This window comes from Amphiura filiformis, chromosome 16 (assembly GCF_039555335.1).
Source record: "Amphiura filiformis chromosome 16, Afil_fr2py, whole genome shotgun sequence".
Taxonomy (NCBI): domain Eukaryota; kingdom Metazoa; phylum Echinodermata; class Ophiuroidea; order Amphilepidida; family Amphiuridae; genus Amphiura; species Amphiura filiformis.
In genome coordinates this window covers 43,284,320-43,417,188 of record NC_092643.1, presented here as the reverse complement: position 1 = coordinate 43,417,188, position 132,869 = coordinate 43,284,320, and the positions used below count along the sequence as shown (strand labels likewise).

The window sequence follows — 132,869 nt, the reverse complement described above, 5'->3', positions numbered from 1 at the left end:
GTCTTCATGGCGTATTTATATGCNAATTTTCCCTGGTCTAAGTACCGCTCACGATCATAAAAATTATTGATCAGAAGAGGAGCAATAGAATTTTCCTATTCACCAGTCCGCCGCGTACATTTACCGAAGTAAAATCTGATGCTCAGAATCTCTAAAAAATGATAAAGGAAAATTCCAATTAGATGTCTTCTCTTCTGACTTTCTGGTTCTTCTCGCGTTTTCAGCGGGTGTTGTAGTGGATTTGAGATCAAAAAAGATCTGCAAGAAAAGGGTCCACTGTTGAAAAATCGTATGTCTGTAGGTGTCGGTATTTCCCAGTAGGGAATTTGTATGATATTCCATAAGTAGTGATCTTGCTATATCATGATCTCTAAATACATGATAGATAAAACAGGAAGTCTATGAAAACCAAGTGAATATGGTTTTGTTAGAGAATAAATATTTTAAACAAAAATATTTAAATAAAAGCCGTAAGCCTAGTAGGGCTGGGGCTGATGACTCCATAGAAATTTGAACTTACAATTGTCCAAATTATAAGGGCCCCGTAGGGCTATAAAGCAAGAAATAATAAACCCGTAGGTCTATATTAATTTATGGATATCTTCGAATGAACAAAACCCCACTCTTGTGGCAAACTATATCGCAAAGTTTGATGGTGGAACATACGTACTCGGAAGAAGTCAGAATAACAGGAATTTTGTCTCCCGTAATAAGTGAAAACCACATGGTTCACAAAAAGACGGATTCGCTAACAATAATTACTAACTTATGAGTAACTAATGCGCTGAATACGACCCACCGCCGGCCCTCGTACCCGCACTACGCCGGTCAAGACCGTGCATAGGGGGCAAAGTATAAACAGATTAAAATAGGGGGGAGAGAGGGGGATGGCAGGACGTCAAAATGTAAACCGATGGTCCACTCTAGGAGAACGGAAAGGGTGTGTCACCCCTGAAATACTCATTCATGAGTATTTGTTTGGAGAAAGTTTCACGTATGAAACTTTAACGATTCGTGAGCTAAGGCATGTAAGATGTAGAGAAAACCGTCATCATTCGTGCTGGAAACGGAAAATCGGAAAACTGGTACTGAAGACAGCAAGTCCGCAGTGGCGGCGACTCCCCATACGACGACTAAACTCTCCAAGTGGGACCCCTATATAAGGGGCCACGCAGGGCAAGAAAGCAAGGTGGATTGCTGCGGAAACATAATCTTTTCTCGTGTTATTGTTTCTCGTAAGAATATCCAATATGAAAGAACTAACAGTGCATGTGTGGTAGGTCAGTTCGGGTGTGAGAGAGAAACTTTTTTTCTCAGAAGTCCATCATCAAAATGAAAAGACTTTACATGCACGCTATGAGATGGTGTTAACATGGTTAGGGAAAAAAGACTATCTTGGTAGTTTTTCCCTTTCCCTCCATAGTATAAAAATGGAAAGATTTGGGATCTAGATGCCCTTAGGCTTCTGATCATATAGTTAGAGAGCCAGCACGCATGTCCCCTTAGGGCGTATGCCATATAAAATTCTTTGCAAAGAGAAAGCTGGTATCTAACTATACGGCTGCTAGACACGTGTTTCTGGACTTATTACTTATAGTCCTTCATCAGTAGCTTGCCGGGGCCCTTTCTTGTAGTGGCCTCATATATATATGTCAACTTGATAAATAATATACCCTGTAGGATATAGTTGGTAGATCTATACATGCTGAGTCTTGTAGTTTAGAAAGTATAGATCGTACGGTAGTATATAGCCATGTGCCCATAGGCCCATAGTGCATGTTGAAGCATGTGACCCATAGTTGCGTGTATGGAACATGTTCCATATAATATTTCGTTGTCTGTTAGTTCATAATCTGTCCAGTTGGTGATAAAAGCCGAGGCTTTTTAGTCCTGCTTCCTTTTCTTTATTTTTTGTTGACTCTGTAGTTCAAAATTGAGCTACGTGCTGGCTGTCTTATCTATGATGTCGGAAGTTCTTTTTTCGCCTAGGCGAATATAGTAGTGACCAAAAGCCGAAGCTTTTTTCTACTACTTCTAGTTTCAATTTTCCTATAATTTGTTGATGGTGTGTGCAGCTCATTTTGAGCTACGTGCTGCCTGTTGACTGTCGTTTTTCTCTCTGATGAAAGCTAAGCGTCTTCATGGCTTATTTATATGCTAATTTTCCCTGGTCTAAGTACCGCTCACGATCATAAAAATTATTGATCGGAAGAGGAGCAATAGAATTTTCCTATTCACCAGTCCGCCGCGTAAATTTACCGAAGTAAAATCTGATGCTCAGAATCTCTAAAAATGATAAAGGAAAATTCCAATTAGATGTCTTCTCTTCTGACTTTCTGGTTCTTCTCGCGTTTTCAGCGGGTGTTGTAGTGGATATGAAAACAAAAAAGATCTGCAAGAAAAGGGTCCACTGTTGAAAAATCGTATGTCTGTAGGTGTCGGTATTTCCCAGTAGGGAATTTGTATGATATTCCATAAGTAGTGATCTTGCTATATCATGATCTCTAAATACATGATAGATAAAACAGGAAGTCTATGAAAACCAAGTGAATATGGTTTTGTTAGAGAATAAATATTTTAAACAAAAATATTTAAATAAAAGCCGTAAGCCTAGTAGGGCTGGGGCTGATGACTCCATAGAAATTTGAACTTACAATTGTCCAAATTATAAGGGCCCCGTAGGGCTATAAAGCAAGAAATAATAAACCCGTAGGTCTATATTAATTTATGGATATCTTCGAATGAACAAAACCCCACTCTTGTGGCAAACTATATCGCAAAGTTTGATGGTGGAACATACGTACTCGGAAGAAGTCAGAATAACAGGAATTTTGTCTCCCGTAATAAGTGAAAACCACATGGTTCACAAAAAGACGGATTCGCTAACAATAATTACTAACTTATGAGTAACTAATGCGCTGAATACGACCCACCGCCGGCCCTCGTACTGCGCACTACGCCGGTCAAGACCGTGCATAGGGGGCAAAGTATAAACAGATTAAAATAGGGGAGAGAGGGGATGGCAGGACGTCAAAATGTAAACCGATGGTCCACTCTAGGAGAACGGAAAGGGTGTGTCACCCATGAAATACTCATTCATGAGTATTTGTTTGGAGAAAGTTTCACGTATGAAACTTTAACGATTCGTGAGCTAAGGCATGTAAGATGTAGAGAAAAACGTCATCATTCGTGCTGGAAACGGAAAATCTGAAAACTGGTACTGAAGACAGCAAGTCCGCAGTGGCGGCGACTCCCATACGACGACTAAACTCTCCAAGTGGGACCCCTATATAAGGGGCCACGCAGGGCAAGAAAGCAAGGTGGATTGCTGCGGAAACATAATCTTTTCTCGTGTTATTGTTTCTCGTAAGAATATCCAATATGAAAGAACTAACAGTGCATGTGTGGTAGGTCAGTTCGGGTGTGAGAGAGAAACTTTTTTTCTCAGAAGTCCATCATCAAAATGAAAAGACTTTACATGCACGCTATGAGATGGTGTTAACATGGTTAGGGAAAAAAGACTATCTTGGTAGTTTTTCCCTTTCCCTCCATAGTATAAAAATGGAAAGATTTGGGATCTAGATGCCCTTAGGCTTCTGATCATATAGTTAGAGAGCCAGCACGCATGTCCCCTTAGGGCGTATGCCATATAAAATTCTTTGCAAAGAGAAAGCTGGTATCTAACTATACGGCTGCTAGACACGTGTTTCTGGACTTATTACTTATAGTCCTTCATCAGTAGCTTGCCGGGGCCCTTTCTTGTAGTGGCCTCATATATATATGTCAACTTGATAAATAATATACCCTGTAGGATATAGTTGGTAGATCTATACATGCTGAGTCTTGTAGTTTAGAAAGTATAGATCGTACGGTAGTATATAGCCATGTGCCCATAGGCCCATAGTGCATGTTGAAGCATGTGACCCATAGTTGCGTGTATGGAACATGTTCCATATAATATTTCGTTGTCTGTTAGTTCATAATCTGTCCAGTTGGTGATAAAAGCCGAGGCTTTTTAGTCCTGCTTCCTTTTCTTTATTTTTTGTTGACTCTGTAGTTCAAAATTGAGCTACGTGCTGGCTGTCTTATCTATGATGTCGGGAAGTTCTTTTTTTCGCCTAGGCGAATATAGTAGTGACCAAAAGCCGAAGCTTTTTCTACTACTTCTAGTTTCAATTTTCCTATAATTTGTTGATGGTGTGTGCAGCTCATTTTGAGCTACGTGCTGCCTGTTGACTGTCGTTTTTCTCTCTGATGAAAGCTAAGCGTCTTCATGGCTTATTTATATGCTAATTTTCCCTGGTCTAAGTACCGCTCACGATCATAAAAAATATTGATCGGAAGAGGAGCAATAGAATTTTCCTATTCACCAGTCCGCCGCGTAAATTTACCGAAGTAAAATCTGATCACAGGGGTTGATGTACATAGACCGCTCGATCACTTGTTCAAAAAAGTTCAAAAAAAGATAACTAAGTCGAAGCCAACCAATTTGCATGTACTATGTGAACGATAATTGTACAAGGATTACTTAGCGACTTCAAAATTTGAAGAAAAAATTCGCCTTCGGCTTAAAAATCCGGAAAAACTTGAAAATTTATGACAATTCAGCTCAAAATCCAAGATGGCGGCCATAAAGTGAAAATTGTCAGAAGAAGAAAACTAAATCGAAGCCAATTAGCCATTAACATGTCTCACATGATAGGTAATTGCATACAGATTAATTGGGGACTTAAAAAAAATGAAGAAAAAATTGGTCTTTGGTTTCAAAATGCACAAAATGGCAAAAATCCAAAATGGCGGATATACGAACAAATGATCAGGGCCAACACCTGTGTGATGCTCAGAATCTCTAAAAAATGATAAAGGAAAATTCCAATTAGATGTCTTCTCTTCTGACTTTCTGGTTCTTCTCGCGTTTTCAGCGGGTGTTGTAGTGGATTTGAGATCAAAAAAGATCTGCAAGAAAAGGGTCCACTGTTGAAAAATCGTATGTCTGTAGGTGTCGGTATTTCCCAGTAGGGAATTTGTATGATATTCCATAAGTAGTGATCTTGCTATATCATGATCTCTAAATACATGATAGATAAAACAGGAAGTCTATGAAAACCAAGTGAATATGGTTTTGTTAGAGAATAAATATTTTAAACAAAAATATTTAAATAAAAGCCGTAAGCCTAGTAGGGCTGGGGCTGATGACTCCCATAGAAATTTGAACTTACAATTGTCCAAATTATAAGGGCCCCGTAGGGCTATAAAGCAAGAAATAATAAACCCGTAGGTCTATATTAATTTATGGATATCTTCGAATGAACAAAACCCCACTCTTGTGGCAAACTATATCGCAAAGTTTGATGGTGGAACATACGTACTCGGAAGAAGTCAGAATAACAGGAATTTTGTCTCCCGTAATAAGTGAAAACCACATGGTTCACAAAAAGACGGATTCGCTAACAATAATTACTAACTTATGAGTAACTAATGCGCTGAATACGACCCACCGCCGGCCCTCGTACCCTCACTACGCCGGTCAAGACCGTGCATAGGGGGCAAAGTATAAACAGATTAAAAGAGGGGGGAGAGAGGGGGATGGCAGGACGTCAAAATGTAAACCGATGGTCCACTCTAGGAGAACGGAAAGGGTGGGTCACCCCTGAAATACTCATTCATGAGTATTTGTTTGGAGAAAGTTTCACGTATGAAACTTTAACGATTCGTGAGCTAAGGCATGTAAGATGTAGAGAAAAACGTCATCATTCGTGCTGGAAACGGAAAATCTGAAAACTGGTACTGAAGACAGCAAGTCCGCAGTGGCGGCGACTCCCATACGACGACTAAACTCTCCAAGTGGGACCCCTATATAAGGGGCCACGCAGGGCAAGAAAGCAAGGTGGATTGCTGCGGAAACATAATCTTTTCTCGTGTTATTGTTTCTCGTAAGAATATCCAATATGAAAGAACTAACAGTGCATGTGTGGTAGGTCAGTTCGGGTGTGAGAGAGAAACTTTTTTTCTCAGAAGTCCATCATCAAAATGAAAAGACTTTACATGCACGCTATGATCCCAAAAAGACCTAATTTTTTTTGGTGTTTTGGGAAAAAAATCCATATCTTCAATACAAAAGGTCAAAATTTTCAATTGATCGTCGGCTTTTCATCCCACCTACATACACTTTAAGTATAAATCATCAGATTTATAAAGTTTACTTCAAGTACTGTTAAATATCAAAAATATCAATTTTAATGATTTGCCATAAAATGTGTATTAAATTGCGAATTTAAAAAATCAAAATTATTTGATATCAGAATGACATTCTTCGTATTCAGAATGCAATTCGATATGTCTGGTGTGCTCTAATGTCCCAAAATAAATACTGTCCAAACGTTCATACCCCTTCCCTTAAGGTTAGGCAAAGACAAAATATCCATGGAAATGACTGACGAGGGCTCCAACATGATCTGCTTATCGCAAAAAATAAAATGTTCATGTACAATGGTCTGAAATTCTATAGAGAAGAGCGTCTAAATGAAAATATATCATATTATCATAATAACATCTTAAGCAGCATGGTGTACCCGAGAGTTATTCAAATTCGATATGTATGACGTGCTCTCATGTCCCAGAAGAAATACTGCGCAAACGCTGCTTTCCGAGCCCTTAATTAAGTATAGAAAATTGAGGCGGGGTTGCAACAACTACTTCAGTAGACGTATTTCAAAATATGCCTCTTAAACAATATTAGTCTTTTAATAGTGGTGTAGCAGAAATTTGAAATAATCTGCAATGCATGTTCGAAGTTCCTTTCGTCATGCAACTGAGTGTTTGCCCCAATAATCAATAAATCAATTAAATTAATTCGTATGTATAAACGTATTATTTGACATCACTTTGAAATGTCTGTATCGATATCTATTATCTAAAAAGAGAGTAAAGATAGTATCACTTTTCTTCCTGTCAAGATTATCGGTAGTAATCTCTTTGGTCAGGTTCAACTGCGTCGAAATATCTTCAGTTCTTTGCCATCATTGTCGACGACGGCTAACAGCCCACCATCTTCACTTATCGCTATTCCGCGTGGATCATTTAGATCTGATATCACACAACCTGTGAACTGCCAAGAGTTTGTGAAGCGACACACACAACAATGACCTTGCGCGCCATTGACGACAAAGATCTCACCCATCTTGCTGCAACATACTCCTCGAGGTTTCCAGTCCATACTTGTGATGGGGGATGTGACAGTGTTGAGGATTCTGCCGGAGTAATCTATTTCAAGTACGCTTTCCCCTCCATAGGTAGAAACTAGAATCGCATTGATATCAGAGGGCTTAACAGTCACATAATTTGGGCTGATATCAACTTTGAATGCTCTAACAAACGATTCGTCTGGTTGTAAATGCTTATAGTCTTGTTGTATTCTCCGACAATGATTTGTCCCTTGTTATCAATCGTTATCCCTCTTGCAGAGCCAGTGGTGCACCTCTTTCCATTGACATCAACTAATTGAAACAAACGAATAAATCTGCCTTCTTTATCGTGAACCTTCACCCATGGATTGTTGTCGGTGATGTAGTAAAGACCGTCAGCACTTTTGGTGACATCAATTGGTGTGCTTTTATTTCCGGGATTTGGGCCTTGGTTAGTATCCATGAGCAGCTGCTGTTTGCCATCAAGACTGAAGATGTAAACTTTACTCGGGACTTTACTATAAATGTTGCTATTGTGTGCGGGTACCGCTACCTGGAAGGTTGAACTTGATGCAGATGTTAACGCACAGCAGTACGCGTTATAGTTACTGCCTACACTCTTCAAATTTATCGTCTTCTCAAGTTTAAATGTACCACTCCCTGGTACTTTACGAATTTCAGCCTCACCGATTCCTAATCTTGCAAGCCGTTTGCCAGTTTTCCCTACTCGAAGAGTGTCAAGCACGATAACAGAGTGGGTCTTTAAAGGGCGCATGGATTTATGAGAACGCGTGCATTCGTCGCACACGAATCCACACTCACAACATCTGGCGACTACCTCGCAATCAAGATTTTCACAACAATTACACACCGGTGGGCTGTCGACATTGTTTCGTCTCGTGATAAAGAAGTTCGTCGGTAGACCATCCACACCAGTGGCTGGAAACACACACACTTGGCGACAATTCAGACACGAAACGACTTTACTTCCGCTTTTTTCTACGCTGCTCACTATGGAAGCCCATTCGCGAAGACATCCCAGGCAAAATGAGTGCAAACATGGAAGCGCTTTGGGAACCTCGTACGTTGACAGGCATATGCCACACACAGAAATGTAATCCTGGTTGCTAGATTCTTCTGCAGGACACGTTGATTTTAATAAAGACATTGTCAATGGGAGACAAGTATGCTCTTAATTACAGTTAATTATGCAGACATGTTTGATACGGTAACAATTTTGGTTTTCTGCAGATAGTACTATCTAAACCAAAACCCAAAATATAACTTATTTAAAACGTTTTAAAAACGTTTTTGTGTTTGCTGGGCACACAACATTAGTTTACAGCATTTTGAAATGTCTGTGTCACTGTCAATACCTAAATCTAAAAGGAAGTGTAGATTTTGTTATCAGATCATGGTTACTGATAGTGTAATCGCGTTCTTGTATTCAACTGCGTCGAAAGATCTTCAGTTCTTTGCCACTATTGTCGACGACGGCTATCAGCTCACCATCTTTGCTTACAGTAATTCCGCGTGGAGCGTTTAGATCTGATATCACGCAACCCGTGTACTGCCAAGTGCTTGTGAAGCGACATACACAATATTGACCTTTCGCGGAATTGACAACAAAGATCTCACCCATCTTGCTGCAACATAGTCCTTCAGGTTCCCATTTCATATCTGCGATGGGTGATGCTATTGTGTTAAGAACTTTGCCAGAGTAATCTATTTGAAGTAAATTGGTTCCAGGCGTGCCAGAGGAAACTAAAAGAACATCGGTATCAGAGTGGGTGGTTACATAATATGGGATGATATCAACCTTGAATGCTCTGACAAACGATTCGTCTGGCTTGTAAATGCTAATGATCTGGTTGCCTCTATCACCGACAATAATTTGTCCCTTGTTGTCAATCGTTATCCCTCTTGCATTACCTTTGACACACCTCTTTCCATTGTCATCAAATAATTGAAACAGCTGCACGAACCTGCCTTCTTTATCGTGAACCTTTACCCATGGATTGCTGTCAGTAATGTAGTAAAGACCGTCAGCATTCTTGGTGACATCCCATGGGGAGCTTGAACTTCCGGGATTGAGTCCTTGTTTAGTATCAATGATCAAGTTTTGTTTGCCATCAAGACTGAAGACGTGATGACTGAATGTGGGTACTGCTACCTGAAAGGTTGCACTTGAGGCAGATGTTAACGCACAGGAGAACGCGTTGTAGTTATTGTCGACACTCTTCAAATCTATTCTCTTCTCAAATTTAAATGTACCACTTCTTGGTGCTCTACCACCAGCCACTCCGATTCCCAGCTTTGCAAGCCGCTTGCCAGTTTTCCCAATTCGAAGAGAGTCGAGCATAATTACAGAATGGGTCTTCAAAGGGCGCATGGATTTATGAGAACGTGTGCATTCGTCGCACACGAATCCGCATTCACAACATCTGGCGACTACCTCGCTATCATGATTTTCACAACAATTACACACCGGTGGATTGTCAACTTCATTTCGTTCGGTGATGAAGAAGTTCGTCGGTAGACCGTCCACACCAGTGGATGGAAGCACACACACTTTGCGGCAATTCGGACACGAAACGACTTTACTTCCGCTTTTTTCTACACTACTTACGTGGGAAGCCCACTCGCGAATACATCCGTGACAAAAGGAGTGCAAACATGGAAGCGCTTTGGGAACATCGTACCCAGTGGGCACACCCGACGTTGAAATCACGTTGAAATCAGGTTGACGTTTCGACGTTGAAATCACGTTGTATTTGCAAATCGACTCTAACCTGATTTCAACCCGATTTCAACGTTGATTCAACGTCGAAATTTCAACCTAATTTCAACCTGAATTTCACGTTGTATTAACGTCGAAATTTCAACCGAATTTCAACCTGAATTCAATCCGATTTTAACCTGATATTTATTCAAATATAATTATTATATAGTAATAAATTTATACGTACCCACGTGTAGAACCTCACCGCTGTGGTCCGTCTGGGAGAATATTATCATGAATTCATGATTATAGGCTAGGCCTGGTATCGCCCCTGGGTAACTGGTATCGCCGTCGTTGTCGGTGCAGAGGGCCGGTGCAGTCGGCACCCATACGCGGGATGCAACCGGGTGTGGAGTCGTGGTGAGCCGCGCGCAGTGGTCGGTGCAGAGGGACGGTGCAGTCGGCATCCATACGCGGGAGTCTACCGGGTGTGTTGTCGGTTGGCCATGTATAGTATAGTATAGTATATTTTATTCACACACAAATCGTGGCCCTCAGGCCAAATTACAAGTGGTTTACAATATTAAAAACAATTAAACATTAAAAAATATAGTATCAATATTAACATGGAAAAATACAGCAACTGCTGTTGATAGAAAATAATAATGTGCAGTGGAGCATGCGTCGGAGGGCCGGTGAAGTCGGCACCGCAACACGGGAGGCAAGCGGGCGTGGAGTCGGTGGGCCCGTGCGCGGCGGTCATCTTTTTGACCAAAAATCACATTTTTAACAAAAATCACATTTTTGACCAAAAATCACATTTTTGACCAAAAATCACATTTTTGACCAAAAATCACATTTTTTAACAAAAATCACATTTTTGACCAAAAATCACATTTTTGAACAAATATCTCATTTTGACCAAAATCCTATTTTGACCAAAAATCACATTTTGACCGAAAATCACATTTTGACCAAATATCACATTTTTGACCAAAAAATCACATTTTTTGAACAAATATCACATTTTTGACCGAAAATCCTATTTTTGACTAAAAACCACATTTTTGACTGAAAATCGCATTTTTGACCAAAATCACATTTTTCACCAAAAATCACATTTTTGACTAAAATCACATTTCAGACCAAAAATCACATTTTTGACCAAGAGTACATTTTTGTCCATAAATCACATTTTAAACCAAATATCACATATTTGACCGAAAATCATATTTTTGAACCAAAATCACATTTTTGACCAAGAGTACATTTTTGACCAAAAATCACATTTTGACCATGAATCACATTTATGACCATAAAACACATTTTTGACCCCTGACCAAAAATCCCATGTTTTGAAAAAACCCATATTTTTGACCAAAAATCACATATAAATATACATTTTATGACCAAAAATAACATTTTTACCAAAAAACACATTTTGTCAAAGATCAAATTTTTGCCCAAAAATCACATTTTTTTTCAAGATGGCCACCACTGAGTAAACATGCAACTTTGGGCAATCTTCTTAGTATTCGATTTTGCTAATTTCTCACCTTTTTATATCAGTTTATCGTAAAAGCCTCAATAAGTCGAGTTACCTTGAACTTTGAAATTTATTTTGATATCATCATCATATCAATTTTTCAACGTCGTCGCAGAGCCTGCAAGTTGAGTTGCCCAGCAAACACAAAACATTTTACATATAACGTTTTATTGTTGGTTTATATAAAGGGTATAAAAACGTTTTAATAACGTTCTAAAAACACTTTTGAAAAATAGATACACGATATTTTAACATGTTATTATAGAGTTGACAACATGTACATACAGGACACTTCTTTCACCTATTATTGGTATAAAATCAACCAGGAATATTATAGTGCTCTAGCTGCAGAACAATTTTGGATATGAGGTAATTTTTCAAGATGGTATAGCCACTTTCATAGTGGCTGCCGCCTTAGCTGGAAAACACCAAAAACACTTGAAACATTGAACATTTTGACCTTTCATATTGAAGATATAGATTTTTTCCCAAAAAGACCAATTTTTTTGGTGTTTGGGAAAAAAATCTATATCTTCAATACGAAAGGTCAAAATTTTCAATTGATCGTCGGTTTTTTCATCCCACCTACATACACCTCAAGTATAAATCATCAGATTTATGAAGTTTACTTCGAGTACTGTTAAATATCAAAAATATCAATTTTTAATGATTTGCTATAAAATGTGTATTACATTGCGAATTTCAACAAATCAAAATTGCAACAAATCAAAAGTCCCACAATAAATACTGTCCAAACGTTCATACTCCATCCCTTAATAGAGTTTGAATTCAGGGTAAGTTATGGTTTCATATTTTGAAACATATTCTCCTACACATCGCAAATCCAAAATAAAATCAGCTCCGTCCTTACCAGAGTTACGTTACCATGGTTACATGTATCATACTTTGATACAATTTGTATCTAAACGCATCCTGAACACTTATACCCCGTCTTCAACACTGCTAACGTTTAGCTATACATGTTTAGATATGTAACAAGTAACAACATCACAGGACTTCCTACCATGAAGATGTGTGTCACACATCGAAAATTCAAGGCTGCTTGGAATTTTGTGCTGAAAGTCATTTTAAACTTTTAGAAATTAGATCTCGTAAGCTTTTTATTTGTGATTTGTGATGTTTAGGAGTTGGAGTTGCCAAAAATACCTATCGTTTCGTGAAAATGTGGAAAACAATATTTTCTTTTATTCCTAAGCACTTTAAGGAGTCTCCGGCAATCATAACATCGTGCCTTATAAATTTATGTTAGAAAAATAATAATCAAGCACGAATCACATGGTCGCCATGAGTTTGTTTTAGATAAAACCACGTGATTCGTGCATGATAATTATTTTTCTTACATATAATAGGGAATAATGTTGTGATAGGCGGAGCCTTCCTTTAAAACGTGTGTATTTGTTTAAAAAGTGTTAGAGCTGGCAGGGCCGTAGCAAGGTTGAAAAATGTGGGGCGGCCATCATAAATGTGGAGCGGCCAAAATACAAATATACCCAAATTGAAATAAAGATATAAAGAAAAACATAACAAATTTCTCAAAAAGTGGGGCGGCCATGGCATCCCCGGCCGCCCCGCTTGCTACGGCCCTAGAGCCTAAGCACATTAGATTTGTGATGGTTCTCAAAAGAACTCATGAATTTTCAGAAAGCTGTTTGTGTTAAAGTGCGAGGGTTATCCATAGGCCTATATATGTACTAGGAGGACACTTTAGAACTTGACCCTTTTGGAACCTTTTAAGAATGTACTGGATGCAATGTGCCCATTATACTTAATGTTAATATAGGGTTTCCCCTGGCTTGCGTAAAAATCTTGAGTAAAAATCTCAAGTTTTTCTTCTTTTCACGTTACAACTTACTTAAAACTTCTGATACCATATCTTTAACATAATTATGGTTTCTAAGTCCTGACTTTGAAAATTGTTAACAGATTATACAACTGCTGTTCTGCGTTTGCAATCCACCCTTCAACGTATTCAAAGGATCCTTGTCGTGCTCAGTTTTAGCTGAAGGAGATAAGCATCGAAAACGTCAACCCTATCAGTAGGCTTATATCGCATTGATGATGTCATCAATACCAATATTAAGAACATCTAGACCAGAATCTGTATTTGCTTGCTTAGTTCTTTCTATGTCAAGACACATATCAAGGCAAGAACAGCTGTTATCATTAAGCTGATGGGTTTGCACATTTTTGACCAAAATCACATTTTGACCAAAACACTTTTTGAAGCTGGTCCATTTCACATTTCCTGGAATGTGAGGCGTGAGTTCATTCCATCTGCGGGCGATATGGAATGAATGATGACTAACAACTTAAGTTAGATCTTGAACGGATGAGTAGTATGTGGCAGCAACTGCTCAACGATGGACTTTATTCAGTGTAGGAGTTGGTCCATGCCATGCCGTGCCAGTTTACTCCATCTTTGATTTGACCATGCTCTTGTATTACAATTATGGCTCTCTCAAGTTGTTAGTTCATCCGAAATCTTTGGCTGAATCTAAACTGTCTAAGTTAAGTCAATTTTGTTGATGCTTTATACATTGTACATTGTCATGGACTAGTCTGTCTATTGCATGGCCAATCTTGTTTTGATTCCATTGTCACGTGGCACAACAACACGTCAGCTGTAACGACAAAAATAACAATTTAGGGATTTAAAAAATACACATACAAAAACATTATATTTGACATAGACTTGCAGCACGATTAATATGCTTAATGTAAAATAGTCATAGGCCTACAGAAGGTAGACCTGTTACTCCTGACTGTTTAGGGTCATTCTGCTGAACAATTCTTAGGGCCATTCTTGGGACCAAAAAGAGGGAAATTATAACTTATTTTTGCTCCTTTATACACATGCTTTAGACTAGAGACATTATTTGGGGATGTGAAATCTTCTGCCTAAAAAATCTGCCTAAAAAGAGTTCAACACTAATTGGCTCATGCTTGCACATGTTTAAAGTAGGCATACTCAGAGAACATGATATTTTTGACATAGAGCAGTGATAAGTTTAATGAAAAATTAAAAATAGCCTCACTTTCTTTATAATACTGAATAAAGTTCATAATTCATTTAGCCTATTAAAAACGAAGATAAGTAGATTATTAATATATGGGTCCTATGATGTATATCTTTGTAATTTAACCTTAAGTCTCTCAGAAAAGATTAGATATAGGCCTACCCGTTATGTTTACTAAGCGGTTGCAACTAGGCCTACCAAGGAAGCACAAGCGAACATTAACATGATTAAAGCAGAAGATACGTAAATGTAGGCCAGTACTCATGTAGTAGTTATTATTCATTGCATAGATATTTTATGTCAAGCTAGCCTAAAGTTATGTTAAGGAGTCGGTCACCCATCTTTGCACATTTATTGTGGGACCTTAAGCAGTATACAGACTTTTTATTGTACGTACAATATTGTATGTACAATATGTACGTTATTTAATCTATTGCCATTCTATTTCCAGTAATGTTTAAGTTCTAACGAATGTTTGATGACGTAAAATCGATAATATATTTCTGCTAGATATTGTATGTAACATATTATCGATTTTTCGTCATCAAACATTCGTTAGAACAAACATTACTGGAAATAGAATGGCAATAGATTAAATAACGCATATATGTACATACAATATTGTACGTATAATACTGAGTCTGAAGCGCTTTAGAGCAGAGCTCATCAGACATATCGATAATTTTGAATAGGGGGAGGGATGTCCTTCTGATATATTCAATAATTTAAATTTATTGAAATTCGCGATGCAATAAAGATTTTGGGGCAAATTATTAAAAATGGCAATTTTTGACATTTAACAGAATTTTCTCAAAGTAAACTTAATAAATCGAATGATATCTACTTGAAGTGTATGTAGCTAGGATGAAAAGCCAACTATCAATTGACAATTTTGACCTTTCATATATAGATTTTTCCCCAAAAGACCTAAATTTTGTCGGGGAACAATCTATATCTTCGTCCCAGCTACATACACTTTAAGTATATATCATTAGATTTATAAATTTACTTCGAGGACTGTTTCAAAAATATCAATTTTAATCTCGAATTTCAAAAAATCAAAATTATTTGATACCGTTACTAGAAGGACATTCCTCGTATTCAAATCAAAATGCAATTAGATATGTCTGATGTGCTCTCAGGTCCCACAAAATACGTGAAAACGTTGCTATCCGAGCTCTTAAGCTCTATTTATTTGAAAAAAGCTTTATTCCACAAATTCCACTAGCCTAGTCCTAAGATTACTAACTAAATATTACTTGTACTACTATTTACGCCTAGCCATATTTATAGGCTCCTGGGCCCTGTATTCTTCATAATTCTGCGCTTATTAAAATATCATTTTGTCAGTGGGATGTGGACTTCCACAAACTTGGTATCACTATCACTCAGTATATTATTTTTAAAACTCATTGTCATTTTGACATTGAAATTCATGTCAAATCATCAAAGACACATCTAGTCTGCCCTACCAGTAACTTAATGTCGTGAAAAAAAAATACACTAGAGATAATGATTTGCGCTCACAGAGCGCAGACAATCGCAAGGCATGTAACTCTTTAAATGACCATTTGACCTGACCTTTGACCTTAATGTTTCCCGGGTCACGAGGTTTGTTGTCACCGAAATTGAGCCCCATATCCATTACAAAAATGAAATTACGGTATAAGATTTGACCCCAGTTAACCTTTGACCTGACCCCTGCAAAGTGTTCCAACATATCCCCCTGGTCATTAATTTTGTTGTCACCGAGTTTGAGCCTCGTACCCCTTACAGATGTCCAAAAAATGCATTTCTAAAATTCGACCTCTGCATGACCTTTGAACTCACTGACCCCTGCAAAAATGTTCCCCTGGTCATGAGATTTGCTGTCACTGAGTTTGAGTCCAGAAGAAGAAATTATAAGATTTGACCCAAGATAACCTTTGACCTGACCCCTGCAAAGTGTTCAATATATTCCCCTGGTCATTAAGTTTGTTGTCAGAGTTTGAGTCCCGTACCCCTTACAGATGTACAGAAAATGCATTTCTAAAATTTGACCTTTGACCTGACCCTGTAAAATGTTCCCCTGGTCATGAGATTTGTTGTCACCGAGTTTGAGCCCCATACCCATTACGGATGTCAAGATAATGCAATTGTGAGATTTTACCCCCTTAATGACCTTTGACCCCAATTCTTTGTACAACTTTTAGACACTGGCTAAAGCCTCCAGCATACTTTCCTGCCGCTTGCCGCTACGGCAAGCGGCAGGGCGTTTCAACCAATGACAAGCCTTGATTGTGTCCGTTTGTCTGCAATACGCGTGCGCCACGCCGCTCAGCGGCAAGCGGCAGGGTAGTATGAAACCAGCATAAGGCGATGCAGGTATGCAAGTGACGTCATTGTATTATGTAATTTGTTGAAGATGAAGCATTTTTAGTGAAAATCACATTTAGGCCATAAATGACCTATGACCTTTGACCCCGAGTTGGACACTGGCCTAGAGCATATGGCTACGATGGCTCGTTATAGGTTTGACAGAAGAAAGAATGAAAGAAGAAAAACTGACCAAAAACAGTACAATCGCAAATTAAAAATTGCCGATTGTAATGACCTAGAACATGAGCATTGCTGCACGATATGACTAGGCTAGGGCTAGGCCTAGGGGCATAGTTTCTTAATTATACAATAAACATTTGCATTTCCCCCAGGCCCGTAGCCAGCACCACCTTTTTTATGCCTTCTTGGTCCGTTCAAAATTGTCCAAATCCGCCCAGTCCAAAAAGTTCCAAATTTTTAAAAACAGTCCACTTTTTCAAAATCAATACCCCCCCTCCCTCCCCCCCCCCCAAATAATCCAGACTACGGGCCTGATTGCCCGCAGCAAATATTCCAAACTGGCATGACTGGGTCTTGTACAAAGTACAAGTCCTTAAATACTAAGCATGTCAACTTCAAGGCACTGTTTCGTGTCTGTCGAATGGTGCATTCATGATTGTACAGCATGCATGTCATGTGCAGCAGGCATGTATTAACTGCTCAGTAAGCTTAACTATTTTAACATATCCTGATGATACATAATGGAAAACCAAGTTGAAATATCATCCAGCAATGTGTCCAAAAGTCAAGTAGACCTTTAAAGAAAATTTAAATGTTTACTAACCTGTTTTATTTGCAAATTTAGGCCTCAAGTTCATGTTCGTCACACACGTCGCGTACAACTCCTTTTGCTTACTGATGTACATTGGCATGTTGGGCAATATCCGTTCTGGAAAAGTGTTGGGCGAAAGCGATACTACTACAATTTTAATCCAAATTTTTTAAACTTTTGAATGTCCAAACATGGTGATCTAGGATTAGAAACATGTTTTAGGTCAAAATGCGACCAGAACTAACGAATATCCAAAAATTTGAAATTGTTTTTCAACATGTTTCAGATATAGGCCTAGGCCGACTAATAGCCTACAACTCTAGCGTGATGCAGAATTAATTCACTGCTTGCCTATAAATGATCTCCACAGATCCAGACCCAAATCCAGATCCTACATCAAGTTCAAACAAACGGACACATTCATGGCATTATGTCATTGATTGATGCGCCATCCCGCTCGTGGCAGTGGCATCAGTTTTGCACTCGCGTGTGCGTAGGCCTACCCATAAACACTTGTGAAGGCACGTGCGTACTCACAAACACTTGTGCACGCGCGTACGTACCTTCAATAATTTGCAAATGTGCGTGCGTACATATAAACACTTGTGAACGCGAGTGTGCACTTGCAAACACTTGCGAACTCGCATGCGTACCCGTAATAACTTTCGCGCACCCATAAACACTTGCGAACGGGCATGCGTACTCGAAAACACTTGCAAATTCGATTGCGTAACGTACGTGCAATAGCTTTCGAACACAAGGGCGTACCCATAAACACTTGCGCATGCGTGTGCGTACCCATAAACACTTGCGCATACGCTTGTGTACTTGCAAACACTTGCGAACGTGCATGCGTACGCATAAACACTTGAGAACTAGTGTATTCACGCAAACACTTGCGAACGTGCGTGCGTATACTCCCAAACACTTGGGAACGGGCATGCGTACCCGCAAAGTGCGTTTGTACTTGCAAACACTTGTGTATGCATAATATGTGTACTTGCAAGCACTTGCGAACGCGCGTGCGTACCCGCAATAACTTGCAAACGCATGTGCGTACCTACAAAGACTTGAACATGTGCATGCGTACCCATAAACAATTGCGCACGCGCGTGCGTATTCGCAAACACTTGCGAACGTGTGTGCGTACCGGCAATGTACGCAAGCGTACCCATGAACACTTGTAAACATGAGTGCGTACTCGCAAACATTTGCGAACGCTTGTTAACACAATTGTGCACGCGTGTACGTACCCACCCACAATATCTTGCAAACGTGCGGTATAGGCCTACCTATAAACACTTGCCGTCAAAAAAAAAAAAAATTAGAGAGGGCGTGCCCCCCCTAACTCTCCCCTGCTTTCTCCGACTATGATCGACAACATAGGCCTATGATGCGGCCGGCCCACCCACTCCCGCACCCGGTTGCCTCCCGCGTATGGGTGCCGACCTCGATCTGCCGATCTCGTAGCTACTGACGCCGGCTATGCCGCCGCGGTGATACCCGGGCAATACCCCGGGCGATATGATCGGGTTAGTAAAATAGTTAGAAGATATGCGAATAGGCATATTAGGGACCGATCACAAACACTTGTTAGGGGGCTGATGCAAAAAAAGTTTTTCGCCCCTTTCAGATCTCTAAAATTCAGCCTCCCCCACTTTGACATGAAAATTATGGGTCAATCCCAGAGAAAATCATATAAACTCAATTTTCCTGGGAGAATTTTTGGTCATTTTTCAAGGCCCTCCTCTACCCCTAGGAGGGTCAAAACTAAAGCCCTCCCACCCTTTTGTATCAGCCCCCCCTAACAAGTGTTTGTGAACGTCTTTTGCTCCAACTTCACCATGTTGTAGGAATTCCCATATCGACATCAGCCCGCCAATTGAGCGGCGACGGGGCATACCCCGTACCCCCCGGTGGTTTCGCGTAAGTATTTGAGGTAGTGCACGCCGCGCGCGCCACTTGAAGAAGGAACGGAAGTTCGGTTTAAATCGTTAGATCATGCGGCCTGGATATATAGAAAAACTTGGGTAAAATTTCAATGCTATCGACCTTTAAACATGTATTATACTAGGCATATGCGTATTTCGTCCTAATAATATTTTATGTAAGGTCATTTAGTTGTGCATTGAAACATTGGTTGAAATCAGGTTAAAATTTCAACGTTGTATCAACGTTGAAGTTTCAACCTGATTTCAACCTCCTAATTTTGCATTGAAAGTTGGTTGAAACATGGTTGAAATCAGGTTGAAATCTCAACGTTGTATCGACGTTGAAATTTCAACCTGATTTCAACCAATCTCTAGGTTGAAATCGGGTTGAAATCAGGTTAGGTTAGATTTCGACGTTGTATCAACGTTGATACAACGTCAAAATCCTAACCTGTGCCCACTGGGTACGTTGACAGGCAAATTCCGCACACAGAAATGTAATTCTGGCTGCTTGAGTCTTCAGCAGGACACCTTGATTTTGATAACGACATTGTGAATGGGAGACAATATTATGCTATTAACATTAAGCTATATGTTACAGTACTGTTGATTATGCAGACATTTTGTGCAGCTAGTATGACTGATACGCGGTGATTGCACGCATAGTGTACATGCTAGAAGCAACTTAGGAGCGGTGTATTTTTTTAGATTGGTCTTATGACAATTTGCACTAGACAGCAGTTTTAAATAACAACAAAACGTCCCTATATAGTGTGGTGCACATTATATTGGATAACAGAAAATATTGTATTCCACATTCACAGGGTGTGTAATGGAAAACTGTCAACTGACTCAATTTTTGTAAACATTTAATGCCAGAAACTAGTTGACCATACCTAATGTAGAATTGTAGAAAAAAATGTAAATATTTCCTGTCAAATCTGAAGTCCATAATTTTTCAATTTGGATGAAAAGAAGCCAAAAGCGCTTTTCGAAAAGAAAAAGAAATTTTACTGTTATCGTCACCTTATTACAAGTCTGACCCATAACCTTTGTAAGCATAGTGGCATTGCCTCATTCAGTTCCATATAGGGATTTCCCCACATTGCGCAATATTAAAGGTACACCAACAGGGTGAATAGCAGTAGGGAGGTTTTTAGTACATGGCGCTGTCTTGGAGTGGATAATGTGTGATTTGTGAGTGCGATTTTGAAGGGGCTGTGCAATAATTATGAGTCCTAGGGAGAGGGTAAAATTGGGGGGAGGGCAAGAAATTTTTGTCAAGCCAAAAGAGGGGGGGGCAAGCAACTTTTGGCAAGCCGAGAGCGGGGCAAGCGATTTTTGGCACACATTCATGGGGCGCCTTTTAAATAAAACATAGTGCTGTATATTTCTGAAATCAGGAGTAGTAGTTCGTTTGCCAATGCACATAATGTTAGTAAGTGCTGCATGGTAGCTGTAAAATTACGTCCCGAATTACGTTAATTCATAGTTACTCTATTCAGGATAGTTGTTTTCTGTCCTTTCTGCATCTGTCCCTTTTTCATTTCTTCCGCCCCTGTCCCATTCCATTTCTTCTACTCCTCCTCTCTTTCAATATGATACATGTTGCTTGAATCGGTTTATCCGCCCACCACTATAAATGGTTTATGTGAACTAAATGATAGAAGGGAAGCGTGTGCATTTTGCTTAAATTTATCGTGTATTGCAAACCACTGTCAAATTATATGGTAAATATTGTATCAGGTTGCCAACCTTGCTTCATTTCTTTCCTGAGTTGCTACGGTTGGTGGCGCTAGAAGTTGATCGAAAATATTCGGTAAGAAATAGTTCCCCGCATCTCTAATCATGGTGTTTTCCCCTTGTTGTCTGATCCAAATTGCCTACCTGATCTGTTTTTTTGTTCCTGTTAGTCTCCTTTGATCTGATATTAGCGTCCTCCCAACCTAGATATGAGATGAGGGAAAATATTTTGACCAGCTACTAGCCTCGCCAACGATAGCAACTTAAGGAAAGAAGAAGAAGCAAGGTTGCGTGAGCCTGATCATCTGACGCAGTGCTCCAAAGCAGCATGAAACTGTAACAAGTTCGGTCTATGTCACCAAAATGGGTTTGATTCCCATCGAACAGTTTTAATTGAGAATCTAGATTTCAAAATAATATTATTATTTTAAATAAATGCCATGCGTCGTGGCAACCAGTTGATTCTGTCATACAGTGTTGCACTCATACGGACGTCCACTTGAATACTTTGATTTGAGTGTCTTCAGCTACTACCAGCTTCTTTTCATCTGTACTCAAATATATTCCATGCGGGTTACTCACGTTCCGAGTGACGCAGCCCATATATTTACCATTCACCGAATACCGATAGATTCCTTCGTGTCCAATAGTGGCATCTGCGACGAAGACTTCATTGAGGGTATTGCAACAGACTCCTTTGGGAGTCCACGACCTTTGAAGCCGTCCTGAATGAGAGGTTATGCTGTGAAGATGATTGCCTTTAACATCGACAACTAAGATCACATTGTCACGTCCAGAACTGACAACGATTTCATTATCAGTAGTTGTGGCGATATAGTGAGGTTTAATAGTCACCTTTAAGCTGGACAAATGTCGGCCATCTTGTTGATGAATACTGATGTACATTTGTCTTGTCTCACCAACAAGTATCTCTCCTACTGTATTGATGGCTAATCCCAGAATCCATGTAGGTTCTTCAGTAGACGGCTTCCCAGCTGGAGACACTGCAGGGAAGTTATACAGAGGCACACCGTCCGAGTTAAAAACTTTGACACAAGGGCTTTCATCAGTGACATAAAATCGCCCTTCTGAGTCGATAACAATGCCGTAAGGAACTGATATGGGATCTTGATGTACCTTGGTGTCAAAACGAAACTTGAATTCACCGTACCTGTTGAAAACTTTAACCAACGATGCATTGTTACAATCAGTAGCCGCGTAGTATCCAGATGCTGTGTGAACAACATTACGAGCATTAGTAAGACCACCCTCGTCATCTCCAAAAACATCTTCTAGTATCCATCTCTTCTTTGGGCTCAAAGACGATTTGCCACCCTTACGTATATCAGCAGGTATATGCACCATGTGTTGGTGTATTCCTTGGTACAGAGTCTTATGTCTTGACATACACTGATTGCATAACCCATTGCATAACTGACATCGTGCAATGATTTCATTTTCAGATCGATTACAGGTGGCACACAGTTCCACTTGTTGCCCCCGAGATCTATACCTTCCCCTGCTGGTGCTGGATCGCCTGGACGGTGTTGGTGATTGTGAAGGAGTAACCAATCCCGATGCCTCGCGAGATGCAGCAGACTTCAAGCAGACTTCATCACGACATTTAGGACATGTGACACGTCCACTAACATGTCTAGCCCAATCCTGAAGACAGTTTAAACAGAAGGCGTGAAGACAAGGAAGCGTGCTGAGATATTGCAGGTCTGAGAGACATATACCACAAACAGATTTGACATCGTCTGTAACAAGTTCAGTTTCAATCTTTGGTATAACAATGGAGGCCATTACTCGGCGTTTATCTTCACAATCGTTAATTTGACATTGAATCATTAACAAAATTCATTGTCTTCCTTGAAGCTTACTGTGAACACCACAACTTCCCTGCTTTTCAAGATGGAGTCTGTTTTCGTTTCCAAGACTCAAATGCGGTAGTCTCCTTTTCACCAAAGAGACATTGTACTCTACGTAGCAATATTTTTCTCATCAAAGAAAATTAAATTTACCAAAACGGTTTATTGTATTTCTGTTCTGTTCACATTGATATCAGTACTATAGGTTTGATGGATGAACTTATAATAAAAGCAAATAAGACAGGTCTGCGTCCATGGAATCACATTTCATATTCTTCATCGCGGAAGCACTGTTGCTTCTCCAGTTGATGAACCTGATGGCACTAAAATACACTGATAGAATTATTATACTCATAGAATATAAATTATACTAGTGCTTCTTCTATTGCATTCACAATGGTTCTGCTGATACGTATATGAAACAATGATAGGCAGGGTACCGTGATAATGAGTGATATACTCATTTTATTAACAAAGTATTATTATTAATCAATAAATCTGATCAGAACACATAATAAACGTTACAAGTAAAACTGTTACAAATCAATAACTATCTGAAACAGGTGTCGTAATGATTTGGAGGATTTGTATCTGATATAATTAAACAATATAATAGTGTTTATACAGGGTGTCCAAATAGTCGCATTACAATTTTGATGATTCATATTACGGTGTATTCTTTGTGTAAGAGAATACCAAACAAATCCCAGCTCTAATCCTAATCTTAATCCTAACCTTTATCATAACCCTAACCCTAACCCTTACCCTAACCCTAACCCTAAATCATAACCCTAATCCTAACCCTAATTATTAATTTTGTGCGCTCTTACATTAAGGATAAACCCATATTACTCCTAAATACAATACTAGCATAATACTTATTGAAAGTAACACATCTAATTTGATACTATTAAATTTTATCTACCGGAATTATTTAGAGGATACGTTTGAACTTATATCAATCAAAAGGACACACTTCTGACAGACGTTTTCAACTAAATAATTATCTGATCTATAATGCTCTTCAGATGTCTCCATATCTGTCTATCAAAATTAATCGCGTTTTGACTTATTTTGACATTGCCATAAGAAATTAAATAGCATTTCTTTTCCACAATATATTGGTGTTCACAGTCAGATATGCCTTCTTTTTTAATTTTAACCAGAGCAAATGAGGCAAAACAATGAAAACCGCTATTTAATACAGCACATAATGTCGCCAATGCTTGTAACTCAGTCGAACGTGATTGAGTCGGTCCTTTGATGTGTTATAACCTTCCTGCACGTCATGTACGTACAGTGTCATGAACATCGCGTACGCGTTCGACTAATATTTCGGTCGCAATATTTAAATGATGTACTACCGCGTTTTATTTTTATCACAACCGCAGCACATAAAGCCTTGATTTTTGCAGGTGATGTTATACTTAACCCTTAACAAGGAACATGCTTTTTTGCTATCGGAAGGCAGAGAAGGAACGAAAAGGGAGAGAAGATGAAAATAAGATTTCACTTGGCACCCCCGGGAATGGACCCTTGGACCCCTCGGGTGCCACGCACACGATCACCGACCTCATGCCACAGAGGAGTCGCTTGCCCGGCCAGCGATTTGGTGGGTATATATGACTTGCGCAATGGCATCACGTGGAATGCATGTATGCGCAGTGGTTTTCCTTGAAAGGTTTTGTGAGATTTATATTGGTTAGGGTTAATACATTACAATCCTCAAAAATAAATCAGAATTGAAAAAAACAAACATTGACGCCGTCCTCTTCAGCAAATGGCTTTAAAGGTTGTTTTCGATAGAGTTTAATAATTCTCTATACTTCAATACTCTGTTGTGTAATAGTTAAGGGTTGGGATTTGAAATTAGAATTACGGCACCAGATTATCCCGCATCCTGTTCTAAAAACGGCAGAGGGCTCCATTAAGATCCAGTAGCTTATTAGGCAAAATTACGTACATAAGACTGATATTCTAAGCCTATTCTATCGAGAGCTACCTGTTATGTCAACATTTTCATTGCGTGCACACGGCACATTGCGGCAATATAACAGTTATTTAGTAAATACTCAGCATGCATTAACGTTAACACAACTTTGGAGTTTCTCAGCTGAATACATCTCAAAAAGTAATTACCTCTTTTATTATGAGACAATAACAAACAAATCTATGCATTAAATTTTACTGAAGTAGTAAAATATTAGTACCTCATTTGTCTTAAGAGCCTTAAATGAAATCAAATAAATAAATTAATTTATTAATTTATTAATTTAAATGTTTTGCCATGGTGATCTGTTGAATGAAAAAGTTGCCTTTGTTGCTAGATTGACTAGTGATCACTGTGATTCTTAACCAGTCATGTAGCGAATTAAATCATTACACTGGCTTGGGTACTGCTTTTAAGAACAACTTTTCAATCTGCATCTATATTCTTTCAAAGGTCACCATGGCTATATGCTACAATGAGGTATCAAAACTTGCAGAGCAGTTTTGTTGATGTTGGTTTTTTTTATGATGTGTTTATTTCATACCCTTCTTTAAAGATGTGGTGAATATTGTGTGGCAATTACTTTTTAGTATATCATTAAGGGTGCCGTATATATTCAAAGATAATGAAGATTGGGATTGAGGAAGCGAGCACTTAGCCGAAACTTTTTACGTCATATAAACATATCTAAAATAATATGTTAAATGTATAATACTGCTTGTTTTTATTATTTTGCTGCTGTACATATGCATTCATGTATGATAAGCTGCTACAAACTGCATGACTAATTTAATACGAAGTCTTTTTTTTCTTTTCATTTTAACACACAATTTCATAATACTAGTATACATTTTAACATGTTTAAAGATCATCTCAAGCATTTCTTAAGGGGGTACTACACCCCTGTGGTAAATTTGTGACTATTTTTGCATTTTTCTCAAAAAATAATAACACACTGGTAACAAAAGTTATGTATATTATTGGGGTAAGGGATCCAATTACTACACTGAAATTTCAGTAACTCAAGACAAGCGGTTCAGCATATATGATAGGAAATGAGGTACATCCTAGCGGTACCTTATTTCTTATCATAAATAACGAACCGCTTGTCTTGGGTCACTGAAATTCCAGTGTAGTAATTGGATTCCTTGCCCCTATACTACATACATTTTGTTACCAGTGTGTTATTAGTTTTTGAGAAAAATGCAAAAATAGACACAAATTTATCGAGGGGTGTAGTACCCCCTTAATAGATAACCAACCTCTTCTATGCTCAATGTTACATCTATGAGTACGTGGACTCATGACGTCAATATCATGTGATTCAAGATTGGCTAAACCAGTTGAGTTGACATCAAATTGACGTCACACGTTCAGGTAACCCGACCTCGTGCGACAATCTAATCCTGTTTTATCTATCATGCCGTATTGCGCAGGATATATTTCGAAAACTGAAACAAACTGACAAGCAAGTGGAAGTCGCATACCAATGTACCAAGTAAACAATTTAAAGTAAATTTAAAGACCTCAAGATCAGGATTTACATTTAAGGGTAGACGAGGTATTGTTGGTCGAAGCAACCTAAAAATCGATTTTCATTATCTAGATCAATATATTATTGAAAAATAACACCTTGATGTTTTTTCAAAAGTTCATTCTACAAATCGTATACTTTGCAAACTTGCTTAATTTATTGTTGTTAATGAGTTATGTACGTTTTACAAACGTGTTCTTGTTTCAGCCCTCTTTACAACGTAACTCGAGAACCGCAGCACCTATAAAAGTATATCTGTGATATTTTATGCTTCTACACACTTGCTATGAATTGAGCAATACAGTTTTTGCCACAGCTCACTACCATTCGTAAGATGACGTGAACTACCAAATCACAACAATTTAAAATAATTAATAATTAATAACCTTAAGTGAGTTTTGAGGCCACAGGCATCAAAGGAGCTCAAAGGACTGGACCTCATATATTTATAAAATTTTCTACTCTAGAAAAATAAATCACATAGTTAACATTGAGACATTTCTAAAAAATAAAGTCTTATTTTGATGGTGAACATAGTGAAGGAGATATCAAAGCGAGTCTTTATTAAAGGTTCGAAGTTGTAAGTGATACAATCAATCACTTGTAACAGCATATTTATCATGACCATGTTTACACAACATTACAACATTAGTTTACAGCATTTTGAAATGTCTGTGTCAATGTCTAAATCTAAAAGGAAATTGAAGATAGTGTCGCTTTTGTTATCGGATCATGGTTACCGATAGTGCAATCGCTCTTGTATTCAAATGCGTCGAAAGATTTTCAGTTCTTTGCCACCATTGTCGACGACGGCTAACAGGTCACCATCTTCACTTATCGCTATTCCGCGTGGATTTTTCAGATCTGATATCACACAACCCGTGTACTGCCAAGTGCTTGTGAAGCGACATACACAACAATATCCATCCGCGCCATTGACGACAAAGATCTCACCCATCTTGCTGCAACATACTCCTAGAGGTCTCCAGCTCATACTTGCGATGGGTGATGTGATAGCGTTAAGGACTTTCCCGGAATAATCTATTTCAAGTACGCTATCTCCGCCTAGAGTGGAAACTAAAAGAACATTGGTATCAGAGTGCTTAGTGGTTAAGTAATATGGGATGATATTAACTTTGAATCCTCTGACATACGATTCATCGGGATTGTAAATGCTAATGGTCCTCGCGTCGTATTCTCCAACAATGATTTGTCCCTTCTTATCAATCGTCATCCCTCTTGCGTCACCTCTGACACACCTCTTTCCATTGACATCAACTAATTGAAACTGATGCATGAATCTGCCTTCTTTGTCGTGAACCTTCACCCATGGATTGTGGTCAGTAATGTAGTAAAGGCCGTAAGCACTCTTGGTGACATCCCATGGGTAGCTTGAACTTCCAGGATTGAGGCCTTGTTTAGTATCAATGATCAGGTTTTGTTCGCCATCTAGACTGAAGACGTAAACTTTACTAATGATGCTATTGTGTGCGGGTACCGCTACCTGAAAGGTTGAACTTGATGCAGATGTTGAAGCACAGCAGTACGCGTTGTAGCTACTGTCTACACTCTTCAAATCTATCGTCTTCTCAAGTTTAAATGTACCACTCCCTGGTACATTTCGAGCTTCAGCCTCACCGATTCCTAACCTCGCAAGATGTTTGCCAGTTTTCCCAACTCGAAGGGAGTCGAGCATGATTACAGAATGGTCCTTCAGAGTACGCATGGATTTGTGTGGAAGCAGGCACTCATTGCACACAAATCCACACTCACGACATCTAGCGACTATTTCGCGATCACGATTTTCACAAGAATTACACACCGGTGGATTGTCAACTTGATTTCGCTCCGTGATGAAAAAGTTCGTTGGTAGTCCGTCCACACCAGTATCTGGAAGCACGCAATCCTTGCGACAATTTGGACACGAAACTACTTGACTTTCACTTGCCTCTATGCTGCGGACGTGTGAAGCCCACTCTCGAAGACATCCCAGACAAAAAGAATGCAAACATGGAAGTGCTTTGGGAACCTCGTATGTTGACAGGCAAATTCCACACACAGAAATGTAATTCTGGGTGCTAGATTCTACGGGCGACGTTGATTTTGACAGAGACATTGCGACGATCAGCGTTGATAAGTGTAGATATAAATTTGGAATGATAGAGAGTTCTTAGCGAGCAATACCAAAACCTCTTCTATATACTGGGTGACTGACAATTTTGTCCAGTTTTTATTAAGCACACCTTAATTTGATTAGAGTGAACATGACGTTGAAGTTCAAAGTCTCTATCACATGATTATGGTATTTTGATCTGTAATCACTGATAACGCCGATATGTCAAAAATTCTATAACAGAAGAGATAACAAAACCATGCATAGGCGACGAAAGCAGAGGCGTAGAGGACCATAGGCGCAGATCCTGGGGGATGGGGGGGGTAAATTCCCAATATTTTGCCAGGGGATGGTCCATATAATCATCCTCCAATGTTCATGTCTGTATGTGGGTTTCTGACCAAATTAACCTCATATTGGGCCATTTTAACCCCAACAGTACAAATATTTCAACATTTTAGCTTCAAAATGGCAAAATTTTTCGCGAGTTTTGCGCGCATTTGTACCATAAACTTATTATGTCGCCATAAGGTGCTGGATTCAATACTTCAAGAAATTTTTTCCAACCCATCTCCCAAAAAAAAAAAAAAAAGAAATCTACGCCACTGTCGGGGACACGTCCCTTCCCTTACTGAATTTCATTGAGAAAGGAGAAAATAAATCAAGCATCTTCCTTTTCAGCCCGGAAAACACCATTTGGGCCAGAATGAGCTAAAATTGCAAGATTTGGTGCGCTTCCCGCGCACTAGTCCCAAGAATGTCACAATCCACTCTCATTTTGGGCTAAAATAGTCCAAAACTGAAACTTTATCGCACGCCTTGTCCCAAACAGACCTATACTCAAAACGCCCCGTACATTTGCTCCCTTTGCTGGTAAAAGACTTTTTTGGGAAATGACGAGGTAGCATTTAAGGGATCTAGAATGAGCGTTATGGCGTTTCGACAGTATTTTTTTTGTGGGACATGAGAGCACCTCAGACCTATCGAATTGCATTCTGAATACGAAGCATGTCTTTCTGATATCAAATAATTTACATTTTTTGAAATTCACGATATAATACAAATTTTATGACAAATTATTAAAATTTGATATTTTTCCAATTTTTGATATATAACAGTCCTCGAAATAAATTTTATAAATCTAATGATATATTCTTAAAGTGTATGTAGCTGGGAGGAAAAGCTGACGATCAATTGAAAATTTTGACCTTTCATATTGAAGATATGGATTTTTTCCCCAAAAGACCTAATTGTTTTTGGGGTTTTGGAAAAAAGAATGGATATATTCAATGCGAAAGGCCAAAAGTTTCAATTCATCGTCGGCTTTTCATCCCACCTCCATGATACATACACTTTAAGTATAAATCATCAGATTTATAAAGTTTACTTCAAGTACTGTTAAATATCAAAATATCAATTTTTAATGATTTGCCATAAAATGTGTATTACATTGCGAATTTCAAAAAATCAAAATTATTTGATATCAGAAGGACATTCTTCGTATTCATAATGCAATTCGATATGTCTGATGTGCTCTAATGTCCCACAATAAATACTGTCCAAACGTTCATACCCCTTCCCTTAAGAATCCTGAATTTACTGATTTCGAAGTAATCAGATAAATCAGACTAATTTATGTGCACAAAATTCTTGCGAATATTTTTTCTTTCAATATAATTCAAGATCTGTTTTTTGAAACAATTTTATCCGTTAGTATGTCATTAGTATTCAAGCAATTAAAATGGCACCTAAAGCCATCTATAAATAGAATAAGTATAGGCCTATTATTTATTATAGATGGGACATTTCTTGGATTTATTATTTGAGCGCGCAAAAATCGTACAAACATGAGATTTTCACCATAAATTTGGCAATATCTAAATATCAAGTCGATATCGCTGGGCCTTAACCTCCCCTCTTCCTTCAAAGTTTGGTCGACAACCCTTCCCTGGATCCGGGCCCTGGATAAACAGTATAGGTCCATTTTCCTCCATAATGAGATCAAGGAATGGAGTTCCGGGGATGACTTTTAAGTAGCCGAAGTCATTTGAGAGTTTATTTAAGAATTTAGGTAATGGGGTTGGTAGCCTATTGTATAACCCCTTTAATAAAAGTGTTAACATCACTAATGGACGACCTGGATAAAAATGAAACCGCCTCTATAAAGTATAGCGCGCTATATGGAAGTACGTTCAAGCTAAGTTTAGATCGCATAGTGAACATAACTTGTTGGTTGTTTCCTGATTTGAAACGTTCGACTCTGATCTAATTGAAATTTGCAAGTTGTAAAATGCACGTTTTGGTCGTTTTGCCATTTTTGCCTCAAAATAGGTCTGTATACAATTTTTTTTACATCGATATTATTTACTTTTACCCCAAACAGGCTTCAGTTGCGGGGTATAACACAAAAAGCTACAAAAGCCGGTCACGAATGTTTAATAAGGTCAATAATATGAAGTAAATTTAAAAGCCCCTCATATCTCAAGATCAGGGTTCACACTAAATCGAGTTTTGGGGCCACATACCAAAAACACGGGACCTCATATATTGGCATATTATGGGATTCATCCTAGTACACTGTCCCCACACTTTTGAAATTATTACAACCATGTACGAATGTCTCCATTCCAAAAAAGTTTTGAGTGAGTCCATTTTGTTTTCCTTTTACAGATTATAACCTGAACCCACAATATGAAACCAAGCGTAAACCCTGCTCTATAGAAAAATCAATTCTACATTATCGCAAACTGAGTCAAGTTCATTACTTTCTAGAATTAACATTAAGATATTTCTTTACAAATATTTATTTTAGAGTTGTTAGCTTCTTTTTGATAAATGAAGGAGAAATTAAAAGAGTCTGCAACAAAGGTCCAATCCTTTCAAAATGTCACTGAATGGCTGTTGAGCTGAATCGGATTAATTCGTGATATCATCTTTTTTCTGTATCGATGTCTAAGTCAAAAAAGTGTCACTCCTCTTCCTGTCAGAGTTACAGGAATATTATAATATCAGATTCAACTGCGTCGAAAGATTTTCAACTCTGTGCCACAACCGTAATGTACACAATCATATTTACATCATTTAGAAATGTCTGTAGCGATGTCTAAAAGGAGGTTAAAGATAGTATCGCTTTCTTCCTGTCACGATTATCGGGGTGTAGTGAGATTTAACTGCGTCGAAAGATCTTCAGTTCTTTGCCACCATTGTCGACAACGGCTATCAGTTCACCATCTTCACTTATCGCTATTCCGCGTGGATCGTTCAGGTCTGATATCACGCAACCTGTGAACAGCCAAGTGCTTGTGAAGCGGCACACACGACAATGACCTTCCGCGCCATTGACGACAAAGATATCACCCATCTTGCTGCAACATACTCCTTTAGGTTTCCAGTCCATATTTGCGACGGGTGACGTGGTTGTGTTAAGGACGTTGCCAGAGTAATCTATTTCAAGTACGCTTTTCCCGTTCAGATAGGAAGCTAAAAGAACATTGGTATCAGAGTGCTCAGTGGTAACGTAATCTTTATTACATGATATTGTGATGTACCCTGTATAATCGTGCATCGTGAATTAGGGGAATTTACCTTTATAATCATGCAAGAGTTTGTTTATTATGACATCGTGGGGAAAACCCAGATGAATGCAATAACAACATCATTAATCAGGACTATTTATGTCAAGGGGAAATTCCCTGAGATCAGTATGTTGCAATAATGAAAACTATTGGTAATGTCAATTATTAGAACATTGGGAAAATCCCAGATGGTTTGCTGTAAAACATCATGTTGGAAATAATCTAGGCAGACCTGTATCGATATGATTGTAATGTGAACGGATGTTCTCAAAAAGAGAGCAATGTTAACCAGTTAAAATCAGGATACTCAAGGAGTTGTTTGTAAAGGAGTACACGAATGTGCTCCTACTCATCAAAGGATTAACATTCTTCTGTCGACTTGCTGGAGTCTGGTTTTTAAAACAACACATCTGTCGATAAAGTGGAGCAGTGCAGAAAAAAGCCTGCTTCCTGGAGACAGAGAGTGGTTGGTGAAAGAAACACCATTTTTGGAGAACTGTGCGAGGATTTTATACGCAGGGATATATAAATGCAAGTGTACAATGGACTTCGCTGATATTCGCAGGACAAGTGAATAAGGATATATACATCAGCCATTCAGAACATTGCAAGAACTCTATGATCACCAAGAAGACTGCTGTTTAAGTACTGATTAGTTAAAACTGTTGATTGTGTGATTACATTGTATGCGTAATTGTTGTTATGTACCAATCATATTTTACTTTCAATTAAGGACTTAGATTTTGTTAACTTAATCAAACAGTGTATTCTTGTTGTGCATTCGTGTGAATTTTGGTAAAAGGTGATTTTGGCCTTCGAGTCATTAAGGCTTGTAACAAAATCGAAATAATGAACTCTTTGATCAGTAACATGATCACTGATAGTCCTAGCGTTGATAATATGACAAGCAAATAATATCCTAATATGACGAGCCAATATATCCTGCCCAAACGTACATTGTTATTCCAATGCTACTACGACGACGACGCTTTGGCACCAACAACTGAGTATTATCAGTTGTTTCAAGTAGATAATTAATGTACACAAACTTCTTGCGCAATTTTGATCTCTTTCAATTCAAAAGCTGTTTTTGCTTTGGTAATATGTCAGAAACAACCAAGAAAATGACTCCTAAGTTTAGTTCAATTATAAAAGCCTATTAATTATATAAGGAACGTTTCTTGGATTTTTATTTGAAAGTCCTGTAAACCCATGTTTAGTTCATAACTTATATAGCACCATATCTATAAACGAGACATCCTGCATTATATGCCCATACAGGTCCAAGAACCAGGGTCCTGATTAACCAGTGTTTAACTATTGTGAGCAAGAACAGAGTCAGGGTCTCAAATGGCCGTCACATCAATCTAGACGTCGTCAAGCCAGACTCTCCATGCTGTACAGAATAAGGTACAACCTGGTCGACATTAACTGGGAGCATTACCTACCTGACCTTAGCAACATGAAGCACCAGCGGACATGCTTCCAGATTCTGGACACCATTCTGCAGCTCCCAGACTTACTTGGCTTCCTTCTTCCCACACACCAGCAAGGAATGGAACGCCCTTAGGAAGGACCCAGGAGACTCCACTTGATTCCTTTAAGGAGACAGCATTGAAGGCAGCATTGAGCAAAGTCTCCATGTAACCAGCTGGCATCCTTTTTTTTTTATCACACTTCACCTTTGTATATATTTTTGCACCGGATTCTACATGCAGACATATTCCTCATCGCAGGTACACACAGCTGAAGCACACACTTATCAAGAAGAAGAGGGTTAGGACCCCACTCTTTTTTAAACTACCATAGACCTAATGTGTTTCTCTGCAGACATGATTGATAGGGTACTTTCATGTTTCATTTAGAGTGCACACCAGTAAATACAAGTCTCCTACACCCTGGGAGAAAAAAATCAGTGTTTCAAACGAGGAAACGTGCAATACGACTGAATTAAATCCATTAGAAAAGGCTTAAAACCCAACTATTAGGCCCTGATTCATATTTAATCCTCATTTAGGCCTGGGAAATAGATTGTCTGTGAAAAATGAGCAGGATCTGACTTTTTATTACAATTTGGCTAAACTTTCAAAATGTGTTACATTCCAGAAACACCAAGCTATTTGTAAGGAGGAGTACGCTGGACGGGCTATAGGGTGATCTAGTCGGCATTTTCTGGAAAAAATGCTGGACTCCGTATATAATTTCTACAATAGATGACTTCATCTGACCTTTGACTTGCAGAAAGGGTAAGTTTTGAAGAACTGAGTCGCTCTGGAGTCAAGAAAATGACGTTTTCCTGAACCCTGTTTGTACAGAAAGTCAATGGGAGCTATTTACTGGTGTGCACCCTTTACTGAATTAAATGTACTATGGGGAGAGCAGAAGTCTGATATTACCATTTCACTGACTCCCAAACAAGTCAGGAATATACCCAAACAAGTCAGCACCATATACTCTACTCTGGGTATGTCACATAACCCTTTATACCTGACATACAAACATTTTCTGTATAACGTTTTGTGTTTGCTGTAATCATACATATATGTGATCTGCTAAAACGTAAAGTTACAAGTTGGTAGTTTTGAGCCATCCTGGCTGCTAAGTTGATGTTCTTTGTTTGCTGTGCACCTGTACATGCCAGTACTGGCCCAATGCGCCCCCAGTCATAAAGGACATACAGACATACTATTGGCTTGAACAAGTGCATGTGAAACAAAGAACATCAACTCAGCAGCCAGGACGTCTCAAAACTACCAGCTTGCAACTTTATTCTCATTTCATGGGAGTAGCTCACATATTACCCCAATATAATAATGCAAAATACAAAAGAAATCATAAGTGATAAGTGATTTTTTCTACAAGCCATAGTTTATTGCAGTCAGTCCTTAACCAAACCATGTGACATGAATATAATACATAAATACTTTCCACACAACCTATCATATATCAAATACAGAGAACAATAGAAGCAGTTGTATCAAAACTTGGCCATCTCATCAACTATATTTATATCTCAAACACAGGGCTGTCAACTTTTCAGAATTGCTTGGTGTTAGAAATTGTCTAAAATTATCAAGTTGATTAAAAATTTTCATTTGACGTAGTAGCCCTGCCCGTCACGCAACGCAAGGGGTGTCTGAGGGGGTGTACCCCCCCAGCTGTTGAAAATTTCCGATCCGGTTTCTATTGTTTTACCGCGAATCGAGTTTTGATTCATCCCTTAGTACCTTGACGTGAGAAAGTGCCCAGATGCCCAAGTATCACACTCAATGCGTGAAAGTTGACAGCCCTGAAAACCTCCCCCACTACAGAGGTGACATTACTTTGCAACATACTACTAAAAGCTATAATAAAATGTCAGCCTCGTGTGAGAGATTCTATGAGCTTATATATGGCGATTGCCCAAAGCCTAGTGAATAGAGATGTACGATAGTGGTAGAGGTAATGAAATAGAAGCCTATGTTTACAAAAACCAACATAAAGAGGTGGGGTGCTTATCAGACGTCTGATAATGATTATCAATGTTGCACTTTGTATGTCTGGACTTTATCACACATCTGCCTTTTAATCATACTTTGATATTTAGGTTTACTTTTTGATATTTTCTGTGTTAAATAAAGACACATAATGTCACTTTTCTGGCACAACCCCATGTCAATCCAATAGCTGCTATATGTTAAATATGTAGTACAATATATTGTGTTGTACATTATTTAACATATAGCAGCTATTGGAGTTACAAGTTTTTTTCCCGAACAGCGATGATAAGGCCCGTTGTGCTTTCATATTGGAAAGATAGTACAACTTATTAATTGCAAACAAAAGTAAACACGTTTGGGAGATATGCTCTCCACGAAGGGGCTTTTCTCAGCACCTCCATCCGGTCTTTTGGCAAATGCTCTTTAGTTTGTTTGTTTGTAAAGAAAGTGATATGTCTCGTGCCTGAATTGTGAGAAGTCTAAAATACTCTAAATTGTAATATTTTTTATCAACATAGCTGTCAAGAGAATTGAAATGCAAAAATGAATCTTCCATCTTTAATAGGAAAGAAAGATCCACATCTTCAGCCAGTTAGTTCTCAGCTATATGATAAATACATAATATATATCACTTCATTCATTTATGTGGAAAAGCCAAATTCTTTGTGGCAAGAAATATGCTGCAGAACCCTCCATATTGAACAACATAAAATATGAAGTATTTTATTTTCACAGAAACAACCTGCAAACTTAGAACACTTGCACATTTTATGTTGATGTATCATACATCTGTATACATGTGTACAAATTGAAACAGCAATTATATGTTAACCCCATGAGAACAACCTGCTGGTTGGTCAGAATGTATGTTGTTTCATTTATTGAACCAATCAGTGATCTTGTAAGAATAATGCCATCATTTAAAATGAATGGGGTGAAATATTTTCAAAACTGTATTCTTATTGGCTATTCAACTGAATATCTCTTGTCATCAACCAATCAAAGTTGTTGTTAGAAAGGCAGTAGTGCTCAGGGGGTTAACAACCAGGACTTGTTCTCTAATGAACGTTGATATTACTGCTTGTTCTGAATAAAATAAGTGACATTTCTGTGCATGGTGGTAATAGTAGTAGTAGTAGTAGTAAACATAACAATATAATAAATACATTACAACTGTTTTACATTATACATATACGCTAACAATTAGAACACATTGATAAGAAGTTCTTGACTTTGTAAAAAAAAGAAAGAAAAATAAAGTGAAAGTCACCCACTTTATGGCAAAGACGAATAATTTTTTCTGTCCCAAAATTATACGCCATTCAGCATAGGCAGATACTTATCTTGCCAGATTTCACAATGAAATAGTAACACCATGATATGCAATAAGAACTAGAAATACTTGTACGGAGAAAAAACAAAAATACTGCCCTCAATAGGCGACTGCAATCAAAACATTTCACAATATGCAAAGCGAGCAGTTATCTTCGCCTTTGCTTCTTTCTAGTTAATTTAAGCCTAAAAAGTATTATGCTGATTTAATAAATGACCGATATATATGCGCGAAAAGGAACACACATCCCAGGCCTTTACCACATATATACTCTAATGCATACATTGTACAACCAATTTCAGTGTTTCTGTAAGATGGGGCATAGTACAAGGACAGGTTATCACAGATACATGAAAGAACTAGTTAACCATGACACTATACTTTTAATCGTCCATGTCACCCATTGTACCCCACGATATTACCATTCCATGTCACCCATTGTACCCCAAGATATGACCATAATAATTAGAATTAGAATTAGAACTAGATAATTAATCGTTTTAAAAATAGAAACAATTTTGATATTCACATAAACTATGTACAGTCACATTTGCTACGTGCAAAAACAACTAAAACTACTTCTTTACACATACATTCATATCGCGGAGATGATACACATCTAATTTCCCATTCTGATATTATTACAATACATTCTATATTTGTTTAGGAAATGTCAGCAAAATAAAAAGTTAACCTCTTGTAGACAATAAACAAAAGGGGGTAATTTTACAAGCACATGAACTCCATCTATGTGCGCAGACCTCACAGCCCCTAAACCAATTGGTAAGTTTACCCATGGGTTTGGGGCTTGTGAGGCTGTCCACATCTTCAAGTTCATCGTAGTATCAGACTTTTCTTAATCTTATTTTCTCAACTTTTTATCGACTGAAGTATTGTGCTAATTCATCCCAGTTACAATTCCCAATTTCTGTGTAACAAAGTAACATCTTTTTTTTTTTATAAAAGTGTAAGTTTGTAATTGTCTGGTTTCAGAAAGTGGGTCATTCCCAATTTCTGTGTAACATAATAACAATCTTTTTTATATAAATGTGTAAGTTTCTAATTGTGTTTCAGAAAGTGGGTCATGTAACAAGTTGTGCAATCAAGTCCAAAATGATCACACTTTTGGTGTTTTGTCAAAAATTATAAGGTGTTGAATCAGGTATTTTGACCTTATCACTTGAAAAAAAGTCCACATCATGTCATTCATTATGACTTTGCTCAAATGATCCCACTTATTTTATAACCCACATCACCAAAATTTTAGATCTATTTGTGCGAACTTTCACCAACATCAATGACTGTGCACAAATATTTCATAAAAGATATTTTTAATTAAGGTAGTATGAACGGCTACGGTGTCATGCTCAGATTTGCTTGAAAATGATACAGAATGTGTAGATGGGTGAGAAAAACTCACCTGCCAATTTTAATTTTTTTCCAAAAGAGCGTTTTTGACTTATGTAATTTTTTGTGATTGGAAAACCCCATAGACTTTACACATGGCATGTTTTTGGCATGTTGCCAAGTTCTTCAAATCGGCTTAATTTTTGAAAACAAGTAATTTGTTTAAATGTGATTTTCTCTTCTTTATACCCACTGTATAAATCTGGTTTTTAATTTATTTTATTGCAAAAATGCTACTTAATAAAGGACAGCAATTTTTTCCAAGATATTGACCTTAACAAAGGAGATATGAAATGGTAATGTTAGTACTTTTTTCAATTTTCTTGACTTTTTCTAGAAACACTAATTTACCTAAATTCTAGAATTTTTTTGGAGCTAACTATAGGTCCAATTTGGTCCAAAAAGGTGTCATATGAAAGGTAATCAAATTTAGAAAATTCTCTCGCCAGCTTTTTTTAATTAAGTGTTTCTATTTTAAGTTATAGGTGTTTCTAAATTTCCCTAAAATCAAAAATTTAAAAATTAATTTTCTAAAATATTAAACACTTTATCCAAAAAAGCTGGCGAGAGAATTTAGATATTAAGCTTATACACCATCCCTGAAAGTTTGGAAACCATAGCACACTCCATGTTGGCCAAAAAAATTATAGTGTGGTAAAATTTAGGTAATTTTCAAAAAATAAAGAAATACATAAGAAATGGTAAAATTTGTATGAAACTCTAAAAATAGATGGAGTGAAGACTTATCTTTAGTTTGTTCTAAGTTTTAAATTAATACACAATTCCAATTTGCTATTGTGGCTATTTTGCTGCAAGCTTGATTAGCCGTTCATACTACCTTAACAAACCCACAATATTACAAGTTATTATCAAATAATACCAGTTGAAGACTTAAATATGAATGGTTATAAACTTAAAATTCAAAATTAATTAAATATATTTTTAAATGACTAGCACCTATAATACACTCACAACATATTGGATATATAATACGTAAGAACACAAAATTGGTTTGGTTTTTAACACCCGTTCAGTGTATGATGAAACCTGGCCTCTTTCTAAAGGTCATTGCCAACTCAATGAATAATATTATAATTAGCATGGAATACTATTCATCATGAATTCAGATACCTTTAGAAAGGTCAGACTCCATCACGCAGTGAACATACTATAACAATATTCCTCTTGATCTAAAAGCAAAACGCAATTGACCTGTGCATATATAAAAACACATTTTATGTGCATGGCATATTCAGACTGAAAATCTATACCATAATTAGTAGAAAAAAACACATTTACAATCAGCATGCCATTTATACATTTTCATGCCTGGGCAATATACAATACAGCCATGCCTGGGCAATATACAATACAGCAGCTTGTAGCCTAGCTGCATGTACAATTTCAGTCCTGTAATGTACATGTACCATACACATATTTAAATTAGCCAAAAAGTTAACTAAGGGACAATATCTATCAAGAAATACAATTAATATAATCAAAGATAGAAAAAGATTAGTTTGAGTCTGACGTCATCTCTAAATAATACTCTGGCACAGTATTTTAACGAGTGTCCCTATGACTTAGTTTCTGAACGCAGCCGTTTCATTGACAGTGACGTCAGACGCAAACTTATCTTTTTAATTCCATCTTGGATTATAGTATACAATTGGCACAAGGTCGGCTGCAGCTTGGCACACAAGATAAATTACAGACGATTTTACCCAACAGGTGAAAATTAGGCAAAAAATCCAGCACAATGTACAAGCGAGATTACACCTCTTTCCCTTCACTTGGCATTAATTATAAAGGATATACTGAGAATGTACAGTGCCAAGATATACAAATATTAAACAAGACCAAGGTTGCTCTACAACTCTTCTTTTTTTTTTCTCTTGAATATTAATAGTTTCAAACGGGAATACACTCCCTATACCTGATAACAAGACCAACACAATATACACAGGGTAAGCTTATCAACATTCTTCAAAAAAATACAAAAAATTGTCAATGCAGCAAATTTACAACATTTGCATGTATCATTAAGAAATATTTTCCCCTTATTCCTTTTCAAAAGCAGACCAATTCTAGAACCCACGGGATAAATTGTAGATTGGTCACTCACTGACGAACACTCAATTACCTACTAAACTAGTAGGTAAGCTTAAGGATATCAAGCTTTAAAAGAAACAAATATGGCCACTACATAGTAGCATAATACATAATTTCTTTGGATACAGAAATTAGAATACAAACACAACCAGACTTCTTCATCTGGTACCACAAATCACACAAGTAACCACACTGTACCTGTATCCGTAGCATCAGTTTGGAATGAAGCCTTAAGATACACGGTTTATGCTCCAGAAGCACAAGTTGCTGGCAATATCTCCAACATGCTCCGCATCACCATAATACTATAAGGATATGTACACCAAATTAGATGTTCTTGGATTTGTATGCAACAAGCAGGGAGTTTTAAGCCATAATAAATTACGCTACACACAGGATATACATCAATAGGTAGGTGGGGGGGGCAATGAACATACAGTGAACACAAAATATGAGGATTCATTTCCTAGTAGTCCCTCATACACAGAGTAATACTTAAGTTTGGGTGGAATTACTTCCAACTTACTTCCTGACTCTTAATAACCCTATTGTAGGCTTTCTTCACACTTCGGGTCAACAATCGATAATCAAATAAAAAAGGGTTATTATAGTCAACTTTCTGCACCTCAGAACTAAGAAATGAATACCTTAAAGTGTGGCAACAATACCAAAGTGTGTTACCAAATGCCCATAAGATCTTTATTATTTTGTAACTACTGCATAAAAGCACCCTCATGTGGATGATTATACTAGTGCTGTTGTCGATATGATTTTTTTCATGTTGACACAAATACATCCTGATGTCGACATAAATTCATGGCTGGGAGTACCTTCAAATTGGTTCACACTAATCACAAGAAATCTGTCGTAAGGAATCTTGCGCATATACTTAGCATGCATTATCTAGTCCACGCAATGCATGCAGTACTAATGTACTTAATTGAGCAATAATTAGCAGTAAAATTTGTACAAATGCTGTGCAGCACTGGAGCCTGAGGATTTTTTGGCACTTCCTAGTCAACTCGACTTTTTCGTTCTTATTTGACATGTCGGAATATTAGTTATATCAACATAATGCATGTCTGCAACAGCACTAGATTATACATGGTTCTACATACAGATCACCCGTTACAAGGTTTTTTGACTTGCACCTGTTTTTTTCAAGGACAATACTTTCTTATAGCTTAAATAGCACAAAATGGAAGTATAAAAGAAAACACGATATTAAAATACAGATTCACACCGATATCATATCTTAAAATAGTCAAAAAACTAACTACCTGACAAGCACCAAACATCCTAACAAATCTTTTTTTAACAATTTGATTTCTTACCACAGCCATGTTGAATATCAATCAGACAGTCATTGCTGAATGAAGCACATTTGGTAAACCATAACTATTTAAGATATGTACATATATTTTGGGCTATTCCGTTTGAAATCCACACCCCTGTGGAACATTTCACTGCGATCTCAATTCCAGTTGCACCATATGTTCAATCCAGATGGAAATTATTTGCCAGTTTTATGGTAAATTCCAGTTGAAAATTGCTGAAATTCACAAAATCCAGTTGAATTTGACACAATTTGGTCTGAAATAAGATCATTCTGTTTAGAATTCCAAAATCTTCCTCACCTTTTATGCATGAAAATGATTGGATCTGGAATCGTACAACTGTTGTATTTGGTTGGAATTCCAAAATCTTCCGGAGGGGGGGGGGGGGAATTCAAATGGAACAGCCCACTGTCACAGAATACAATACACAAGGTGGGAGTTGGCGCCAACACATCTACATGTAGTCCTGTATTTACAGCATCATTTCTTTATCGGTCTTGGGGGTGGCGGGTCCTTAGGCACAATCAATTTTGGTGAGACTTCTATGGATATTTACTAGTCCACCACTGGTTTTGGGCATCCAATCTAGTCAACTTTAACATATTTTACAGACTATTTCATGGTGTGTCCTTCAAATTGTACATTAATTTAATGCAGAATTGAAAACATTTTTTATGGATGACACACCCCATAATTTACATCCAAAACTAGTGAAGTTGATCAAATTTCACAAACATAACCAATGGGTGACATCACACACAACCCCCCAATCTATGTCCAGATGAAATGCTCTTTACAGTGGTTGCCCAAGTTTCTTACCATCAACAACGTACATTTTCAACCAATCAAATTTCATTATGCACATACATCTATGTAGTAACCAATCAACAGCCACTACATTGGTTCAAATACAAAGGTTAGAATTCCAGTGACAACTATTCCAGTTGAAATCCATACAGCCCTATGGAAGATATAACCTTGATCTTCCACACAAGGGGTGTGAATTTCAAATGGGGTATACCTGAATGAATGACTCTCATTTGAATCTACACTCCCTGTGTGGGAGGTTAAAGTCATGTCTTGCATAGGAGTTGTATATGGATTTCAACTGCAATAGTCCAATACAAGAATTGATGCTTGCTAAGAGTATCACAGTTGATTCTCTCAAAATTTCATTTCAAGAAAAAAAAAAGATCAATTCTCGTACCCTGGGATGAAATTCTAATCCTGAACACACAGATCAGACAGTAATTAATAATATTAATAAGAATACAATTATCAAAAACATAAAGACTTGGCTACCTCAGCAGATCACTACCCATTCCAAAGTAAATCAAAATACCTTTGTATATGTCCACTTCCAAAGTACTAAATCACAGTATTTGGAAAATATATTAAAATTATTAATTTACCTTTCTCACCTGAACTGCTACCACATGTATACATTACCAATTATACAATCTTTGTATACTTCATATATTAAACTTTTTAATACATTATTGTGCTAAATTGTCAAAACTACATATCAGTCTTTGACTGAACTAAAATAATAATAAAATAAGAAAGTCAAAAATAAGGTTATCACACTTCTAAATTGGTAAAATAATTTCCTCTCATATTAGAAGAGATTTCTATGGTATAAAAAGGCAGGTAAACAAAATAAAAATTCAATTGTCTTTTTGAGCAGACAAGTCAATACCTTCCTCATTGATAAATCACTCAAGCACAGTATCGTTTGGATCATACGACCATGATCGGACTTTGGTTGGGAGATAATGTATTAATCTGAATTCATAGACCATTTCAGTCATTCCTGAAAAACTTTTGTGGATTCAACATGTCGTTGATGCGCGCATTGTTACAGCCCAGTTCAACATGCGCAGTGACGATGTGCGCATACTTTGAAAAGGATTCTGGGTATTAAAAAGAATTGTCCACAGGGTTTGACATTTCAGACAGATGAATACTGAATCATGGGCAATAACATTGACATTTTATCAGCACGGGAACTGATTGGGATCTGCCATCTCAACAATTACTTCTTTACTTAACAATTTTTCAGAACTTATCATTGCATTGGGCTATTCCAGATGTATTCCGCACCCCCCTATGGAAGACACTTCCGAATTTGGGGCTAAATTGACAGCGAATTCACATGTCAGGAAAACCCCATGGAAGACACTGCCGGAATTGTGGTAATATGTCTAATATGGCCAGCTGGAATTCACGTAAATGTAAATTCTTCCATAGGGTTCCAGCTGGAATTAGAACATTTTTTGTTTCCAGCCAGAATTCAAGTAAATGTCTTTCATAGGTTAATCGAGATGGTGATCTCATAAGTGAAGATTCTGCTGGAATTGGAGCATTTTTGACCATTTTCCAGCCGGAATATTAAGAAATGTGAATGTCTTCCATAGGCACATCATGGCCTTTCACAATCCGCACTCTTGTTTTTTCGTTTATTTTAGCAGCCGGAGTTTCACCTAATCTCAATGTCTTCCATACCCTCCAGCCGGAATCTTTGCTAAAAATGACTGCTGGAATTCTAGACACATCTCAATTCCAGCTGGAATTGTATTTTTTTTAAATGTCTTTCATAAGGGGGGTGCGGAATACATCTGGAATAGCCCATTGACAGCTTGTGACATTTGCCATATCATCATTCAGCGAAGTGTGTGCTCATTCAGTCACTAAACTAGCATCTTCCTTGACCACTGGGTCAATGCTTACCACAAACGGTCAACACTAAAAGATCTTTCCTTGTCCACCCTAAGGATAGGACTCTTAACAAATGTGGCACGGTATACAAAGTCAGTTGCTCAGAGTGTGTGGATATTTGTGAGTTAGTCGACTATACCATTTTTCACCCTGATGTGGCAGTGACGTCAGTGTGCATTTCATTGGGCGCAGCCTTAAATCACTCGCTCAAAGCGCCGGTGTACACACGCTTAAAAACGCTGCATAGATGTACAAGCAAAACAGGTGCTTCAATGGGTTGACATCACTGCCACATCAAGACGAAAAATGGTATAAATCTCTTGATACTAGGTTGAAACAAAAGAAGACAAGACATGATAATCAAAGTTGGACCATCAAGTCAGAAATGATACATCAAATTAGGTACCACTTCTGCAACAATCCATTGGAAGAATGAAAGAAAGAACAATATAAATTTGACTCAAATACTTAACACCATACCATGAATGTGAACACATCTACAGGTCCTTTACTTGAAAATATACCCCCTGTACATTGCATGACATTTGAAAATTTAGGCACAAAACAGGATACACCATGTGCTGCCTTATGTCATATTTGTTATTTTACCAATATTGTTATTGATAGCTTTGATACAAAAACACATCAGGCAGCCTTTGGATAGATCATGTTTTGCATCTGTAATCTACATTTGGTGTCCAGATTCCATGGGTATTACCTTCATGCAAGCATACTCAAGAGTTAACCTTGTATCAAGACTGAGATTATACAGCTTATAGAATAAAGCTGTCTAATCCCTCATGAAGTCTTGACAATAGACTAATTTCATGTCTGCTTACATGAACGATAGTTTATTATTACCTTCATATAAGAATACTTAGAGTTAGCCTTGTATCAAGACTGGGATGATACAGCTTACGGAATACATCTGTCTAATCCCTCAATCAAGTCTTCGCAATAGCCTAATTTTGTTTATGCTCACATGAAGGATAGACCCATCCAAGCTTTCTATAGTTCGTTCAACATAATAGCATTTCATGCCACATATTTTCTAACACTTTTATATATTTTTTCTTTTTTCAATATACATACATTGTATTATTCATTTTGACCTTGCCTCAACCAAGGGCAATCATTCTCACAATGACGAAAAAACAAGTGTTGAATACGAAATATGGTAGCCCATTATTTACATCAAAATGTGACACATACTGAATATTTGTACATGTATAGGACAGGTATGGCTGATAATCTTACACTCACAAGCAATCCGTAAAGGTGGGAGGTTTGGTTGCAACACATAGTGTTTTCTACCTGTTGCTCCATCGGTTTACATTCTAGAAGCAAAAATGTGTATCAAAGTGGCCCACAGAAGAGTACACAACTCCTGGGGTGGTAACAACCAAATGAGCTTTCATAGGAAACAAAAATCTCAATTTTGATGGGGTAAAGTATGGGGCCGAGACTGCAAATCGAGCCACACACCTTTTTTGCACAGCTATGATAGTCTCACTCATGGCAAATTGGACAATTTACCATTTTTATTGTGTCAATAAAAATCAGTTAGTCTTCATATGACTCAACTATGCATTAGTCAGCATTCATTTTCCAAATAAATAAATAGAGGGCAGCATATACCAACTAACACTTTATACCTTAACATAACCATACAGGTGTCCTTCTTGGCACCATCAGGTTGGAATTCATAGGATACTAAAGTGGCTACATTTGAAGACGCCAATATCTTAGCATATATCGCTCATGAAGGGAGTATATTATGTACCTTCAGATTATTTTCTTAAGCCCCAGCAAAGTTTGATTTCAAAATTGTGTTTTATTTGCTACCTGCGTGTAATGATGCACTGTGGCAGTAATGCATGCAATGCATTAGACCCACAAACCTTTGTAATGCTTATCTATTAAGACACCGATTATCCTTCAATGGTAGGCCTTTGCTGATTTTAGCCCCAAGCATGACAATCCAATATGGACTCTCCTAGTCTAGCTCTTAGTATAACACTTACAGGAAACACTACCAGTACATAGCACCATTAGGCGACAAAAACAAACAAAAACCTGTTCTATTGGGGAAATTTTCTGAAGTTTGCACACAATTTTTAAGATTTTCAAGCTTTCTGTGATTTTTTAGGGTCATTTAGCCTCTTCAAAAAAAATCTCTACTAACAGACCCTACTTGGCATGTACAGCCGCCCGTAGAACAGTTTTTCGTTTTTTAGGCGCCTTATCACTGGTTCGAAAAACATTAGATATAATATTTGTCATCATGATAGCATCATTTTTAGCATAGTCAAACATTTATCAGCATATTATTCAAGGTCCAATGCACACGCTTGACGTCACACACATATACGCGATGGTTAACGCTGTCAAAGGAACCTTGGAAAAAATTATAGACAGCAGATGTGTTGCTTTTGCATTACAGGCATGATTGACATGGAACCATTTATCCACAAATGATCAAAACACATTGAAAAAGGCTATAGATCATGGACAGTAAGCTTTTCATGGTTTTTCACAACAATGATATCACAGACTTTTATAGTACACATCCGTATTATTTTTAATTCAGTGGAACTGTTGAAAGGCAAGTACGTATGGGAGTACTGCTGGACAAGTTTTTGCAAGTGGATTGGGCCAAGTTTTGAGTCACTTTTCACAATGTTCCAAATAATCCATCAAGGCCTTTTGTGTGGTTCTCTGGCTGCAGTTAGTATGACATTTTTAAGCTTTAAGCTTTCATGAGCAGTCAAACCATGGCAATTTACAAAGTGATGAGTAAACATTAAACAAAATTTAAGCTTTTTTTTAGCCTAACACCACCGGGCCATGTCACATGGCAATTAAGCTTATTTACAAAGCAACGAGTGAACAATAAACCAGCCGAAGACCACAAGGTCATGTCATATGGCTTTCTCATCATATTGCTATCTTCTGTAGATAGTAATGATATCATGTGTTTTGTACTTTTTAAAACACATTAAAATAGGAAGCTTATTTTGCTGTGTGTGCACCCATCAGGCATCTTGCTGGCGATGATATTAATGACAATGTGAAGCAGCATGAATCACAAACCTTTATTTTTTGTATTTTTATCTAATAAATTTCTACCACCTTGAAGCCGGTATCTCAGTATACATGGTATATTGATACCTGATGTGCCTGAAAAACACAAGAAAAAGTATACCAGTGGATTTCTGCAAATCGGTAAGTAAATTTTCCTATGTTTTAAGTGGATATTTTATGTTTACTTCGTATAAGCACAAATCATGTCTAATCCTGTAATCCAATGCTTGACTATGCTAAAAAATAATGTGGGACTCACACTAGTTTCCCCTACATGTGCCACACACACTGAAAAAGAAATAAAGACAAGTCTGATGATTTATAGTGTGCTACGCACAGGCAGAACCCGTAGACGTTGAGCCACAAGCCACGACATACTTTACGGGTACTGCTGACCACTACGTCCCCATATCATTCCATAAACCATTAAGCAACAATTGAAAAAACAGCATACCGTAAAGATTCGCCTAATGGCGCACATGAGCTTCTTTGCCTTTCTTTGAGTAAATTCCACGCACATATAGAAAACTCCCTCCTCTGAAAATCCCCAAAAGAATTACCCTTATTTGCTGGTGGGATTTTACTGGAGGGCACCGTTACTTTGTGCCTTAAATTCCAATTATATAACCATTATATAACCGTATGCGCCATCAGGCGAATCTTTACGGTATATGCTTCCCCTCCTATGCCCATATCAAATACCAAAACCTTTACTAAACTTAAACAGAAATGGCTTCAAAAGCCCAAAATTTCCCAAAATGCATTGCTGTGCAAACAACGGAATTTGGAAGTAGACCACACCATTCCATAAATACAAGTACACAACATACATTCATAGCAAATATTCAAACATTCAATTTGACGGAGGTTTTGTTACACACAATTCTCATAGAAATAGCGTACAACAATATATATAACGGCAAAAAGAGAGTGTAAGTATTCCCCTTAGGCCAACCCAACCCCCTTCCCTCCCCCCACAATTATTTACGTTACTTGTTTTTCACTTGTGCTGCTACTCTCTTTGTTGCTCTGCCGCAGAACATGCCACCAAAGAACAGTGTACCAAAGACGGCTAAAAATACTAGTAGAAAGTAATTTCTGGAGGGAGACTGCTGAAGTTGCGCTAAAACATCATTAAAAGTCTCTGGTGGGGCCACCTGAAAAAAAATAAGACGAAAATAGCGATAATTATACCCGTTTAAGGTATTGGATATGTTTGCACAGTATTTTGTGTGGGACCATATGTGATGCAATCAAGCAAAATGAGTCGGATGTCAGGAATATTAATTTTGAGATATAGGCAATAATAGTACATGTATTCAATGTCCTTTGTATTTTATTGTTCAGAGCTGCACTAAAATGGTCATATCTCTGGAAACGTAAGTCTAATTATGATGGGGTTATCAGCAAAATGAAGCTCTGTGAATGACCCATGTAATAAAAGTAAAAACATAACTTTTATTTTGACATCAGATTCATTTTGCTTGATCGCATAACATATATATATCCTTCTGATATCAAATAATTCTGATGTTTTGAAAAATATTAAAAATTGCTTATTAAAAAATTGATATATATATAAAATATCTATTTTTAATAATTTGCCATAAAATTTGTATTATATCGCAAATTCAAAAAATAAAGTTATTTGATATTATAACGACATTCCTTGTATTCAGAATGCAACTAGTCTTGTCTGATGTACTCTTGTAACAAACTTTAATTAGTCATGTTTAAAAACAGAATGAAATGATGGGAGGATAGTCAGAATTAAAAAAGATAAACTATTAAATCATGATGGCCTGTTTCATTTTGCTTTCAGTTGATTTATAGCTACCATTGGTGACTTAAAACTTAGGCTGTTTTAATCCTGGTGATCCAGGATGACTATGGGTGGGATGTTCGATGTTTTCATTTTGATAGACATTTTTTTTCATGAAAGAGAAATAAGATTTCCGCAATTCAGCAGAAATACCACACATTTTTAGAATGCGCATGGCAGTCTTGAGACAAACTATTAATTTAGAGTGGCCTATTCAAAAATACACAATTCAAATTCTGCAAATTTTATTACACAACAGTTCCCAAAACCATATCTGCCATTTTGTTCTGTTAGTTTTATTATGTTTTCCATTATTTTCCGCAGCGACAAATTTCAAAAAGAACAACAAAGTACTAAAGCAAAGCTAATCAAATCATTTGAGCGGTAGCTCAGCCGAGAACCAAACCTCGCAGCGTGGAACTGAAATTGCTGCAAATAACTGAAAACGCACAGCCTGTCGCAACAGAAAAAGATACAGAAAAAAAACCTGCTGGAATGTATACTAGCTATCATGTAGAACTTAAAATTATCATGTATAACTAAAGTTGTATGATTTGAAATTTCTTGGTACTCTAGGTCGGTAAATATGAGTAAGATTTAATCTTTCCCTAGAAAAGTCCTTTTCAGAGGGCTGAGCTTTCGGAACTCTAGCGAGTGCCATCTTCAGATCCAAACTTAAGTTGTACTTACCTTGGCAGCAAATTCCCACATTTCTTTACGAGATACTAGCATTCTTGTACAATCCGAACGCAATTTTATAGTTCTATCTTCTAAAGCTTCTAATAAACAGGACATATCTGTAACACGAAAAGAAAAGTAATGATACATTAAAAAAAAAGTGCAGTAATTTATAGTGCAATGCCTTGATCCACAAGCCTCAGCACACTTTACACATTGTCACTGACCACTATGGCCCCACATCATTCCATAAACCATTTCACAATGACACAGGGACTTTGTAGTTTCAAGAGTGCACACCCTGGACATTCCTCAAATGACCTTCGCAACCAGGATCAGCTTTCTGAATTTTGTACGGGTTACAACGAGACAATTAGCAGTTAGTTCCTTGTCCAGGGGAATTTCAAGCTAACTCAATTTTCCACGAGAGCATACTAAACCACCGCCAGGGTTCGAACCCACCACCTCTCGCACATAGTCGACAACCTTTCGATTGAGCTGACTTGACTGCTTGAGAGGGGAAATGGCACTCGTCACAAGTATACAGAATAGAGCAGAACATGCTTGAACATTTTACAATGATATAAATTTTACACCCGATGAAGCTCAACTGCCTGGATCCATCAGAATTTCTTCATTTTACAGATACCCAATTATTGCCAGGTACATGCCATTCTCTTTTAATCCCAAGCAACAGTGTAAACCCTTTCAATCTCAAGATATCCCTAACGCAAAGCGTAGCATCTGTTCTCTCCTTGTGTTTAAAATTGGTACCAAAGTACTTTCTCTGTTTTGCAAAACAATTAATCTCATGAAATATATCCACTGTTGCAAAATCCCCTTAGGCAACAAAAAAAAAAACATTCTACGAGCCTGACCAACCCAGAATTTGCATTTTGGATATTTTTTTTTTAATTTAAATTTTTCAAAAATCAAGTTAAATCAGCCATTTTGAGCCAAAATGTATTAATTGTGACTGAACATTCTTAGAAAATATGTTTGCAAAACTTCTTTAGATTTTTATGGGCAATTTTACATGTAGCCTCCAGCAAAAAACAAAACAAAACAAAAAAATGCAACCGATCGACCCTATTTGTAAGGTCCGTCCACCCGTAGAACAGGGGGCTTTTTCGTCACCTTATTCCTACAGATAACAAAATATTTGAACTTTGGTTGAACTTACGTCTACCCTCTCCTTGTGGTATGCTTGCACAATAATGTTTGATATCCAAGGCACATGCTTTGTGTAAGAGAGGATCCACCTGTACATCAGCTCTGCTCTCCTGAAGTATTCGGATCACCTCCTGTTTACACACACAATAGAATTTGACAAGGTCAGAAGAGAGAAGTATGCAACAGAATGCAATGTGTACCAAGATTGAAGATCACACCCACTCTTATGGTAGGTGCTGTGCTGCTTGGTTTTCTTAGGTACTCCCTATTCCAGAAAAATACAGAACTTATTTTATTGGATTAAAAAAATATCATATTGTTTTGCCAAATAAATCATAGCTAAATCTAAATCTTTTATTTAGATCTAACAGGCAATAAAAGTCAAATTGCAAATAGTTTTGCATTTTTAGGGGAAAATGGGCCAAAAACATGCAATTTTGCATGTACATTCAAATTCAAAATTTGGAGTGAGTGTGTTTACCTCATTATTTCAGCTTAAAATGCCCAGAAAACCTTTCTGACATTTGCAACTAATATTATTTCATAATTTTTGAAAAAGCATATGTGACATGATTTTGTCCATGGAGGCCAAAAGCGGCAAATTTGAAAATGAGATAGAGCGTCGAGGCTAACATATGGAGTAAAAAATAGTAAAATATGTAAGCAAATACACCAAAGAAAACTTAATAATTTTAAATTATGTTAGAGATTTGGTATTTTCAGTATATGATAGCCTGATGTTTGTATAAGCTAAATATAGTAACTCAATTTTCAAAAATGCCTCCTTTGGCCTCCATGGATCAGATTGTGTCACATATAACAAAATTAAAATTAGAGTGAAACCACACATTATGGCTTTAAAGAGGAAGCCCTGCCAGAGCAGTTCTTCTGGAGTGAACCAAGCCTGCCTGGTTATCAAATTAATCAGTGACAAGGTTATCTTTGAATTTGACAGGTTCTAATTGATGCAGTAACATTAAAACATCAATTAGCACATGTCAAATTCAAAGATAACTTTGTCACTGATTAATTTGATAACCAGGCAGGTTTGGATCACTCCAGAACTGGCTTCCTCTTTAATGACCAATCACAAATGTTTAAAATCTACTCACAGTTTGGCATTTAGGGTACATTTTCAGGTTGTCTTTCTCTAGCTGTGCTTTGAGACACTCCTCCACAGAGCCTGTGTCGTCATTTGCTTCTGTCAATGCTTCTTTGCAGAACTTCATGACCACTGGTCTACATGCCTTCTTCAAAGCAGGGTCCATACGATAATCCATAGCGCCCTCCTCCATAGCCTGTGTGATGGAACAATTGCGGGATAGTATAACATTATAGTATAACTTATACTCATAAGAAAACATGTTTTTAATGCTTTGGCACCTTAATTGGGCTAGTCCATTTATAATCCACACTCCCCCTGTGGAAGAATTTGGAAATATATTCTACAGAGGGAGTATGAATTTCAAATAGAATTAACACAATAACAGCTCCATTTGAAACTCACTCTCCCTCTGTGGAAGACTCAGGTTGAATCTTTCTCAGAGGGTGTATGAAATGCAAATGGAGCTACCTAATGTGTTCATTTCATTTGAAATTCATACTCCCTCTGTAGAAGATATTTCCAAAATCTTCCACATGGGGAGTGTGGATTTTAAATGGAATAGCCCATTTCATGATCTGAAGCATTAAGAAGGACAGTGTTGCATAGAACACTCAAATACCATCTTTCAACATCATTACCACATATTGAGTAATATTTTGTTGTCCCTAATTTAAGCACTTCAACCATCTAATACAGAATTACACATAATTCAGTTAGACCTTTTTCACTTATCCAGTCAATACTTGGCCCCACCATGGCTGGATAAAAGAGGTTGGAATGTAATTTTGAAATAAATTGAACCTACTTCACAGATTTTTTTTGGGCTTAATAATTATAAACGACCAATCCAGAAGTCACTGGTTCAAGTCCTGCTTCCGTCAAATGTTTCCTTAAGCTGAATTTCCACTACATCGCAGAGCGATAGCGATTGGTTTTTAACCAATGAGGTGGAGCTCTTTTTGTTGCGTTGGGAAAAGCATGCTACCTCATTGGTCAAATTCAAATTGCTCGTCGCTCAGTGATGGGGTATAAATTCAGCTTTACTCTTGACACAATCAATTAACGGACAAACACACAAACAAACAAATCAATATACCACCTACCTCTCTTACGTAGCTCTCACAGTCTGGAGATAGTTTCTGAAACAAAGAAGAATTAATGTGATTAAAGTTTTCTATACTCTAACTAAAAGATCTAAGAAACAGGATAAACAAGAGTAAAAAGACCCAACTTATTGAAAATGAGCGAAAAATTAGGTTTGTATGCAATACCAAGCCATTTCCTCCCATTCTTAATGTTTTCTTATTATTTTTTCACAAAATGATTAATGATGAATAATATTCCTCTAAATTTCCAGTGTAGTGTTTTTTATCACACTTTTCACATCTACATCTGGTCTCCTCAGCAGGAAAAGCTATTTATGAATGACCCAATTAAAAAGTCCCTGACATTCCAAGCACCACATCCTGACCAGTTGAATGCAAGTCAACTTGAGAAAAACACTGTCTCCAGCAAAGACACATCACTGTCACTTCAAATATGTGACCCTTCAGCACAACTGAGCCCTGAAGTCGCCAATCATCATTTTTGAGATATTCAACCAAAATATTCTGCTTGAAATTAGCTTTAAAATGATGTATATCATGTCTATAGTGCTTGACATTTAAGTAGTGAAAAATCAATAACACAGTCAATAAATCCTTTGTTTCCTATTGTTTATTGTTAAGTCCAATGGAGCATATCTCAATAGTGGCACTGGCGACATCCGGGCTCAGTTGTGGAGGATGGTCACATATGATACGGACATTGTGTATCTTTGTGATAAGTCCACATTTGAATCCGACAACCGCTCCACATTCGGAAAAGAAACCACATCGCTTATACACTAATCCGACAAGCCAAGTGATGGTCAGAATTCATTCCACCATTACTGGGGGACATCGGGACCAAACTGGTGTTGTAACTGCCCAATTGGGTGGAAAAGCACTGCTTCAAAATCAATCTTATTATTGAATTGCATTGTAAACTTACAGCATCCTTTTGTCCCATGGGTGATGGAACACAGTTTAAAATTACTGCAAAGTCTGCATCATTTCACATTTCAGGTTGGATGGCCCCCATCAATGGCTGCCATTGAGGTGCAGGAATGTGCGGAATCGGATTTGTCTATAGCGCAGAAGTCAACAAATTCCGCTTCTTATTATTTTGGAACTTTCACTACTTTTAAAAGCATATTTCCTTCTCAACATACCTTGTCTCTAGATAGGAACTGTTTCTTAAGACATGCCATCATCATTCCTTCAAGTTCTGTTGAATCTTTAACATCTGTTGAATCCAAGACATTCTTACAGAATTTGGGCATGTCACGACGGCAGGACTTCTGCATCTCCATGTTCAGACGAAAGTCTGAGTTCTTTTCAATCTGTCGTTTAGTGATCATGGATTTACATCTGTAAAGTAATGAGGTCATTGGTTTTAAACAGCTCTGTATATATTTTACTCAATGTTCATACAATTCGGTACTATATTCTTAGTATATCTGTCCTCTGTTTGCACCGCAGAGGTCCTGGGTTCGAGCCACTGCTGGACCCAGACAGCTTTATGTGCATTTGGTTTCCAGGACATACTCAATCTGGCCGTTTTCAACTGGGTACTAAAGATTCCCCCTGGATTTAAAACTGTAGTCCAAGGCGTCAATGCTCAAACAATACAGTAGGCCAAGCCTATCCATGTATTTGTTAAGGAAAGTTGACTACTATGGACTTGGGCGCAACTTTTAAAACAGCCTCTTTTTCACACAATGAACCACTGCGACCGAACGCAATAATGAGTGATGCTATAAATTGATCCAGATGTGAACAAATAAGGCTACACATACCTTTTAACATTTTTACATTTCATAAAAAATTATTTTAAAGATTTATTTCAAAAAGCGTTGTGGATCCTATAGTTTGAGTAGTGTATTTCACTGTAGGAAAAATTGAACCAATTGAACTTAAAAAGAAACATTACAGTACACAATAATCACTTACTTTGGATCCATGGCTGGTTCATTTTGTGAGCTCGTAAACATTTTAATAATTGATCTGGACTGAAGTTGGTGCAAAATTGCTGCAAGGAAGAACAACAAAAATATTTATTATTGTCACACATCCCAACGTAGTAAATTTATTTGCTTACTTCCGCTATTTCAAAATAATGGTACAGTTTGATACTCATTGTATAGAAAAACCTCCACAATTTTTCCTAGGAATCTGCGGAATTTCATACACCCACATTCTAACCATTCAATAGTTTAACCATGGAGTTTTACACAAATCAGTATATATATATATATATATACCAGTAATCGACTTACTGAGGTCTTTGTATCACAAAATGAGGGGTCTTTTAACCCCTCCCCCCCATGGCTCAAAGACACCATTTTTGAAGCTATCTCCACCCTAGGAGCTCCATTGTTGAAGATAGCTTTACAGTTGTTACATGCATAACATGCAGAACTCTACAGTTCTAATGCAGATACAAATGCACACATCTGCAAATAAGCATTATATCCATCACCAGGAGATTCCTCATATCCAGAATGCAATTTGGTGTGTCTGATGTCCTCTCAGTTCCCACAAAAAATACTGTGCGAACTTTACTACCCAATTCCGTAAAGTTATAAAGTTATAACCAAGAGTGAATACTTTTCTTATTTTTTTGATAAGTTTATATGTCCTCATTTAACTAACAGACAGACTAACTGGAATGCAAGTCTCTGTGCTCATTCATACCTTAATCATTGGTTTACATGCATGCATGAAGGCAAAATCTGTGTCTGGGTTCTTGGCCTGTTGTTTCTCCCTGTTGAATAGTTTACGATGACACGGATCACTCAGCTCTTCCTTGTGTTCTCGCAGACATTCCAAAACGCGAGCATTTCCTGCGTTCACTTTTGAGCAGACGTTGGTGATGTCATTCTCACATCCGTGGAAAAGCTCTGGGTCAAGCTTGATATTTTCAGACTACAGAAATGGATCAAGAATAAGAGTAGTGGTTAACAGATTGAAGTGGCTCTCAGTACTGTAAAATGAGGATATTTGTGTGTTGCATTTTATTGGAACTTTCAAAACTTGCAAAATATAATATGACTTCTATACCATTATCCACCTTGATGTGGCAGTGATGTCAGTGCGCATTTCATTAGGCGATGCTACAAATCGCTTGTGTTCACTCAAAGCGCTAGTGTATTCACATGCGCTCGCTTAAAGACGCCATGATAGATCCAAGACACAAAACAGTTGCATCAATGCATTGACGTCACTACCACATCAGTGTGAAAAATGGTATAGTTTAAATATACAACATGGCGGCGCCCATGTGGGGACAACATATTATCAGAAAATGCTACGGAATTAGATCTGTAATTGCATTTTCATGCATAAATGCGATTTATTTATTTAAATATATGCCACAATGAATTTGATAGAAATTTAAGTTAAAATAGGGTTTGTCATGACAAGCCAGTTTTAAACTCACTTACCATGCTTACATGCTATGGCATGGAAATTTCTGCATTTTAGTCAATTTCTTTGAAAAAACATGGTGAGGGTATTAATTAGAGTATATACAATATGCACTTAAATGGACTTGGCTTTCAATAATTTTAGAATAAATTTGTTATACAAACTTGTCCCCAATCTGCATAGCATGATTGTGAGGCAAATAAAAAATATTTGTCCCCCCTACTGACCCTAATCTTGGAGGGGGTAGCAATTGGCAAAATGTGTTTATTGCACAAAAGAATATGATTCATATATTGAAAATTACAGAAAAAAGTCTTTCCCTCCCCCTTTGTTTTTCGCCACGAGTAATATACACTTTTTGTGTCTCGAGTTGTGGGCACAAAAGCTAGCAAAAGTGCAAAAGCTAGCAGACAATAATGCCTGCTTGATGAAAAGACTTATGCACCAGTATTCCACTTGGCAATGGCAACGTACACAGCGGAACCTGCCCTACTTGAATTTGCCCTCTTTGATTTAGCACCATGATTTAACAGCGATGAAATGTTGAATTCTTAGCTGATTACTCTTACTCTGAAAAAGCTAGTGAAAGTGCCAAAGTTAGCAGACGACAATACCTGCTTGATAAAGAATGCACCAGTCACTTGGCAATGGCAACGTACACAGCAGACCTGCCCTACTTGAATTTGCCCTCTTTGATTTAGCACCATGATTTAACAGCGATGAAATGTTGAATTCTTAGCTGATTACTCTTACTCTGAAAAAGCTAGTGAAAGTGCCGAAGTTAGCAGACGACAATACCTGCTTGATAAAGAGACTTATGCACCAGTCACTTGGCAATGGCAACGTACACAGCAGACCTGCCCTACTTGAATTTGCCCTCTTTGATTTAGCACCATGATTTAACAGCGATGAAATGTTGAATTCTTAGCTGATTACTCTTACTCTGAAAAAGCTAGTGAAAGTGCCAAAGTTAGCAGACAATAATGCCTGCTTGATGAAAAGACTTATGCACCAGTATTCCACTTGGCAATGGCAACATACACAGCGGAACCTGCCCTACTTGAATTTGCCCTCTTTGATTTAGCACCATGATTTAACAGCGATGAAATGTTGAATTCTTAGCTGATTACTCTTACTCTGAAAAAGCTAGTGAAAGTGCCAAAGTTAGCAGACGACAATACCTGCTTGATAAAGAGACTTGTGCACCAGTCACTTGGCAATGGCAACGTACACAGCAGACCTGCCCTACTTGAATTTGCCCTCTTTGATTTAGCACCATGATTTAACAGCGATGAAATGTTGAATTCTTAGCTGATTACTCTTACTCTGAAAAAGCTAGTGAAAGTGCCAAAGTTAGCAGACGACAATACCTGCTTGATAAAGAGACTTATGCATCAGTCACTTGTGTGTCACATACCTGACACATTGCAATGCACATGCATCACCAAGTTTTATGGCATGTCTGGAGACTTAAATCCTAAAATTTTTCCTCATTTTAACTTGATCAGATCATATATATTATACACTTTGCTTCTGGAAACCTTACAGTACACACGAAAATCAAAATAAATTTGAAATATATACTTGGCTCAAGGTTTTTTTTTTTTTCAAAATTACTGGCTAAAGTTCCATGGAACTATGGCTGAAAATAAAATACATGGGTTATCTGCATTGCATGTAAACAGAAAATAAATTGGAAATACTAAAGAGGAAAACCGGTACAGGCAGTTATTTGCTTAACCAGTCGGTCCGAGCGGACACACGCTTGGGTCCTGATGGGACCAGGCTGAAGCAAAATGTTCAAGCCAAGCTGAAAAGCTTATATTAGCACACTGGCCTGTATAAAGAGAAAAGATGGAACTGAATTGAAGAGAAAGAGAAAGAGCACAGAAGAGAGAGAGCACGGAAAAGAAAGGCCACTCCAAAAAGTGTACAGTTTTGCTCTTGACCCTTGGGCTATGAAATAAAAATTTGGGAATTCCTATATTTCCAATGCCCCGACAAATGTAAGCTCTCGGTAGACCCTGGTTTAATCAGCAGTAGAGCAGAAGATAGCAGACTAATTTGCACTTAAACCCGAGCTAGCACAAAGGATGGCATAGGATGCATAAAAAGACTTTACGCAGAGCATATGTGACGTGTCATGTCAAAAGGAGACACTTTTGGGCAGGTTATCAATTTTGATTTTTTTACATATCTTAAATATAGAGATATTTTGCACCAGTCACTTGGCAATGGCAACGTACACAGCAGACCTGCCCTACTTGAATTTGCCCTCTTTGATTTAGCACCATGATTTAACAGCGATGAAATGTTGAATTCTTAGCTGATTACTCTTACTCTGAAAAAGCTAGTGAAAGTGCCAAAGTTAGCAGACGACAATACCTGCTTGATAAAGAGACTTATGCATCAGTCACTTGGCAATGGCAACGTAAAAAGCGGAACCTGCCCTACTTGAATTTGCCCTCTTTGATTTAGCACCATGATTTAACAGTGATGAAATGTTGAATTCTTAGCTTGATTACTCTGCTGGGAGTTTATTTGCAAGGACTACATGTACTCACTCTTTCTAAAAATTCAACTTTGAGCTGTTTCCTGCATTCCTCTGATATTGTGTGTTCTTGGTCTGCTGTGTTTTTGAGTATATCATCCCTCACTAGGCTGCTTAGACATTCCACAATGGCTGATCTGCAAGAAACCAAGTCAAATCAAAATTTATCATTAAACTTGTACACCAAACATGTTAACTTGAAACTGTGTCAAACTGTGTCAAATCATCAGAAGAATAAGAGGGCAATTACTCCAAAATCTTTTTACAGAAATGTGCAGGTTTCTCAATGAAAATTTGCAAAAAAATAAAATATGATGAAGGCGAGCTATCAGAAACTAACAATCTAATTCCAATAAATATCCTTATTTCACTCATTCCAATATATAACTTGGACGGCCACAAAAGTGAAGTCACACAATATATTTTCCTTACTTGTCTTTCTTTCCTTTGCAGTTGGCCAGGACATCCTTACGGCAGGCTTCCTTGAACTTGAAGTTGAATCGGTAATCTTTCAGTTGAAGCTATTCAAAACAGATTACAAACATGTGATTATACTTTTAATCGTAACTTGGCAAGTGGAACACAGAATCTTTACAAACAGGGTTGCAGATACTGGCAAATGTAATTTCCAGCTCTTAGGCACTGCTCAGTACATATAGCACCTCATTTGCAATTATAAAGACATTAAAACTTATACTACTCGTCACCTCGAGTTCGGTCAAAACTGTGTCTCTGTATATGAGAGAGCATTCTGATTGTGCTATGATTATACTGTGATTTCAAGGCTACGCAAACCTAAAACATGCAACAATGTCACAACCAATGTTAATGTGACAAGCCATATCAAAGGAGTTGACAGTAATTTTTTAATTTCTCTTTAGAATTACATTTTGGGTCATGAGCAATTATACTTTGTGGACCATATTTTATTGTTTTTAAAATTTCAATTTAAGAACTTAGAGCAACAAAACTAAGTTATGGACACTGATATAATATATCTGAAGCATCAGTCCTAAGCTAATTCGATTTAGTTAATATTGACTTGATAACCAAAGCACACCCATCCACGCAAAGTCACATATACACCCCTACTCTCCCACAACCATGGATTTTACACACGCAACCATGAACTGAAACACACTCCTACCTACGCATCCCCACATCTATTCTAGTTGACTTACCAGTTGGAAATGTTCCACTCCAGCGGCGCATTTCTTGTCCATATCATCGTCATCCTTGTGGTCAATCAGACACTGCAAGGCCTGTCCTTCGTCCATCGTCAGCTTGAGCTCCGTCTGTGGGGAATCAAGACCTGCTCCAAAATTCTGGGTTCCAACAATGTGGTAGTGTGCGGACATTGTATGGGGGTGAGTGTGTGCAGGCAAGTAAGGGTGGGAGGGAGTCAGGGTTGTTGTTGTTATGGTGAGGAGACGACCAATCTCATGATTGAGACAATTACGACCCACACATAAGAATGTGACGTGCTGTGTACCAGAGGTTCAAGTCGCTCAATTTATCAAGAATTATCTTAAGAACCACTGAACCAATACCAGGCTTGTTTGTACTCATTCTTATGCATTTTTCAAGCTGATTCCAAATATGGCCATGAAAAGGTAAGATTCTGAATTTTTTAAATAATTGAAACTTGCCGTCTGCAGTGGACACCCGTGTGGAGGGAGTTATCCTTATCAAGTTGCTTTCAGGCTTATAATTGGCAGAGTTTGTTAGCATACCCATACTTCTTATATGCAGAGTTTGTTAGCATACCTTTACCTCTTATTTTTGACAAATTGTTAAGATTTTCTGATTAAGGAAATCACTAATAGTACCTTTAAGGCAATGCTACTATCATGCTAATTAGCCTCACTTTCACTTCAGCTTGATATACTATCCACAGCACGTCACCCTTATTATGCAAGTCCTAATTGTTCCAACAACAAGAATTTACTATTATTATAACCTGATCAAGTAAATTGAGGATATAATTTTGACACCGATTTTGAACTTGCTCCATTTATTGATACCGTTTTAGGTTTATCCTTAGTGTAAGAGTGCACGAAATACTAATTGGATTAAAGTTAGGGTTAGGGTTAGGGTTAGGAATTAGGGTTAGGGTAAGGGTTAGGGTAGGATTAGGGTTATGGTCAGGATTAGAGTTGGGATTTGTTTGGTATTCTCTTACACGAAGGATACACCCTGTTTTAGCCACCATCCGATGGGAAGAAGAATCTCATCAGCATCCAAAATTGCATAAACACCATGAGTACTACCGCCCGATTGGTTACGAGGAGATTATTGTGATTTTTTGAGCCAATCAGCAGTAAGAATGGTGATGGGACTGAAGAGGATTGAACTTATTTAAAAGCTGTACTTCAATTGGTCAATCAGATAAATAATCACATACAATCAGGAATGCCCCAAGAGAGTTCAATATTTTGTCGTTGGTGACAAAAACCTCCTATGTACTTGTGAACTTTGAACATGTTTAAAACTAAGCTGCCAAGCAGTTACAGAAGAGGTTTTGCTTTAAATATGTTCAGGGGCCAAAGACACATAGGAGGTTTTTCCTGCCCAAAGACGCTTTGTAATTCAAAGTGCCGAGAGAGATGTGTGTCACATACCTGACACATTGCAATGCACATGCATCACCAAGTTTTATGGCATGTCTGGAGACTTAAATCCTAAAATTTTTCCTCATTTTAACTTGATCAGATCATATATATTATACACTTTGCTTCTGGAAACCTTACAGTACACACGAAAATCAAAATAAATTTGAAATATATACTTGGCTCAAGGTTTTTTCGTTTTCTTTTTTCAAAATTACTGGCTAAAGTTCCATGGAACTATGGCTGAAAATAAAATACATGGGTTATCTGCATTGCATGTAAACAGAAAATAAATTGGAAATACTAAAGAGGAAAACCGGTACAGGCAGTTATTTGCTTAACCAGTCGGTCCGAGCGGACACACGCTTGGGTCCTGATGGGACCAGGCTGAAGCAAAATGCTCAAGCCAAGCTGAAAAGCTTATATTAGCACACTGGCCTGTATGAAGAGAAAAGATGGAACTGAATTGAAGAGAAAGAGAAAGAGCACAGAAGAGAGAGAGCACGGAAAAGAAAGGCCACTCCAAAAAGTGTACGGTTTTGCTCTTGACCCTTGGGCTATGAAATAAAAATTTGGGAATTCCTATATTTCCAATGCCCCGACAAATGTAAGCTCCCGGTAGACCCTGGTTTAATCAGCAGTAGAGCAGAAGATAGCAGACTAATTTGCACTTAAACCCGAGCTAGCACAAAGGATGGTATAGGATGCATAAAAAGACTTTACGCAGAGCATATAATGACTATGATTTTCTTGGGTGAAAAACGAGATTCTTTTGTGATTCTTTTTGTGATGGGTTGTTGCATGTCTTATTTTAGGGAACAACCCAAAAGATCAACAAAGCCTATGAAATGTAATTAGTTTTGTTTACTACCCTAACCTCCTCCCTGCCCCTCAGAAACATGACAAGAAGTGGGTAAAAAAGAGAGGAATGTAACAGAGTTTAAGCCCCTTCCCTCTGATTTCATAGTATTAGTCAGTTTTGCAATTTTGCAAAGATCCCACTTAAAAGAGCACAGCATATAATTTATTAAAATATAGGATACCACAACAAAGCAAGGTATTTCAGAAGCATAGCGTTTTCCCACAAAAGTGACAAGACAAGCAGCATATTCATACCTACAGAAATGTTTCGCAAATGTATAAATGGATTGCCAGAGTTGCTTCTAGTGGGAGGGTGATTAGTAGGTAGAAGTGCTATAGCTTACCAAAGTCACTTTTGGTGGGAGGGAGTTTAGTAGGTAGAAGTGCTAGGAAAGGAACTTGTATACTATTTTTCAACTTGGCGACTCGGTGATGTCAGTGTGCATTTCATTGGGCACAGCTTCAAATCGCGAGCATTTGCTTAAAGCGCTGGCATATGCACACAGACACAAGACAGATGGGTGTGCCAAATAGCTGCGTCAACATGTTGACATCACCGCCTCTCCATGACGAAAAATAGTATAGTTAGACATAACTTACAGAACACATACAGCTTGGGTTAGTTTCTGCTCTACACAATGAACAAGATTCAAATGTTAGCTTTGGTAGGGTTTGCTTTAGAAAGTCTGCAGAATAACGTTGTTTAGCTTAATTATGCAATGACAAGGGTATTAACGAAAGGCTACGTTGCACAATGGATTTTGCTTTTGCCTGGTGCTATTTATCGTGGCTTCTCTCTAGTCTGAAGGGTCGTTAGTCCGAAGATTCTCTAGTCTGAAAGGTCGCTAGTCTACAACCAAATCAAGGTCGCTAATCCGAAGGTTCTCTAGTCCGAATATAGAATAAGGGTTAGTGTTTGAGTTTAGGGTTAGGGGTCAGGGTTAGGGTTAGCGAGCCTTATTCTATATTCGGACTAGAGAACCTTATTTATTATTCCGACTAGCGAACCTTCGGACTAGAGAAAACGATATTTGGACTGCAAACCTTTTCCAGAATTCGGACTAGCGAATGGTAAATTACGTGTTCGGACTAGCGAACCATTATCTCCAAGCTACAAGAGGTATTAAGAGTTCAATGCACTCTTCCGCATCCTGCTCGATTTTTACCAAAATCCTTAACAAATTTTTGTTACAATTAATCAAGATCATTCGGTTTTACATGTTTGTTTTTTTATCTCAGATCTAGTACCAAAACTGCTTGTTATAATCCTACTCATATATTTGAAGGGGCACACAAAACCTTAAATCTTGAATTTACCCCATTAACTTCACCATCATGCTTCTTTAAACAAGAAAATAGGGATATTCCAGTTGAAATGCATACACCGGTACACCCCCTATGGAAGATGTGACCTTAATCTCAAACACAGGGAGTGCAGATTTGAAATGAAGTCACCCATTCAGGTAACCCTATTAGAAATTAACACTCCCTCAGAGGTAGACATAAGGAGCAATAATCAGCTGGCCCAAGGGCAAATCCACTGGCCCATATTTGTTTTGGCAATTTTTTGTGGATCAACCTATATTTGGCTTGTGTAAAGTTATCAAGTTCCGTAACGTAAAAAACGTAGTGCTTACTGCTGTTTGGGTATATTCGCCTATATATTAGAGGTCCGCTATTGCTCAATTGAGACAACCCTCTCGCTCTGGTTTAAAAACAGAATGTAAATAAAAGTCGGGATTGTCACCGACGCACAAATCACAATCGATTATGCTAAATTTTGATCATTGGTGAAAATGATTCATAATTATAAATCACAAAATAAAAAGTAGCAGAATATTATTTATCTACTTAATCGTGTTTCTAATTATAAATATTGTACCACATGTCATAAATTCTAATTATGCCAAAAATCCCAACTGGGCCATCCAGACAGAAAACCTCCTGGCCTGACAAGAAAACTACTGGCCAGGACCAGCAGCTAAATGGACCCCTGCTTCCTACGTGGAAGATTAAGGTCATGTCTTTTACGGGGAATGTATGGATTTCAACTGCAATAGCCAATAGTCACTGCATCGGCTATCTACCAAAATCCACCAAGCTTAGCTATACAATGATCTTACCTTGCAAAATTTCTTCAGCATCGGTGAACAAGCCTGCATCAGTATTCGATTCATACGGATATCTTCGGACTCTTCTGCGGTAAAATTGCCAACCACATTTTGGCAGCCTTTTGTCAAATCCTTGAAGTGGTCTTGAAGACATAACATCTCCTGCATTGCACAGAAAAGATGTGAAATTATTGGATGGTTACTATGGAAATACAAAGCTTTGCTCACAAGGGCAATGTTTTCTTAGGCTCAATAAAATATCATACAAAAAAGAGACAGATTTTTACCATCGAGGCTATGACATCTTATCTCCAGAAGTGGAACTATATAACGTTGTTGGGCAGGAAAAAACCTCCTACATGTATGTGTTTGTGCCCCCTGAACATATTTAAAACAAAACTGCCAACCAGTTACATATGGGGTTTTGCTTTAAACATGTTCAGGGGCCAATGACACATAGGAGGTTTTTCCTGCCCAACGACAAATTAAGGTTTTCCTCAAAATAAAACACTTCTGGAGGTAGGAGTTCTGCTACTGAAGAGAAAACATCCAGCCAGTCCAATTTTCTACTCAAAAGCAGATGGATCATTAACATCACAGCAGTGCTTTGGAGAAGCAAGAAGTATTCTGGGAAAACTTTTTAGCATAAAAAAGTTTTCCAAGTGGCTTTGATAAATGACTCACACATGCATATGTATCATGCATATTGGAATAATATATTTATTCAAAATTATACAAATTTTAGTAGTACAGGTTTTTAAACTTCAAGATTAAAGCTACGTCCCAGACCTGATCATAATCTGTTTAAATCACACCTTGAAATTATGAAACACTGAGGATCAGCATGGCACGTGATTAAGGTCTTTACCTTTGTGTACAAGAGTCAAGACTCGATGTGTTCCGGTGGTGGCAAAATTTGCTAGTAATTATCTGCTCTCTCCATTACTTTATTTGCATTGTGGGCACATACAAGGGATGACATATAGCTCTCACAGCCAGTTCCTATTACCCAGTCCTGTGGATCATGGTTCAATATTTTTTCTTAAATCATAACAAAATATCAGTATCTTACCTCTCCTTTCTTCGACTTGTCAGTACAGAATTCACCCAGATCCTGACGACACTGCATCTCAACTTGCGGGTTTAGATGAACGGCAAGCGCCCTCTGGCGTAGGACGCGATGTACTTGGGCTTGGCATCCAGGGGATAACTATGAAATGGACAGAAAACATAAAAGGTTCAGTATACATCATTCTTGAATCAATGACAGCTTGGAACACACACGCATCCACATACACCACCCATACCATTAGCCCCCCCCCCAAAAGATTGTTTGCTAGTCCTCCACCGACCAACCTCAATCTGTACAAATGAATACCGACCCTTATTTTGAAAATTCCATAAAAAGGTTTTTTTTCTTTCAACATTTTTGACATCCTAAAAAGTTTTTTTATAGTTTCTACACACTTCTAAACTGTTTTAAAAACATGAATGAAGTGGTATACAGTATAGAAATATCCAAATTCATAACTATTTGGGTATTTATTAAGCTAAAAAAATAAAAATAAAAACCCTCACCTACCGACCGACCCAATTCGAAAAAATTTGTGCAGGACAAGCAAAACATCTTTTTTTTTGGCCTTACCAACATGCCTTTTACTAGGCTGTTTCCAGTTGCAGCACTTAACCAGTACTGGTAAGCAAAGAAACACACTATACTCTGTCCAGTAGAAGTTGGAACATGGCCCCATCCATTAACCATTGTTTTCTCACACACCCTGTCCAAAATCATGTTCTATATTTCGCTAATAAAATGAACTCTTGACTAAAAATATGTTCTACCATAGGGCAAAAAAAAATTTGTTTGCTTGCCCTCCACCGACTGACCCAAAATTGGCCAAAATCAGGGTCGGCCCTTTAAAAAAATATTTTTTAGCTTTTAGTTTATAGTTTTAATGGTTTTTATTACTTTTCCTGTGTCTAAATTTCATTTCAAAGCTAAATTTGGCCAACAATATTTTATTAAGAAGAAAAATAATAACTGTAAACTCGTTTTAACATTTATAAGTTTTTTTTTATAACTATCCATACTTGCATCAATGTTTCCAATAAACTTGGCGTCTTAGGGAACAAACCAAAAGATCGATGACGTCCTATAAACGAAACTAGTTTCGTTTAGGGGGGGAGGGGGTAAAAATACTCAATTACGTTTGTACAAAAACATCGGTCTGAAGAATGTGTCATTATTATTATTATGTCAAATTTTCAACATTTCTTTATTACGTTTCTGGCTGGGAGGGCGGGGGTCGGGAGGGAGGGGGTCGGCCGACAAACGGAACTACAAGCCCCGAAAGATGTCCTTGAAACGCTTTAGGCATCTTGAATGAAATCAAAAGTGTATTTTTAATGTGGGTAAAAATGTTCAATATTTGGAATTAGAAGAAAGCTGGGCCATCAATTAACACGTTTCCCTTCCCCCCCCCCATTATTCAATGTTGCGACACTTTAGAGACACGCTGAACACATTTGCACGTTTCAACATTGCACGGGGAGTGGGGGACTTATTTTCCCTAAAGACGCTTTAACGTTTCAAGACATATTTCGGGATTGTCTGAGGCAATCGCTAAAATTAACATCTGATTTTAAACTTTTGGCTGTAACTTTAAAACTACTTGATAGAATTACTCCAAATTTTCAATGAATATTAGTTAATGCATAAGCTATGATGTGGATATAAAATAAAACAACTAATTGTATCAATTTTGACTATATCGCCCTGCACTACAAGCAGGTTGCACCCATCACCTGTGTATGTCTACAATCATAGATTGAATACAATAGCGCTCTTTTCAAACATACTAATCTTACAGATGTTAGTGATCAGCATGATATAGTTCAATGCATAGGTATCACGTGAACGCTGCAGTGCAGGGCAATATAGTCAAAAAACGACCTTTTTCACCTTTTTCAGACCAACGCCCTCCCCCAAAGCAAAAAAACAAAACGAAACGAACCAATAAAAAAATCGCATTAGTACGCTCATGAAATAGGCCTACTCATGCAGAGATATCTTTAAAATTGATCATTTTATTTGCTTGAAATGGTAAAGTGCGATTGTAAATCGTCCCATTGAATCACATAGTGATTTGACGGTTTACCATAGTCTAATACTGAATATTAATACAAGGAGTTTCTTTAATTTAGAAATGGTAAACCGTTGACAAAATTCATAATTTAGGACGATTTGGTGTCAACTTTTATTTGTAAAGTGTTTTGTTTGAAAGCTTATTAAAAACTACATCTAATTTTACTATTTACCATTTTGTTAGCTCTAACATTATTTACATTTTACTGATTTTAGCAAATGTAAATCGTCTGTCGAGGTTTACCATTTTCATAATCACGAGAATGCAATGCGCACCCATATATCACGGAATCCCGTAATTATTTCCATATGACAGCGTGGTGTAATGGACAGTACTTCAGACGGTGAAACGAAAGGCTAGTGGTTCGAGCCCCAACAGTTTCACCTTTTTTTTCTTCTTTTTTTTTGTGTGTGTGACTTATTCAAACCAGTAAACTATTCTTCTGTATTCATGACAATTGACATTGTGAAACACAAAAATAAGTTTTAAAACCCTAATTTATCTATGGCATGATAATTGATTTTGTTTTCAATTGTAATAAAAACACAAATAGATCCGGACATCTTTAAAGGTTATGAATATGGGCACTATAGCAATTGTAAGATAAACTATTCTTCTATATTCATGACAATTGACATTGTGAAACACGAAAATAAGTTTTAAAACCCTAATTTATCTATGGCATGATAATTGATTGTTGTTTTTTTAAATTGTAATAAAGACACACATAGATCCGGACATCTTTAAAGGTCATGAATATGGGCACTATAGCAATTGTAAGATAACCCCCCCACACACACACACACACGTTCAAGTTTCATACGTTTCATAAGTATTTACTTATAGAGTGCTTGCACATAAGGTCATTAGTTCAAATCATCTCCTCTATAGGCACGCTCCAGAAGATATGCAAATGGATGGAGTACAAAAGAATTATTTGACCACTACCTAAATAAAAGATGAGTTGTTTTATTTTGTGCCCACACCATAGCCTATCTCTTAATAAATATAGTCATGGAAATTTTTTCACGCGGTACCTATGCATTGAACTATATCATGGTGGTTTTTGACTATATTGCCCTGCACTGCAGCGTTCACGCGATACCTATGCATTGAACTATATCATGCTGATCACTCACATCTGTAAGATTAGTATGTTTGAAAAGAGCGCTATTGTGTTCAATCTATGATTGTAGACATACACAGGTGATTGGTGCAACCTGCTTGTAGTGCAGGGCGATATAGTCAAAATTGATACAATTAGTTGTTTTATTTTATACCCACATCGTAGCTTATGCACTAACTAATATTCATTGAAAATTTGGAGTGAATCTATCAAGTAGTTTTAAAGTTATAGCCAAAAGATTAAAATCAGATGTTAATTTTAGCGATTGCCTCAGACAATCCCGAAAAATGTCCTTGAAAGCGCTTTAGGCATCTTGAATGAAATCAAAAGTGTATTTTTAATGTGGGTAAAATGTTCAATATTTGGAATTAGAAGAAAGCTGGGCCATCAATTAACACTTTTCCTTCCCCACCCCCATTATTCAATGTTACGACACTTTAGAGACACGCTGAACACATTTGCACGTTTCAACATTGCACGGGGAGTGGGGGACTTATTTTCCCTAAAGACGCTTTTAACGTTTCAAGACATATTTCGGGATTGTCTGAGGCAATCGCTAAAATTAACATCTGATTTTAAACTTTTGGCTGTAACTTTAAAACTACTTGATAGAATTACTCCAAATTTTCAATGAATATTAGTTAATGCATAAGCTATGATGTGGATATAAAATAAAACAACTAATTGTATCAATTTTGACTATATCGCCCTGCACTACAAGCAGGTTGCACCCATCACCTGTGTATGTCTACAATCATAGATTGAATACAATAGCGCTCTTTTCAAACATACTAATCTTACAGATGTTAGTGATCAGCATGATATAGTTCAATGCATAGGTATCACGTGAACGCTGCAGTGCAGGGCAATATAGTCAAAAAACGACCTTTTTCACCTTTTTCAGATCAACGCCTCCCCCAAAGCAAAAAAACAAAACGAAACGAACCAATAAAAAAATCGCATTAGTACGCTCATGAAATAGGCCTACTCATGCAGAGATATCTTTAAAATTGATCATTTTATTTGCTTGAAATGGTAAAGTGCGATTGTAAATCGTCCCATTGAATCACATAGTGATTTGACGGTTTACCATAGTCTAATACTGAATATTAATACAAGGAGTTTCTTTAATTTAGAAATGGTAAACCGTTGACAAAATTCATAATTTAGGACGATTTGGTGTCAACTTTTATTTGTAAAGTGTTTTGTTTGAAAGCTTATTAAAAACTACATCTAATTTTACTATTTACCGTTTTGTTAGCTCTAACATTATTTACATTTTACTGATTTTAGCAAATGTAAATCGTCTGTCGAGGTTTACCATTTTCATAATCACGAGAATGCAATGCGCACCCATATATCACGGAATCCCGTAATTATTTCCATATGACAGCGTGGTGTAATGGACAGTACTTCAGACGGTGAAACGAAAGGCTAGTGGTTCGAGCCCCAACAGTTTCACCTTTTTTTTTCTTTTTTTTTGTGTGTGACTTATTCAAACCAGTAAACTATTCTTCTGTATTCATGACAATTGACATTGTGAAACACGAAAATAAGTTTTAAAACCCTAATTTATCTATGGCATGATAATTGATTTTGTTTTCAATTGTAATAAAAACACAAATAGATCCGGACATCTTTAAAGGTTATGAATATGGGCACTATAGCAATTGTAAGATAAACTATTCTTCTATATTCATGACAATTGACATTGTGAAACACGAAAATAAGTTTTAAAACCCTAATTTATCTATGGCATGATAATTGATTGTTGTTTTTTTAAATTGTAATAAAGACACACATAGATCCGGACATCTTTAAAGGTCATGAATATGGGCACTATAGCAATTGTAAGATAACCCCCCCACACACACACACACGCTCAAGTTTCATACGTTTCATAAGTATTTACTTATAGAGTGCTTGCACATAAGGTCATTAGTTCAAATCATCTCCTCTATAGGCACGCTCCAGAAGATATGCAAATGGATGGAGTACAAAAGAATTATTTGACCACTACCTAAATAAAAGATGAGTTGTTTTATTTTGTGCCCACACCATAGCCTATCTATTAATAAATATAGTCATGGAAATTTTTTCACGCGGTACCTATGCATTGAACTATATCATGGTCGTTTTTTGACTATATTGCCCTGCACTGCAGCGTTCACGCGATACCTATGCATTGAACTATATCATGCTGATCACTCACATCTGTAAGATTAGTATGTTTGAAAAGAGCGCTATTGTGTTCAATCTATGATTGTAGACATACACAGGTGATGGGTGCAACCTGCTTGTAGTGCAGGGCGATATAGTCAAAATTGATACAATTAGTTGTTTTATTTTATACCCACATCGTAGCTTATGCACTAACTAATATTCATTGAAAATTTGGAGTGAATCTATCAAGTAGTTTTAAAGTTATAGCCAAAAGATTAAAATCAGATGTTAATTTTAGCGATTGCCTCAGACAATCCCCGAAAAATGTCCTTGAAACGCTTTAGGCATCTTGAATGAAATCAAAAGTGTATTTTTTAATGTGGGTAAAATGTTCAATATTTGGAATTAGAAGAAAGCTGGGCCATCAATTAACACTTTTCCTTCCCCACCCCCATTATTCAATGTTGCGACACTTTAGAGACACGCTGAACACATTTGCACGTTTCAACATTGCACGGGGAGTGGGGGACTTATTTTCCCTAAAGACGCTTTAACGTTTCAAGACATATTTCGGGGATTGTAGTTATGTTTATATGACGTCATCAATCTTTTGGTTTGTTCCCTTATGCATGTAAGTATGCAGTCGTTCTAATTGAATCAATTTCTATGGTGTATCTTGCATATTGAAGGTCTGAAGTGAAGTATTGTACTCCCTTTTTACTGGACGGACTATAATAGTGTATCAAAATAGTGTATCAAAATGACAAAGAGTACTAAAATAGTGTATCAAAATGACAAAGAGTACTCACTCCGCTTTTACCCGGCCCGTCGGTATGCAGGTTTCTATGGAGACATGCAAACACAATACCATTTCCTGGGTCATCCATCTCCCAGTCTTGGGCATTACATAAGCTTGCTGCATCGGCCTCACAGTTCTTGTACAGAAGGGGATCCAATCTGGAGAGAGTAAAACAACGAGACCAAAAATAAATAAAAAATATGTATACTTATAATACGTTTAAAATAGACTTGGTGGTTTAGTAAAGCATTATTTACAACGTTGTTTCATGCAGGCCAGCCAAGACTGACCTACACTCATCAGAATATGCTATTCACTGGAAACTGATTATAATGCACCGATTTCCACGCAGCAAAGCAGCGTCGACGGCAAGCGTGAAGCGCGTGGAGCTAGTGCTAGATATTTAGACAGTTAAATTGGCATAAATTTACAGTCAAAAATGGTTACATAACATTATATAAGCAGGCAATTCAAGTTCATGATGGCAGTCAATACTTGACATATTGCTCAGCTGTAGTTGATCAAGAGATGCTTCTTCCCGTGTCTACAAGTGTTTATTAGTTCATTCCTTTTATACTTATAATATAAAGTCTGTATACTTATAATATAGGGTGCACAACTTATAAGTTCCCCCTAATGCTTTTTGAAATAAATCGAAATTATTTAACGAAATGTAAAATTTTAAAAACTTGTGAGTAACCTTATTTGTTTTACAAATCTGGGCCAATTAGTAGTGTCACACATCATTGCGTTTGGTCACAATGGTTCATTATGTAAAAAAGAGGGATTTTTCAAAGTTGCACCTGAATCCATAGGAGTCAATTGTCAAACAATACAGTATGTTAGGCCTGTCCATGTGTTTGTAATGGAAATAAAACTTAATTTTGTTCTCAATTTTCAAATTACATTAGGCGCAACTCCCATCTGACGAGCAATTTCTTTCACTGGTACATTTTCATCCAGCAAACCTATTGCTCGACTGCGAAGAAATTTGGGCACACGCGGCATTATTAAAATGTGACTTTTCACATGTGATGAACTACTGGCGATGTGGTCGTGGTCTATTCTCACTGCAGTACATATCCCTTCCATCTAAGCCATTTATCATTAAAAAGAAAAGAATTAAACACCTGCTTTGCTTTTTAAAAAGAAGAAAAAGAATACCAAAGATTAAGTTTTCTTTTACAAACACATGAATATCCCTGGCCTACTGTATTGTTTGAGAATTGAGTCCCATGGACTCAGATGCAACTTTTAACACTTGTTTAAAACGGTCTCTTTTTTTACATAATGAACCATTGTGACTGAACGCAATGATGTGTGACGCTGAAATTTGGTCCACATGTGTAAAAGAAATAAGGCTACCCATATCTTTTAATATTTTTTGATTTATTTTAAAAAGTATTTAGGGGGGGAACTTATAAGTTATATAAGTTATATATATATGATAGCAAATCTTATGGGAAGTGTAAGATTAATTCTATGGTCATACATCATGTAGGTGTTCACTTTGCTTTCGCAGATTACATTTACTCACCTGAAATCTCTTGACACAAAGTACTGCAATTGCAGGAGCTCCGTCTCGCACAAATCGGTCATCTTGGGGTCATAGATGTGTTCCATTAAACAAGATAATACTCTGTAAAAACAAACAGGGATTTAACGTATAATAATGTAATATTTGTAAGAGAAAAGGAGACTCATTATTTCAAGAAATAATCATTGGGTATTCAGCAAATATTTGATGAAAATTTCTGTTTTCTCACAGAAATGCAATGTAATATGTGACATGATCAAGTGGAATGAGTCACACGGTCGAAAATGAGTTTTATACATGTTTTTAAAGAGGACATTTAGAGCTTTCAGAAACTGAAAACCCCATGTTGATACGACTTTTCTTTGTGAAGTTACATCAATTTATCAATCGCTTAAAACAATATAAAACAAAAGAATTTTAACACTTTCTTTGCCAATATCTTAAAATCAATATTAGCGACATCCGACTCATCTTGATCGTGTCACATATGTTTAAGGAAACAAAGACAAGGACAGCACCCCTTCCCCCCTACACATTTTCACCGACAACTGTGGACCCGTATTGTGTGTGTGGTTGTTAACAGTGAAACCATGGACCCACACACACAGACATATCATAATCCAAACATGGACTTCTGTGATATTTCACCGCTAACCGTGGACCTGGTATTACACCTACGATAGAGGACCCTACCGTCCCTACCCCCTATGCAAAATTATGCTGTATAGCACTCTCTGGAATTTATCATCAAACTGGCAAATACGCAATGAGCAACTCGAACTGAGATGGCATTGTTATCTTTCAAAAAAAGTGTGTGGAATTTAAATGGAATAGCCCATTCTGATCACATGACTTACTTTCCATCTCCACCTTGCTCTTCACTACAGACAGCCTGTCTTACTTCTTCACAAGCTCTCTGTAAGGCGGGGTCGATACGATAGTCGTCTCCCGCATCGGTCTCTTTCACAAGCTCTTCCAACTGAAACAGAAAAAACATCAAGAATTTCTTCAGTTTATTTTGTCAAGTAAAAAAAAAATCACAAAAAAACTTTTTTACAAATCAGATAATGACCACAGATTACAGAAGTTTCAATAAAAAAAAGTAATTTGTTTCACACCCGTCTCTCTCCACACTTTATGGGTTCAGTCCATATTTTTTTTTCCAACTTTCATATTAAATTAAGGTTTTAATACTTTAGGCGACAAAAAACCCCAACCCTGTTTTACAGGCGGACAGACTTCAAGTAGGGTCGGTCTGTCAGGATTTTTTCTCTGGAGGCTAAAATGACCTCAAACCACAAATTTGACAAATCTGGCAAAAAATTGATGATTTTTTTGCAAACATTTTGAAATTTCTGAATTTTTTCAAATATTTTCAGTCAAAATCAATCAATTTTGGCCAAAAAAACACTGATTTTACATAATTTTAGCTTTTAAAAAATCTCCCAAAATGCATAATCTGGGTCAGTCAGGTCACCTTAGTAAAATGTTAATGCTGATAAACCAGTTTACAGTCAGCATGAAACAGTTTAATGGATTGTATGTCTGTATTATAATAGAATTTGCATATTTACTGACTCGCTATGAATTAAACACCTGGCCTGTGCATCACACCGAGGCCCAGTTTAAATATGTACATATAATTTTATTGGTTGCAACTCGCAAACCAGACAAATCTGGTTTTACACTTCATTATGGTAATAAACTATTCCCAATGCTCCGATGTAATATTGAATCAAATGAATCTCTTATCAAACTATCAATTATTTCAAATATCGCTTGCTGCAAATCACCCTAAATTGAATCCAATTTACATTTAAGTTTTAGCACAATAATGTATTAAATTAAAAAGTCCATCTTGCCATGCTAATTTTACTACAGGCCTACATATAGTCTATATTCAAACATTTTGTGAAAATGTTGCACCATAATAATACCTACAATTTGTTTTGTTTTTAAAGATTCCAGCTTCTAAGGGGCGCATCATACACCGTATTTCTCTACAGACACCTCCCAAAATTCAAAAATATATCCACCTTGCCACACGAAATTGCCTAAAGGTGTAAACAACTTTTTGTAAAAATGTTGTACCAATTGAGGCTTCATTTTGAACAAATTTCTACAATTCTGAGGACGCACATCCAATCTCAGACAGGCATTACGTCCCAGAAGCACAATGTGGGACTTACGTTTCAAACAGGTTTTTGGCAGACAAAATAAACCTAAAGTATAAGCCTATAGTTGCATTTCAGCCAGGTGCACTTAATGGAGTATATTTCATTTTTTACATAACATTAATGTAGGGCTGCTAGGAATATGCAATTGTGTTATTTGTGGCGCAATTTGCATATTTTGGCTCCAAATGTGTTTTTTGAAATTTTTTTTATTGCAATTTTGAAATTTTTTTTGCAAATTTGGAGAGCCCATTGACCTAGAGCGAAGTACTGCAATCATAAAAAAAATTGAAAAAATACAATTTTGAATCCAAATGGGGCAGATTTGTAACTTGTGTTCACTTCAAAATCTATTTAAGATATAGACTTGTGTATAAAACCAATACAATACATTTTTAGATCTTAACTAGATTATGCATATCGACCCACATTTAGCCAGACTATTCGCAAAATGAAAAGTAAGGGAACCCGGACTGTTCCATTTAAAATCCACACTACCCCTGTGGAAGATTTTGGAAATATCTTTCTCAGGGAGAGTATGTCTTTCAAATGTAATTGGTCAGGATTAATAATTTTGAAACCCATACTCCCTCTGTATTATGACTTTACATATATCTCCCACAACTGGAGTGAGTATTTCAAATGGAAGTTACCCAATTATCTATTCTATTCAAAACTTATACTCTCTTTGTGGAAGACTTTAGCTAAATCTTCCACAGGGGTAGTGTGGGTTTTAACTGGAATAGCCCAATGCATGGGAGTGTAATTTGATGAAATGAGCTGGTGTATCATTATGTTGCACAGGATTCTCTTCTATGGTGTCACATTCACCTGCTTAACACTTAAACAAGCAAACTGGAATTGCCTGTATTGACAATTGATGCTATCTGGTGTTCAAACACTCTTCTTTTATCACTTTGCTACAACATGTGTTTAGGATATCAATATTTCCCACCCATTATCTGTGATTGTAGTTAACGTTTCAACACATTAATAACTACATATCAATTTATAACATACATACATTATATATATCCTGAACAAGATAAATTGTGACACAATATGGCGGCTAAAGAAAGTATTTTTGAAAATTGAGTTACTAATAATTATTACCTTATACAAACATTAGGCTATAATATACTGAAAACACCAAATTTGCTGCCTTTGGCCTCCATGGACCAGATCGTGTCACAATTGAGGATGTTAGTTCTAAAAAAAGGGGGAGGGGAGGGTAAGTCACAAAATTATGAAAATAGAGCTAATGTAAGGTTCTGCTACAAGGGGGTTATCTACATCCTCTATGCCAGTTTCATAGTGAAATTTACACAATATCATAAAAGGGAACAAATCTTGTGAAAAATCCAGTGAATGGCTGGAGCGAACAGGCGCTATGGACTAGACCGCCTAACCAAATCCAAAAAGGGGAGGGAAATTTAAATCAGAGGGGCAAAAATACAGGTTAAGTTAAGTTTGAATGCAATTTAGACAATTACAAAATGAAGTCCAAGTGCAAACACAAGTTGCACCTAATTCTATTGAAACTGCATGAACATAACAACCTTATTTGTCATTTATCTCGAAATGTACTCAATGTGACAACTCCCTTTTAGAGCTAGCATCCTCGATTTTGTTACAGAGATAAGCCTAAAATAGTGCTATACATACAGTACAACAATGATACAACTTACCGCCTTGATACAACTGGCTCCAAGTTTCTTGTTCTCCTTGGCGTGTTCCATGAGGCAGTGAAGAGTACGTCCTTCCCTCTGTAAGCCGCCCTCACATAAGTCGTTTATCTCCTGCCGACAACCAAACACCACCTCCGGATTGATGAGGTAGTCGCTCATCAGACTCCTGCGAGTGTCTATGAGTTCCGCATCGCATTCCCCACTTATTCTTCGACCTTTGTATATAAAAAACAAAAAATAGAAGAGTTTGTTACTGTTCAGAGAAACTTATTTTGTCAGTACTTGTAAAATTCCATGACTCTTGTCTCTTCTCTGGATTTTCCATAACCAAACCAAATTCGATGACTTTACCCATGAATGATTTCTGCTGATTACACTTTAAACGTCCATGACTTTTCAAGAGTCTGTGGGAACTCGGTATAATGCTGGTTTCATACATGCTGCCGTTTGACGCTAAGCGGCAAGACGCTTCATCATGCTGCTTGCACTTTTCTGCAGCGGCATGACTATAATAAAAGCCCATACTGCCGCTCAGTACCGCTCTGCACTCACTGGCCAAAAATTGTATCCTGTTCTCATACATCAGAGTTGATCTGCCACTCCAGAGTTGATCTGCCACTTTGGGCAGAGCGGTGGTATGATCAATATATCGGCTTGCCGCTGGTCAACGCTAACGTTTCTGATGCGACTGCGCAGTCAAGCAAAATCATCGTCGGCCATGCCAATCGAAAAGTTGAGTTGGTCGGTCACAAAATAATTTTAGTAATTTTTTTTGCATGATAAATAATGTGACAGATATGGGGACTTTTTTGGTTTTGCTCCCAGAGCCCTCAAAAAATTTTTTTGATCAGAGTCCTAAGCAACAGTCGGCTAAGAACCCCTAACCAAACAATGGGCTATTCTATTTGAAATCCACACACCCCTTTGGAAGACCTGACCTTAATCCTCCACACAGGGAGTGTGTGAATTTCAAATGGGGTTGCAAGAATGGGCAACTCCATGTGAAATCTACACCCCCTGTGTGGGAGATTAAGGTCATGTCTGGATTTCAACTGGAATAGCCCAATTATAATCCACAGCCTAATGCTTCTCTTCTTACCTCTTTTCTTTGCAGCTTCCAGACATACAAGCAGGTAGGATAGTCTGGCCTCCTTCTTATGGTTAGCCTGCGGTCTGCAATTGTTCTTGCGGATTTCTTCTTTACATTTCTTCTGCAGGGCATAGTTGGCTTTGTAGTCTTCAGCGATGACTTGCTGTCTTGTTGTCAGCTTCTCTTTACACTGAAAAACAAACAACAGAATCATTGAATTGAATTGCTCAACTGGAGTACCCCCGGCCTTGATTGTCACAGCATAACTTTTATTGCTAGTTAGTGCTAATAGATGAGTCAATTTGAGTACCAAAATGGGTGCACCTAGACAAAAATGGAACACCAATGTTTTTGCTTGCTTGTGACTCTAAATAGCCTCCTCAACAACATATCCAAAATAACCAAAAAAAGGCACAGGGGAAAAAGTGTTAATTTGCTTATTTCCAAAATGGCCACTAATGCAGGCCTCAAATTTCAAAATTGAGGAAACATGGATAAAAAAATCATCTTACTGTATTCCTCTCATTGTTAAAATTCAGAAAAAGTATAGTTGACTTGTCTCAGATGTATAGTTCTTGAGTTATATGCATCAAGGTCAAATGTCAAATTTCGGTCTCCATGATTATGTACAGGGGTAAAAAAATCAAAAATGCTCAAATTTTGCTCAAATTGTTCTGCTTAGAGAAAAAATTTTAACCAATAATACTTTGCCATATCTCCGATGGTTTGTTACCTGGGTAACACGGAAACAAATTCAAAGCCCATTGAATCATGTTAATCTTGATCTATTTTGTGATGTTACCCAGGTAACAAAATAGCCGAGCTATACCAAAATTTGACATTTTACCTTTATGCCTATAACTCAAGAACTATACTTTTTCTGAATCCTAATAATGAGATCAACACAATTACCGTACTGACGCGAGTATAGTCCCACCCCGTTTTTTGGGTGAACATTTTTCAAAATTGGGGGTGGGACTATACTCAATTTCAAAAAAAAAAAAAAAAAAAATTATTTTATTTTTTAATTTTTCAGTTTTGGAGTGTCCCTGGACCTAGACCTAAATGCTAGGATCATTCATGGTTGACCTAAAAAAAAAAAAAAAAAAATTTTCAAGATGTTTTGTTATTTTTAATATGAAAATTGATAATTTGTATTCATGTCATACTCTATTAATGATTTCAAAATGCATTGAATTTGAATGCATTTTGAAATCATTAATAAGTATGACATGAATGAATTTTCATATTAAAAATAACAAAACGCAATTTTTTTTTTTTTTTTTTTTTAGGTCAACCATGAATCCTAGATTTACTCAAAACCAAAAAAATAAATAACTTTAAAAAAAAATTTAACAATTTTTTTTTTTTTTTTTTTTTTTTTAATTTCTGAAATTTTCCGAAAGTTTGGGGTGGGACTTTACTCGAAGGTGGGACTATACTCGCGTCAGTACGGTATATGATTTTTTATCCACATTACCCACATTTTTTAATCTGAGGCCTGCATTAGCAGCCAATTTAACAATTTTCCCCTGTGCCCTTTTTGGATATGTTGTTCAGGAAAGTATTTAGAGTCACTAGCAAGCAAAAACATTGGTGTTCCATTTTTGTCTAGCTCATACATAAATTAACTCGTCTATAAATGCAGGATTAAGCTATGTTTCATTTGGCAGAAGTTTATATTTTTTTTATCTAAAAAATTAGTGCTGTATTTTTCTGGAATGGGGAGTAGTATCAATACTGTAAATTCAATACTACCCTTCACTGCCTAATTCACCAATAAAATGCTTCAAAAATTTCTACCATTGATAAATAAAAGATGCAATGCTAATTAGTAATGCTAATTAGCTATGGATAATATCACTTGTATCAAATAGCACTGGTGCTTGAATGTTTGTTCACCCATGCAAGTTCAAGGTAGAATTAATTGTTTTTTTACTCATCCTTTTCCATGTTAAATCCGCAACGATAATTACATTTTTATTAAATGCCTCTGTTAATGTCTTGTGCACTTTTATGACCCCACTATAAAACATCTTAAAATGGCAATTGCGCCCAGATTCTCCAAATTCAATTTTCACAAAATTTTGATCATCTTACATTCAGAAATACAAGAAGTAAATAAATGAAGAGTTTATGATCGATAAAATAGTCACTGAAATTTCATTTCAATGAAAATGGGGCACAACTTACTGATACAAGTCGACTGCTTAGTGCCAGAAGTGGGTGAGTACAATAGCTGCCCTATGAACATTTGGCAATTTACATACAGTATATTGTACTTATCTACACATGGCAGCTACACATGGCAGCTATTGCACTTACCCACTTCTGGCACTGAGCAGTCTAAGTATAATTTTACTCCTGATCAATTTACTGCTCTGATCAATACAAAAACCCGCAATTTTATAAATTCTGAGATAAGTCTAGTTTACTTGCAATGGGTCCCACATTATTATCAGTCTTGTATTGTACAAAAGGTAATATTTGCAATGGTTTTAATTTTGCAAATTTCGTAAATGGAAATCCAACCGCGAAATTAACACCTCGCGAACATATAATTATGTACTGCGAGTATAAGGCAGGACTTGGCAATCGCGAAAATAACATCCGCAAAAAATATCTCTCTCATTACAAATCGCAAAAATAGCTGCACGCGAAAATTACTACTGACACAGTAATAGCAGCAATACAGATGTTAGCATTATTAGATTACTGAATCTATACTTCCAGCTCTGGTAAATACGACAACAGAGTATCGGTAAATATCCAGCTATTATTGTTTCTAGAATCTAATGGTTCATCATCGCATCACGACCTTTGCGTGGCAAAATAGGGCATCGCTAGGATATCAAACAAGCTCATCTCTCCAGTCACAGTTCCTTAACCCCAATATGCTTCTACACACAGAGAGTGACCTTGGGTATAAAGACTCATGTTCCACAATGTGAGGTCAAAATGTGAGCTATGCTTGTTTAACCCTTCCCACTGCAGACAAGTTTTTAAAAAATTCAAAATTCAAAAATTTAAGAATTGTACATTTTCATGACCATATTTGGAATCAGCACGAAAAATGCATGAAAATGAGTACAAACAAGCCTAGTATTGGTTCAGTGATTCTCGAAATAGCTCTTGATATTCTGAGAAATTATCTCAAAACTTGACTTTTTATCCTGAAGCCTATGGCTAGCATGGGAATGAGGTCACTGGGGATGAGAGTATATTGGCTCATAGTGTATCACTTTGCCTGAGGCATACACAGGTAAATTTGTGATGGTATCATTATTTGAAATGGTTCGGTAATCTCCATCCCACTTGTTTTTCCAAAGAGTAAAGGATGGGATTATGATCAGGTCTTCAGTCAAAAACAAGTCATTAACTCTGCATGCTAGCCATAAAAAGTCCAAGTTTGGTGATATTTTCTCAAAATATCAAGAGCTATCTCAAGAACCACTGAACCAATACTAGGCTTGTTTGTACTCATTTTTATGCATTTTTCATGCTGATGCCAAATATGATCATGAAAATTTACAATTCTGAAATTTTTAAATTAAAAAGAAAATTGAAATTTGTCGTCTGCAGTTGCCACCCACACGGAGTGGGCTAAATGCCAGTCAAATAGGAAGATTCAATGACAAGATATTAATAATGTAACATTTTCTTCACCATCCCAAAGCTTTTGACAGAATTACTTAAAATTAGCACTTTAATCTAGATGGCTATTCTGATAAGAAAGTACTAACTCAGTTTCAATCTCTATGGCCATCAACATGCCAAACACAAACTAGCATGGGCTTGAGTTCACTTTTAATTAAATTGAAGTTGAGAATTGAAATGCTTGTTCGAGATGCACACATGCATGTTTGTAAGTTTGTTTGTGTATGATGGGATGCATGTTATGGGGTGGTGGGGGTGTGTGTGGAGGGGGATTGTATGTATGTTTGTAAACACCAGCAAACAAGACACGCACAAGAAATCTATGTAGCAGCGGAGGCAAATGAAATGTGGACGTCCACGGTTCCCAAGTTAGCAATGCAGAATCAGTCTGCACTTGGACAGCTAATACAGGGTCCATGGTAAGGTAAATACAACTCAAATGTGTGTGTGTCTGCAGTGGCATAGTGAAAACTCAAGAGTGGGGTATCACTGCCCATATGTTGCCAGTGTTTAGAGTACACATGTCCCCACATACAAAAGCGACACAATACTTACATCGTCGCTCATATCCTCTTGAAATTTGTGCTTCAGCAGACATTTGTAGACCCTGCCAGAACCAGCCTGCTGTTTCTCGCAAAACCTCTCATGATCGTCTTTACAGGCAAAATAGGGCTCTGTCCAGGTGATAATCGTTGGCCGATAGCTCAGCAACACGCAAAATCTGTTTCTTACAAGAGTCGCCGAGATCTTTCACTTTCTTTTCTAGACAATGGATAGTTTCTCCTTGATTGTGAGGCTGTATGTAAAAAAAGAACTTACTATTAAACAATATTCTAAGCACCGGAGAAAAACACGATTTGGGAAGTCAAAAAACGCACAACAGTTTTCCAAAAAAATGCAAAAAAATCATGATTTTTTATTATTTTTAAAAAAAATTTTTTAATAAGTTATAGACCCTAAATTTCTTGTTATTCAAGGTTGGAACAAGAGAAAAACTGCTATTGAAAAAAAAAAAACCTTAAGTTCTGAGGTTTTTATTCAAAGCTGGATAAAGTTGTACATTTTAATAAAAATGTTGCTTCTATTGAACAGCCTGGGACATATTGAATTAACATGCATTGCTAGCTGTTCAATAGAAACAAAAGTATTTAAAATGTACAGCTTTATCCAACTTCAGAGCGCGATCTTGTCACAACGGCGCGGTACAGCAATGTGGTACATGGGCGCCGCTTGTCAGTCGCACTACAGCGCACAACCAATGTCACATTGAATATTTTTCAGAAGTCCGTCACAATATGGACTGTAAGATAATCAGTCGTCACTACGAAGCATAACACAGTACATGCGCAGTGTAAACGGCTGATTGGAATTAGTCTAGAGCACATCCAGGGCTCCGTTTTACAAAGGGGGTCATACCTTTGTGGCATTTTGAGATATGTCCATTGCAGACCAAAAAGCAAGTCAGTCTGTAAGAAAGATATAATATATACGCTAAAACCATTTCATGGTTCAACAAACATAACAGAAGGCAGCTCTTACCATGTCATCGTCTGTATCCTGTACACTGCCGCATTTCTTGCTTTGTATATCATCCTTGCACTCTTCATAGAAGCCTTGTATCAGCCTGTAATCACTGAATGTAATCGCCTTCATGCGGTTGAGGTACTGGCGACACTGTGTGTTGGTCACATTTTCCATGACTTCATACAGACACGGGAGCACCACGCCTTGTCCCTTATCAAGAGCTTTGCAATCCGAAAACTGTTGGGAGTGAAAAAATAACGAAAACTGAATTAGTTACAAAATAAATGTTACTGGTAGTGGTGGACACACTGTGACATTTGTAAACACACAAAAAAGCATGGTATGGATGGATTATGATTTTGGCTTCTTCACCACTCAATTTAGGCCTATTATTATTATAACAATCAGATTTGATTCGACCTATCAGAAGCTCTCTCTCTCTCTTTCTATTGCACTTAGCATGTGACACTGTAAAACAGAGATGCCCATGTCAACTTATCCTGAAATGGCTAGAAATTTCCTGAAAATGTACCAAAAAAAGCCTGTACTTTGTACAAAACCATCTTGGAAAATGTGCTGAAACCAGGAAATTTGCGGAAGACTGGCATCTCTATCTGCTCAACAGATATGAAGATCACTCACTTGACAGGGACACTTTAAACATTTTTGCGTAGGTTTGTTTGACACTTACAGACCCTCAATTCATGGCAGTGTTGACTTCTCATATAATGTTGTGTATACAGGGCTAATTTAATAGTCTGACATGAACCAGAAAAAAAGATTGCTTTCACGGTTACCATGCAGAGACGATTATATATCTTACACTTCCCATAATGCATTTCTCCCACCTCAATTTCCGGTATTGATTTGTCATCTAGAGCAACATGTACCTCAATGAACAGAGCACATCCAGACGTTGCAAATTATATTTATTTCATGACTATCAACCGATGTTTTAGCCAGTCGTTTCTCAACATGAAGACAAGTGGGGTGTACAATGTACAAAGAAATATGAGTGTCATTTGATGAAATGAAATGATTATCATGTTGCAAAGGATTCTGGGAAGGACAAGATATCTTCTCTGGCACGTATGTTTGTTCCAAAAATGTCCAAATCAGAATTCTGATGAATTTCAGGGTGTTCTGGTTTACCATCTCACTGATTGTCCTTTTACTCTCTATATTTTGTTCCATTTCATGATTTCAAAAATACCTGAACTTGACAAAAAGCAAAACTCTATTAAACAAATTTTAAAAGGAAAGACAAGATGCACCTTGTCCAGAAAAATGTGTGCATAAATACCTGACAATACAGTAAGCCAAAAAATTAAGGTACCAGTTGTGTTTATTCCTGTATATCCTAAACAAAGACAAATATGTCAAAATGAAAACAAACAGCCAATACATGTACTCATTAGCTCTGGTTTAAAACCTAATGAAGAATGAAATCAAAAGTTGCACTTGTGTTCTAATCAATGAAAGCACAACGCTAGTTTTAACATGCTAATCAATGGAAGCACAGCGCCAGTTCTTATGTTAGCGAACGTGTTGTGAACAAATCAATATGGCATGCAATGGAGCACACTGCAACTTTTAAATTGGAATCTTCCTTGGGTTTTTGGATCGTCGTGTCTTTATTTCTTGAACAATTTTAAGGTGGTATTGGATGCATTTTCTAGAAATTAGGAAATGCTTTGAGCATGTTTTAAACAGATTATTTGAGTAGGGTAAAGTACACTGATCAATATGCCTTTTGTTTGGAGCAAATCGGACATACGGTTTCCATAATACATCAATGTATATGTTGTTTGTATCCTATTGTTTTTGTCAATAATCAATATAGTTAATGAGCTAAAAGGACTGCAAAGGCTCATTAATATGTAATTTTTGCCAATATTTTGCTAAAAATCAATGCATAAATGTTCAGGGTACTTTTATTTTGCATACTTTTGCCCTGAAACTTGGTCAAAGTGTTTCTAATATGTTCTAATGTATTATATAGTGAAGCCGCCCTCTAATTTGCATATTTGCATATAATTAATGAGCTAATTTGCAAATTAATTATGCAAATATGCAAATTAGGGGGCGGCTTCATCTATATAAATAAAAGGAAGTCGCTAAATCTTGTGCACGAATAGACTCAGAGATGATTTCACTTTCAGCTCTGATTTATTCGTACATTGATCGGGTACATATTGCCATTAAACCATCTGAGGTTCATTTTTGCAAAAATTGATGGTAACTAAGAGAATAACATAAAAAACTGTTGTGTTGCTATGCAAAATCGCATGCAGTGGCATTGTGGGTAATAAGGACAGTGTGAACCGCGTAATAATATTTCCATTAAAAACCATACGAGAGCAACATTGCCCTGTTTTCTGCCAACTGCGAGGTGGCCAAGAAATGATTCAGGCTATCTAGATGCACAACATCGCGTACTTGAAGAATGAGCTTACGAGCTTTTCGCCCCTTCGCAGCGAGCTACGCACCCCATTTTCCGCCACTGCACCGAAGTTGGCAGCCAAGAGATTAAGGCTACGTCGCGTGAATTTTATTATTTATTCTAGGCCTATAAATGAATCGTCGTTTAGTTTTACAGCCACATTCATACGGGAGATTGAGGAATATACGGGGAACGCATTGCACTTTATTTGGTTGAAAACGGTCAAGACCAAGAATTGGCCTCAAAATCAGTGAAAATATGGTTAAAACCGGGATTTTCCCAGGATTTTTGTTGTCAAAACTCAGTGGTAGCGCGTAAGGTAACTAACTGGCAGCAGGGGTTGGCGTTAAATGCGTCGGCGTACTGAGCAATGTGACGCGCGCGTGCAGGTGCATAATATGCACAGACCAACTTAACTAACTAACTAACTAACTAACTAACTAACTAACTAACTAACTAACTAACTAACTAACTAACTAACTAACTAACTAACTAACTAACTAACTAACTAACTAACTAACTAACTAACTAACTAACTAACTAACTAACTAACTAACTAACTAACTAACTAACTAACTAACTAACTAACTAACTAACTAACTAACTAACTAACTAACTCATGAATGTAAAAAAACTAAAATAATGAGAACAGAATTAAATAGATAAAATTCAAACGGGAAATCACAAGCTAAGCAGGAAATATGAAAATGGGAACAAAATGTAGAAAAAAAGCCAAAACTAAAAGGAGAAATGTAAGAAATGGTAGATTTATAAAATAATGCATGGGAAGGGCTCAATAAATGAATAACATGGAAACGGAAATCACGAGCTAAGCAGCATGGGAACAAAATAGACCTATGCAAAAGAAACTGAAGAGAAAGAAAGGAGCTAAATGAAAAAAAAAAAAAAAGAAGAAGACAAAAAAGGTAGGCCTACCCTATTATACAGGTTATGATTACAGTAACTAAATGAAGCGGGAGCAAACTAAAGAGGGAAAGAAAGAAACTAATCAGGAAAATTAAGGGAAAAAAGAAGTTAAAATTAGAAACTAATCACGAAAAATAAGAAAAATAAATAACAACTGAAGGAAACAACAGGAAATCACAAGCTAAGCAGCTGATAAAAATGAAGCTATAAAGGGAAACAAAACTGAAAAGAAAATGGAAATGCAAGAAGGGACAGGTTTAGAAAAATAAAATTTACCTTTCAATGATTCTACCTTTTCAGTAATTCCTCCTGTTTTAGTGATCGCTCCCATTTACTCATCTAGCGGGGACCCGCGCGAAGCGCGGGTATCCCGCTAGTTATATAATATATTAGAACACATTAGGAACACTTTGACCAAGTTTCAGGGCAAAAGTATGCAAAATAAAAGTACATTTATGCATGGATTTTTAGCAAAATATTGGCAAAGATTATATATGTAACTAATGAGCTTCTCCAGTCATTTTAGCTCATTAACTATATTGATTATTGATAAAACAATAAGATATAAAGAAAATATAAATTGATATATTTGGAAAACCGTATGTCCGATCTGCTTCAAACAAAAGGCATATTGATAGGTGTGCTTTGCTCTACTCAATTAATATGTTTAAAACATGTTTAGAGTACTTTTATAATGCCTCCAATACCACCTTAACAAATGAGGTCTTAAATTCAAGCTAAAAGATTTAGCTGTTAGTTTCTGGTTCCAATTATGACATGTCTTTGTTTAGGATATACAGGAGGTGAACATAACTGGTACCTTAATTTTTTGGCTTACTGTATTGGAGGTACCTGAATACACCGAAACCTAACCATTATCAACTGTTATCAGTTTTAAGTCACTGTGGGTTGGGTTACTACAACATCCCAGGAAGCATGTTATGATAACACACAAGATCTATTATATGAACCTTTGGTTGCCTTAATACTGGGTCGTCACAGCGTAAACATCCCTGGTTTAACTGCAAGGTTAGAATTTCACTGAGAATTTGGAAATCTGTTCAGCCTAATAGAGATTTATTTTAAAGCGGGCACCTATTTTGTAGACACTAGCATTTTAAACATGCTCATCTGTATGGACAAATGAAAGGGAGTTCAGACATTCAGAACAGAGTGTATATTGCAGGGGCGGATTTAGAGGGGGGCGCACCCGGCGTGCGCCCCCTCTATTTTTTGCAGATCGGCGCCTGATTCTGTGTATTTCGTGTATTTTTGCAGAGCGGCGCCTGACTTTGTGTGGGCGCCGAGCCGCGGCGGTGGCTTGGCGCCCCCTCTATTGAAAATTCCTGGATCCGCCCCTGTATTGTGGGTAAAAATCTGGTGGGGTATCGCGGGCGGATTCACACAGCATTTCAATGATGATTAACTTTAAGTTGCACTTGATAACAAAAATTTTTAATATTTTTTTACCAACTCAACTGATAGGTCTGAGTATCCCCACACTTTGTTTCATAACAAACAAAAATTGTACTTTATAGATGTTGCCAGTGCTGTAAACGATATATGGCCATGCGTTTTGAGTTGGGCCGGTAATGCGTTACATGTTTTCGCGAGATGAAAATTGCATGTTTTTTCGTTTAGATATGGATATCTTTCACATATTATACCCAACATATATAAAAGTATACATACATTTTCTTGCTGCAAATGAACCAAGGAATCCAAAAATGCACTTTAAAATGGCACAGGGTGTAACACTAAGGAGTTATAAATTGAAAATACCAAATATTTTAGGGAAAAATGTAAAATTTGACAAATTTAAAAAAAAAGTTAGCTTCACCCCACATATTTAAAAGTTCCATATTTGACTCTTTACAACTTCTTTAAGGTTTACTGTATTGGTCTCATCACAAGCTTTAATTTGACACCAACTACATATGCTGCATATTAACTGAGAAAATTAAAAAGATGAACCCTAAAATGTCACGCGCATGTAACATCTCCACCTATTTACTGGCCCAACTCAAAACGCATGGCCTTATAGATGGTATCAAAAAGTTCTGCTCAAAGTTCATTCCCACGTCTGTCTATGGGAGGATTGTGTTATTAAATCCTGTGTCGCGTTCAATATTGCACTATGTACTCTTTTCTGAATTACTGAATCGACTGATTCTTACAACCCCAATATGTTTGTATGTCACTCATCATACTCCACAATTTCAGGTGAAAGTTTTGATCTACATGTATGATTGTTGAATGGATGTTTAAAATGAACTGTGCAGTTGGAGATGAGACTATTTTGGTTCATAATGGGAGTGAAACTAAAATAGATCAGCTTTATATTCATTCCATCACCTTGTGAGAAATATAATCTGCAAAGAGTGGATGTACATAGCAGCAGATACATGTGTATATTGTGAACTGACAAATAAACTGAAGATGTATGGGGGTTCATAGAATTGAGCACATGATGATCTGATGCAGCGTCAAGGGCATAAACTGCGAGTCCTCAAATTAATGAACCCTGTTCACATATTCTTGAACTTGGAAGTGATTATATGTTATGAAAATACTAACTATACGTATGTAAGATGTAACATTATTAAAAATGTAATCATTTTACTTTTTTTATATCCCACGCTCGTCACGGTATAAAGCAGCCGGAAAGTAACAAAATAGGCTATTCCAGTTGAAATCAACAGTCCCCCCCTACGGAAGGCATGATCTTTAAATCTCCCACACAGGGAGTGTAGATTTCAAATGGAATCACCATTTGAAATTCACACTCCCTGTGTGGAAGTTTAAGGTCAAGTCTTCCAGGATTCAACTGGAATACAAAATGTAGCCCGAAATTGTTATTGACCAGCTCTCAACCAATCACATCTGCCATTAAATTAAATAATAGAGCGATTACGATTTCCAAACGTACGTATCGACCGTACATGTACGTGGAATCTAATCAAAATCACTCTTCTGTGACAGGATTCCAGATTCCACGTACGTTCGATGCCTTTTCCGCCATATTGTGTTTCTTTATTTTTGATGTAGTTGTATATTTTTATATGGAAATAAATGAATGAATGAATGAATGAATGCTGCGTTTAGAAATCGCAATCTCTCTAATAATTATGTGTATATATGAAATGTATTTGAAGCCATGGAACCAGATTTAAGGTTGATACCAGCAAATGCAAATTTGTGTAAGATGCCAAAATATGGATGAGTAGAAAAATTGATGTTTTTCAAACACACATACCTTAAAATCTTTTTCATTGGTTAGATTTTTTTGTGGATACAACTGAAAATAAAGTGTGTCATTAGTAATTTTGTGATGCATATCATTTCTCCTAGCTAAAACATTATAGTTTGCATTAAAAAATAATTCACCACTTCCTCTACAGTGTAAATATACATTTCCAACTTTGTTTTTCATCTGAAACAAGTAACATTATGTGTATGCCAAGTTGTAGTATAATTGGCGACAACTCTCTAGTCCGAAGTGTTCTTAATACCAAGGTTCGCTAGTCCGAACACGTAATTTACCATTTTGCTAGTCTTAATTCTAAAAAAGGTTCGCTAGTCTAAATAATGGGTTCTCTAGACCGAGGGTTCGCTAGTCCAAATAATAAATAAGGTTCTCTAGTCCGAATATAGAATAAGGCTCACTAACCCTAACCCTAACACTAACCCTAACACTAAACCCTAACCCTTATTCTATATTCGGACTAGAAAACCTTCGGATTACCGAACTTAATTTGGTTTTCGGGCTAGCAACCCTCGGACTAGAGAACCTTTGGGCTAGTGACCCTTCAGACTAGAGAGAAATTTCGGTATAATTTATGATATATTTAATATTGTGGTAGATTCAATGGTACAGATGTTACATGCAGTTTACTCTTCATGAATATGATATAGATCTATAGATAATACTGCAGTACCCAACCCCAATTATATTTACCAGGAAGTAATCATATTTCCCTTTTGTTTTATATTTCTTGTTATCATTTGTTATCAAAACCTGCACAATGTGTGCACATGATCAGGATATTATGATATAAAATGGGGAAAATTTCCAATATGAAACATGATAAACATTTCTGTCTCAATAAATATCAGTCCCTGGTCTTCACTCACCGAATAGTCTTCAAATATGACAACCAGTTCATCCGAGTGTCTTCCGAGTGACACTCGGATGAACTGGTTGTCATAGTTGAAGACAAGCTTGCGGATATGTGTCCTCGCACATGGTACAACTCGAGTGCACACTTGATTATGTTGTGAAGGATTGACCCGTAAAGCCATATTGTACGATCTTAGAATATGAAATTGGTATTTTTTTTCAAACCTGATTTTTTGGCATATATTTGTAATGTTTACACATATCCCAACTTGCACCTAAATGGAATCAGCCAAATTTGTTGTGTTTGTAGGTCAACAGAGCAAAGTTCGACATAAAGTCACAAATTCAAGAAATTATGACTTTATGTCCTCCTATAGAACTGCATGTTAAACAGCCAAAAACAGCCAAACCCTTCCCAACAATTATTACTACTACTAGTATTATTTCAGCATTTTGAGTACAGAATAACAAATTTAAAATTTTAAGGAAGGCTTAAGCATTCTGAAGGTCCAGCCACGATGTCGCAATTTATTTTCCGATTTTATGCGATGTGTAAACTACAACCTGTTGTATCACTTTTTCCCCTTTCTTCTTCCATAAAAACATATCTCAATAGACACTTCATACTGATCCTGCTGTGCTAGCAGTCTCCACAATTGCCTGGACATTTTTGCATTTGTACAAAATAGAAATACACTATTTTGATGACTACATCTACACAATGCCAAGTTTACACTGATTGATGTTTTCTCAAGCTCCCTCCTAGGGGTTTGCCATTCATGTTGCATAGCCAGGAATGAAATGATGCGTAATTGTTGAACTTTTATTTTATTTGTTGTAGATGCCAGTATTATTGCCATGGAAGAAAAAAGCTATATTGACTAAAATATGTTGATCTTTTACTCTCTTTTACTGCTGTGCCTCTGCAATTACAGATTTTTCATATGGGTGTCCATCTTTGCTGTTATTTACAATTTTAAGCACACATTACAAAATTTGTTGGATTTTAACCTATCAACTGGGGACTGATTTTTATATCAACAATAGGGGATGCATTCTGCATTTTTAACCAGTTTGCAGTCAATTGCACATATCTTAGCTAAATGGGGACAGTCCCCGGTTGCAGTAACGTCCACGGCTGAAATGTCAAGTTTCATCAAAACATCTGTGTTTGACGGCAAACACACCCCTACACCCCCCCACACACCCCTGTCTGTGTTTGCCTCCAAACATGGACATTGTGTTTTGCTATCTAACCGAGGATGTGTGTATGATGTTCTCATCGCCTAACCGTGGACTAAAATGGCGGATTTTTTTTGTGTATAATACGAAACGGAATTTTAGCCATCACCCTGCGGACGGTAGTTTTTACATGTGTGGTCCTCGGTTTCAGGCAAATAGCATTTAAAGCATCTAGCATGCATTTGAGGGCTTTTGCAGCAGTTTGAGACCGAGGACAGTCCTCGGTTGGAAGTAGGTCCACAGTTTAGGGTGAAAAATCTTGTGTGTGTCCTCGTTTGTCGGCAAACACGTACGCACACATAGACACCCCAAACATACAGTCAGTCAAACAAACACTCATATAATGCTAAGGACCATCAATGTCAGGATTTTAAAAAAACATATTGGCCACTCAATATTGATTTTTAAAATCAAAATCAATTTCCTATCAGTTTTTATTTTTTCATTCTTTGCTGGTATGGAAAGTCTTTCTCCTTGGGACCCCAGTAGTCGGATATCATCACCTTAGGACCCCAGTTGTACAAAAAAATGTATCACTTAGGACAATTGCTCAATTTCAGTCCTTTTCCCTGAATTTTCAATACTCTTCAGTAAGTGATATCGGCGATATCGATATTAATATTGGATAGTAAATTTATTGATCATTATCGATATATCAACTGTTTAAAATATATGTACACAGCAACTGATTCTCTCAACAAAATTCCTTTGCAATTTTTTGCAAATTTACTACCGGTAATTCCAAAATTCTTGCAGCGTATCACACAGCTTGCAAAACAGAAAATAACAATTCCAGCAAAACCTCACATTTACTGGAATTGAATTTGGACGAGTTCTCCCCTCAGGGCTCTCAAAATGGGACTTGAAAGTAGATTGTATTTGACTACACATATGTAAGGAGTGACTACTCCCTATTCCAGAAAAATACAGAACTAATTTTCTGGGATTAAAAAAATATTATCCTGTTTTGCAAAATGAAACATAGCTAAATCCTAATCCTTTAGTTAGTCCTAACTGGCAATAAAAGTCAAATTTTAATATTTGGTCAATTTTTGGAAATAAGGGCCAAAAACATGCGTTTTTAGGGTGTTTTTCGTATGCTGTGACAATCAAGCCCAAAGACTTGTATCAAGACTAATTTCAGTTTATGCAGTCTAATTTTTGGAAAAGACGTGTTCCATTCTGATAACCGATAATTTAATTAAAGATCAACAAAAAAGTAAAAATTATAGCAAAATTTATGCATATACTCAAGATTTTGAATGCTTAGACTTGTTCCAAGTCTTTGATTTTTGTGACTTGATTGTCAGAAAATATGCCGAAAATGCATGTTTTTGGTTCTTTTTTCAAGAAATTAGTAAAATAGTGATTTTTTTCTTTTATTGCCAGTTAGGACTAACTAAAGGATTAGGATTGGGCTATGTTTCATTTGGCAGAACTTGATAATATTTTTTTAATCCCAAAATATTAGTGCTGTATTTTTCTGGAATAGGGAGTAGACATAATCTAAAATGCAACAAGAGAGATTAATAAGGGGAGAGACAGAGAGAGACCAGATTTTTTTCTCTGAGGAGTGACAATAAGCAAGTGGTGACCTGAATTCTGCCGCAAACCTAATGCCAGTGAGCATGCATGCGTTGCCCATCTTTGTCTTTTTCCTTTTTAGATGCATTCAAGTTGAGTGGCACATTTCATGCCGACTCTTGTGTATTTCTGAAATTAGTTCTCACTTTTGGGGACTGCATGGTCAGGATCCAAACATTATCAATGACCACCAAAACAGGAGACCTCACTGGTGCCTGTTTGATCTATTTGTTAGCAAATTTAAGGGGTTGATTACCCACCTTTACACTGTATTTTATGTGGAGCCTAAGCAGGGATGCAAATTGTGCGGGAGCGGGGAGCACCGCTCCTAGGAAATGAGAGTCAAAATTGAGGAAATAATGCCATGGGAAGAAAAAAGAAAGAGAGGAAACAGGAGGAGAGAGAAGAAAAGAAAAGAGGAGAAGGGGGAAAAGAGGAAAGAAAAAGAAGAGGAGTGAGGTACAAAATAATAGGGAAGGGTGTGAGGCAGTGAAGCTACTGAATGGAAGAGAGGAAATCTTTAAAGGCACTGTACTGGTTGTGCAAAATTTGAAGGAATTCACATTATTGTTCAAGAATAAGAGCAAAATAGAGGAAGGTGTTGGTGTTAGAATATGGAAATGGGATATGGGATTGAATACCATAGGAGGTATTCAATGTAATTTAACAGGAAAAAAGAAGTTGGGTGAAGGCAGGTGGAAACAGGGCAAATATCTGAGGAAATATACAGAGGGGCGGCAATCATATCTGAGGAAATTTATAGAGAGGTAGCAATGAGGATTTTACAGTGTATCAATACTAGCCACTGAGAAGAGGACAAACTGAAAAATATTGTGGAAATTTAAAAAGAAGAACCATAAAGCACTGAACAAGTTGTGCTTCCTCTGACAAAAAATTTAGAGGAAATGGGAAAAAGGAGCCTCACACCAAAATTGACCCCAAACTAGTGTAAAATACCATTTGTTTTGCGCGCTACGCACGCACATTGTCCTCATAGTACTGGTAAAGCCTTTTTTGCAAGCTCAAAAGACTTAACATAATGAGTCGCTCTAAAAATACACGCTATGTTGACATTCTCAAGTGCAGAATAAAGCTATTTCAATCATGGTATGATTGAGGAAATCTTGAGCCTATAAAAACCTTGCGCCTGAGGAAGAAATCATAATTTGCACCCCTGAGCCTACATTGTAAGAGCACATCAGATATATCGAATTGCATAAGAATGTTATAGGAGAATGAATAAGAATTTTATTTTAATTTAACAGTCATCTAAGTAAAATTTATAAATCTAATGATATTTATTAAAGTTTATGTTGCTGGGAGGAAAAGCCAACAGTCATTTGAAAATTTTGACTTTTCGTATTAAAAATATACATTTTTTCCCCAAACCCCTAAAAAAAAATGTGTATCGTCAATACGAAAAGGTCAAAATGTCAAAAAACCAAAATTGCTCATATTCAGAATGCAATTCGATATGTCTGACGTGCACTCATGACCCACAAAAAAATACTGTGCAAACGTTGATATCCGATCCCTAAATCGATTTTTACGAGATTATGATGTACATTTGTACCACAAGGAATCTCCAGCAGCAGATTGAAAATTTCTTTTCTTTCAGAAATTATAATTTGTTTTTAAAAAATACCATATTTATGCATGAGTCACACGCAAGATGCACTGTGCTAGATTCACCTGTTAACTGGAAACCCATTAGCTATAATTTGCTTGTTAATGTGCTTTCACAGCTGAAAGTGATGATATCAAATAAATTAACTGATATAATAATAAACCCAGTCATGTAAGTATTTATAAGCTTAAAATATGTACAAAAACACAGGCGTGAGAATACAATTCCATGATTCAAATAAAACCTGTAGGACAATTCTGAAAAAGCAGGCAAAAACGTGTAAAATGTGGCAAATATGCTACAAAATGGATTAAATAATAAAAAAATTTAAAAACAAAAAAAAACAGAGAAATTTGGGCAACAAAAAGTAGAAATTCCTGCTATTTAAATTCTCCTGCCTGAATTTTGAGCAAGTTTCTTTGGAAAAAATGAATTTGGTAAAACATTGTATCTTGTGCCACCTATACTACATGAAAACATGCATGTAGGCCTACTTGAAACTTTCTTTGCCAAACAGGTAACATTTTCCCTTAAAATCACCTACCTAAAATGTATGTCCCTCACATTGAACATGAGAATCAAGTGAACCTGACTGTATGTTGTGTATCTTGTCCCATTGTTAAGTGGCTTCACCTAGACAAGCCTTGAAATAAGCAGACTGGAACCAGGAGAAATTTGTTTTTGAACATTGCTCCTGGTTCACTGGGATTTTACAACAACCAATTTACAAATAGTAATCCTTTTCTGCATATAATACCAGCACTACTGCATCAAGTGCAAAACTGTAACCAGGAGCAATTTGTTCTAGAAAATTGCTCCTGGTTCATGTGAATTGTACAAGGACCAGGAGCAATTGGTGGCTTTACGAGAGCAAATTTGCTCCCCGCGCCCGCTTATTTCAAGGCTTGCACCTAGATTCATTCCCTCTCAGCTGTGTCCACAACAGTAGATAGCAGAAACCATGACCATGACATTTAAAGCGAGCTTGTCTTAAAACAAAACTCCCAAGGACAATTGATATGAGCAATTCCAGTTGAAATCCATACACCCCCATATGGAAGATATGACTTTAACCTTCCACACAAGGAGTGTAAATTTCAAATGGAGTCACCTATTTAGGTAACCTTGTTTGAAATTGACACCCCCTGTGTGGGAGATTAAGGTAATGTCTTCCATAAGGGACGCACCATTAGATTCTCAGGGTGGGGGTAGGAAGTTTTTCAAAAAAAAAAACTTTCCCCACGAACACTAAAAAAAAAAAAACCTTCCCCACCTAACTGTGTATAATGCATGAAATTAAAAAAAAAAAAACTTCCGCCTTGATGAAAAAAAAAAAATTAGCGCCTTCAAGGCGAAAAACAATTTCTTCCCCGACCCCAACTTCCTACCCCCCCCCCCTGAGTATCAAATGGTGCGTCCCTAAGGAGTGTAAATGTCAACTGGAATAGCCCTGTAATGACTCTTCACACCTATCTATCTCACCTTGATCAAATCTTCCTTGCATACTTCAAACGCGGCTGAGTCAAACCGTGCATCCCTGGTCAGATTCAACTTGTACTCCCACAGAAACTGTCAGCAAAAACAAACAACAGAAAACAAGGATTAATATCAAGTATTTTTGCAATGGTTAAATTCCAGGGGGTGGTTTTCAGTGAAAATGAGGATATGGAGATGTGCGGTAGATTTGGGGTGCATTTTAAGCCATTTTGGTTTACTGATGGCCCTCAATTTCATGAAATTTTGCCAAAAAAATTCGGGTCTGTTTTGCATTAAATTTGTAATTTTTGGAGTCACAGCCACATTTCCCCACCCAAACCACAGTTGAGAACCCCCATCCCCCTCCCCAGGTTAAATTACAGCATGATTCTTTATTTGCGATCATTCTAAATCAATTAGCAATCAATTTCTGGACAAGGAACTCATTCTAATTAGGTACCATAAACAGTCCCTGTTCTAATTGTCTTGCTTGATTACCCAAATATAACTGAGGGAACAGATCCCAGCTGGGAAGATTTATATTTTGTACAATGTTATTTGTATGGGTTTCTGAGTGCAAGTCCCGGAGACATTTTAAAATTCCTTGTTGTTGTTTAGATTTAGGTTAAGAATTTGGGCCGGAATTATAATCATGTAGGTCAGATATCAGGGTAAGATGAAAAAGAGCAAGATCCTCGTTTTTTAAAATTTCTTAAAATTTGAATCGTTTAAAAAGGTAACGAAAACCCTGTTGTACCGCCCAGCCAAATTGTAAATTTTGGGAATTTATTTTCCCTTGTATGTATAAAATCAGCCATTGTTTTGGCAAAGATTGATTGATTGATATTTTTTTTGCTAGTTTAATTCAATTTTATGCTTTCAAATTACCAATATTATATAATAGTCTATGTCAAGACCCTTGAGAATCACAAACCATTTTGAGGGGGGGGAGGGGGACAGCCCTGACATTGAGTGGTTTACTCTAAATTCTGTGAGTGAGTGGTACCCACTACCCAGAAGTTTTTTTCTGTAACACATACTACAATTATTACACCAGGAAGAAGAATATAAAATTCTAGCAAATTGTGTTTAAGGAAACTCTGCCTATAAAATAAGTCTATTCAGACTGACACATTTTACCATTAAAATTGAACTGTTGAAATACTGCATACAGTCAGTGAAATTCTTTATCAAAGGTAAATCTGTAGAGCAACATCCCACATGTGTCGTCAGAGTCTTATGATTCATTCAGCCTTTACAAGTTTGCGCTTCAGGGCATGAACTTCCATTCCCAAGTTGACGATGATCTGGTGAAAAACTAGAAATGGGATCTACAGAAATTGCAGAAGGGAGGGGTAGGCCTACATGTATGTCAAATGAGGACAGTGCCCTTTAAAGCAGTTTCTTCCCCAATTCCAAAGTAAAGTTACCTTTAGTCTTCAGGTTTTAGTTACCAAATTCTAAATGTTCTTATATATTTATAAAGCATGTTAAGACTTAGAGATCATTAAATTACTTTATAAAGGACTGACCATAATTTGTCACAGGGGGGGAAAGGGGGTAGGGGATATACGCTGTAGAAGTGACGTCATCATTGGATTAACTACTATAGCAATGGATGAATACAATTTTTGAATGTACCGCGCTGTACTACAAGCAGGTTGCACTCATCACCTGTGTCTGTCTGCAATCATAGATTGAATACAATACCGCTCTTTTCAATGATACTAATCTGACAGGTGCGAGTGATTAGCATTTCTTTGACATCTATGGTTCAATGCATCGGTACCGCACGACCGTTGTAGTGCAGGGCAATATAGTCAAAACTGTATTCATCCATTGCTATGGCAGTTAATCCGTTTTTAAATAATGTTACTTCTACTTCTACGACGTATAAGGGAACATTTGATTTCTGTCAAACTTTATAGTGGCAAATATACTATTTGAGTGAAACTTCAAAACTTGCAAATTTAAAGTTGCTAAAACAAATTTTGCCCAGGACTGAGGAGAATCATTTAGTCAAATTGAATGCAACTTATGATGCTATCCAATTACATCTATATTGCTAATATAAACAACCTCAGTAGAATTAATTTGTGTTTTTCATACGTACCAGGCTCGGTTAAATCAATATTACAAATCATTACAGAATTACCCTGAAGATGACTTCAATTTAAGTCTGATAGTGTAAACAACTATAACTACCAACTCCAATTAATTATACGGTAATCTTCTGCACAATTTGAATTTTAGTTTGAAATCAAATTACAAATTTTTCTTTTCCTAAAAAACAGGGTCTTAGTTACAACAAGAATTGTCTTTAAAAAAGACAAAGTTCACGGATCAGGTGTACAGGCTGTATGAAAATGATTGGTACACATCAGTTTCCAGTGATTATGGACATGACTGCCACATCAAAATGCAACATAGGATCTGCATAATTTGTTGATTAATGTCATAAACAGTCATATACAATAGATTTATGGTCTGGTCATTTTATCATTTTAAGGGGATCCAATATTGCATTTGGAAGAACCAGTCTTTTCAATAACTATCAAAACTGCTGGGAATCAATCATTTTGATACAGCTTGTAAAGTAATTTGTTCTAATTCCAATGCAAAAGGAGAAAGTAATATTGTACTTACATGGTTGCAGCCCACTGATATGTCTGAGTTATCCTGTAATGTAAAAACAAAGCAAACAGAATGGATGATTAATATCATAATTCACGTTCATGTCAGATATTACAAACAAATTAGCTTAACTCCAAGAGAACTACCTGCAAATTGGCCAAAGAGAAGTTTTCATTATCAATTGGACCAATCAGCAACATTGTTAGAATAATTTTAACACAAAAAAAAATTGGGGTGAATTATTTGCAAAGCTCCATTCTGATTGGTATAAATTAAAGTGAAGATATCATGTAATCGACCAATCAGAGGCAATGTTACATCGGCAGGTAGTGCTCAGGGGGTTAAGGGGGTTAAAGCTGCAAAGAGAAAAGACCTGTGCACAAATTTCAAGACAACAAAGTTTAATTACTGAAAACTGTGTGAATTTGTTAAAATAAAAAATTTTGATTTTAAGTATTGTTTTTTTATTAAAAATTTTCAATGTTTATATTTTTGATGTCATGAACAATTTTGGTCGCAAGCACAAATCTGCCGGAAAAAAAATCACATAAGGACGATACTGATCATTCCACTTTCTTTTGAGACAAATTATTTTGTAATCTACGAGCCAAAACCTCATGGAATTTGAATGTTACAATATAATGTAACTTGTACCACAATATGCAAAGTCCTGTCAATCTCCCTCCTTCTATAATCTGTGGTTGACTGCCATTTTAACAAATGGGCTAGCTTGTACATGTTGATCAAGCCATCAATCAATTCTTCACATTATTACACCAGTTGATGGAAAATTATTGTTATCTGTATCAAATACAAGCACACTCTAGCATTTAAAAGTGAAAATGCCTGGCATGTGATGGTACCATTGTATGAGTTAGTTATTTGCATTTTCAAGCCTGTCCTACTTTTGCCTGTATAAACGGTAATTAATACAAAATTCAATGAGGCAGAACCAAAGACCGGGACCAAAGAGTACTGACTTGGCCTTGCTTGTATGCTTGCATGGCAAATATAGTGTACCGGTCCCTAGTCTGGATAATTTCGCTTAAAAGTGCCTGGCAAACTTTGAATAAAGTGTGCTGTCTGCATGTAACATTTTGTGGCAAAAATGGGAGCTAGACACCGAGTGGGTAAACCTTTGAAATGCTCATAAACATACAGACACAAACTACTGTTCGAACTCGATTTCGAGCTCTTGCTCAAAAAAAGCCAGCAAATGAACAACACACCAAAATTGGCAGATAATATCTATCGTTTCCGCACAGGGCAATTCCAAGTTGGTACGATTTGGATATAATCTCTTTTTAGTCAGACTTTGTTTAATAATCACTGTTGTGGTATAATGTGAGCTGCGGACTAGTTTGCACAAAATTCTCACCATGACCCTCAAATAAAGTGATACAGTACTGAAAATAAATTAGCACTGGTTCAATGCTGGATGTGACAAACCATCAGTGAGGCCATCACGATCAGAGGAATTTCACACCTTATTTTAGGCTTGTTGGTGTAAAGAAGCTTCTGATTGCTTCTGCCTATAATTTGGAATCAATTTAAAACCCTACTAATTAACAGCCCTATTCAAGATTCCCCACCCCTTGCCAAATTTGCAAAAGTTTTCAAAAGGTTGAAAACATGGATTTTCAGAGCTAAAGATGAGGTTGAGAACCAGAAAGCCACATCTCACAAAGGAAAAAGGAACACTTTGTATTGTGACTTAAGGCTTTCTGGCTCTCAACGTTCAACATGTAAGATGCACCTGTTTTTCTCAAATGCCTTAATTAGAAATGCTCATCTATCCACATGCAAAACAAATGATACACAATCACTGCTGTATTAAGAAAACTACTCCAATTTGCTTCAAACAAAAGACATATTGATCAGTGTACTACTGTACTCAATTACTGTCCAAAACATGCCAAGGGCATTTCCCAAAAGAACCTTCATTATTACATAAAGCATTTTGCTAGGCAAATCCAATGAAAAAGCAACTCACTACTTTAGCTTTTATATCATATTACAATTTTCAATTTCAGCAATTTATTTGGAATTAATTCTTTTTATTCTGACATCTACACATGACATGTCGCGTGACATAGGATTATGAAAAGAAAAAAAACTAGAGCAACTGTGCCCTTTGCAAGGGCACGAGGTAAGTTAGGCGGATGACTGTGATGATTTGATCAAGCAACAACACTGCGCTGAATAGTATGATTTTAATAAGATTGTTTCATTAATTGCCGTTTTAATAAACCTTAATCGTGGAAAGCTGGCATTTTGAAAACTTGACCTTTGACCTCTGTATGACCCCCTTAATGACCTTAAATGAATTTTAAAATATTTAAAACATGTTAAGAATGTCATAAGGATCATTGCATTTAAATTTCAGCTCAATTGAAGCATTTTGAAAACTTGACCTTTGACCCCTTTATTGCCCCTTAATGACCTTAAATGAATTTTAAAATATTTTTTAAATGTTTAGAATGTCATAAGGATCATTGCATTGAAATTTCAGCTCAATTGGAGCATTTTTAAAACTTGACCTTTGACCCCTTTATGACCCCTTAATGACCTTATATGAATTTCAAAATATTTTTTTAATGTTTCAAATGTCATAAGGATCATTGCATTTAAATTTCAGCTCAATTGGAGCATTTTGAAAAACTTGACCTTTGACCCCTTTATGGGCCCCTTAATGACCTTAAATAAATTTAAAAATATTTGAAACATGTTTAGAATGTCATAAGGATCATTGCATTTAAATTTCAGCTCAATTGGAGCATTTCCGGTTAAAATGACCTTTTTTGACCCCTGTGACCCCTTGGATGACCTCTGACGTTAAACAACCCATAACTTTTGTAGCCAGCTACCCAATACTGCTTGGGACCGAATCTGGTCGAAATCAGATCGAGGCTGTGAAAGTAGTAGCCAATTGTGAGAAGAAGAAGTAAGAAAGAAAGAAAGAACTAGAGCAACTGTGCCCTTTGCAAGGGCACGAGGTAAGATTAGGCGTATGACTGTGATGACATCATCACGCAGCAATACTGTGCAACGTTAAATTTGACCCGACCTTTGTCTTCGGTTGACCTTTTCGGTTTCATATTCTGCGCAACGTTAAATTTGACCTCGGATGACCTTTTCGGTTTTACACTCCCCAAGTGTTAGGGATCATTTGCCGCAAGTTGCAGCCTGATCGAGCAACTTTAAATTTGACCTGACCTTTGACCTCACATGACCTTTGCGGTTTCATACTCCCCAAGTGTCAGGGATCATTTTCCCTGAATTGCAGCCCAATCAGAGCAACTTTAAATTTGACCTGACCTTTGACCTCAAATGACCTTTGCGGTTTAATACTTCCCAGGGATCATTTCTCCCGACTTACAGCCCAATTGGAGCAACTTCAAATTTGCCCTGACCTTTGACCTCACATGACCGTTGTGGTTTTATACTCCCCAAGTGTCAGGGATCATTTCCCCGACTTACAGCCCAATTGGAGCAACTTTAAATTTGACCTGACCTTTGACCTCACATGACCTTTGTGGTTTTATACTCCCCAAGTGTCAGGGATCATTTTCCCCGACTTACAGCCTAATTGGAGCAACTTCAAATTTGACCTGACCTTTGACCTCACTTGACCTTTGTGGTTTTATACTCCCCAAGTGTCAGGAATCATTTTCCCCGAGTTACAGCCCAATCGGAGCAACTTGTAATTTGACCTGACCTTTGACCTCACATGACCTTTGTGGTTTTATACTCCCAAAGTGTCAGGGATCATTTCCCCGACTTACAGCCCAATTGGAGCAGCTTTAAATTTGACCTGACCTTTGACCTCACATGACCTTTGTGGTTTTATACTCCCCAAGTGTCAGGGATCATTTTCCCCGACTTACAGCCTAATTGGAGCAACTTCAAATTTGACCTGACCTTTGACCTCACTTGACCTTTGTGGTTTTATACTCCCCAAGTGTCAGGGATCATTTTCCCCGAGTTACAGCCCAATCGGAGCAACTTGTAATTTGACCTGACCTTTGACCTCACATGACCTTTGTGGTTTTATACTCCCAAAGTGTCAGGGATCATTTTCCCCGACTTCCACCCTAATTGGAGCAACTTCAAAATTGACCTGACCTTTGACCTCACATGACCTTTGTGGTTTTATACCCCCAAAGTGTCAGGGATCATTTTCCCGACTTACAGCCCTCATTGGAGCAACTTCAAATTTGACCTGACCTTTGACCTCACATGACCTTTGTGGTTTTATACTCCCAAAGTGTCAGGGATCATTTTCCCGACTTACAGCCTAATTGGAGCAACTTCAAAATTGACCTGACCTTTGACCTCACTTGACCTTTGTGGTTTTATACTCCCAAAGTGTCAGGGATCATTTTCCCGACTTACAGCCTCATTGGAGCAACTTCAAATTTGACCTGACCTTTGACCTCACATGACCTTTGTGGTTTTATACTCCCAAAGTGTCAGGGATCATTTTCCCGACTTACAGCCTAATTGGAGCAACTTCAAAATTGACCTGACCTTTGACCTCACTTGACCTTTGTGGTTTTATACTCCCAAAGTGTCAGGGATCATTTTCCCCGACTTACAGCCTCATTGGAGCAACTTCAAATTTGACCTGACCTTTGACCTCACATGACCTTTGTGGTTTAATGCGGTCATATTTCAACATTTTACTTACCCCTCACCCCTTATTCACCATTATTAAGTCATCTGTAGAAACTATATAGTGGGATTATTGATTTTCATAAATGCATCATGGGAAGGCGTGATGCAGTTTTAGCCAAGATATCACCCCCCCCACACACACACACACCCACCCACACCCTATAGCCATCAGTGGAAATGATGTAGCTGTTTATATCTAGCATACAGGCATCACATCACAAGTTACACTCAAGATATGTAACAAAATTGGCAACTGAACATACCTCAGTTTGTTTCGTGTGAATCGCCCACTTGGGGTTTCATACACCCCAACTGGGCTGTTCCAGTTGAAATTCATACAACCTCTCCGAAGACATTATCTGAATCTCCCACACAGGGCGTGTGAATTTCGAATGGGCCTACCTCAATGGGTGACTCCATTTGTAATATTCACTCCCTGTGTGGACGATTCCAGTCATGTCTTGAATGAAGGATGTATGGATTGCAGTTGGAATAGCCAAAATGTACACGTTTTGATGTATGGATTGCACCTGCAATAGCCAGGCAGCGACTGGTATGATAGAGCCGGCAACTTGTGAAACCGCCCGGCCGTATGACATTTTCCACACGGTTGACGATGGAAATATACTGAATTTAGAGAATGCACGGCACTCACCACCTGGCAATAGACGAATCCAGACGAAGTTTTACACGCTTTGAAGCACAGACAGCAGAACCATTGCTTGTTTATCAAAACACTAGACTAGATGTCTCCATGTTTTGCCCCTAATTATAATGGGGTGCGGCACATATGAGGCAAAAATGACCATTTTTGACCCCGTGACCCCTGGATGACCTCCGATATTAAAACATTTTAAGACTTTTGTAGCCACTTACCCAATACGGCTTGGCTATGCGTTTGGTCCACATCCGATCACGGATGTAGCACTAGTAGTCAATTGTGAGAAAGAAAGAACTAGAGCAACTGTGCCCTTTGCAAGGGCACGAGGTAAGTTAGGCGGATGACTGTGACGATCTGATCAAGCAGCAACACTGTGCTGGATAGTATTAATTTTAATAAGACTGTTTCATTAATTGCCGTTTTAATATACATATACCTTCATCGTTGAAAGCTGGCATTTTGAAAACTTGATCTTTGACCTCTGTATGACCCCCTTAATGACCTTATATGAATTTTAAAATATTTAAAATATGTTAAGAATGTCATAAGGATCATTGCATTTAAATTTCAGCTCAAATGAAACATTTTGAAAACTTGACCTTTGACCCCCTATTGCCCCTTAATGACCTTAAATGAATTTCAAAATATTTTCAACATGTTTAGAATGTCATAAGGATCATTGCATTTAAATTTCAGCTCAATTGGAGCATTTTGGAACAATTGACCTTTGACCCCTTTATGACCCCTTAATGACCTTAAATGAATTTTAAAATGTTTTTAGAATGTTTAGAATGTCATAAGGATCATTGCATTTAAATTTCAGCTCAATTGGAGCATTTTGAAAAACAAGACCTCTGACCCCTTTATGGCCCCTTAATGACCTTAAATAAATTTTAAGATATTTTAAACATGTTTAGAATGTCATAAGGATCGTTGCATTTAAATTTCAGCTCAATCGGAGCATTTTAGGTTCAAATGACCTTTTTTGACCCCTGTGACCTCTTGGATGACCTCTGACGTTAAACAACCCATAACTTTTGTAGCCAGCTACCCAATACTGCTTGTGACTGAGTTTGGTCAAAATCCGATCAAGGATGTGGAAGTAGTAGCAAATTGTGAGAAGAAGAAGAAAGAAAGAAAGAAAGAAATGGCAAGAAAGAAATAAGTTAGGCTGCACGCCTAACTTAAAGAAAGAAAGAAACAAACAGCAAGAAAAAAATAAGTTAGGCTGCACGCCTAACTTAACTAAACAACTGTGCCCTTTGCAAGGGCACGAGGTAAGTTAGGCGGATGATTGTGACAATCTGATCAAGCAGCAATACTGCTCTGGATAAGATTAATTTTAATAAGACTGATTCATATCATTAGTTGCCATTTTAATATACATTGATCGTGGAAAGCTGCCATTTGGAAAACTTGACCTTCGACCTCTATATGGCCCCCTTGACCTTAAATGAATTTTAAAATATTTTAACATGTTTATAATTTCATAAGGATCATTACATTTAAATTTCAGCTCAATTGGAGCATTTTGACCAACTTGACCTTTGACCCCTTTATGACCTTGAATGAATTTTTAAATTATTTTTAAAATGTTAAGAATGTCATGAGGATCATCGCATTTAAATTTCAGTTCAATAGGAGCATTTTGAAAATCTTGACCTTTGACCCCTTCATGACCCCTTAAATGAATTTCAAAATATTTTTAAAATGTTTAGAATGTCATAAACTTCATTGCGTTTAAATTTCAGACCAATTTGAGCATTTTGAAAATCTTGACCTTTGACCCCTTTATGACCCCTTAATGACCGTAAATGAATTTTTAAATATTTTCAAAATGTTAAGAATGTGATAAGGATCATTGCATTCAACTTTCAGCTCAATTGGAGCATTTTGAAAATCTGACCTCATTTTTGACCCCGTGACCTCTAATGACCCCAAATTGATCTGCAAACCCATAACTTTCGTAGAGGGTGTAAAGTTTGTTCATATGCATGAGTAACATGACCATGCTATGCAATATGTAGGAGGAGTAGCAATTTTGGTTAAAATGACCTTATTTGACCCCTGTGACCCCTTGGATGACCTCTGACGTTAAACAACCCATAACTTTTGTAGCCAGCTACCCAATACTGCCTGTGACTGAGTTTGGTCGAAATCCGATCAAGGATGTAGGAGTAGTAGCAAATTGTGAGAAAGAAGAAGAAGAAGAAACAAAGAAATGGCAAGAAAGAAATAAGTTAGGCTGCACGCCTAACTCCTAACTTAAAGAAATGGCAAGAAAGAAATAAGTTAGGCTGCACGCCTAACTTAAGAAAAAAACACTGTCCTGAAGCAAGAAAAGTACAATGTTTACGACAGCAAGAGCTAAGCTCAAGCTTATATTTTCCATCAAATATTTAACACTTACAGCAGTACTTACAACCACAGGTCTGTGTTACAACTATCTTTCTAGGCAGGGTTCGATTTTGTGTCATGGAGCAAAATGCTCCCCATTTTGGACAACCTGCTAATATCACCTTGTATAGCAATATTTTACAATGTAAACATATGCTAATATTATAAGAACATCGCCTATATAATATAATCGAACCCTGTTTCTAGGGCCGGACCCTAGAAAGATAGGATCGGACCCTACTAGGGCGAGGTCTGTGACGGGGTCTGTGATCAACATATAACTGCGAGTCATATACCGTACTCACAGCAAGATTTTCAATGGCTAGCACATTCACCCATGAATCTATTTTCTCCCAACCAGCCAAAATGGTTCCACTTCCATTGGCAGCAGGGCTTGAAATAAGGATTTCAGATCCAGGAGCAATTTTGGGTGTTTTTGTGTAAATATTGCCCCTGGTCTATACAAATACACACAGTTCTGTTTCAGAACAAGGGGCATTTTGCCTTTCAGCAGGGGTAAATTTGCCCCTTGCTCCTGCTTATTTCGAGCCCTGATTGGCAGAGTCAATTGTGGAATGTCTAGGATGCACGCTTTCAAGTCAGCAAAGTCCTTGAGTTGTTGTTTAATGGTTTACGGAATGATGTGGGGCGTGGTTGACTGCAACCTGTAAAGCATGCCGAGGCTGCGCTTGTGCATCAAAGTTTAGGCGTTGCGCCTGTGTGTAGCACACTATAAATCATTGCATTTTTTTTACTTAACAACCCCCAGATGCCAGTCACTTCTAAAAACACTCATTCTCAAGCTGCCCTTACCACTAGACAAGGAACTACAGTACTACCAATGGGCCCCGGTCTACCTGTTAAAAAGTCTGGGAGCTGATCCTGGTTGAGATGGTTATGTAAGCGTGATGTATAGCGCTGCGTCTCTGACTGATGCATCTTGGGCCACAGTGGTAGAGAATTCCTACAAATTGTGTTCTACATGTAGCTTCCCAGTTTATTAATTTCAATCTTACCGTACTATAAATCACTGTGCTTTTTAACATTTTTAATTAATACATGCATTGGTTAAGGGGGTACTACACCTATAACACCCGTAGCCAATGTTTTGCTTATTTTTGCATTTTTCTCAAAAATTATAGCGCATTGGTGACAAGTAAGATATGTATATTATAGGGGCAAGGACTACAACTACTGCACTGAAAATTCAGCAACTCATAGGCAAGTAGTTATTGATTTATTGATCAAATATTGGGTTTCCCTCATTTTTGACTAACTCCACAACTGTTGCCTGTGCTGAAATAAAATTCCCAGTGTAGCAGTTGTAGTCCTTGCCCCTATAATATACATATCTTACTTGTCACCAATGCTCTATAATTTTTTAGAAAAATGCAAAAATAGGCACAAAATTGGGTAGGGGTGTAGTACCCCCAGCTCTAGGCATCATGACCCATTATTAGATGACCCATGAGTTTTAACCTGGTTTAGCAGTCGTTGGTTCCTTCCGACTACAAGCAGGTTTGCTTAGCTGATAACATGAAATACACACTCACTAAAAGTATCAAGTTTGTCTGGGAAGCCAAGTGACATGTTATTTTAATCATGGCAAAAGAATTATTTACAGCTTTGAAGTTCAAGAGTATTTTTTAAATATTTTACACATACAATTATCCACATGTACATGTACAATGTAATACGTAGATCTACAAATGCACTGAACTAACAATATTAGTCATGTTTGTACTAGTATTTGTATTGATATCATCATAATCATTAAAATGTAGATCGCCAAAAATACACACACATACACAGTACACACATATGTAAATGTTTAAAATTCGATTAAAATTTGCAAAACCACTATTAAGAAATCTACATTTCATCCTCAACATGCAGGGACTGCCTTTTTGCCTTTTGAGGAAAGCGAGAGCAATCACTCTCTACTGCTCTCCTTTAATCTGATATAGGAGAGTGATTTTTATCTCTCCTTAGTTGACCATTCTCTCCTTACATTCTATTGTAAATGCTTTAAACAGCTCTCCTTTGAAGGCTCCAGAAGAGCTATTTATTGTTCTCCTGCAAATTCCAAAAGACAGTCCCTGATTATATAAATTTTTACCATTTTTACACCATCAACTGATCAACTCAGAGACGGGGTTAACACATCAGTGACAGTGACATTTCTGGAAACAGACTAAATGCAATTTAAAACTTGTACAAGCAACTAGAATTACATCAAGAGCTTCATCTCCGGATTACGTATCATTTTTTTTGTATCCATGTGAAATGAAATTGGGGAAATTTAGATATAATTGGCTTTAGTGATTTTGGTTTATTGAGCTTTAATTTGAAATCCCCGCCGTCTAGTCGATAATGTTGCAATTTAATTAAATTATTGAGTGTTTGATTCTGAAAAATACATTATTTTCGTTTAAAATTCTGTACACATGAAATATCCTTTTATTATTTTAGCATTTCATGATACCAATTAAGATCCCAGAGGGTATTTGATGAATGTTCAATAGCGTAATTAAAGCTTTTCTGGTTTCATCTTATCACATATCAGGGTTGTCACTACGCTGGACGGTGCTGGACGGGGCCGTCCAGCACTCACAAAAAAAATAAATAAATAAATAAATAAAAAAATTATTTTAATTTTTTACATTTCCAGAAGTAGATATTTCATAAAAAGAGCAAAAGAATTTTTTTTTTGGGGGTGGTACCCTCAAAGCCTATTGCCCAATCCCTAGTGTTCATTAAAATATAGTGCTCGCACGAGAGCTTCGCTCGCTTTGCTTCACCTTCAATATTTAAACCAGTACTTTTTTGGCCCTGGTGACAACCCTGGTAAGTATTTGTCTCAAAACGTCCAGTGACTGAAGATCTTTATCAACATTTAAAGGTGTGTGACCCGACTGACAGCCTCATCCCTTATTTGTCCTCTTTAAAACCACAGATCCTGTTAAAACTGAGATTTTGGTATCAAAAGAAAGCTCATAATTGTTCTAATTACCAGCCAAATTTAATGCCTGAGATATGTTTGGCTTAGATGGTGTGAACAAAAATGTGGTAACCACCACCGGAATTATATATGTAGGCAAGCTAGGAATTAAATGAGGGCCAGGGGCCATTTAGCTCCTGTATTTGGGTCCGCATTTCCAAAAATGTGGCCAAATATTAAAATTTAACATTGCCAGTTAGGATTAGATAGAATCATTCATCTATGTTTCATTTGGCAAAGCAGGATAATTTAATATTTTAATCTCAACCAATTACATGTACATGTAGTGCCACATTTTTCTGGTATCTAGGGAAGCTGTGCTATCTGCTAATAAAATTGTGCTTCTAAGAAAATAATTGATATCTAAAATGACTATCAATGACATGTACAATACATATGTGTGCCTAGCAACTGGTTTCTATAGCAATGGGAAAAATAACGGGAGACAATACAGAAATTGTAATTTGCATAGTTTTTGGTATACGCATAATGGTAATTTCTTGTCTTTATTCAATTAAGTTAATGAAATTCCTGTTCACATCAATAAGTGGATCCGGAAGTCAATGTGTACCAAAATTTCTTATCCCTGGTATTACCAAACAGTGTTAGAATAGCATTTTTTATGTGTAGCAAAATTTGCTTTCATTACTTTCTCTTGGTACATTCACATACTTCAGTGTGTATATAAAGTCTATGGCATAAAAATGCTGCTCAACTCCAAAATTGTGTGCAAATTCATAAAATTGTGTAGCATTTTGCTACGCGATACCAGCTATTTCCAACGCTGTTACCAAATGCGTATTGCATTTGTACGGTAACAAAAATATCATTTATAATCAAGTCAGACTGAATTTGATAGAGAAAATGGTTGGCATTTTTGAACTAAGAGTTTTTGAAGCTACTATTAATTAAAAAGGACATGGCCAAATGGCAAATATTATGATATTATGATATCATATATTATGATATTAATTGGAAAAAATTATCATGCATGTGTGAGTCCATTCATCGCTATTAAAACACTCATCATGTTACAAATGTACATTGTAGATCCTAAACTAGAAATAGGGTTCCTCAAATTTGTTTAATTCCATTGTTCCTCTGTCAAAATTTAAGGAATCTGATAGCGATGTTTGCACAGTATTTTGTGTGGGAATGGGACCTGTGAGCACATCAGACATATTGAATTGCATTCAGAATACGAGGTATGTCCTTCTGATATCAAATAATTTTCATTTCTTGAAATTTGCGAAATAATACAAATTTTATGGCAAATTATTAAAGTTTGATATTTTGTATATTTTTAAAAGGTCCTCGAAGTAAACTTTAAATCTAATGATGATATGTACTTAAAGTGTATGTAGCTGGGATGAAAAGCCGACCAATGAAGATATACATGTTTTTTCCCCAAAAGACCTACATTTTTTGGGTGTTTTTGGAAACATATCATTACTATACAACTTACTTCGAGGAAGTCCTGAACGTTAGCTTTTAAAAATGGCCATCAAATGTGTAGATTATAATTTCAAAAAATCAAAATTATTTGATATCAGAAGGATATTCTTAATATTCAAGGTCCCACAAAAAATATGTGAAAACACCGCTATCCGAGCCCTTTTAAAGGTGGGTGACCTGATTGACAGCCTCATCCCCAAGCTCATATTTTTCTCATTAACATATTGAAATTAAACGTTCCAAATCGGTACATATTACCATAGAAATCGTCAAAAAACTGCAGAATTAGTCTCAAATGTGGTATACCACATTTTGACTAATTCAGCAGCTTTTTGAGGGGAAACCCCCTTATATCAGTACTTTTTTTGATGATTTTTGATGTTTTCTCAAAATTGCTCAAGTGGATGTAAGGGGTTTTGCAACAAAGCTCTTCATATAAACACAGCCAAATTAAAAAGTCTCCAGTAGTTCCATCCCCATTTACTCAGAGTCTGATGAGTTTATGGCAAAATCATTTTTATAATAATTTTCTATGTACTTTCCTTCGAAGGTTGATACCAAATTTGATATCAAAAGTTTAATCATCGTGAGCAGAGGAACCTTTGTTTAGAAATTTTGTGCAATTTTTAAAATGACATAGGGGATTGCATCATGTAGCGGAACTAGCGTGAGTGCCAAGAATTATGCCGCCGAATAGGCCGGCAGGTTAAAGGTTTACCCATGCATGTCAAAATGCAAATCAAATACCCGCTCTCTTTCAATTGTGCGCAGAGCAAGTTTACAATGATTCCTGTGCGGGTTGCTTCAGGCCACATAATAAGCTGATACATGCACTGACTTTTGCGTGGTCAATTCGTAATTGCACAAATTTCCAAACAACGGCTCCTATGCTCACGATGATTAAACTTTTGATATCAAATTTGGTATCAACCTTCGAAGGAAAGTGTATAGAAAATTATTAAATACAAATTATCTTGCCATAAACTCATCAGACTCCGATTAAATGGGAACGGAACTACTGGAGACTTTTTAATTCAGCTGTGTTTAGTTTATTTTTTACTGGAACTCAAAATGACACAATGATGATGTTCAGTTTCAGTTGAGCTACAAATCACAGTCGTGTCTACACACTACTTTTGGGAGCCATATTCGCAGAAGTAAACAAAATTTTGTGTTTTAAGACCCTTGACATTCTATTGTTGCAATTCTGTCCATTTGCATCCTTGACCATGAAAAGACTCAAACTCTTGCAGATTTTCTTTCATACCTGCTAATCATCCATCGCATATTAACCCTAACCGTCCTGAACACTCCAAAAAGCTCCACTTGATCCCTTTGTAGTATTTTGTGGTGTTCAGTAATTTAACGCAACCATAGCAATAGCTGTGGCTTTTTGTAGCACTCGGTTAAGGAACAGTGAATGATGTTGTAGTTATTTGTAGCATTCAGGTTATAACAGTATACTATATTGAAGTTTGCTACATGTAAAATACTGAATACTTCAAAATGTCACGGAGTGTTTTGTAGTATTCAGTAATTACCGCACTAGTGTATTGTAGTGTTTTGTATGTTTCAGTCATTTTGTAGCAAACAGAGTCTCATGTAATACAGATGTAAAGTACTGAAAACTTCATAATGTTACGGAGTGTTTTGTAGCATTTCGTAATTACATGGTGTACAATAGTTTTATTTCATATTAGAGGTAAAATACTGAAAACTTCAAAATGTCACAGAACTCCAGGGTGTTTTGTAGCACTCAGTAATTAGGGGCAATGAGGGCTGTAGAGTTTTGTAGCATGATTGTGTGTGTATGATAGAAAGAGGGGGTAGGGAGTTTCTGTTTAGGGTTAAGAACTTGGGGTTGGGTTCAGGTCAGTGTGGGTTCATGTAGGGGTTAGTATCTAGAGTACTGGTTTATGTCTGTGTGACAGAGGGGGAACAAAACAGGTTTAGGTAGGGGTTAGTGTCTGGGGTTTCTGGTTGTGTCTGTGGGTACAAAACAGGTGTAGGGTTCCGGTAGGGGTTAGTGTGTAGGGTTATGTATCAGCAATTCTAAGTGGTGGCTTATTTTCTGTGTAATACAGTATAATCTCCCAGTTGTGTAGAAGGAGTGGCTTAATTTCTGTCAATTACGGTATAATCTCCCTGGTGTATTCTAGCTTATTTTCTATGTATTGCGGTTCATTATTGGTCAATTATGCCATGCCAAATTGCCAATGTCACATGATGAAAAAGAAGGAAATACTTAATGCGAATCCTGATGTAATTAGAAAGTTATGTAATGCAAATAATTTATGCAAATCATGTTCTAATTAAGAAAAGTTTCTAGTTTTTTAAAACAAACACAACTTCTGAGGAATGGATGATCTATGACTGACCATTTCAGGGACATCTATAATTGACCTTCTGAAACATCTGTTTTGGTAAGTAACCTTTCTATTTCTTACTCACAAAGTGTAAATTAAATCCCAAGCATATAATCATGATAATAGTTAATAGGCCTACTCTATATACCAAAGACCCTCTTTTCTCAAGGGTCTGTGTTTTATCTTGTTTTACACAAATACCAAGGTCTTGACTTGTGTTTCAGATTCAACTGTTTATTATAAACAAGGCCATGTGAAGTTCATGTGCTGATGAGCATTCCAGAACTGGACTCTTCCATTTTACTGGGGTAAGTTTTTTTTTTGATACTTTTTAAGATGGTTATATTTCAAATGTGAGAAGTATGAAAAAATATTACATTGTGATATCATTATGAGCCAATCACAAATGGGAATACACATGATGATATTAGATATGGAGCGGGAATATTAGATATGGAGCGGGAAAGATTACATAATATGTGATATTAGAGAGCCAATCACAAATGGGAAAGTGTAGCACATGATAATATTAGAAATGGAGCGGGAATATTAGATATGGAGCGGGAAAGATTACATAATATGTGATATGAGAGAGCCAATCACAAATGGGAAAGTGTAGCACATGATAATATTAGATATGGAGCGGGAATATTAGATATGGAGCGGGAATATTAGATATGGAGCGGAATATTAGATATGGAGCGGAAAGATTACATAATATGTGATATTAGAGAGCCAATCACAAATGGGAAAGTGTAGCACATGATAATATTAGAAATGGAGCGGAATATTAGATATGGAGCGGAAAGATTACATAATATGTGATATGAGAGAGCCAATCACAAATGGGAAAGTGTAGCACATGATAATATTAGATATGGAGCGGGAATATTAGATATGGAGCGGAATATTAGATATGGAGCGGGAATATTAGATATGGAGCGGGAAAGATTACATAATATGTGATATTAGAGAGCCAATCACAAATGGGAAAGTGTAGCACATGATAATATTAGATATGGAGCGGGAATATTAGAAATGGAGCGGGAATATTAGATATGGAGCGGGAAAGATTACATAATATGTGATATGAGAGAGCCAATCACAAATGGGAAAGTGTAGCACATGATAATATTAGATATGGAGCGGGAATATTAGATATGGAGCGGGAATATTAGATATGGAGCGGGAATATTAGATATGGAGCGGGAAAGATTACATAATATGTGATATTAGAGAGCCAATCACAAATGGGAAAGTGTAGCACATGATAATATTAGATATGGAGCGGGAATATTAGATATGGAGCGGGAATATTAGATATGGAGCGGGAAAGATTACATAATATGTGATATGAGAGAGCCAATCACAAATGGGAAAGTGTAGCACATGATAATATTAGATATGGAGCGGGAATATTAGATATGGAGCGGGAATATTAGATATGGAGCGGGAAAGATTACATAATACATGATATATTAGAGAGCCAATCACAAATGGGAAAGTGTAGCACATGATAATATTAGATATGGAGCGGGAATATTAGATATGGAGCGGGAATATTAGATATGGAGCGGGAATATTAGATATGGAGCGGGAAAGATTACATAATATGTGATATTAGAGAGCCAATCACAAATGGGAAAGTGTAGCACATGATAATATTAGATATGGAGCGGGAACATTATAATATTTGTGGGCGGGACATTTGGACCTGGACAGGGTATAAAAAGGGCTGGAAAATTAAGTCGTTCTCTCATTTGCTAACTGGCAATCAGAAAAATATTAGCTAGCAACAGCAGAAAATAGATTGAGTCAACCACCAGGAAATAGTTTGATACAACCAGAAGCTCATCCCCACCAAATAGTGGCTATGACCCACAGGGAGACTCAGGCACTACAGGCTGCCCTGGCTACATCACAGGGACAACAAGTTCTGCTTGATGCACTGGTTGGTGGTGTAAGGCTTACTAGAGGTGCAGCATCAGGTGTGGTTGATAATAGTGAGAGCCTAACAACAGATATGGGAAAGAAGTCTAACGACAAGAAGAGAAAGAAAGAGGAAGATGCAGAGGAGCAGCAGCAGAAGGCAAAGGTGGCTAAACCATTGAAAGAAAAGAAGAATGTAGATGAGGTCAAAGATAAGAAAGAGAAAGACAAGAAGAAGCAAGATGAGGTACGAGCATCAATGGAGAAACAAGTCAAAGAGAAGAAGAAAAAAGCACCAAAATTGGACAAGTCCGAACCAATGATCGAAGAGAAAGAGAAAGATGAGAAGGAGCAAGAGGAGGCAGGATCATCACTGGCTAAACCAGTCAAACTGAAGGTGAAAGCGAAGAAGAAAAAATCACTAAAATCAGATGAGCCAGAACAAATGGTCAAAGAGAAGAAGAAAGAGAAGAAGCAACCGGAGGAAGGTCCATCAAAGGAGAAGCCAGTTAAAGAGAAGGAGAAAGTGAAGAAAAAGAATAAATCGCCAAAATCAGACAAGGCAGATATAACGGTTAAAGACAAGAAGAAAGAGAAAGCCACAAAGATGCAAGATGAGGTGGGATCATCAACGGAGAAGCCAGTTAAAGAGAAGGAGAAAGTGAAGAAGAAGAATGAGTCTCCAAAATCAGACAAGGCAGATGTAATGGTTAAAGACAAGAAGAAAGAGAAAGCCACAAAGAAGCAAGATGAGGCGGGATCATCAACGGAGAAGCCAGTCAAAGAGAAGGAGAAAGTGAAGAAGAAGAATGAATCTCCAAAATCAGACAAGGCAGATCTAATGGTTAAAGACAAGAAGAAAGAGAAAGCCACAAAGAAGCAAGATGAGACAGGATCATCAACAGAAAAGCCAGTCAAAGAGAAGGAGAAAGTGAAGAAGAATGAATCAATGAATGAATCAATGAATGATGCAGGACCATCTACATCATTGCTCCCATTTTTTATCCCAGCCATCCGTCGTCCCCCCACCAAATCTAAAACTGGAAAGGTGGGGCCAAAAGCTCTGCTACCAAAGCATCAGCAGAAAAAGTTTATCGAATCTGAGAAAAAGAGGGAGAATATTGAGGTGGAGGTGGCAATAAGGAGGAGCAAGGTTGACAAAAAGAAAAAGGATCATACGGGTGAGGTATCCAGCAGCCTGGATGAAGAAGAGGACAGTGATGATAATAGAAAGATGAGGGCAAAAGCTCGGTTAATGAAACCTAAGCCGTTAAAGATAATTAACACTGAGAAAGATATGAGAAAGAAATCCGAGTCTGAGGTGGATGAAGAAGGATATGAGGAGGAAGAAGATGATGACGATGTTGAGGATCCAGTTTTCGTACCAGATCCACCAGGAGAGATAAACATCGACGACGACGAGGTCAGCTGGATGAGCGAGGGATCATCAGTATTCAGTGGATTATTCAGTGCTGAAGGTGATGTGAGTGAAGGTGATCAAGATGCAGCTGATGAAGGTGAAGAAGATGTGGCTAAGGTTAAGAAAGTTAAGAAGCCGAAGAAGCCGAAGAAGAAAAAATACAGAGAACCAGCTTCAGACAATGACCCATCTAAAGCACCCGATGACGATGATGCAGGTGATGAGGACATTCATGGATGGACCAGAACATTGAGGAAAGTTCCAAAGAGAGCATTTCAAGGACCCACACCGGCAGGTCCAACTTTCCCTCGGACATTAAGACCACTAGATATTTTTTTACAATTTTTCCCATTGTTTCTATTCACATGGATCGCCAAGTGGACGAACAAACAAATTGATATCCTGAAAAAGAAGGCTCAGAAGACCACCACAGCGGAAATCCGGGCTTGGTTCGGAATCCAGATCGTTATGGGGCTAGTCAAAACAAACAACAGACGCAATTATTGGTCCCCCAAGCCCGGATTCCGCAACATCCTCATATCACAAACTATGACGAAGGGCCGCTACGACGAAATATCAAGATTTATACAATGTACAGATCCCACAACAAATCCGGAATCCTGGGACGCATCGAACACAGAAAAGAAGAAGCACAAGTTTTGTCACTTCCGCGCTCATCCCATGTTCCCACTCCAGGAGGTTTGGGATACTGTGCTTGACAATTGCCGTCTTAAATACAATTGCCGACAAGACCTTGCAATTGACGAGGCGATGATTAAATACAAAGGCGCCAAAGGATGGGCCAAGCGCTTCTTCATGCCGTTCAAACCCATACGCAGTGGATTCAAAGTGTATGCCATGGCCGACTCAAAGACAGGATACTTGTGCAATTTCAAAATTCATCAAATGGCAAGTAGACCTCAGAAGATGCTGGACATCGCGATGGATGTAGCCAGTACACATCTCGGCATGCGACATCACATCTATACCGATAAAGCGTACACTTCAGTAGATTTGGCCAGACAGCTCCTGCGGGAAAAGACACACCTGACAGGAGCTATCAGGATGAGATCCAAACAGCTACCAATTGAACTCTCTCAGATCCAAAAAAACAAACAACCAAGAGTCGAACACATTACAAAGATGGGCCAGACAAAAAGGGGTACCATCTACTCTAGGCAGAATGGGCGTCACCTGACATACACACTGTGGAAAGACTCGTCGGTGGTGTCCATTCTGTCTACTGGACATGATGGATTTCGGAATAAGGACACAGACTTCCTCACACGACATTATTCAGAAGACGGCACAGCTAAAAGCAAGGAACAACAAGTTAAAGCACCACCAGCAGCAATATCGTACACCCAGTGCATGGGAGGGGTTGATCGGGCGGATCAATTCCGAGCATATCATACTTGTGCCAGGAAGTCACAGAAGTGGTGGAAGCAGCTTCTGTACTTCCTGGTAGATGTCAGCAGAGTAAATGCCTGGCTGTGCTACAAGCACTTCACAAACAAGGCCGATGATGAGGATGATGATGATGATGATGACAGTGATGATGATGAAGATGATGACGACCGTGATGATTCCACTTTTACCCACTGTGACTTTACCATGGAGCTTGCAGAGCAGCTCATCAATGGTTATGCCCATGGTGGGATATGGAGGCAGGCCAAACCGGATCGTGTACCTGTGCACAATGGACCTCTCCACCAGCTAGTGAGAATGGATTCGGTGTATCCAAAAATATGCCGTCAATGCCAAATCTCGAAAACTACAACACCAAAGAATCGGCAGGTGAAGTCCCGCTTTGGATGTGAGGCATGCGGAGTCCATCTTTGCAGGAAGGACTGCTTTACCAGGTACATACCCATCTTTTTTAATTGAACTTGAAAATTGTTTTAAAACTTTGTCAAATGTTTCCAAAATTATACTGTGGTTCATATCTATAACATGTGTTGTTTCTTCTTTTTTTTTCCTGTACAGGTTCCATGCAGCCTTTGGCATTGACCCATCAACAGCCCCATTGGAATCTGCAGATCCCCCAGTCCCAATATCCATTTCTGCGGATATCATGGCAGCAGCACTGTTAAAAGTGATGGCCACGCTCAAAGGCGAAGAAGATGCTACAGAATCACCAGAAACATCAGTACTAGCAACGGTGTTGGCCAAAGCGATGGCTTCAGTCTCCGCCCCTTCCTCAGAACCCCCACCAGAAGATGATGATGATGTTGACTCTTCATCATCAGAATCAGATTAGGTATGTATTATTGTTCCGGAGAAAAATAAGCAACATATTTCAAAATAATTTGTCAAATGTTTCCAATTTTATTCAGTTGACAATTTATGACAAATTTATAACTAATTTTGTTTTGTTTTATTTTCTTTGCAGCTTGCATCTGGAGTCCCTGGAGTACCACAAATTGGCACACGGGGTGCTAATGGGTGCTGATGAACGCGTCGCCAGCACAAGCGTCCAACGCGATCAATAAGTATAGGGCGCATGCAGTGCGCCTACGCGGTCGGTAGTTCCAGGATACGCGATTACAGGGTCAATGGCCGCTTCCACGCAGTAACATACTTCTGAACTGAGTGTCAGGGCCTACAGTGTATAGGCCTACAGTATTTTAAGAAAATGTAAAAAAGCTTAATTTGCTTGTATACATTATTTAAAGTAAAAAAAGCTTAATTTGCTTGTATACATTATTTACAGTAATGTAAAAGAAAATGTAAAAAAAGCTTAATTTGCTTGTATACATTATTTAAAGTAATGTAAAAGAAAATGTAAAAAAAGCTTAATTTGCTTGTATACATTATTTAAAGTAATGTAAAAGAAAATGTAAACAAAGTTTAATTTGCTTGTATACATTATTTAAAGTAAAAAAAGCTTAATTTGCTTGTATACATTATTTACAGTAATGTAAAAGAAAATGTAAAAAAAGCTTAATTTGCTTGTATACATTATTTAAAGTAAAAAAGCTTAATTTGCTTGTATACATTATTTACAGTAATGTAAAAGAAAATGTAAAAAAAGCTTAATTTGCTTGTATACATTATTTAAAGTAATGTTAAAGAAAATGTAAAAAAGCTTAATTTGCTTGTATACATTATTTAAAGTAAAAAAAGCTTAATTTGCATGCATACAGTATTTACAGTAATGTAAAAGAAAATGTAAAAAAAGCTTAATTTGCTTGTATACATTATTTAAAGTAAAAAAAGCTTAATTTGCTTGTATACATTATTTAAAGTAATGTAAAAGAAAATGTAAAAAAAGCTTAATTTGCTTGTATACATTATTTAAAGTAATGTAAAAGAAAATGTAAAAAAAGCTTAAGGGGGTACTACACCCCTGCCAAATTTTGGGCCTATTTTTGCATTTTTCTCGAAAATTATAGTGCATTGGGGACAAGTAAGATATAGTATATTATAGGGGCAAGGACTACAACTACTGCACTGGAAATTTTATTTCAGCACAGACAACAGTTGTGGAGTTACAGTCAAAAATGAGGGAAAACCAATTTTTGATCAATAAATCAATAACTACTTGCTTTGAGTTGCTGAATTTTCAGTACAGTAGTTGTAGTCCTTGCCCCTATAATATACAAATCTTACCTGTCACCAATGTGCTATAATTTTTGAGAAAAATGCAAAAATAGGCACAAAATTGGCCAGGGGTGTAGTACCCCCTTAATTTGCTTGTATACATTATTTAAAGTAATGTAAAAGAAAATGTAAAAAAAGCTTAATTTGCTTGTATACATTATTTAAAGTAATGTAAAAGAAAATGTAAACAAAGTTTAATTTGCTTGTATACATTATTTAAAGTAAAAAAAGCTTAATTTGCATGCATACAGTATTTACAGTAATGTAAAAGAAAATGTAAAAAAAGCTTAATTTGCTTGTATACATTATTTAAAGTAATGTTAAAGAAAATGTAAACAAAGCTTAATTTGCATGCATACATTATTTATAGTAATGTTAAAGAAAATGTAAACAAAGCTTAATTTGCATGTATATTTAAAGAAATGTAAAAGAAATAAGACATGAAGCATAAAAAAGACGAAAACAACAAACCTTTTGAATATAAAAGGAATGAAAAAAAAACCCTAAACACCTAGCCTTTAATATGTAAAAAAAGATTAATTTGCATGTATTTAAAGTACCGTAATGTAAACAAGACGAAAAAACACCTTTTCAATATAAAAAGGGCAAAAACAGCAACTAAACTACGGTACATTAGAAAAAACATGTTATTGTGAAAATTAAAGAAAAAGCAAGTAATGTACATTAATTAAAGGTCAAAGTTCAAGGCCATTTAAAATATAAGGCCATTAGAGAGTTTAATAAATAGTTAATAAATAATTATATAATGATGTCAAAAAAGAAATGGCTGTTGCATTTTTTATTTTGTGTGATTTACATAAATAACCAACCAGTAATCCTAATCTTACACCATGTGACTTGAAAATTTCCTATGACTTGAACTCGATCTCTGCTATGTTGTACATTTTCTAGAAACATATCACTTTCTTAATATTGCTAATTTTGAATCCTGCAATTCTATTGGACAATTTCCCTATCATATGCCTAAGAAAGTGATGTGTTTCTAGAAAGAGTAAAAAATAACAGAGAGTTCCTGCCATAGGTAAATTTTCAAGTCATATGTTTATCCTGCAATTCTGTTGGACAATTTTCCTGTCATATGCCAAATTTGGATGACCATATTACATAATTAGAAATAAGAAAGTGATGTGCTTCTAGAAAATGTAAAAAATAACAGAGAGTTCCTGCCATATGTAAATTTTCAAGTCACATGGTGTATCTTGCAATTCTATTGGACAATTTTCCCGCCATATGCCAAATTTGGATGATCATTACATAGTTAGCAATAAGTGATGTGTTTCTAGAAAATGCAAAAAATAACAGAGTTCCCGCCCCAGGTAAATTTATATCCTGTACCCTAAACCTATAAACAATGCATACCCTTAACCTATACAGTATACACATTGCAGTTTATGTTCATTACTTTACGGTATAATGTAATACAAACTTATTGTAGTGTCTTATAGTACTGAGTCATTTACAAGCAAACAGCCTCAACCTGTGCATATGCTGTTAATTACTGAATGCTACAAAAAACTCCAACACATTTTAGTGTTTTGTAGTACAAAGTGGTTTACACCTAAATATCATCAACCTGTGCATAGGCTGTTAATTACTGAATCCTACAAAACACTCCAATACATTTGGTAGTGTTTTGTAGTACCAAGTGGTTTACACATATAATAGCATCACTCTGTGCATAGCTGCAATTACTGTATGCTACAAAACACTCCAATTCAGTTTGTAGTGTTTTGTAGTACTCAGTGATTTACAACCTAATATCATCAGCCTGTGCATATGTTGGGAAATACAGAATGCTACAAAACACTCCAAGGATATTTTGTAGTGTTTTGTAGCACTCAGTTATGTTGTTGTATGTGACAATCTGGGGGTTAGGGTTAATGCTTTTAGGACAGAGTTGCAAAAGATGATAAGCTCTGCCCAGTGATCCCTAAATTGTAGTTTTAACTACACGGAGGATGTATGATTACAACTCAGTCTTCAAATTACCGTAACCATGCAGGTATGCACTCTGGTATAAGCCCAGTACCTTTGGCCTATTTCTTAAAATCAAAACAATACTTAGCTCTCACATTTAAGCACAAAATTTTATAAACAGATCTGAATTGACATTCATTCAATATTTAAAAACATTTGTTTGTTTTTAAATTCAAGTACTAGCATCTCCCTGGAGTATGTAAGCCTTACTCGAGAACTTTAGCTTCGAATTTGCACACAATAGTTACACATTCGATGCTAGTGCTTTGCTATCGTTTTTCGGACCGGATTTATTCTGGAAATGTTGAAATTTAGATCATTATTTCGATGTTATTTCAATGAGTCAACTTTTGAGCAAGATTTGCCTATTTTGGACTGTCTAAAATTGTGCCGAAGTGTAATTTTTTGATGCAATCGCCTGTCGTGATCGAAAATCGGCTATGAACTTGCTTTACACGGTGTCACCAACCTTCAACGAATCCTAGATTTTGAATGCAATGGTGATGGTCTCTAGCCTAGAATGTGAAGCTATCGGTGAGCAAATTCTTGGGCGCTAGACTTCTCGAGAAATGTAAGCCCACCCCCATTTTGGAGTGAAATTGCCAATCTAGGGGGGGGTGGGCTTATACCCGAGTGGTTACGGTATGTATGGCCCACAGATAAATGACAGACTATTATTATTATAGACAGAGTTCCACAGTCTACTTCTTCTCCAGAAGTCTAGCTTCAAATTTGCTCACCAGTTGTGAGCTATCGAAAACTAGTACACCTTCAGTATACACTTTGTACAGTAAGACAGCCTGAAACGATACCAGTGAATTAAGCGTTTCTAGATGATTTCAAGAACACCACCGCGCATGCGTAAGACATTTTTAGCCTACGTTTCGTATCCTACTATCGGATCGTTGAAACAAGAAAACCTCATCACGAATTCACTCACCTTCCTACACCACCAGTTGAAATAAAACTCAAAACTTCCCATGTTATTCCTCAAAACAACATGTAACTTCATAAACAATTTAAATCCTAGTAATAGTATGACCCGTTATCAAAAATTTTGTTTGATAAACGTCAACAAAAGGTAATTTTTCTCACGAGCAGAACGCACATGGCAAAATGGCGGCTCTAATGCTGGTTTCATACTTTCATGTTGCTTGCCGCTGATCGGCATGACGCATGAGCAGTGCAGCTTATAAACGGACATGAACGAGGCTTACGATTGGCTGATACATCATCGCATGTGTTTAAAATTAGTCTCAGGCCAGACTGTATGTGGCTATCACAGGTGTGTTAGGATTGATGAGCGTCAGACCGACACAATCTGGTTGTGTAGGTCATCGAATGTGTGTCATCAGCCCTCAGATCGGCCCTCAGACTGTAGAAACCCATGGATTCAATCCATGTAGGGACTATCATCGTGACGCCCATGTTGGAACCCAGTTGGAACCATTGGGGTACGGAAGAAATATTCATTAACAGGACTGAAGCAATGTGGCTATTTCTATGTTTGTACCGGGCAGGTACCGGGCATTCTTCGACACAGAGACTGCTACAAATTTGTCCAAAGGTAAGCAAAGGGTTGGGGATCGCATTTTTAACAATGACTATTAAACTGTTTAGGAGTTGAGGTCCGCTAAAAGTAGACCATTTCAGGGGCAGTATTTAGTGTACATGTCACATTTTGAACAGAGTAAAAAACAACCACTACTTTGAACTATGCCTGCCACTTCCACATACTTGTGCATAATACGGAAGGTCGAGTTGTGCCCATTTAATGTTTAGGCCTATGTTAAACTGTATGTTATACAAATTGTACAGCTATCATTTCTACCCTACTACGAACCGACATACCTGTAAATCAAATAGCCCACAAAAAACTGGTCATCGCTGGTATTTTTCATGAAGAAAAACTACACTTTTTACGCCGAACATGTCCAAAACACGTCAGCTGACGTACAAGCCTCCCCACGCATGTACATAAACAAGCCGTGTTCATTGTTTAATTGTCACCTGCAGCTGTTCGCAAGAAAACTTTCTGCATAAAATTACCTCCTGGGGTCGTTATCAGGCCTGAGACACACTGGCGCTAGTTTGAGGACAGTCACTATGAGTTAATGTCGGCACATGCAGAAAATGCGCGATGGGTCGCCATTTTGTGACTCGTGCAAACTAACACAAACAAATTATTGGACTTAATAATCTTTTCAAGTTTTAATAAAACGTGCATCTATCATGATAATATTACATTTTATTATTTTATTATTTGAATTACATAAGCTATGTCAATTTTGTGTTCATGTTAATTTTTATATGGATTTACCTGTGTTGATTTTAAACTGTTGTGAACATGGAGCTACGCAAATTGGCAGGCGATTACCCACCATGCAATGCGAATACACGGAAACGATCCAGTTTAGGATGCATCGCAGTTCCTGTTGTGTAAACCAGGCGTAAACCGCCCATCCAACCTGATCGTGTGCACAGGATTTGTGCTGGAGGCTAGTTAATGTGCACAACCAATGCGCAGAAGAAGACCTTGATACTAGGCGGAGCTTACGTTTCACAAGAATGATTGACAGCTGTGAGTAAGTGAAATTCTGTTCTGTGATTGGTACAAAAATATGGTTCTCGTATAAATGAATATATTATCCATGGCTTCAAAATTAGGAACCGTTTCTTCCACAGAGCCCTATATAGGGCTCTATGGTCTCTACTCATCATAGACGACCGTAGAAGATCTGGCCAGCGACGGCGCTTGCCAAGCAGGCTATCTATTTGTACGGCGTGGCCTCTCATCCTCTTTATTATCTCTGGTCTTGTCACGCTGGTAGATTAAGCCCACCTGTGATTACTGACCTGGATCTGACAGAAGATTGTGGAATTTACGATTTTCAGCAGCAGGATTTTATGAAACTGCCAATATTTGCAAGTATTCTGAAGGATCGGTAATAATTAAAATATTTTTCATGGTGTCGGTAGTGCAAGTTGAAGTTAGTGAATTTGTGGTTTTGTATGTTATGTGCAAGAGTGTTTTCAGGAAGCGTAAATAGGCAGGCCGTTATGCTAAGCTCTCCATCTTATATGCAAGTTCGGCGACGAACTGGACACATCACACGGTAGTGTGATGTGTCCAGCCTGGATATAACTTTGAACTTGCGAGAGAGACTCGCTTTACCACACTGCAATACTACGGTATCTATTGCATGCGTGAGCCACACTTGTTCAAACGCGTGAGAAACTGAAAGTGCATAATCCCGACTACACTTACCCCGTTCATACATACCAGAACATTTCGTGATTCTTATTTCATCCAAATAATAATTAAAAAAATTACGAGTAACATTATTTAAAAACATGATTTTCCTTGCGTTTTCCCTACCCGGCGATCTCACATCCGGGACACAAACAGCGTTTATGGCCGGCTCTCGACCAATCACACGCGCTGTTTATAGCGTGTATGACTATGTATGAACATCTGATCATGAATCATGATGACATCAAAGTGATCAAACCATGATTGTAATGATACTGTATACCCGGTACTATTCGCCAGCTTAAGTGGTTACATAACTCCCGTTATTAAACTGGATCACGCACCTTTTGACATTTTGGTAGTACATGTACATGCAAGGACTTTGTGTTTATACGATCATGGATCATGGTGCAGAACTCAAAAGCGTGAACCAGTTAACATAGTTAGGGACAGGCATAAAAATTTCAAATTAATTATATTAACATGAATTGTTGTTTATTGGAAGAGAGAACTTCTCAGAAACAATTTGACACCAAAACCAATCTTCTACTGTATTGCTAAGTGAAGTTATGACGAAATTACTGTCGGAACATTGGGCCATTTTCTCTGATATTACTTACCATAGGAGTGCATGGGGGGACTTGATAATTTTTGTGCCCCCCTGTCAATTTTTTGTTTTCACTGTAATTTAATCTAATTTTTGTTGAATATTATGTATGTTATCATTTTCAACACATCTGTGAAATTTTGTATGAAAATTCAAATTTTAAGGTGGTAAAAAAGTGATTTTTGTGCTAATTTTGGTCAAATTTTGCCATTTTTCGGCCATTTTGGGCCCATTTTAGGCCAAAACAATGATTTTCCCCAAGCGATAACAAAAAAGTGCTTTCTCCTAGCAAATAAGTAAACTGGAATTGTTATGTGAAAAGGATGAAAGTTTTTGTCAAACCATGTTTCCCTTTTGTCAGAAGATGAATTTTGGGTCAAAATAGAATTTTTTCCCAAAATGGCCCTTTTGACCCCTTTTTGACCAAAATGGTGATTTTCACCAAGGCATATCTCACAGAAAAAAATATTCAAAAGTGAAGACAATGTTGCATTCTGCTTCCTAAAGCTTTGAAACTGTTGTCAATGCAAACTAGAGCATCTGAAACAGATTAATTTTTGTTTTATTCATCATTTTCTCCAAAATGGTGTTTTCAGTGGCACAAAATGGCACAGATTTACATAGGGCTTTATTATCAAGTAAAATAAATAGCGCCCTCACACAGATGTGCCTGTCCCTAAGTCATAGTGATAATCGGATTTACACATCCACTTCACTGCAGCTGGCGAATTATACCGTTGGTAATATTAAGTTGGAAGTTGCAAGCCTACCTGTCTAGCATTTTGAAGACAATCTAACACAGCAAAATTATTTCCTCTTGCATTCTTCCCACATAGTGTCATCACATCATCTCTGCAAATGTCGGTGTCTGCTATCCTCAACGGTCTTAATGCCTGTGCAATTTGCTGCTTCCGCTGTCTCATGTCTTTCGCCATCTGCTTGCCCATCATTGGTTTCATCATACCTCCACCGTCACCACCTTGACCTTGGAACTGAGGTTGCTGCTGCTGCTGTTGCTGCTGCCCCCCTCCATTCATGCCACCAAAGTTCCCATTCCCCATGTTTCCCTGAGCCTGATTTGGTAACATAGGCCTTTGGGGCATACCTGGGTTGCCCATTTGACCTTGATTGTTATTCAAGACATTTTGATTTACATTTTTAAGGGGACCTGCTCCAAACCCCGGTCCACCTTGACCTTGTTGTCCTCCTTGGCCTTGCCAAGCATTCGCACCAAAATTAGCATTGGCATTCAATGCATTAGGATTACCCAACTGCTGTTGCCCACCCGCATTCCCATAGTCTGGTGGTGCTCTCCGATTTCTGTTTAACACTACATCTTGTTCGTTGATATCTTGTCTAACATAGGTTTCATCTCTATTATCTTCTAGAGTCCTTCCACTCATAAAACCTGCAAAAAATACACATGTTGCCAACACGACACGTAGCACAGACGCCATTTTGACCCCTTCACCGGTGTGCTTTAATAAAGATACGTTGTAAGGAGCAACAACATAAATCCCATTCTAATTTTATTATGTTGCAACGTTTTTACTGCTATTTAGTAGAAAATATTACTAAAATACAATTTACACTCAAGTGTTTGCCTTGTTTTACCAATTTTTGCACAAAATCAACAGAATCAGGGAAAGAGAAATGAGCTCCTTCAGAAAGATGCTTTCTAAAATGCAAGTAAACGGATCCGTCGCATTTTGGTGGATCCAATGTTCATTCATTTGGGCAAGATTTGGGTTGGTCAAGCATCACATAGCCGACACGTATAATTGGCCAACGCAACGTACAGGTGTATCCCGAGGTGTAAAAACCCGGATATAAAATAGGGAACACACCACACACCATCAGATTGCAAGGGAGCCACTATTTTTGTTATTAAAAAAAAAAAGTTTTGTCGCACTGCACCGTCTGAGTAAGTTTGATTAAAAAGAAAAACACTATAGAGGAGGGTGCAGATGAATGTCATTAAAAAAAAACCAGAACAAAAACAATCGCCACTGTCTAAAGAACTTGGGAACAAATTACAGTCCCGGACTTCTTTTTACTTTTAAGCTCTTTTAGGCGTTCGGTAATGGTAGGCCTAAGCACTGGGCTAAAAAGTTGCTCCAATTTTCGTCAGTTGAGGCAAATTTTTCGCTATAAGGTTTCAGAAAAAGAACAGTTTGCATAATCTGCGATAGGCCTCATAGTTAGTTTATGCATGCATGTTACATAGCAAAGAGCAGATTCCACATAATTCAATGATGGAATTTGTATTTCAACTAGGCCTATCTTCTGAACTAGCTTGAACTTGACATTGCACATAGTAGCCTATTTAAAAACTATTCTTTTCCTGATGAAGTCTTGAACTTGAGGAACAGTTTGCATCCATTTTTACCCGCTTTTACGAAAATCGGAACAACTTTAATCAGTTTGTCACCCCTAACATGCAAATTAGCTCAAATCGGACCTGTTGAGCCAGTCATAACATGTTAACTATTATGTCCTACGCGCATTGAGTTTTTGTGATCCTTAGGGACCGTTCACAAACACTTGTAAGGGGGGGGGCTGGTGCAAACAAATTTTATCGCGAACATTTTTCGGGCCCCCCCTTTACAGACCTCGAAAATTTCAGGGCCCCCCTTTTTCGACATGAAAATTATCGGTCAACCCCATAGAAAAGCATATAAACTCCATTTTCCCAGGAAAATCGTGGTCATTTTTTCAGGCCCCCCTTAGGAGGGTTAAAAAATTTCAGGGCCCCCCTTTTGCATCAGGCCCCCCCTTACAAGTGTTTGTGAACGGTCCCTTAGCCCCAGATGAATAATTTGACATGTTTTTAGTGAATTTGGAACATAGTGCCCCCTGTATGGTCATGACAAAATGTTTGAATTGAATTCAGCATGGCCCGCCTAATTAACCAAAATATAATTTGATTGCATGCAGCTTTTACGCAAAAAAATTTTGCCAACAGAACCGGTCTATTGGAATTTAATAATTTCCCAGTTGTAATTTGTAGAAATTGAAAGAGCGCTCGTGTATAAAAGTTAACCAAAATTCCCAGTTTATAGGTTATAGGTTTATAGGAGTTGTGCATATACACACTAAAAACTACGGGGTTATATTTTCCGTGGTCATTTTGAATTGACCACGTTTGGGGTTGTTTTGACCCTTGAAGGGGGTTGTACTGTTTTAATTTGACCACATTCACGAGGTCATTTTAGCCACGACGAACGTGGTCAAAAACTTAGTGGTCATTTTGCCGATACCGTCGCGCATTGATATCAGTTTCAATCTTCCGCTTTGAAAATCTCAATTCATAACTGAGTTTAAACATGAGCTGCAATTAATGTTTGTTGATTAATAACTAAAACTAATTTTTTGACCGAAGTTACCCAATTTGTCAACTTTATAATGACTTGCATTTCGGAACTATTTGCACACACGGTGTGCATCGGCTCCACGTGGTCACATCAGCGCCATATTTGTTCTGATTGTGCAGCTCAGCGGATTGTCGTGTGTGCTTGTCTGCATGATGGAATATGAAAAGTTAGTTGAAAAGTGAGACTGCAAGGATGCATAGACCCTTGTCTAGGCCTATGCACGCAGATTCATTCCAATTTCATGCTGTCGTGGCCGGTGTCTTGGCTGCAGTTGTTATAAGCTTATATCATGTAAGCTTATAATACGTGAACTGTCATAGGCGATGACTGACTGCGTGTGAGTGTGATACACAGATGCATTTTGCAGTTTGCTGTTTATGTAATGCTTTCTCTGTGCAGAAACACACTTATGTCCTGGTGGGACCAGCATGACCATAGGCCTACTAAAAAAATCCAAACAACCCCTAAACGTGGTTATTGAGTAACCCTATAAAACAACCCTTTCAAATGGGTCATTTCATTTGACCCCGAAATGAGGTCATTAAGTAACCCAATAAGGCAACCCTTTTGAAGGGGTCATTTCATTTGACCCCGAAATGTGGTAATATTTTGACCCCAATGGGGTTACTATTTGACCCAAATACGTAGTCATTGCAATGACCCCGACCAATGGGGTCAAAATGACCCCGTTAGTGGTATGGTGTTTAGTTGATAATTATGCTGGGGTCAAAAATGACCCCGTTTGGGTCATTTTTTGACCCCGTAGTTTTAAGTGTGTAGGCCCTACACTATAGGATCCACAACATGCTCATCTATCAGGACAAAGTTCTTTATCCCCCAATATATTTGTACATTCATTGAATGACCTTTGAAAATTTGGGTATAAAAACTCACTCTACAACTTGAGGTCACATTTTGCACTATGATTGTTTGAATTGAGGTTATTGAACTATGTCATTGGGATGAGACTATTGTGGTCCATAGTGAAATAGGTTGTGAGTGCCTCCAAAGTTTGCAAGCCGTCCCACTTTCAAATTGTTTAATATACCAAGATAATTTAATTATTTTCAAGTTCACTGAGTTGTAAAAAAAAAACCTGGAATTGCTTTAAGGGGTATTTAAAAAATCGCTCCTTGAGGTATTAAAATACCGGTAGGGCCTATATACGCCCGCATTGGTTTTCAATGCAGTTCTTTGTTTTGTAAAACCAATAAAGTTCTTTAGCCAAGAAAATGGCTAGCCTATAGAACCTTAAAGCTTGAAGATTAACCTTTAAGAAAGAATCCTTAAATGGCTTCAAGTAGGGCAGAAAAAAAGGTTCTTTAGCCAAGAAAATGATTTATAGAACCAAAAAACAGGGTTATCATTCTTTTTTTACTAAAGAAAACGAGCAAGGTACACCAACTTGATGTGGAGAAACAAGTAAAATGCAGACTTTTAGACAATATGCGGGGGGGGGGGGGGGCAAAAACAGCAAATGTATTAGAAGTAGGCCAGTTCGATAGCCAAAAATTACCAGGTCCACGGCTCACAGGGCTAAAACTGCAAAAACAACAAGGATCAATGGGAATACAATTGGTACACTAGAACAAATGATGAAAATCACTGTGTACAAAAACAGACTCGGTAAACCAAACAACCAATGGAGGCACAAAACACGGACAAAGTTAGTCATGGACAAAAATTGCCAATTTCAAAGCCCACAGAAGTGTAAGGGCTGTGCAATAATTATGAGGCCCCAGGGTAAAATTTCAAACGGCTCGCCAAAAATCGCTTGCCCCCCCTCTCGGCCTGCCATAAATCGCTTGCCCCCCTCTCGGCCCGCCAAAATTCTTTGCCCCCCCCCCTTGCGCATGCCAAATATTTGGGATCCCAATTTACAAACCTTAAATGGTCTATATACCTG

The 132,869-nt window shown here is 37.3% G+C and overlaps 2 protein-coding genes across 2 annotated transcripts; one reads left to right on the top strand and one right to left on the bottom strand.

Annotated features, from left to right (window-relative positions):
- Positions 1 to 48,209: 48,209 nt before the first annotated feature.
- Positions 48,210 to 129,076, bottom strand: LOC140136036 (Golgi apparatus protein 1-like). Its single transcript, XM_072157738.1, is given in 24 exon segments — positions 48,210 to 49,004; positions 50,360 to 50,466; positions 51,531 to 51,651; positions 52,633 to 52,818; positions 53,729 to 53,764; positions 54,877 to 55,075; positions 55,654 to 55,736; positions 56,402 to 56,632; positions 59,698 to 59,821; positions 60,117 to 60,205; positions 60,866 to 60,979; positions 65,278 to 65,427; positions 66,338 to 66,475; positions 72,510 to 72,657; positions 74,037 to 74,138; positions 74,894 to 75,015; positions 77,899 to 78,113; positions 78,998 to 79,178; positions 83,201 to 83,312; positions 83,314 to 83,441; positions 84,185 to 84,406; positions 97,595 to 97,681; positions 100,235 to 100,267; positions 128,360 to 129,076. Coding segments are annotated over 24 exon segments (3,783 nt in total). The 5' UTR covers positions 129,047 to 129,076; the 3' UTR covers positions 48,210 to 48,836.
- On the top strand, positions 116,320 to 120,775 carry LOC140136416 (uncharacterized). Its single transcript, XM_072158141.1, has 3 exons — positions 116,320 to 119,990; positions 120,115 to 120,388; positions 120,521 to 120,775. The coding sequence occupies exons 1-2, from the start codon at positions 116,653 to 116,655 to the stop codon at positions 120,386 to 120,388; spliced, it is 3,612 nt and encodes a 1,203-aa protein (XP_072014242.1). The 5' UTR covers positions 116,320 to 116,652; the 3' UTR covers positions 120,521 to 120,775.
- Positions 129,077 to 132,869: the final 3,793 nt, after the last annotated feature.

Bases quoted from the DNA above. Each gene is read 5' to 3' on its own strand.
- LOC140136416 (XM_072158141.1), top strand. From the start codon at position 116,653: ATGACCCACAGGGAGACTCAGGCACTACAGGCTGCCCTGGCTACATCA. The intron at 119,991-120,114 runs GTACATACCCAT...TTTCCTGTACAG, and splicing joins AGGAAGGACTGCTTTACCAG to GTTCCATGCAGCCTTTGGCA.